This window comes from Agelaius phoeniceus, chromosome 2, assembly GCF_051311805.1.
Source record: "Agelaius phoeniceus isolate bAgePho1 chromosome 2, bAgePho1.hap1, whole genome shotgun sequence".
In the NCBI taxonomy this organism is placed as follows: domain Eukaryota; kingdom Metazoa; phylum Chordata; class Aves; order Passeriformes; family Icteridae; genus Agelaius; species Agelaius phoeniceus.
The window spans coordinates 110,673,615-110,817,793 of NC_135266.1; the positions used below are offsets into that span (position 1 = coordinate 110,673,615).

Genomic DNA, 144,179 nt, shown 5'->3' on the forward strand with positions numbered 1-144,179 from the left:
TACTCATGGTAGCAGGATTCCATTTGATCAATTTACTTAATTATGAGCCAAGCAGTCATGGATATGGGCTTGCCACTGCTTGAACTAAAAGCCACCCAACCCCACACAAAAAAATCCCCTATTTAATTAGGAGAAAAGAAAAAGTTAAGAAATGAAGAGATTTATTCTCAAGCAAGGCTGAATCAGCCAGACCATTTGTCTGCTCTGTCTAGAGGAAGTCTATATTTACCTGAATAGCTAGAACAAGGAGAAGCATAAAAAAAGGGATGTGGGTAGAAAGGGAATATGATGAGGCAACAGTGGGTACAGAAACTGACAATCAGATGCATAATTGTTGCCTGAATGAGGAAAAAAATATTCTCATGTGTTTCTGTCTGTTCATTTCATCTGTATTCATCTGGGAGACAGCAAAGGATAGGCAATAAAAATACCCCAACAAAGTAAATCTATTTCCCATACATCTTGTTAAATGCGTGCCTGTGTCTCCACACTGATAGAAATTCAAAGCTTTCTGAAACTCATTATCTCAATGAGAAATTACAAATTATTCAAGAGCAGCTTCATTTTCATTCATATTTAAATAATTCCCTACTAATTTGAAAATTCAAGTAAACCCATAATATAGGAAAATATAGAAGGTATCCTACTACCAGAGAAAAAGCTTTGTTTCAAAGCCAATACATTTATAGTGTCAAATTATACATGACTTGATAATTTTGAGTTTGAATAACTTAAATTTTCACCTATCATTTTTTCTTTTGAATAGCAGAATTATAATGAATAAATTAACTTAGAAATTATGGAAAATATCCCTGGCAAATATTGCACCTTGCACTTGTTTTTTTATGAATTTTATTGCTCTTATCCGTCCAGGATGTTTAGCTGAATAAGAAGACAAACAAGTTCAATTATCTCATCAAAATATGTTACAGTTTAGACTTTAGGAGAACTATTTAGTAGCAAGAGTATTTAAGCAACCAGGAGATAGATTATTAATTCAGTAGGAGGGTCAATTATCTTAATAAGGACTGGAGGTGACATAGCATTTTGTGATTTTAATCTGCAATAGGTTATTGTGAAATTGCCTGAGGGTGAACATAATCAATTTGGAGCATCTAAGCAACATTTACTTTGTACTAAACCTGACAAACAACCTGAGGAAATTCAGCCATGCAGTCAAACAGAACAGGAACACACAGAAGAATAAAGATATTATTCTTCAGAGGTGGGTGAAAAAATGACACTTGGTGTAAGATATTTACAGAAATTTTTGCATGTGTTATTGTCTGCTATCCTAAAATGCATTTAGTTCTGTAACAGACTTGAATTTACCACCATCTAATCCACAAAGTGTCTAAAGTTTTATGAAAAGAAGGAAAAATAAATCTCACAAAATGTAGAACTCAATATACAATATCACCTTGTGCATTAAGAGCAGATATTACCATGTAGTACGACAGTATTCAGGCATATTATTTATTAAACCTATGTTGAGTGACTACAAGTCCATATTTTTACAGCTAAATTATGTATTACTCAGCACCACTTAAAGAAGCTGCTGAGAAGTCACTTTTTGGAATTTCTTATGTCTGACAGAAAGAAATTCACATCATTAAATTGCAAGAAAGTGTTCACAGTACAAAGCTGCCTCTTTGGTCATTTGGTGTAAATGGATAATTGACAAAAGCATCTGGATTGCATTTGAAAGCTCAAACTTTTCAAGCACAGAGGAAAATTTATTTTAATACATTGGAAATAGCTAGACAGAATTAATATTTTAATTTGACCTTTTATGTCTACATTGTGCAAGTAGATTCTAAGTTGTTCTGAATATTGACTCACAGAAACCAAGATCTCAGATTGTGTAATTAGCTTGGCTTACAGCAGCCAAATCACATTGGAGTTTCTCATCCTTAAAAGTACCAGTGAAGAAAGGGATGTCACAGATCTAGTAAGAAAAGAGAAGTGAGGGGGGTTTTTTTGTGTTGTTCTTTGATTTTCATCATGAAAAGCAGATGGATTGGCCTTTCCCCCCCCCTTCAGCACAGAATCAATAAATTGAGCACAGTTGTGAACATTGGCTGAATGACTAATATCAGTGTATCTCCTGTGGTGACCCAAGCCAGTCTCATTCCCAAAAATGCATCTCTGTGGTTATTTTATAGCTATTAGTGCAGCATGTCTTTAAGAAGAGATATTTCATAAATTCTGCCTGTGTTCCCAGAGAGATGGCACATTGTTTATCCCAATAATGAAACAATTAGAACGCTTAGCAGGTATAAGAAAGATAACACGCTACCTATCTTCCAAATCTATTACCTTCTGTTGGACTCCTGCAGACTTTCCTACCTGCAGAAAAGAATTTTAAAAAAATTCTTTGTTTTATTTCCTCTAGATTCAAAGGCTTATTTACTTAATCACTGAATGACAGAGTGGTTTGAGTTGGAAGAAGCCTTCAAGGTCATCCAATCCCCCTACCATGGGCAAGGTAGATCACCAGACCAGGCAGCTCAGAGCCCCATCCCCAACCTGGCCTTGAACACCTCCAGGGATGAGACAGCCACAGCTTCTCTGGGAAACCTGTGCCAGGGCCTCACCACCTTCATGGTAAAGAATATTTTCCTAATATCTATCTAATATCTACCCTCCGTCAGCCTAAAGTCATCACTCCTAGTTGATGTTGAAGATAATTCCATTATGCAGCACTTTTTGGAGCAGTGAAATGAAATGTCATGCTGTCCATCAGCTAGCAAAAAAAAAAAAAAAGGGTTCTAGGATTTGAAGAAGTCTGCATCTATCATGAATAGAAACAAATTTCAAGAAAAATCTTCTTTCCTCCTGGCCCTTACTCACCTGCGTATTCAACCTTAGGCACTTCAAGTCTTAATGCAAAGATTTGCAAACCTGTACTCACATTAACACAACCTTGCTGTTTGTGAACTGACACCTTTGACTTGGGTGCTTTCTGTGGAAAGTCACTAGAACATAAAAGTACACATAAAGCCTGTACATAAAAGAGGACACATCCACCCTACAGCATTTGTGTGTTTAGAAAAAATTAAGGATTCGGTTGAATACTTGTCTACAAATTTAGTTGCCTCTAAAGAACCCTTTTAAAGTTATTTCATCACTCTTTCCTTCACCATTTGACCAAGCAAATGTTTAGGATCAAAGCACAGGAAAAAAAATCCAAACTGCTGTGTATGCAAAATAAATGGGTGTGTCAAAAATCATATACTGGATTACAGAGCTAGATTACAGTAGACAGTCCTTGAGAAGGTCTGTAAGAAGCAATCATTAGAAAATAAATCAGTACATAAGCACCATAAAGCACTAAGGAGAAAGAGAAATTAAGGGGGGGAAAAATCTAAGAACAAAACTTTTTAGCTAGGACACCAAGCTGTAGAGCAAAAGAGAAACGTCACATGAATGCCCAACACATGGGAACAGTACTTGTGCTCTGAGAATAGGTAAACAAAAAGACTGCACTATGCAGAGCATTCTATAAGGATTTTGAGACAGACAAGTTCACTAAGAATCAAGTTGAACACACTCTTTAAAAATCACCCCAACATCTGTAAAAACAGATGTGAATTTTGGCATGCAGGAAAAACCTGACTTGCTGACACTAAACTGGTCTTGCAGGACTTGTGGAGTTTAAAATCTGATGTCTCAGGTGTACCACAACAGCTAAAGCTGATTAAAAAAATCAATGGGAATGTGTCAAGGTAGTCAAAATTAGCAGTCACAGTCATTAAGCTTCTGACTGAAAGAAGAGAAGGAAATGAAGATCCTGCTCTGAGTAAACAAAGAAAAAGAGAACGATTTCTGTTAAGGAAGAACTAAGAATAAACCTGCAAAGTCAGACTCTATTTATTGTCAAAATACAGTCAGATAAAGGCTTTTCAGATTCCTTTTCTCTGTTTTAAATATTGATAATTTATCTTCCACTTTGTGATCTTTCACTGTCTCCTTCCCCTTTTGTTTCTGAATGGGTTTCCATACAGCCTCCCATCCAAGAAATCTCTTCATTACTCAGAATAGGCAGGGTTCTGCTTTTATCAAAATACAGTGGACTAGATTCTTATTTTTATGCAATAGAAGCAACTAAGCCAAATACCATGCCATAAATATTTAAGCAGTTTATATTCATGTCATCCAATTGTTCTTTAACAACACAATGAAAATATCATAGCAACAAGAACTCAAGTATGAAGAAAGTACCAGGACTGAAAAAAGTTAGTAAATTTAGTCTTTAGTGAATTCACATTGGCAGTTTTAAGCTAAATGTTTAATTTTCATTGGGTTAAAATCTACGAAATATTGAAGAAAATTTGACAATTAAAATAATTTCTGCTTGAAAACAGTTTGCTTGCAACTGCTGCAAGGAATAACTGAAACTATACTAACCACAAGAGATAAAGCAATAATTCTTGACTATTTTTTCCCATTTGCTTGACATTTTTACATTTGGCAGTACACTATGTATTGACAAAGTAACTGTTTCCAATATACACTCAGTTTGTTAGTCAATTCATGTGTTGCTGGCACAGATTTTCCACACAGCAACAGAGGAGCAAAATATGAAAATCCTCAGGAATAAGTAACTAGAAGCCCATAAAAAATTGGCAGAATTATAAAAGCCTAGTATATAAAATAAGTTTGATTTTGTTGGCAAATAGATTTCACTTTTGGTTTGTCATTTGTTGTTTTTTTTTTTTTTTTTTTTTGTTTCAGCTTTGCTTTTCCTTACAAACTTCTTTTAGAAGATTTGCATCCAAAGCTTAAAGCATTAAATACAAACCTGCTTGTGTGTTTTCCAAGTTTAGGCAGATTTTGACTGAAAAATATAAAATTGTGACAATTATGAAAACAGGCTTAACAAACTTGTGGCAAGAGGCAAGCAAGTCATGTTCCAACAGCCCACTCTCATTGCATCAGATCAGTCAAGAAGGTGGCTCAGACAATTCCAAGTTGCAGTTCCAGTTCCAGCTGCAGTGGGGGCTCTCTAGGGGAGTTCAGGTAACAATTTTCAAGCTTCTGCACTTCCTGATGAAGAACTGCCTCCCATGCTTCAGGGATGCTGGATAACTCTTGTGTTTCTCTAAGGTTTTTGTTTTTCTCAGCTCCCTAGTGAGTAGAGAATTAATAGGAAACTGGAACACAGAAAGCCTGAGAAACCTCAAAGGTCTCCAAGTTTCATTTAAAAATTTTCAAGACAGACTATGTAATGGTTGTTAATGTATTTGTCTACACTTGCCTTTTGCTGGATATTCCTCTATGTGAAAGTGCAGCTTTAGAACATAAAAGGAATTTTCCAAGGAATAGATAGTGTGACCTCTTCCCATACCCTGTAAGAAGCATTTATCTCTTCATAGTATAAAATATATGTTGAGCAACTTATGCTAGAGAACAGATGGTAAATAACCCAAAAAAGCAGAAAACAGAATGCTACCAAAATATATGCTTTTTCTTCTTTTTGCTTCTGTCAGACTGTGAATATTGGGACCATGGAGAGTCTTTCACAAGAGGTTAGCATTTCTGAGATGTCCCACTGACAGCTGTGAAACTGCTCATGACACATCCACACCTACAGGACAGAATCATGGAAAAGTGAGTCTGTAAAGCACCTCGAGAAGCTTCCTTTGGCACCTTGCCTCACACAAGGTTAATTTTATCTCTGTCACTCCTGGCTGATGTTTATCGAACCTATTAATAAAGGTGTCCCATGATGGCAGCTACAGTTTTCCCCAGCAATTTATTCTGTTCCTTTCTATATCTTTATCTTCAAAATCTTTATAGTATCTGATCCATGTTCCTTTGTGCTGGAGTTTAATCTAATTACTTTCTTATTTTATTCTTCATGGACTTGATGAGCAAATTTTTTCAAATTTTTTCCCTTCCATTTCCCATACCACAAAAGTCATAAATATGTGTTAATGACTGGAGACAAGTTTTCTTTTTTTTTTTTTATTTTTACTTTAATCAGCCATAATTTATAAAAAATAATAGGTCTGGATATAAAATTTTAAACAGCAAAACAGTAGCTGTAAGAAAACTACAGGGAAAAAAATGTGACATATGCCAAACATTAATCAAGTAAGAGTTTATCATCTCTGCATATAACTAAGTAAAATGGAGGGAGTGAGAGGAGACAAAATTTCTTTTGGAGATTTTGTTCAAGGTTTTTTGGTTTGGATTTCTTTAATGCTAATACTTTGATTGAAAGACAGCAAAACAACAATTTAATAAAAAGTTATTTTCTGTTGGAAATTGCTTTCAACAGAATATTTTTGACCAAACATGTTACAAACATTCAAAAGATAATGTCCTTGTCAATCTTCATCAGCCCCTGAATTTATTTTTTTAATATTTTCCTCCAGCAGCACAACAATAAACTTGAATTTAGGTTCACCATGTATTTTATGTTCCTGCATGAAACACTCACTAAAACTTTAGCAATTAGAACTGTTCTTTGAAAGAGTCTTGGAAGTTTCAGGTTGTGCCACTATTTCTAGCTGTCTGCTTAGCAAGTTTTCCACACAGGGGAAGCAATGGCACATTTGCTGCATGCTCTGCAGTGATTTATATCTCCTTCAGGGACATGGTTAAAGCACTGTGTTAGAACAGGGAAAATTTGAACTTCAGAAATTCCAGCTGGGGCAACCAAGCTGAATACCCAGGAAGAAGACTCTCAGGTACACATTTTGTCCTAACTTCCATATATCCAGCTCCCTTATCGTGGTTTTCTAAATTTGATCACTTTGAAAATGCTGTCATAAGTCTCTTAGAACCCCCAATCTATCGTAAATCTCAACATTTATTACAATTAAAGACATAGTTTTGTTTTGTTCAATTTTACAAATAGCACTTGTTCTATGCATATACTTAAAAATCATAAGTTTCAAAACATCAGTGAAGTTAAAATACTCCATTTATGTGCATTATAAAATAAAATTTATAACACTTAAACAACCATATATATTTTAAGCACTTGTCTTTATATATCTAAACAAAATGTCGGATTGTCCTGACTCTAGTACCAGAATAATTTTTCTCAGAACTCATTCAGAATATCTAAGTTAGCATGGCATGAATTTACTCTTTAGTCATTATTTTTCCTGCTCTGATGAGCTAGTGAATCTTACCTCTTACTGTGCTTGCTGAGCTCTGAAAAGTCTTTGTAACTTCTAAATATATTATCATAACAAACATGGAAAATACGCCCAACATCAGTGTTTAGAAGATCACACCCATATCTTATGCACAACCTTTTTTATAAACATGGTGAATCTCAAACCAGAGAAACTCGAGGACTGGTTAATTGCAAATGAACTTTCATTAGCTTTAAAGGCCTGAAAACACTGACAGAACTCCTACCAGACATTGTCCTTTTTTGGACAGAAAGAAGCAGAGAACTCATCTTGTCTTTACATAACTAAAATACTCAGCAAACCAGAATCCACACAGTTTAGCACTAAAATAATCAAACTAAACATCTTAGAAAAGATGGTTTCTTAGGAAGAGGGGCTATGTCATGAGTGACTTCCCTGGCCAGAGGGATTTGGAGAAAGAAGCCCAGGGGAAACTGAGACAGATATTACCTTTACAGTCAGTGTTTCAACATTTTAAGCCACAAATATTCTCCTAAATCATCCTAGGGAAGATCTGTATTTTTACTGACTTCCATTATTGATAGGTCACTCTTATAAGCACTGAATAAGCCTCTTTTACAAGCCTGTGTTCTTAGCAGTCTTTATAGACATTATAGAAAAGTTTTAAATGTCATATTTGGTTTGTGTTTTATTTGAAATGGAAATAAGCGGCCCACATAGGTTTAATAATTTATCTAGTGTATGGTTTGAAACACCAGGGCACACAGCTAGGATGTCAAAATACACTGTTTGGAACTGAATTGTTTAGTAAGTCTTAAAGGCAGCTATTCCAACAGTCATTCTAAAGCAAATTGTTTTTTTTCTCCTAGCTGTTGCATCTATGGGACAAGTCCAAATTTCATCTTGTGGCTGAACTCTTTTTGACGCAGTCTTTGCACAAATCTAAAATAAAGAATGGGAAGAAATGGTTTTTCCTTTCCAGTCACTGCATGAATTCCTAATGAATGGTTTCAGTGTTGTTTTGATGCTGAGTATTGCTTTAAACAGTTGGACATACACACCAGGCATCCAACTTACCTTCCTGAAGCACACATAGGCTTTGCTAGACAGAAAACCACAGCTGAACTTGATCCCAATCCGATTCCACTGCCGAACCGCAGAATCCGCAGAAAGCAGTAGAATTATTCTAATTGCACCTGGTAATTAGAGGAGAACATGAGTAGCTGGGAGAAAATTGCTAGGGAGGGAAACAATTTAACACAGAATAGGAAGTGTATTAAAAGCAGACTGAGAAAAGCAAAACCAGAGCAGCACAAGGGCGTGCTGCCTTCCCAAGCCCTGGGGTCAGGAGTTTGAGTTGGGACCGTTTCTCCCATGTAGGAGTGGGATGGAAGAGTTGCAGGCAACACAAAAGTGACTTTTTGTCTCTTGTGCAACACTGGCAGTAGAGCTTGTTGGAAGCCTCACCACAGATCAGCATTATGCTTGGTCTGAAGGGGTCTTTGCCCTGCTATCCACCCTGTGAACAAGGGGCTGGTGCTAAACGCTGTAAGCAACAGAAACAGGTCCTGGTGCCAGGGGAATTGGAAAGAATCTGGGTAGAGCTGAAAACAGTGCTCTATAAATCATGGTGTAAAGGTTACAAAAAAATAATTCAGATAATTCTTTCCCCAGTCTCAAACCTAGTCATCAAGTAATGAATACAGCACCTATTTTGTAAAAACAGACTTTGCTATTTGTTTTCCTTTTTTTTTTTTCTTTTTTGACACAATCACCTACTTATATACATGTCTGGAATCTAGTGACGTGCTTGATATGATAACTTGCAGAATTCTACCGAAAATTATTTCCCAATGACTTGCAGAGAGCATTGTCACAAGGGCTGAGAGCTGGCTGTACAAAAAATGGCTTAAAGTATTAGATTTGGAGTGTAGGGGAGAATATTTAATAGCATTCTGTAGAGAGTCATCCAGTTTAACGTCTTTATTAATAATGTGCATGTGGGAGTAAAAATACATTAATGAAATATGCAGGTGAGAATAAATTAGAACTTGAGGTGAACACCAGAGAGCACAAAGGCATAATACAAATGGGACCAAGTGAGATTAAGGAATCAGGCAGAAAATTACAAAATGAGCTTCAGATGGGAAAAATACAAACTAATATGTTTGAGGAAAATAATATAAAATACAGATATTCACAGAGTCTGAAAACTAGGGATGAAGTGTAACATGGAAGGGTCTCAAAGCAGTAGTTTGTTGAAAGCTGAGTAAAAAATTTCAGTGTGTTTTTTCAGCAAGTTATTTTTCAGTTCTTTCAAAGCTTCCCTCTTCAGATAACAAAGACACAGTAGCATTTCTGACTTTAGTACTGCAGCCCTCAGACTCAAGAACACTGGACCTATTAAAAAAAAAAAATATATATATATAAAAAAAAATCTTTTCATGATTTTTCTTTGTATTTCTACAGTGACATAACTATAACAATCACAAAGTACCACACAACAAGATGATCCAAGGACCCTGACCTGAGAAATGGAGGCCACATCCACCACAAGCAAAGCATGGTTTGATTCATTTGTGTAACCAGATTGCTTTTCTTCTCTGGTAATTTGGATGAAGAAGTGATTGATTTTGGGCTGTATTCCTGATTATATCACAGTGACCATGTCTTGTGATTTTAGGTTATACTGAATGCTGAATGTGGAGTGCATTTGATTCAGACATCATCTAGGTCTTTCCCCTGACATTACAGAGATCTGGGACTCTGCATATATGTTTTCCAAGACCAAAAAAAAAAACCCTTTTGGGGAAATTACTGGGATTTGTTGGAATATATCAGTAAATTAACCATGCACAGGACCATAGAAAAGCCAACTTGAAAAATACATAGAAGACAAAGTAAGTAATGTCTTATAGAATTAGTAAATATTTGGGTCTGTAAGTTTTTTTAACATTGTTTTATTCAGTTTGAGCTTTTTAATTTTTTTTAAATTCCCTCCATTAAAATTGTTATGAATTCTTATCCTCCCTCCTAAATTAATAATTCTGAGTCAGAACCAGATATTTTCTCAGGTATAATCATTAGCACTTGTTAAAGGCCTTCAGATGCTCTAGGCTGTGTCTTGTTAAGATTATTAAATGAATCTTTCACTTACCTCCTGGTTATTTTCCAATTTGTTTGAAGATGGCTGCAATTAAATCTCCTTCATACAAGACAAATTCCCCTAACAAGGGGCAGTTTGTAGCTCAGAGCTCTAGGTATGTTCTCCATGATCCCAAAGCAGTCTGTGTCACATAAGCTCAAGCAAGAAAAACTTTATATTCTGCTTTTTTTTCCCCTTCCTTTCTGCAGTGCTCAACAGTTTTCAAGGCTTCTGCTTCCATGAACTCCTCTGTTTCATTTGAAATTCCTACAGATCTTTCTGGTGCTGTCTGACCGTTGTTCACATCTAAACATATTTATTTTGGTTGCTCACTGTAAACAAGGCTCTAAGATAAGGGGGGCAAGAGGCCTTTAGGTAAGGTGTATCAATTCTTTTGTTCTGTGCTCTCAGACAAAGGGCAAAGTGAGAACTGCTTAAAAGCCAACTAGTTCAGATGTAATGGTACACTGTTCAGCAAGCTGACAGGGAGAAAAACAGGGTGGCATGGTGGTTGAGAAAGTATTGAACTGATGGGGATGCAAAAGAGAACAGGGACAAGGAAAAACAGACAAGATAAGAAAATTACAGCATGGGTTAGGGTTTTTTTTGGCAGGGCAAGGTAATGGGGGAGAAGAGGAGGTGTTGGTGCTTTGTGTTTTGCTTATAAGCTTACAAGTGTATTACATTATCTCTGCTAACAGGTTTTCTTCTGTTTGACACACAAAAAAAATTCAATCATAAGATTATATTGTGGTTTTGAGTATTGTAGGAAATGTTGACATCTCCTGAGATAATGGCGTTTTGTGAAGGAAATATCCTTGGGTTTTTTTGACTTTCAGTGCATAACATGAAGGAGTTTAGATGCAGATGATATACTGGGTCTCTTTGGAAGCTTGAAAACAGATTGTTACTTTGCATAATCAACTTACTGATACCCAGTGATGAGTAACTCTCTGTGAACCACAGACAAACATTTCTAAAATAAAACCGCAAACATGCTGACTTGTTTATTGGCACAAACCGCTTTGGGTCCCTCTTAAACACCATTTATTTATCTCTTAAAAATGGCAAGTAAATAATTTCATCAGTAACAGCTGTCTTGATGCCACCACAGAAAGGTAGGCTGGTAGTCAAGGCTGTGAGAACAAACCCACCCTACTCCGGTGCTGTGGCCATCAACAAGTTGGTTTGAAAATGTAAAGCACAATAAAAGTGCTTCAGCTGCTTATGTTGTCTTGAGCTGCCTGAGATATGTGCTGCATTTTCTGAGAACTAGTATTTGTCTTGTTGCTCAGATCTCATCTGTCTTTATTAATAAAATTCTGAGAGAGCACACAAGCTGTAAGTAGTCTTTAAAATTTGCATAGACCCATCCATTCTGGAAATAGCATTGAACTTTGTTCATTAGCTCTGCCAAGATTATCAGCTCTATTACCATAGTGAATATTCTGAGTGTTATGAAGTAATTGTACGCTATCATGCATTTTCTAAAACAGAAAATTGAAAAATCCTCAAGAATGAGATACCAGTATTCACAAAGAACAAAAACATTAAAAAAATCCCTCAAACTGTACATTAAATTGTCAAGTGCAAAAGAAGAACTAGTTTTTCTGTATCATGGAGAGTAGACACAATTGAAGCATGTAGAGGAAAAAAATCTATGATTGTGACAGTTATCCAAATATAAAATATATGCATAGGCCCAGAATTAAGTAATATAATATTAAAAGTTTTGGTCTTAAGTAATATAATATTAAAAGTTTTGGTCATGGGAGAGGGGATTAAAATATTAGGATGATTGACCTAATTTGTATTAGTTTTTATCTTATTTCATCCTTGGCAGTTTAAGTTTTATTTTGTTTTATTTATGTTATACCTTTTTCTGCTACATAGCTTCACTGTTGTAAAGATATTAAAAATATCTCTTCTCCCAGATTCATCTTGAACATTTTCCACAAGCTGGTCTCATAAGCTATTTGGGGAAGATGGTGCTAACTTGTTGTCCTGTTGCTGGATTATCTAAATCTCTCTCAAATAACAGTGACAATATTTTTACTCACAAAACTAAACTTGACTCACAAAATGTTTGCAAACACAAATAACTCTTTCTTCCCCTTTGATGGATGCACCTTTTTGGCACTCCAGTTAAAACTAGCAATTCCTTCTTGATTAGTGTAACATATTTATTTCCATGGAATCAGGATTGTTATTTTCCAATTAGTATTTTAGAAACTGATACTACTTTTCCACTATCATCTCTATGGTAATATATTACAGATTCTTCAACTCACAAATAATAGATGTTGTTTAAAGCAGTCGTTGATTGATCAAAATTGCCCAAATGCTCCTCCAGCTGCTTTCCACTTTTTGTTGAATTTTAAAAATGTATTGGTGTTTTTTTAGATAGGTCTTGCCACAGACATTTTGTATTTTCATAATGTGAAGTGCCACCTAGACGTTTGGAGTTCCTTATGTTGTTCATTTCTTTTGAGAGGGGCACTGCTACCACACAAGAGGATGATGAGACAGTCTAAGGATAAAACATGTTTGGAAGGCACTTGGCATATATTATTAAATGAATGGGAAATGATCATTTAAAGCAGCAGATGATTAGAAAGGAAGGCATATTTTACTTGCAAATAGGGCACAAGTTGGCAAGTAAACTTGAACAGGTTTTAATACTATTGAAATGTCATGTTAGTACTTTGTGAACATTTGCAGGAGGAGCCTTTGCACCAAAACACTCCTGCTAAAAGGAGTCCTGGGAGAATATTTCTGTAAGGAAGAAATGGCTCTAATGAGGGAGATACTGTGAACTTGTCAGAAATATTGTTAAATTACTGGACATATGCTGTCTCATTGCAACATATCTTGTGGTAAATAAATTCAAATTTATTTAAATGTCAGAGCAATTTGTAAGGAAGTCTTGGAGGAAATTCTTGTTAAAATCAAAGTTCAGGATCCTTTGTTAAATATTTGATTATGTATGCCCCCCCTTTTCAGCAATAATGAATCCATTGAAGTATACAGTAATCATCTTTTCCCCCCATTTTATTGTTTCTGACTACTTTTCAGATAATTTGAAAATAAGAATCCCACAGTTTTAAGATCTGAAAATTAGTTAATGGCTTAGTTTTTTTCCCCTGAAGAAAAAGAACTCTGTCTCTGAGGATGGGAAGGCAACTTGGAATCAGGAAAAGCATCTGACAGAGTTAATGCTGTTGCAGTTCTGTCCCTGTAAGACTTGGAAAAATTCTCCTAGTTTTGAAATAAGGAAAAATAGTTCCAAGGTGGAGGTAGAAGCAAAAATCCCACATTGTTACTGATCCTCTTCAGTGTATCCCTTCAGATAAAAAGAAGACTTGAGGAAAAAGGACGATGTAGGCAAAAGATAAAGAATGGTGAGAAAAGATGAAAAGAGGGATCTGAAAAATGCAGTCAAATGGCAAAGGGATCCTTGACATAAGCAAGGAAGTAGATGGAAATCCATGCTACATGTTGCCTGATGACTTAAAATCAATGCAATAAATAGAAGAAAAAGTATAGCAGGAGTAAGCAGAAAAATCAACACATTTCATAGCCCATGGCACATAGATTACAGCATTTTTTTTTAAGTTGGCTGATACATACATTGATTGAGGCTGTACAATACAGTTTGTTACTACTAAAATAAAGTGTTTATATCATTTGGGATTACAATGGAAAAAAAGAAATCTAAAAGACATACCTAAACTGATGTGATACTATGGCTCCAAATTCCTCAGGCAGCACAGAAATGTGGATTAGAAAGCGAATTCCCCCATTATTCCAATGAGATTATGGATTTAGGCTTGAATTTAACAGTAATCTTTCATGATTCTCTCACATCCTCAAAATTATAGGAGGATCTAATAGAAGGACGAGAAAAATCACCGTAAGACTGACATTTCCATATGCATGGGCACAGTACCAAACTATAAGTATTATAATATTATTATTATTATATTATACAATATTATTATACAAATAATATGTAATATTCTAATATAATAGTCAAAGTGCTATTCATTGGCACTAGAGGATTTTCTTTCCCTCAGTCCTGTATTAGCACAGCTAGGACACACCCTGTTAGTGATCAAACAATTTGCCATCTAAAGTTTAGATGACAAATTTAGATACAACTTATTTCAGTTGGGTACAGAGCTTAACAAAACCTGAAATACAACCTGATTTTGACTACACTAGAACTCTGTTAATCACAACACTTTTCATTTTTGCTGTAATATTTTTAATGGTATCTTTTCATCAAATTAGTATGTCATAACATTTACTTTGTGACGAATATCAAGACACATAATGGGTTGTGTAACATGATTTTTACAGGATAAGTCACCCTCTGGAAGCTAACAATGAGAACATTCCAAATGAGAGGGACTGCTAAACCCTTCTGCCTGAACTGTGTTATTCTCCCTATTTATAAAATATATGATACCAGCATCAGGCAAATGGTATTTTATTGTCCCAGCCTAGTTCTCATAAAACCTCTCCTTTTGCAATGCTCCACACACCTTAACTGTCACATAAAAGCATTAATGCTATAGATCCTTTTACTTATGCATTTACCTATGATTGATGCTCTTCATTCAAAGGCAACAGTTTTGTAATATAGAAATTGTATCACTTTTCAATCAGTTGCTCTACTTTTCCATCAGTAATATACCCAAGTTCCTGTGGCATACAAATTTAACAAAGGTAATCATCTGAGATGGAAATGTTACATATGGAAAAAAGGTTGCTTTTTCTTTCAAAGTTGAGGGATGTTTCATTTTTTGTTTTATTTTTTTTTTTGGTTTCTTGGTGGATTTTTTGGGGTTTTTTTGTTTGTTTTGTTATTTTGAGAACACGGAGAGATTCGACCTTTGTTTAGAAGTTTGGTAATAATTAAATTGAAAGAATCTAGTGCCCTCACTATTTTGGCCAGACAAGCATTTCCTTCTTGCAAACATGCTGCAAGCCCTAAATCAGTTGAATATGCTTGTTTCTTATACTTTATGCTCAAAATCAGGAGTACATCTTAGGCTGGTGCAATGTATTGTACACATGATATTCCCAAAGTATTTGTTTCTTCTCCTGCAGTTGTTTTCCATGTACCATGGTGCAAGGCTTTCCTAATGATGAAAAACAATTGTATACAAAATAAATTAATAAGAGGAGAAAATTACAGAACCAAATTTTAATCTTACAATTAAAACAGTGAACCTGGGTGTTATTTACGACATAGATTTTCATCCTAAAGTAACAACATTTTAGTACTACAATTTTTTATTTTTTCACAGAGAGGGTTGAGGAAACACTGCAAATATTACCTGTAGTTCCTAAATTTCAAATAGTGAACCTCAGGTGGCACTGAATTATTGATCAGAGCACATTCTGAACACAAAGGCTGGAGGGAGAATACTCACGCTTTTCAAACAAACCCCATCTTGATATAGAACATTAAGTCTTAGGTAGTCTCATATCTTCAATATTCTCCTAAGAAATCTTTTTGGATGTTTGTGGTTATTTCTTAATCAACATTATTTTATCCGTGGTTTCTAAAAAATTGGCACAGCTTTTCAGAAGGCAGACTGTTCACCTAGTTTCTAAGCTTGGGACCAATGTTTATTTTTGCTATCTCAATTTGATTTGATGGTATGAGGAAGCTGTCACCATCTGCTTCGATCTTAGGAGATTTGCCTAGCCATGTGAAAAATAATGAATGTGACCAGAATGTGCAGGTTGGTGAAAAAAATCACCTGGATATACTACTTTGATTTTAATGAAAAAGGAACAAATAATATAATGAGCATAGTTGAATCCCCACACACATTTTCCCCATCTAAAAATGAAGCTAGTGAAAATAATTTTCAAAGAAGAAAGATATGTGTTAAAAAAATACATTCAGACCTAGAGCAGAAACTTGATATTTCTATAAATGCTTAAGTTTTAAAGTTGCAAATTTTAGTACTGCGTTGTATTTGGATGAAAGGAAAAAAAGACTTAGATATCACCTGTAAAAGCATTAGCAAAAATATTAATTTTTTTAAGTAATGTATCAGTCAGAAATCTAAATTATATGTCTATAAGAAATAAAAAACTCTATATACATATATACACAGGTGTAAAATCTTAAATATCTGTAAATGCAGAAAAAGAAGATTTTCCTGGGAGTAGCTTGTTCCTATCCAGGGTTGTTCAAATGGCTGGAAGCCCTGACTTTTACTATCTCTCTAGTGTGTTCCATTTGCAAATGGAAACTAAAAGCAGAATTGTAATTTTTTTTCTGCTCACACCAGCACCTGAAATATTAGTTAAGACAAGGATGCAGCAGTAGCCTCTATCCTCTTCATATTTCCTCCTGTCAGCTTCCTTTCTGCCCAGTAAATTAGTCACAGAGGAAAGAAGGTAAGAAAAAATGCCTTTTACATTGTGATGAGTCTGTCAAAGTCATTTAAATTGGCTTGGAATAGCACTGCTCCAGGAAATTCGGGAAAGAATCAGTTGTTCACTTACCACCACCTTTTCTTATCTTCCTGCTCAAAGATTTGTTATTTCCTTAGATATAGAAGATAATAGACTAGATAAAATGCTTCTGGTTTAATTTGTCTGAGATTCATTACTTTAGATCCTCTGAGATCTATTCAGGAAAACTTGTGATTTCTTTTGGAATCTTTTTTACCTGTTGGAAGGCAGCTAGCAGTGCCTAGTCCAACTTCTTCCTTAGCTGCTATTCTTTTCCTAGTTAAAAAAAATTAAATAGAGAAAGAAAAATGTCTCTGCCCATTGTACAAACAATCAGAAGCTTAATTCTCATGCCAAACTTTGTAGTGTTTGCTTTTGAGTCCCTTTCAAATTCTGATCTTCAGGCTGAGAGGAGTGTAAATGTACAACATACAGGGTTTGCTAAATCTTTACCGTAGGTAAAAGGAAAGAAAATCTCCTTTACCCTGTTGAGTGTGTGGAGAGGAGGGAAGGGCAAGCCAAAACCTTCATATTTTAGTTCTTTCTTTCAGGTAAATGTTGTTCATGAATACAAAACTCCACATGTAAATCTTCCAATATCCTTTTGTCCAAACTACCCCTTCAAGCTCTACTATCTTCATCTGCATCCACATTCTTGCACTGTCAAAAGCCAATATAAGTTCTGTTTTGGTTTTAAAAATTATAGCTATGTTATTTTAAACAAATAGCCATATAATCACAATGATATTCACAAGTCTAATGTTTTCCCTTATCCTTCATAAATTTTTCTTTCTTGAATGTTTCCCTGGCAGAGTTCTACTTTTAATTTGCTGCCATCTTTTCTTTGCTAACATTAATACTCTGTTTACAACAATTACCATAATTCATTCTGGCTAAAGGTTGAGGCCTGAAAAAAATATTGTCCATCTCCAATTTTTTAAAAGTACAAATCACAGTGAATAATGTAACTTCAATTCCAATGTGGGAGCATTATTTCAAAGCGAATGACAATAATGATCTTTAAATTACATGACCCAATTCTCCTCTGACTTTTATGTTTTCCTGTAAATCAGGGGTACATTTTTGAAGGCTATAAAGCTGCACTGACCTTTAATTATAAAGGTAACTGCAGAATCAGTTTGTGTTTTTAATACCTTCAGGCAGAAATAAGACACAGATCCCCATGCTTAGAGACTCTATTTAGTTTACCTTGATGAAGAGAGGAGGCAAGATCAAGAACTGCAGCTAGGTCTTTTGGAATTTCAGAGGGCTGAAAACAATACCCATCTCCTCAAACCCTTTGCCAGCAAACATCTAGTATCCCCTTACCACATAAAATCAATGTCCCCACACTGTCCCTTACTCTAGGAAAGTGAGAACCACTCGAGAAGGCTGGGACCTTTCAGTCATCACGGGAAACTCCGAAAGTGCCTTCTTCTCTTCTCTGGGGAAGCTTTCAGATTAGAAGGGAGCATGCTGTGTCATAGATTTTGTGTAGAATTGCTGTTGCATACAAATATAATAATAATTGCAATTAAAATCTCCCACAATCCTTTTCCCCAACAAAATAAACAAACACAATGTTTTTAAAGTCAAGTATTGAAGTTGGAAATCTTCCTTGTAGCCTTCAACAAGTTTATGCCTTCAGTTTCTAGTCTCTGCAATTATTTATTTTGTTTTGCCTCTTTGCTGTCTCTCTTCCTGGTTGCCTTTCCTCATGTAAATTTTAATTTCTTAGGTGCTAATCATGTCATACCAGCAGTAACAAGAATTGGTTGTTCAATGTAGGTGGAATCTTCTGGGATTTTAGTAACAAACATCTCCACAGATTAAATGTGAAATGTTTTCTTTTAAAGGCTGTGGCCAGCATTGAAACTTTGGGTATGATTTTGTGCATGGAATGGAAATGAACAAAAGAGTGTACGGAATGTAAGGGCATGGCAACTTCCCATTCCAAAGGGCAAACTTTTGGTAAAACTATGGATGTTCACAAGACTTAATGCACAAACACACTACTATTATGTGATGAAACTGGAATATTGCTGCCTGAAGAGCCAGGTGAAATTGCAGTTTCTAGTTCCAAGAAAATCTCATTCAATTTCTTCCCTCAAAAGAAGGAAGACTGTAATGAGAATGTAGTAACACCAATGCTCCTCTTAAATCCAAACCTTTTTCACACAAATTACCCAAACCAACCAAGGGTATTCGAGCCTTGTATTTCCTCATCAACTGCTTTGGTTTTATTTGGTGTGGATTTTTATCAGTGCTCCAACACCAAAAACTTCCCTTGTCATCAACTTACATTTTACCATGTCTAGACATTGCCCAGATATAAGGAAAGGTGACCAAAATCTCCCAGCTTGATCTTTTCCTCACATCAATATATTGACACCAGTAAAGTCTAAAGGATTATGACAGTTGTGCTCTCTGTGCCTGAGAAACTACAAGGCAGAAGACAAGCTGCAATAAGCATTTGGGTCAGGACTTGTGTCAATGGAAGCAGGGTGAACTTTCAAAAGGAACAGCAGGCAGTCCAGGTTAGCCTCAAAAGAAATAGGGAACAAAAAGAGGGCTAGCTGTCTTGGCCTTTCGGCCCAGGGACAAAAAACCTCCGGTGAAGTGTTAGGAAATTCCTATGGGGATATATCTTAGCTTAAAAGAAGGGCATTTCAAACACAATGGCTTATAAAAGAATTTAAAAGGAATTTATAACTACAAACTCGAAGCCAGACTTCTCTCTGAGATTGCATGTCAACAGATATTTACAGTATATTGTGGTCAAACTCATAGATGGTAGTAAAAATTCAGATTGGTATTATGAAAGTATCACTTTAACTGTAGATAGACTTAGCCTTTTTTATTTTTTTTTCCTAAAGCATTTTGTAATGTTAAAATTATATTTAATCAGAGAGGACATTTTCTGTGAAATTGAAGGCAATGGTAAGTTAAAAGAACCTCAGCTTGAGTTGGCAGAAAGCAATTTAGTTATTTTTGTAATTCTGATGTATTTCCAAGGTCACAAACAAGACTGATTTATACAGGAAATATGAGTTAGAAAGGCTGTTTAAGTGAGCTGTAAATACTTTGCTTAGATGTGCCTAGATGGATTTATTTCTTCCATCAGCTGCACTGAAAAAATTATGATTTACCAGTAATCTTATTTCACAATTCAGTGATAGTGATAACTTTTCTTGAAAAGAAATTATTCCCCTCCCTTATTCCGCAAAATAAACTAATATTCAAAGTAGATCGTTCAGAATTTAAAAGGATTCCCTGGAACTTCACTTAACCAAGGGACACATCTGCTAAGGAGTGCTCTGCATAACAGAAAGATGAACTGAGAGGGCCTAAGAAGATTTTTACACAGGTGGCTTTTAATGAGAATGTTCCCTAAGTATTGGATGCAGGGGGAGACACATAGATTAAATGAAAAATAAATTACCACACCCAATATGCTGCTTTACCAAGGATACTCTTCCGAACATCTTTTCTCATTATTGTCTCTTCACTTTTGAGAAAAATGTCACTACTGAACCCAGCCAAATGCTATCTATAATGTGGACCATCAGTTTTTACTTATTTTCCAGGGATTCAATCAAGATATTCTAAGTGATGTGTCTGGGGCAGAAAATATAAAGCATTTGTCTCAAAAAACTTTGCTATGAAAAGATATCCAGAGTGTAATCACCTATTTCACCTCTTTCAGAATTTCCTAAAGATGGGACTCAGGTCCCACTCTGTGCTGTTAAATTCAGTGGCAGCTGAGTTGCAGAGCTGGTCTTGGCAAGCAAAGGCAACAAGGCACACATTCATAGCACCACACAGCTTAACTTGTTTTCTCCACTTCAAGTACAATATTCTCATTTTTCAAAGCTTCTCCACGTCTGGGGCAGGACATGAGTTGGTGCCAAGGGAAGGAGATTGTCAGGTATCCTGCTAAAAGGAACTCCTTCCAGAAAACAAAAAACAAAAGCATGCTCTGGAAACAGCCACCTCCTCCCCTCTCCAGGCTTTTCAACATGCCCTAAAGGTAGGAAGAAAAACTTTAAGGGAAAATACTGAAAAGGTGACGAGAAAGGTACAACTATTTATTTGTTTAAAAGATGTTCATTCCTATAGACCTCAGAAACAGGGAAAGCAGTGATGAATTAGAGGCACATTCAGGGAGGGAAGGCAAGAAGTCAGACAAATGAACATTGTGGGAACTGTGATCTCTCCATAGCAAGCAACCTTCAAATGAATAATTCAAAAATAAATGTTCTGAGATGGAGTAAGGTTAGTAAAAAACTTCATTTCTATAAGTTTACTGAAAAAGAAACTTATCTCTTATGTCAAACAAAAAGAAGTACTCTAAAGCAGGATAGTTAATCTGCATAGGATTCACAGGTTCATTTTCAGGTTAGCATTTGGACTTGGGCTTTTTTACCCTTAAATCAAAAATCTTGCTTTAGCTTTCTTCTAACAAAATTGCTCCATACTTAACTTTAACCCCAGTAATTCAATACCTGTTTTCCATAACTGCAGCAGTATCTAGAACTTTGCTTAAAATTACTATACAAGAGGAAAAACAGAAGGAAAGAATCTATAGCTGCTCTGAAATGCAAACAAGGCAAATGGTAGAAAGCAAACATAAAAGTCTCCGGGCTGGTAAAGTTTATTGGTTTTTCATTACTTACACTCATTATTGATACAAGAACCTGTCACTGTAAATTTATTCTAAGACACCTATTAACCAGTAGACAAGAAAAAGATTTAAATCCTTATTCCTACTTTGTGGGTATAAAAAAAGCATCATTATAAACAAGCCACTAAAAAGAGCTGATCAGTGACTAATTGCCACTCATAATCACTATTCTGCCCCATTATTTCTTACATCTTGTAACACCTGGATATTTAAAACTCTCCATGAGTGCAAGACCCATTAAAGAAACAAAAAAAAACCAAAAAAAAAAAAAAAAAAAAAAAAAGACCAAACCAAAAATAAAAATCCAAAGGTTTGTATTGGCTTTCAAAGGGCTGAATTTTCCAGAGCTGTTCCTCCTCCTTTGTCTCTTCAGGAGCACAAATCAAGCACAACGAAGCTTGTGAAGTGCAAAGAATTTTAAAGTACTCAGACTAGAATAAAAACTCACTCTTCATGTTGTTTGTATGAGTTTTCCTCTCTAGCTAAGAGCATCACATCCACTGACAAACATGGCTTTCAGCTAAATTCAAGGCACCAGCCACGAGAACACAAAGGACTGAAAAACCTCTGCAAGAAGAACAACAAATCAGTTATTAGTCTTTTGCATCAAATCATGGGTTACTCTAAAAATTTTACTGCAAAAAAATAAGCTTCCTGCCAAAATGCCTGTGACATATTCCTGCATTAGAGAGTATTTTATCTTAGAAGGAAACATATTTTGGGTGAATGGGGAAAAAGACATGAACAATGACAATAAAGAACTAGGATTAATTTTATACTTTTTTGCCTTTCCCATAGCTCCTCTCTAAATGACATTTCTATTTCTTCAGTATCCATGTTTCTGTGCTTATATTTTCTTTTACTGTCACTGTTCTTTTTTTCCTCACATGCCTTACTCTCCAATCAATAGATGCTGTTCTCCTTCCGGAAAACCACTAACACATAACAGAGAAATTCCTGCACTGCATTTGAACTCTTGGGGTGGACAACACTGGGTAGCACTGGTCTCAAAGTTGACCATGCCCCAACAGGAAATGAGAAAAGACATCCAACAATTTCCTACCACAAGAGAAAAAATTGAGGTCGCTACTCTACTGGAGAATTGTGATCTTTTAGCAAAAAAAACTTCACGCAAGATTATAATTCATCTACTATAAATATGAAGGCAATTTCCTCCCTATAAAATTGCTTTCCTGTTTCTTCAGAATTCACAGATTTATTCCAAGGCTGATGTTCTGGGGAGGTTGCAGGTCATAGGTAATTTTAATCCCAATCTAAGTAAATATAAAAAGGGAAAAACAAATAAAGCCTTTGTTTTCTTGAAAGAAAGTGAAATTACTAGGAGACTAGTTGAACTGGAAAATGAAAGCCAGAAGCAGTCATTTGAGAGCCAATAAATAGGTTTAAAATTCAAGAGTCTCATATTGCAGCAGCTGATCCATTACTGATGCTGAGACAATAGGTCCTCTTGCTGTTATTCCTGATTAATGAGAATGTGTTTTCTGTTCTCAGTTACAGCCCTTTCTGGGCCCATCCTCTTTAATTTTAGCCATTATGAATATTTCTCGGGGTTCAGCATGTGCAGTCCTGAAGGAGCATGGTAAAGGACACCAGAGGAAAATTCCTTGCCCAGGACCATTACAAAAACTCCCTCAAGCATATTAAAAATAAAAAAGACAATAAATTTACTGGAACTCCGGGGATCTTGTTTAGTGTCAGAACCAAATCATTGAGAAGCTTTTCTTAGTGTGGACTTGTACAAATTGGAAAGCAAGAAACAGTATGATATACTATATCTGATATAACAAATTGCTCTTTATTTAAAGTTACTTTTAAAATACGAAGAAGATTTTAAAGCCTGTCAAAGATGGCACGCAAAGATAAAAATAAAGAAGTGTCAGAGACAAAAATGTTCTTTTCCTCTTCCTCTGAATTAATTTGCATGTCAGTCAAGAAATCTGTCAATGCATATGCAATATAAGCACCATGACTTACACTACTCAAAGCGTAGGAAAAAAAAGAACAAGAAGAACCGAAGAAGAGGAAAGCGACAGCTGTGATGAGCAAGGATTCTTCCCTTGTATAGCATGTATTCAGCTATAACAATACACCCAAAGATGGTGAAGAAATGATGACAGAACTGTCAATTATAGCTGAGCAGAGTGTAAACAGAGATGCAAAATCTGCTGAGCAGAACCGACACCAGGTGGTGAGGCTCCTCTGCCGACCCACCCCACCAGGCAGAGCACAAACCCTGCTGAGCAGCAGGGATCCCACTGCCTGGTGACAGCCTTCCCAGCCTAAGGACACAGTGGTGGGAGCAGCTTTCCGCAGAGAAAAGGCTAAAATTAAAAAGGTCCTAATGGGAAACAGGCACAAAAGTAGCTGGTTGAGATGTAAATCAGATTATTGATGCAGCATTTCAATTTCATCTGAACTCCAGGAAAGGGACCCTCACCTAAAGTCTTGTTTGCCCAAGTGAAGAAGAAGTAGACACTCAGCTTGTTCAGAGGGTTTTGCAGCTTGCTTACAGATGTATTTCCAGTGATTCTTTAATTTGGATCTTTGCTTCACAAAAAAATGATTCTGTTTTCCAGCATTCAACATGCTGAAGACTTTGAGGTAAATAAATGGTGTTTACTATACCATTAATCAAGCCAAAACCAAATTTAACCAAATTCAACCAAAATCCCAGAAACTCCTTGGTTTGGAGTCTGGAACCAGAATAACTTCAGGCTTTGTGATTATGAAGGACCCAAGGAAACAGTAAGAACTTGTCCTCAGTTCCCACTGGGTTAGTTTTGAACGTGACCAGCAGCTCTGCTCAAGACATAATAATGTGGGACAGAATTCAGTTTCAGCATTGTCCCAGCAGAAAGGTGCAGCAAGGAAGAGTGGGGAAAAAAACCCAACCCACAAACCCCCACAAAAAAAAGCTTAACATCACTTCAGTCTCAAGAACAAGAGGTTGCAACCAATTGCATGAAGAAAGATCTGTTGAATAATGAGTTCCTCTTTTTTACATGTACCCACATAGAAATTGTGCTCCAACTATGGATTTGAGTGCACTAACCCAGGCAGCAGGCACTGTTGGACTGAAATTTTAAGTTATAGGTAGTGTTGTGAAAAGTGTTATGATGTTAAACCTCCTTTTGGCCATTAAGGTTCCTTAATTCTGAGCTTGTTGCTCAGAGTAAGCAGCCAAGCCTTCATTCCACAAATGAACAATAAATCAAATTCTGGCTCAAGAAATAATGTTTCCTGTGATAATGTATTTAATTCACTTTTTGCACAACACTCAGCCTTGATATGGGAGTTATGGCTAAATTCCTTTAAGAGAGCAGTTTCAACTCCCATTTCCAAGCTGAGAATGAAGTGCCTTACTCTGCTATTCCAGACTTCATAGAAAACACTCAGATTCTTTTGATAATGTTTTTTGCAAAATCAATAGACTGTATCTTTGGGGTAGAAAAGGTGTGGGTAAGAATATCAAGGAATTCACCAGGAAATTGAAGGTACCTGATTTTCATTCTCTGCTCCAGTGCCTTTTGAAGATTTTTGTATTAAGTAACCTATGAATAAAATACAAACACTATTATGGGACCCCATGGGAACTAGAGAGCTCCACCATACCATATCAGTTCATACATATTTGCTTTTTAATTCTTTCTCTTGATGTGCTAATTTTGTCAACAACAGCAAAAAAATCAAACTTACAACATGGTTGATAAGGCAGACTAGTGAACAGCAAGACATCAGATTTTGTTCCCTTAATATTAAAGGTACTGCTCTAAAAGCTCAGTTATTATATTTAAAAGGTAAAGGAAATGCAAGGAAAGGAAATTTCAACTCCCAATTCTTTTTTTGCAGTTCTTCTCTATGATCAAAGAGATGCCTAAAGTGCCTCTTTTCATAGGATTTAGGCATTAGGAGCTCAGCATGAAGCTACTCAGCCTCAAGTGGACTCAGACTTCTGTGCCAGGCAGATGGAGACCTTGCAGTCTCTAATACAGACACATCTGGGTATTATTAATTTTCCAGGGTCATAAGGAATGAGTTGCTGAGAACCCTACCTTTGGCCTTCAACACTTTGAAACCAAATAAGATTGTGGGGACTTGTAGCAACAGAACAGCAAAGCACCACATGCATCCCTCTGGCAGCAAGGGTGATTTTATTTTAGGATAAAATTGTTTTCACCCACAGACTTTCACACCAGTGGGCATGTGTTCAAGTGGTCCTGGCTAGCTAGCTTTCCTTGGGATGATGGCTGAGAGGGAAGGTGGTGCCAAGGTTTAATTAGGAAGAAGAGGGATGGTGATTATCAAGATTTTTGTTATGTCTTCTGCAAAGTTTTGAAGTTAGTGATCATGTGCTGATTTTAGATGTGCCTTTTTCACTCTTTCTGAGCAGATGGTGATTAGGAAATTTTGCCTCTCTGGAGTATTTCACCTCCATGAGTCACTATCATCTGTTTACTGTTGCATCTCTCTGATCTGGGGGTGATAAAACTTCAGTCATGTCTCACCTTGTCACTGTTGCTTTCTGATGACTTGTGTTTTGATCAAGCTGCCCTCTTCCTAATCCTGGAGCTGCTGAGAAGCTGCATGGAAATGCACCCACATCTTAAAGTAGATGTTGCCCAATTGTGCCAGTCCTGAGTGGCTTCCTCTGGTCTTTCCACAGTCATTCATAGAGTCCCATTCAAGCCTCTTTCAGTGTTTAAATTACAGAACTCTTCAGTGTACAGTCAGAAAAGATGACTCAGATTATCAGATCCCCTCTGCGAACCTTAATTTTATTGCAAAATGAAGAACAGATACGGTTTTTAGGAAATCAGAAAATATGAGGAATTAGAAAGAGAATTGCATTACTTTCCTATCTTTCTAAGACCATTCTTGATTTTAGAGACTACAGTTTTAGAGGCTGCTTCAGTCATCAGTAATAAATTCAAAAAAGACTGGAGCTAAAAGATGGAAGCAAGGAAGCAAGGGGAGTTTCCTGCAAGTAAGATTTATAAATTAATTCAAATGAATGAGACTTCTGTTATGGTCATATTAATGTTTCATGACATAGGGGAGTCCTAATATCTCCATTTTCCCTATTTCCCCATCAGCTCTGGCAAAGTACAAGTGCATATTAAAATGCTGCTACAATTGACAGTGCAAGCATAGCCTAAGAGACTGGCCCACTGGTCTGGATGTCAAGAGGTACCATAGCACAAACAGAACTGTTGAAAATTTAAAAAAAAAAAAAATTAAAAACAAACTCCCAAAAAACCAACCAAACAATATCAAAACAGACAACAACAACAACCACCAAAAAAGCCCAAACAAAGAAAAAACCCAAACCAAAAACCCCCAAAAACTTTTCCTGTGTTGTGTGAAAATCCAAATAATGTAATGGGATTTATAGCAAAGATAAATACTGTGAATGCACAAACCACTAAAATTACATCTTGAGTATTTCTCTTTCTGACTCTTAATGCTCAGCAGGCTGTTACATCTGTGGTTTTTTCTAAGCTCCCTTGCATCCCACATAAAAATTCACTATAAATTTATTTCCAATCCTGTCAGGTCTCACTTTCATTATTTTCTGGAACATATTTCTCCCCTATGAAGTGTTGTTTAGCTGAATTGAAAAGTTCAGATAAATGCACAGACTTTAAAAATAGAAGCATTTCATCATGTTGAAATCAGGCTGTTGTCATTTTTAGAAATGCTCATTTAGTACTAAAAGCTTTTAAGAATGCATGCAAAAGAAAATCTAAAATGCAAAAAGCTTCAATGTACTTTAAAATAAGATGGATTTGGAATTTTTTTTCCTTGAGTGTTAAGATAGTATCACATTTTTATTTTCAAGAAATTTGCCATAAAAATGGAAAATCTTAAATCCTTGTCAGGGCTACTTATTCTCTAGTTTTTTTTACAAACTTTGATCCAAATTAATAGGTAGCGAGATTGGGATTGACTTTGTGAACTTACATTTGAAGTTAGGGCATCTAATTGGTCTTCTGGGGTCTTGCTAAGGAGCTTGTCTTCAAAATCTGGATTCCTACGAGACCAATAATGCAACAGGCACACAGGTAAGTGTTTTACAATAAATTTTTTTCAAAAAGAATGAGCAGTTACTTATGAGAATAAGTTCAGGCATGTCAATGCCACATGATCAACTTCCCCATGAATTTGAATGCAAATAACTTAAAAGACAATAGTTATCATTACTATTATAAGTGTAAGTCAAATAAATATCATATAAGGTTATATAGTTTAATGTTGTGTGAACTCTGCAAGAAGTTCAAGGCCATAATCTCAACATGAAAAATAGATTCACTAAAGTTACTGTGTTTCTTCCTTGCCTGCTTCATGGGCCAAATCTTGAAAACTATGGAAATTTCAAGCAATTTCAAGCACATCAGATTTCACTCACTGTAAACTCATAAATATGTGATTTTTACCAGCACAGCCTTCAGTGCATGCAAGAGAACCAGAGCATTCCTTATCCCCCCTCAATGTCTTTTGTAAAAGCACCTCCTCTGAACACAGAACCTGATTTCTAGGGATTCATTCCATCCAAAGGCTATTTTATTGAATTATATACAGTAATTTTGGTGAAGTTTGAGCTGCCACAGAAGGACCTCAGCTTTGAGATTCATCATCTCTTCAGGTAGAAACTGCCCACAGAAGTATGCTGAATTTATCAATGTTAATTACATTAATGCTTACCTTGGCAAGGAAACAGAATGTATACATGGATATTGGTGAAAAAATCATAAAGCACACTCTCCTGTAAAGTAGGTCACATGTTAATGAGCTAAACCTAGCCCCAAATACACACAAATATATGTAGCTTTGAGCAAGACTTTGTTGAAGTCAGCAGGACTACCCAGCATGAAGTCAGGTATTTAAGTATGAGGACCTTGCTGTGTTGGGATTAGAGTTGCAACTCTAGGATCAAAAAAAAACCCCAAAAAAAACCCCAAAAACTGCTGCCTCTTTTTGTTTTGTTTTTTTTTTATTCCAAGGATTAAAAAAAAAAAAAAAAAAGTTGAATTTGAAACCCATGATATTTTCATCAGGAATAAACAGGACAAATCAAATATGTTTTATTTACATTCAGGCACTCTGCTGTCTGAAGGTGAACCTGGTTACATCAGTTTACAGTGAACACACCCTGTGACGAGATACTGTGATTTCAGTGCTGATATTAAAAGGAAATATTACTGAGGTTGTGGCAAAAGTTTGCCAGTCAATCCATGTTTCTAGGATTGCACTATTTCTGGAACAGATGTTTGCCACCTACATAGATCACCTTGTAATCTATCATTGTACTTACCCTTTGCAAAATAAATTTCTTAAGAAGACTGTATGAGAACAACTGAGAAGTTACAATAGTACCTCAGTTTACTGGCAGGTGTAAACATCCCTCACAAAGGATAACTCTTTTAAAAAAATAGATATCACTTCTAAAATACTACCAGGTGCTGTAAACAGAGAATTGTGTGAAGTAAACAGAAGTACACACAGATACACTCTCCAGCTCAGAGCATCATGTATCACCACAGATTCTTTTAATCCCACAAAACAGAAGTGCATCCACATTCAGGGAAAAGGGCACAGCCAGCTGGTTCTCTAAACAAACAGGGGCTGAGAGAAAACAAAAGTGAAGGGCAGGATCACGCATACAATATGAAAATAACCTTTAGCATTCATGCAGAAAGAAAAAAAAAAGAATTATCCACATTTATCCATTTTGTCTGCTTAGGGCTACAGAGGTTTCACTCATTGCAGGGAAGCCACCTCCCCTTCCAGAAGAACTGAAGTAACATTCCTAGCCCCTGTTTTAAACTAGAAAAAAAAAAGATTCCTTTTGGAATCAAATGCTAATCCTACCATTGATCAATGGACTTTTTTTCTTACACACAGGCAAATGATACAAATAGGGGAAAAAAATTAAATACAGAGCAATTCTTTGTTTTCCTGCTGCCATTCCAGGAATTCAGCATAAATATTTGGATAAAGAAATTAAGTTGCAAAGCCAAATATGAATCAAAATAAGGACATCAGGAAATATCAATAATCATACTAAGGATACAACACTCTTAATACAACACTCAATAATACAACACTCTTAATCTGGGATACCTCTTTTAACCACAAAATCATTTAAACACCATTTATTTAAGAGGATGGACCTTTTCAGAAGATATTCCATCAAACACAATTTAAAAAAGATTCTGAAGTGTTTGTTTTATGTTTTCCTAGAATTTTCAGAAAATATATCTAACTTGTCTTCACGTAAGATGGAAGTCAAGATATATTTTCCTTCCAGAGTCATAACCAGTATAAGAAAACTGGAATCCTTATTACAATAGGAACATGAAAAATGCCCTGGAGCACAGGGAACACACCCTGTGGAGAAGGTGCCCCCATGCAAGGTCAGGATTGCAGAGAAAGAAGTTTTGGGATTGTGTAAGCGTTTCCTCAGGTTATGTAAAAGAAAAAATAGCAATTCCTGTTGTGTCCTGCATGATGCATTAAATGTGCCTTGAGAATACCTTTGAAAGGAAGGAGATAAGGGAAAATTTTGTTTTGATCATTGGGGAATCTCAACATTAAAAGTGCATCGTGGAGTACACTCAGAAGTGTACTCAGCAGTGTGAAAGCCTCAGCTGCAGCCCAGCTTTAGACACAGGTATGTGAAACCTGAGAACACTGAACTGGGTGAGAAAATCTCTTGCTGGATAAAGCCCAAAAAATATGCATAGTTAGTTAAAGAAGCAAAATCCAGAAAAATGAAAATAAACGGGTTTGGAGAAGAATTTCACCTGAGGGAAACCATGTGACAATATGGCCATAAGGCAGACTGGCAAAGCAGTTCCAACTTCATTTTTTTGTCAAAGCAAGGCATCCCTTTATCCTCTGTGATCCTCTGATTTATGTACTGGGTCTAGCAACATAGAGAAGTGATGAGTTTTACAATAGAATTTGAATCCAAAGAAGCCTGATTTCCACATAAATTGCAAGTATAGCAGTTGATTTGGAAGCTGGAATTTCTACTCTGCAATGATTTTATTGCAGTTTTGTTACAGGCTTTACCGCCACTATACCTATCTTGCTGAATCCTGAGTGTTTTCCTGACCTCCAAATTCACAGACAATGTTTTAAAGCACACAAGGCACTTTTGGAAGGTACATAAGGAGAAATTAATTTCTTTGTACTCCCTGCTGCCATTCTGGATAGAAAGACATCATTATGTGTCAGTTTTATGTGCAGAAAGTTAAAAAAAATAATCATGATGGTATGCAAGAGCAGTCTGGTATGTCTTGAAGGTACTGTTTAAAGCATGCAAGTAGGGGAGGAACCACAAGCAGCTCAAGAGCTTCTTCTGGCACAGACTGAGATGCAACTCATGCAGGATGGAATTCAGCAGATCAAGAGAAACCATTGCAGCATCTAATGTGAACAGGATAAAAAAAAGAAAAGAAAGGGGAAAAAAAGCTAAGAAATAGTTTCAAACTAACCATATTTTCAGATTCTAATATTTGTGTTGCCAAACCTGGCCTTGTTAAAATAGATCAACTGCTATCTGTGACCCTACCCTCTATCCTCACAAAGCCACACATGATGGTGCAAAAAGGAACAAAGGAAACATTACAGGTGTTTAACAGGACATGTGTTACTGTTCTAAATCAAAATCAAGGTTAGAAATCTGAAGAGAAAAGGATCCAGCATCCACTGGTATCATTTTTATCTCCCTCTATGGTATTTCTCTCTCATGTCCCACTCCTTGAATTATTTTCATAGTAGATAATTTCTATGTGGGTCTGTATTGATCCTTTTCCTTTCCTTATCTTTCTTTGGATCCTGAATCTCTTTTGTCTGCCTAATCTACCTCACATTAAGATGAATGAATCTCCTCTGCACTATTTGAAAGTAACTTTACTGCCATATGTTGTGAAGTGTAAAACTTTGCTTTAATGCTGCTCCATTGTGAACAGGTTGTTGATTCTGTTATCTTGAAGAGCAGGAGTTTTATTTTCCAGAACAATCTTAAGAGCAAGGACCCACATGTGTCAAAATTCTGTATTTCTTTCCTTACCTGTTTTGCACCTTTGGTAATCTGCAGGAGCACTGTAGCAGGAATATCACCCACCTCATCTAAGAAATTTTATTTTATGCACTTGAAAGCTAGGATTGCCGGCACAAAATATAGCTTCCAAAATTTAAACCTCTATAACTAAAATTTATATAGCAGGAAAACAGTGGAGGTTATACTATTCCTCATTTTTACAGCTGTACAAAGTTGGTAAGAATTCTTATTAAAGGCATGGCCAGCAAAAGGTGGGGAGCAATCAGCAGGGAGACATGAGGAGAGTTACTTATTGCAAAGAAAACAATATAGAGGAAAATAAAATAAGAAAAAGGAAATTTTCTATAGGCTTCCTTCTGACCATTCAAAAAGACTAAGTATACTCAAAAACTGGAAACTCCTTTCTTCTAAGCACCAAGCATACTGATTAGGATCAAGGAAAATGTTATAGAATTTTGATTTGTGGATTTAAATAAAACCAAACTCAAACCTCCAAATCTTCCAGTTGTTCAAAAAACATATAAGAGTTCCTTCATTCAACTTTTCCCAAAAATACAAGGCATACATTATTGAGAGACAGAGTATGAATTACACAATATTAGACCAAATCAAACTTTTTAAAATAACTTCTCCAAAAAAGTCAGTTAGAAATTATAATTGAAGCTTATAGGCAACCTTTACTACAGCATTCAGAAACAGAAACAAAATTCAATAAACTGTGGCACCTTTAGCTTGGCAATGTTGCAGTAATTCAGAATTACATATTTTGTTTTTCTAGCACAAGCTGTTTCTCTGTAACTAGTCAAAGAGCAAACAAGCGTCTGCACACTGTATGCCACTCATTTAATTTGTTATGATTGTGGATTACCTCATCAGGAAAGTGAATACATAAGTCATGAAAACACTGGCTGTCATTGAGGGATATGAAATGCACACTGTAAAAATGTTCCATCTGAGTGTGTAGAAGCAAATGTGAGCAAGACACTGCAGAGGCCATGAAGAAAGTAAACTACAGAGAGTGGCATAAGCAAAATAGGAAAGTTTTACAAGACGTGCAAATGGATTAAAAAAGGGCAATTATAGTTTCATTTGTATAGGTGTTTTGAGCTATATCAAAGCATTTTTCTATGGCACAATGAAGAATTGAGGTGGGTAAGACCCCTCATGGGCAGTGAACAGCAGTAATAATTCCATGAATAAAGGATATTTGTCATTCTGTAGGCACATTAAATATTACTGTGTGTAGTCTTTTTTACATTGCCTCTAAAAAACAATAAAGGGGGACCTGTGACAGCTGAGAGGCTAAAAAAAAGCAAACCCAAACCAAAATAATCCTCAAACAAACTAAAACAGTTTTTCAGTTGGCGTACTAGACTGTAAATGTTTCAGCTCTTTCATTTAATGCTGTAATCAAAAAAAATCACTTTCCTGCCCAATTAAGGCAGTGTTCATGGTCACTTGACACAACTACCAGCAAGAATTAAAGATAAATAAATTAAGTTTCTGATTAAAAATGGTAATTTGTCCCCAGCTGGGAAAAATTTGGGAAGCAAAACAATAGAGAAGTTGCAGAAAACTTTGTATATCCCAAACATATAGAATGTTCAGAAGACGTTCAGGCTATTACAGCAGAGCATTGTTTCCCCACAGGACAAAAAACATGAACAGCACTTCATGTAACACAAAAGGTGAAGTCCTCACTATAAAGCACTCAAGGTTCAGATTCTGTAGCTCTTATTCATAGGAATAATCCCACTGGATTCAATCATCAAGTGCTCATTGATGGACAACTCCTGGGCTGGTGGTAACCCTTTCACTTGGCTCCAGGTTTCCCCAGAGCCCAGCCTCATAGCTGCACGTAGAATTGAGCATTACTCTATTTGCATGAGGAAAAGTGTGAAGTTCAAGCTCCAAATAATCCTTTAGCAGTTTCCATGGGTCTGAGGAAGAGCACAACACAAGAGAAAGCTACCTGTACCCTTGGAGATACCTCTCACAGGACTAAGTACTTAAATTCGAGGTCGACACATAGTTGACTTGCATAAATACAGCAAAATAACATATCTAAGGGTCATATTCAACAAGAGAAACAAAATCCCATTTCACAGTTAACAACTTCAACCTGCCAATAACTTAGCTTCAGAAAAGTAACCACTTAATTGAAAGGGAAATGTCTTGACTTCTAAATTCACACGTGAAACATATGATAGGATATTTCAGGATCTGGTTCTTCTGTCACATTAAGAAGTGTTATAAATGACAATATAATTATTGACTTTCGCATTTACGTATTGGCTTTTGCAAGGTGTTATTGATCACAGAGATTCTGATATAGTACAATTTGTAATCCCTCTTTAAATGCTTTGGAGATAGTACAATCTGTCAGTTTTTGTATGCACTATATAGCTTATAAATAGTACTGTGATAAATATTATAGCTTAGAACTTCACATAATAATAAAATAGAGACTATGTACTGATAAATACTTTTATGTGCGTAACTAACTCAAATACTGATGTGAAATAGTTGTGTTGATTCAATGTATTTGTGGACTATCTTATCTGAATGATAACAGTGACAAGAACCAGGACACCAAGAGAAATATTTACTACTGACCCTCCAGTTATCAGGAAGTGTCAAAACAACTGAATGGAGAAGAAATAAAATTTATTGATTTAATCTACAGGATGGCATCCAGACAAGTCAAAGGTTAAAACCAAGTAAAAGAATTCCCAGAGTGTTAACTCACAGGAATGTTTGAATATGTACAACCCTTATTAATAGGCATTTAACCACTGTAATGAAAAATATATAAGAAAATTGTTTTAAGGTAACAGGGTGTTTTTGGCAGATTGCCAACCACCCTAGCTCTGGATATTGTCCCTCTTACCCCTTATTAAACTTTTATAAAAAAATTAAATAGTGAGACTCGTTTTTCAAAAGAAACATTTTTGTTTGTTTCTTTTAATCCACAGCTTAAATACCAAAGCAGAATCTACTACTAAGTCAAATAAAACTCCAGTTTGCTCAGATTATGTAATTTATTCAACTGCCTTTCCTACTCTGTCAATTAGGATAAGTCTACCAATCTTTAACTTCTGAGAATTAAGGCAAAGGGCCTTTTCAAAGAAATTAAAACCATGCAATAATTCCTTGTACTAATACCTATTTCTCAAGTAAAGTGCCAGGAACAGGGTAACAGCACTGTCTGTCTCCTAAATCCTTCACCCACTTGAAATCTTGCCCTTTGCAAGTCAAGGGTTCACTGAAAGGTTAAGTGCCCCAGGAAAAGTGAAAGAGCTACAGCAGAAAGAAACAAGAGCATCACTGACCCAGGTCGTTTTAGTCACTTTGGGAGATGCAGATTGGGATCTAGTCAGGAATGAGCCCTGTTTTCCTGGTGTCGTCCCTTTAAAAGCAGAGCTTGGGTAAGCAAGAAACATCCAGCAAGGCCAGAACTTTGGGAAGTGGAAAAGAAGAATGAGAGATGCTTTGTGACCTTTCCAACAGAACCCATCTGTGCAGTATGGCATGATTATTCAACATTTCCTCTTGGATCACAGCTACTGGGACTTTTCTCTATGATCAAAAGACATGACCCCTTGCTTCATTTTTGATTGAGCTGCCTTAGAGACTCTTGTGGTGCAAAGTTTAGGAAGGAGAGTGTTTCCTCTCTCATCACTGCATAAGATGTCTGTAATAACCTTGACAATTTTAAGATGTTTTCTTAAAGAAAGAAAAAAAAGAAAAATTATGTTTTTAGGCAAATTTTTTTGCATTTTAGGGAACTGTTAATCCTGGAGTACATTTGGAGGATAAGAAATGTTTAGGTGGTTGGGTGCCAGGGTTTTTAGATTCCCTTGTGGTCTTGGGCCCAACAGAGAAACTCTCAGTGGATCAGAAAGATAAGTAAATGCTTGGTTGGTGAAAAAAATAATTTATATTTACATGAACCATAGTTAACTATTTCTTCATCATAGAAATTCAGAGGCATCATTTGCACTATTCACTTAATCTGCTGAGTAGTTTGGGCAGAATATCATGGGAAATGATTCTGTATCAACTTTTCCCTCTAGCACCATATTCCAGAAGATAGAGGATACATAAATTCCTAATTGTTTTTCTTTACATTGTTCAAATTTTCTTCCTTGATGATGCAAATTAGACATACAGAGAAAAATCATATAATTTCAAGTAAAAAAAAAGAAGCAGTTGTGAAGAACTCTCTCTTTGGATTAGCATACAGAATTCAATGAGGTATGAATTTGTATTTCACTTTAGGGAATAGCTGTTTGATTATTTAAGGCCTGTGATGGCCCAAAATCTGCTGTGCTGACCCAGGCAGAACTGGTGATCCAGCTTCAGCAGATTACTTAGAAAAATTTGGTTGTAAATCTGATATCAGCATAGAAATCAATTGCCCTATTTAAAAAAGAGCACACAAAAATCTTTAGTATTACATCACAATTATAAAATATTTTTATTTTTCTCCTATTTTCTGTTACTGCCTTCTGAATAATTTCTTTCTTTGGCTCAGTGGGTCTATTCCTTTTGAATTAGTACACTATTTTCTTAAACTATCCCTGAAATTTGACTGGGATTGTAGAATATAACAGTAAGTCCTTTATTATAATTTAAACTCCTACCAGTATTTAGATGGAGTTCTCTTTAATGTTCTACTTGAGCTTTCCATTTAATCTCATTCTACCTCCTATATTTAATTTAAAGCAAAATTATCTTTCATAATGATAAGCTGGGGGAACCCATCCCTCTCTACATGTTGTAGCTTTTATCATCATTTAGAGCTACGCAGTAAAATGTTTTCCTTAGATGAAGCTGAAAACACTTTAGAACATAAAACCAGAACCAAAAATAACAATAAAGGCAATGACTTGAGGATAAAATACAGTCCTAAAAGGCAAAAAAAAAAAAAAAAAGCTAAAACATTTCAACTCACAGAGGAGAGGAGACAGAAAAAGAGTAAATCAACTCCAAGTATAAAACTTTCATTTACTTGGAGAAACTTTTGTTAAACAAAGAATGTATTTGCCTAATTCAAAATATATGCAAATTTAAAGTAATTTGCCAAATGGTAGAATCTTTTCTTTTTAACATGTCTTGTTTATATCATTATATATGAAATAGTTTACAAAACATTTACAAAAAATCGGTCTGGTGGATCATCGCAGCTCTTCAGTTCAAAATAGAAATCTAACACATGTCCACCTAAACCCTCCTCTGCCCAGTCCTTCTCCTGCCATAATTCATAGAATTCAGTTCTTGTATTTAGCAAACATTTAAAAATTACATAGAAAGAATATAAATTATAACTCCCCTTGCAATAGAGCAAACTGAAGATCAATTTCAATGGAACAGATCACAATGAATGTCTGTTTTTTCAATGACTGGAACATTGAAGGACAACAATATTTTACAGTAAACATAAAAAAAAAGTACACTTTTTTTTTGTTTTCCCTCTTTAAAATAATAAAAATATTTTCTAGGTTATTTATTTTCAAGGAAGAGCTTCGATAGAATTTTATTTAGCTGAATGCCAATAAATCAGCAACAAGTTGGAACCAACAAAACACACTAAAGCTGATGCTGCTGCACTAAAGAAATCTCAGGAAAAACATCATCTGATGCTCAAAAAAAATTACCTAATACAGAGGAGATTTCAGAGCCCAACATTAACACCCAGATGGAAGCATCTCTGTGTATGAACCTTATTCTGATGAGTGGGACTCGCTGGGAGTGAGAAATTCACTTGTTTGCAGTATTTGTCGTATCAAGTTGTTTTAGCACGGTGCCTCTTGCAGTCCTACCTCTCAGTCTAGCATCTACCAAAACCTCACCTTGCATTTTCATTCACTGTCCTCAGGCTGATAACACAATGACACTGCTGGGGGGAGTGGCACAGATGCCAGGTGGCAGATGAGGAATTCTAGAGGAGTTTGGATGCAAGAAGGTCACTAGAATTGATATACGAAATAGGAACTGTGCATTTGAGGTTTAACTTTGACATACATGTGTTCCCTGATTAATCATCATCTTGAGTGATTACTACTGAAAGAAAACTGAAAATATTCAAACATTTGATATTTGTTTCATTTGTAAATATTCATTCTGGCAACCCAGTTTGCTGGGATGTTTGGAGGGGAAAATGACATTTGGGGTGCAAAATAATTAAATTGACTTTGGTTAAAACTTCAGTGAGTAATTGTAGAGCACCTCTATTAGCATTTGTTCAACTAGAAAGGGAAACCTAATTTCCATACAAAAGTCTTTCAGATGAAATAAAAAATCATGAAAGTTAATAGTAAAGAGATACTAGTACTAAAAAGATGATGCATACTTTTTTTAATTAAAAGAGCAATGCGTAATCAAAGCTGAATTCCTCCTTTTGATCAAAGGAAAGTTTTGATTGTTTAATGTCAGCATAATTCTACATTTGTGTGATGATTATTTAAAATTACTATCTTCTATGTGAGAAAAATAGCTGGATATTATTAATATTAACAGCTCTGTATATACATATTGCTTTAGAAAAATGAAAAATTAAGATAAAATTTTAAGACTACACATTTTTACTTGGATGTATGTATTAAAAAATAAAATTAAGATTCCCCATTTTAAAGGATTACTGTACTACAAAATACTTTTCAGAAAAGTAGAATATCTACATCAGTTTCCTTGACCATGACAGGACCAGACAATTTTATTAATTCATCACTTCCCAATTTTTTGCAAAAGTTTTGGGGTTTTTTTTCAGACCAACAGGTTGAATTTTACCTTTTATTACCTCCTGTCTGATAGATACTACTTACCCAGCAGTGAATACTCACCACTAAGTGATGAACAATGCGTAGTGCAAAAACCAATGTGAAATGTTGTCAGAGCCATAAATAAAACCAAACTATGTTCAAAATATCAAAGGAAAGTTGAATACAAGATTTATAGAGAAGAATATCACTTAGCCCTTAGAAATCTCTATTTTATTGAAGTAAAGCCCACAATTGTAAACATACTCTGCCTTCTTATGCCTGTGTGTGTATGCAATGTCTGCTTACCTCATTTCCATGACACATCTATAGAAAAGCAAAGTTGAATTTTCTTTATGAGAGTGGAGGGACTGAAAAGAAAAATTGTAAAAAAGCATGTCACAAATGCTTGCCAGCAAGTAGTTCATAAGAAGCAACTAGTAAGCAAATCATAATTGTAGTCACAGGACATGTTTATTTTCTGGTTTTTGCAGGAAAGAGGTTCTCACAAAAAGCTGTTGCAAAAAGCTGAACCAAGAGATGGTCAATGGGACCAGAAATAAAGAACATTGCACAACATTCTAGATGGAAGTGCAGCTGCACAGCTCACATCATAACTGCTCTAGGAACCTGACACATTAACTTTTTGTACTTTAACTCTCTAAGCCAGGTCACAATTTAGAGGCTGTCAATTCACTAAGTTAAACTTTCAGCTGTGGATTTTGACCAAAATATTTCTGTGCCTCTTCAGCCCTTCTTGCAGGATGGTAGGGATTATCTTAAAGGCTTTCAGCACAGAAATCCACTATCTACAATCCCAGGTCACCATGTTTTTATCCAGCCCTTTGGTACCTTTCATTACATCTTGTACTCTTTAAAAATAGAGACAAGACTGAAAAAGTAAAAAATGGTTGTCAAAGGTGCAGTTCTGAGAAGGTCCTGCTTTGCAAACAAGAACCTTCCTCCCTAGTAACATGATTGCCAATGCTTGATGAAGAAGTCCTAAGGTTGTGGCTCATGGTTAAGTAAGGCTAGTCTCAGATTGATCCCAGTAATAGAACAGATATCTTCTTTAAATATGATGTAGGAAAAATAAGGAGAGCAATTGTTCAAGAAATTAGATTTGAATGTCCTGCTTCATCCCTCTCACAAATGCTGACATCAATTTCTTGATCCATAAAAGTATTCAAATTATTTAAACATATACTTCAATAACACAACATTCTATTCTGAATATAACAAAGAAGTTATTTATAAATATTTTTTTTTCCCTGAGCAGTCCTTGACAAGTCACCTTTCTTTCTCACCTGCTAACAAGCTTCTGGCAACTCAGTGTCTTGCAGAGTAGAGGTTTTAGAGTTACTCCTCATGTACTTTTAAAGGTTGTAAGAAGAAGATTTTGACCCTTGCTATCCCATTAAGATAATTAGTCAATTCTGAGCAGCAGCATCTATAGGTTGTCTGTTTTTCAACCCCAAGCATCCCTGGCAATGTATGAGATTCACCCATAACATTCAGACTGTCCTTTTCTATGTCAGTATACCTTACTCACACTAAGAGTCTCTTAGAAATAATACGAAATATATATTAATATTATTAGAAATTAATAGAAATATATAGCAATATTAATAGAAACAATATGAAATATATATATATTATATTTATATAATAAATATAAAATTCTCTGAAAAGGTGATTAAAAGCAATGCTTCTCTGGAAGTTTTGAAGAAAATAAAAACGAAAACAAACCCTAAACCAAAACTCACACCACCCTGAAACACAAAGCTTTCTCTTTCTCCTCAAAGAGTTTGAAGCCTATGCTCGAGTTTGAATTCTGGTAAAACAGACATTTATTTTATCCTATTGCTATTCCTTGTGAAGAGCACAGGCAGAACTAGAACCCTAAGAGCTCCCTCCTATCTCAGCTGATTGTGAAACTGGACTGTTGTCCCCTGTGAACACTTTGTGGGCAAACTGAAGGTGAAGTGATGGTAGGAAGGGTGATGGCACAAGGCCTGGTATTGAAGGACACCTTCCTTCCAGCATGGGCATTAAACTTGATTTGGAAACTCCCTCTACATGAGGGAGATTAAGCTTGAATTCCCTCAAGAAGAGGAAAAGCCTCTTGACATCCAGCTCCAATTTCCAGGCAGGTAAATAAACAGACTAAAGTTAAACAGCAAGCCTGTTAATGCTGACACCATGTTAGCTGCATAAACTGATTTTTCAGAAGCTTCTTGACAGCATCTTTTGAGCTTTAAGCATATTTGCAAAGTCTGAGAAATATGCAGATCTGGCACTGGACTGCTTAAACTCTATCAAGTTCCTTAAAAAAGCAGCTCGAGAACTTGAAAAGTTTTCATGGTATGACACTTAAAAAAACCTTGCAGGTTGCCTATGGATCTACACATTTGTATACAAAATAAAAAGACCACAAGTCCTTTCTTAATACAAGTTTCAGTCCTTCTACAGTCCTCAGTTGCTTTTTATTTTATAATAAACACACATGGCACTGAACAAAAGCTTTTAACTCTAAAGAAAAAAAAATCTTTAACCAGACTCTTTTACTTCATTCCATGGTATTTGTGCTCCCAAATTACTACCACACTGAAAAAACCCAGAAAAATTAGCTGACACAAAGTAAAGTCATTATGATATGGCTCCTGCATTTTGAGGCTGAGAAATTTCTGTAACTATAAACAGAAATGCACCAAAGCAGGATAGAAATATGCAAGCATAAATATTTCAAGATTGCTTGCTGGTCTCCTCTGTCCATCATCCTTTCTTATCCATCAAATATCAGCAGAATTCATCTCCTTTTTAGGGATTCTACCATTCTCTAGGAGATGCTACTTAACTCCAGGATGTCAGTCAGTGGACTTGTATCTGATAAATAAAAACTCCATGGCCTTCAGAGAGCTCTCTGAATAAAAATAGGTCCTTCCCTATGGAAAAAATACAGGATTATTACTCTAAACTATTTTGAAGATTTGGCTAGAAACTGATTAAATCTTCCTGAAACATTTCTTTTATATAGCAGACAAAAACATTTGATCAATTTATAAAGAAATAGAGATTCCAAAGGCAAGATTATATATTTCCCCATCATTCAGTTATTTTTCTGCATTGTACTTCAACAGATAAGTTTTTATGCATTTTTCAGCTTGATCTGAAAAAAATCCAGAATGAGATATTTTCCACAATTGAATAAAAGGCAAATGAGATTTCACATTGAATGTTTTGCCAAAATCAATGAAAACTACACCAACGATTTTGTCTTTCAGGATCACTTAGTTTGTGTCATTAGCAACCCTTAAAAGAATGGATTTTGTGTAGCACATTGGCTGTGATCCATACAGTGGAAGAATAGGAATTGAAAATAGCTCTCTATTTAAGAATGCATTAAATTGATTGCAGTCAAGTTCCTTGATCTTTTAGGCACAGGACTGCAATTATAAAAAATTAAATTAGCTAATTAATACATTGGTAGTTTAAATTATGCCCTTCCATGAAGCAGTTGAGACCTCATGGAAGGCAGACAAGTGCTCTCTGTACTCATGGTTTTGAAGCTAAACATCTCAATTTATGGAACAAAGAAAGAGAGGGAAAGCTTGTATCTAAGCCCTGATATCAACACCCTGAAAAAGACTGAGAAGGAATCTCCTCCATCAATGTACTGAGCTTCTAAAAGCCCCAAATGCCAGTACATTGAGTACCTTAATGTAGAAGGGGGAGCTGGACCTAGAGGAAAGATGTGAATACAAAGAAATTTTCATTAAATAAAATATTCTGGAAGATTTGACATGATATTCAGCCAGGACCCAGTGGGACACTGGAAAGGTGAATATCACACCAAGGAAAAGGGTGACTATTGGTTTTCTTGTATAGCAATTATGAATTATTATTAATATCATCAATGCCTTTCTTTATTAATTTGGCCTATTATATCAAATAATGCATAATTATTATTGGATTAATGGTGTATGCTATTATACTGTTAAAATATTAATTTCCTCATATAATATTTTATTTCTTGGGTGAGGTGTGTTTTGTCATCAAACTCTTTTGTGCTGTGATTCAGCATTCACCAAAAGTCAAGGTAATCAGACTAAATTTGCCCTAATTTCTGCTACTATTACAATTGGATGACAATGGTCAGGATGACAAAGGAAATGGATATATTTCTTCCTGATTCCAAGTCTTTATATGCTAAGTTGTCAAGTTCTGTGTTTTGGAAGGAGGCTTGTTTGATTTCATTCTTAGAAATCTTAAAGAGAGGAACAAAGAGGGGAAAAAGTTACCTGAATTCTACTGAAAGAAACCTGGTTTGCTTCATCTAAGTAGGTCTTTCATTCATCTTCTATCTGAAACAAATGCATCCAATTGGCTTGCTGCTCACCAGTGCTATTTTACAGCATGAACAAGAACTGCAGGATAAGATTTGGTTGTTTTCTTCTGCTTGTGGACTGACAGCAGACCAAAGCTACACATACATAAAATACTTTACAACAGAGTGGCTTTAAAATTTAATAAGACACAGTGAATAGACTGAATACATTATTGAACACAAATAGCCACCCAAGATCCAGTGCACATTGTTAAGAAGGTGACAGAGGGAGGGAGGGAAAAGAGAGATTAAAAAGTAGGGTAGCAATGCCAGTTAGGACAGGCAGAGCTAGGGCCATATCTTCATGTCTGACTTAAGAAATTTAATTTTATAATGAAGACAAAATATTAAGCTCAGTCTGGAAGCTCTTCAGTCAGCAGAAAATACAACTTCCCCAGATAAAAATCTGAAGAAGATATTGACTATATGTTGTCTATACAGACACACACATTTATGTCTCACTGTACAGGAAACTGGTATCATTCTCCAAAGTGCCAAGTTAGACATGATTTCCAGAATTAAAAATGTCTTTCTGCCCATGGAATACAGGGCCAATGATGTGGAGAACACCAGCAAAGAATTAGCCATTGACCTTGTACTGTCTTTATTTGGACAGGCTAGTTAGTGATATTGCTTCTAGCAAATGGGTCATCAAGATTTACTAGCAAATGGAAGAAGGGGTGATGATAAGCTTCTACATAAATTTCTATAAAAAGCACTATTTAAAAGCAGTTTATTTAAATTCCTCACAACAGGGCTGTGGAGCACTACAGGAGGTATTACAGAGAGAGCACCGCATCCGTACTTGGCAATTCCGAGGACTGACAAAGTGGCAACAGCAGGAATACCTCATTTATGTCATTTTCCTTAACCAAATTGTCTCCCTCAACACTAATCTCTGTCAAGTACTTCACATCTTTAAAGAAAGGGCTGATAAAAGAAAAATATTTCAAGTAAATTTCTTCTTTGAGGCCGTGTTCTAAAACAGCATTAAAAAGCCCTGAAAAAACAAGGTCCCTTCAAGATCTGTTTCTTGAATGATCTTTAACTGAAGACCACTGGCAGGTGAGAATATCACATTTCATAAAACAAGGTACTCACCAGTTCAAATATATCCAGGCTGCTACACTTGTATGTAGTGTAACAATGGCACATCAGCCTGGAAGCTGAGAACACCTGGAATACCTGGAATAGTTCCCTAGAAATACTTGAATTCAAGATTTGAATGCTATGAATTTAGGATTTGAATGCTCTAATGCTATAAGAGACCAACAAATGGAACAAATGACTCAATGAAACATTAATTCACTTCCTATAGGTGTCCCTCCCCACCTCCCAAGAAGTTAGCCAGTAAAAATACTTCAAGGCAAGTAAATACTGGAGAATGCATGCTGGAAATTAATTTTGACCTTACAACATGCAAGGGTTTCACTTAAGGCCCAATAATCTGTTTTGAATAGAAAAAAAATGACCAAAAGTAGAAATTTTGTTTGCAATGAAATCTAATATAAAAAAAAAATAGACAAAAATACTCTTAGTAAAGAGCATTAACCTGTGTTCCTAATAAATCAACTGGAAGCTAAGAATTTATCAGCAAAATTCCTTATTAAATGATTTTGCAAAATGTTCAAAATCAAGACAGTTTTCTGCTGTTCACAGATAACGCATTAAGGGTAAAATAAAATAAATTGGTTGCATGAATTATTCATCCCAACTGTTTACACAGTTCTAGTCAAACAGTGATTCTGCTCTAGTATTTTTTTTTTCCATTCACAAGCAGTTCACAGAACAATCTGTCCTCTCATAAACCACTATATTTTAAACTGTGCAATTTCTGATTAACAAAATGTCCATGGCCATTCAAATGCATGCAGAGACACAGCATTTGCAGGACATGCTAATAACAAATCATCATGATTTAAAGCCATTTCCAAATTTAGCTTCCAAACTTATTGTTTCTTTAATTGGACACGTTTGGTTTAGGAGTAAGTCATTTTACTGATCTTCACAGGACTTTCAAAGCTGTGTGGTTATGTGTGCACTACAAATATACATGCTATGAGATGTGCAAAGCCAACAGCTGTGCTAACATCTGAGTCTGCCCCTCATCCTCACTAAAAACCTCTCTCCTAGTAATTGCACTAATCCTTCAACTCTAAAAATGGTTATTTGCTTTCCAATATTTCAGAAATTTCTAAAAAGGCAATATCTCTTATTAGAAAATTAAGTATCTCACTCCATGCTGTGTGAACAAACTTTCTTTTATCTAGCCTTTCAAGGAACAGGAAAATTAATATTAACATTGAAAACTTTGCCACGATGAGAAAAGTTTCAAGTTTAAAATGTAGAACAGATCTTTCCTATCCCACAATTAACCAAATAGCATTCTAAGCTTCCAACAGCTGTTTGTTTAATATTAATATCAGCACAGATTTTTACTTTTTTTTCTTTTTTTTTAATTCTGAACTAAGGTTAAAAAAAAAAGTGTTTGTAACCAAGTATTATACCCTTACAAAGGCAGTTAATAATATCATAGTTTCTTATATTTATTAAAAATACCCACAAACTGTAAAATTTGTTGGAACTATTTTCCACAGACACATTGTTTGGACTAATTGAAGCTGTTACTTTCCTACCATAAATCATCAGCCAATTGATTGGCTTTACACAGTGAGGTCCATTCCAGGCCTGAGGCATTAGTGCTTTATGGAAAAGCAGCTGGGCAGAATTGGACATGATATTTCTTTTTCAGACAGATTTTAGAACATTACCTGCATATAAAATTGTTCAGAGGAGTTTTTTTTCAAAGTCCTAAAGAGTAAGAGTTTCCTACTGGCAGGTAAAAGCAGATGAAAGGCAGAGATTCACAATGAAATTACTCACCAATTATAAAACTACTGATAAAAATAAAACTACTCATACAATTTAGAACTTCTTAAGTACAATATTTTAAATTTTATTTTTTTGGGCCATTGTGTCTGTCTTTTAATATACAGCCCCTCATACACTCCATGACAAACAAGCCTCACGTCCACAGCATTTTAGAGAGGAAGGCAAAGGTCACATATCCATTTTCTCAGGTATTTGCTAGCTAATAGATTGAATGCAAGCAATGAAGGGGCTATTATTGACTTGTTTGTGAGCTGCAGCTAAGGAAATGCAAAATTATGAGTATTTCTCTTGAAGAGAGCCACGGTAAGAAGGGGATTGTGCTACAAACACCTTGTTGAGAGCATCAATAAGTGAAAGCAAATATACCAGAATCCTACTACAAATTCCTTGGCAGCCTGCCATGCAAGCAGCCAGTTCTGATGGCTGCAAGGAATGAAGTTGAGAAGCAAGCAAACTAAAGAGTCTGGACAGGAGCCAGATGAGGAATAAGGGGTACATAAGAGAAAGCCACTTCACAGCTGGAAATTGCAAAGGCAAAGTGCCTGTAGTGGGGGGAAAGGCAGGGTCCAGGCACAGCTTTATCTTCCTTTGGCATTTTACCATGCCCCAGGAAGGCAGCAGATAGGATTGTTAGGTGTGGCCAAGCTGACAGCGCAGCTGTAAGACAAGACCAGCACACACAATCTTATCTTGCAGCAAATAATAGCCTGAGTGATATCTGAGGGCTGCTCTGCCAGCTCAGGGATTGCCAGCCAGGGGCTGGTTCTGCTCTTTGGACACAAAATCACTTCTGAAATTCCCATGTGCCCCTTCCAATTGGTGCACACTGTGCTAGGGCTCTCAAGTAGGGGAATATGATAGTGGATGCTGAAGAGCAAAATCACATCAGCTCAGGACTCCCAGGAAAACCTTCCAGGAGTCACTGTTACCATTTGGAGTGATTTTACTGCCAGGATGGAGTAGAATGCTTAGGCACTACTTCTCTAGGTGAGAATGTCCTTAAGTGGTGAGGAAGTGTTGGAACCCAGGGCATCCCTCTGGCTGTCCTGAGCAGCCAAGACCCCTGCCAGGGGGCTCAGAGACCCTGGCACAGAGCCCAAAATGCCTGTGGGTTTGATTATCACCCATGGAGAAAATTACCAACCTTAGATGAAGATCTGCAAGCCCTGGCAGTTTAAGTGGAATGACAGTGAATTTATCACGGGGTGGAAAAGTAGATTTTGGGGTTTTTAGAATGGGGGTTCAGGGGGCAAGATGGAGGGATCTGGGCATGTCCAGCCTTTCTCCTTCTTCTTCTTGGCCTCCATCTTCTGCTGTGATGTTGGCACTTTTAGATTGGTTTAGAGTAGAAGCTCACTGTCTAACATAGGGGATAGGTATTGGAAAGTAATTGTAAACATTGTACATGTAGTTTTTAGGATAAAGACATAACACCGCCCCGGGGGCAGAGAGAGTGCCTTGGACTGTCTTGCTGAATGGACCTCAGCTGGACAAGAGACAAAATTTTATAGATAAGGAACAATAAACAACCTTGAGACTGAGAAATTAAGAGCCCTGACTCCTTCCTCAAGTGCTGGGCTGGGAAAAGAGACTTTCTAACACACCTTAGGTCACTCTGACCAGTGAGAGATCCCAAGAATGAAGTTGCTCCATCTTCCAAAAATACACTCAGAAACTGTGACTGTGTGGACTTCAAAAGTCACTTAAATATTTAATGCAAAAAAACTTCTTTATGCACAAACAGTATCAGAATGTTTATGTCATAACAAAGGCCAGGAAGTGGGAAAAAAACCCCACAAAAAATCCAAGGGGTCCAGCATCAACCCCAACTTCTCTGCTCATCAGGTTTTTTTCTACTACATGTTCTACAATTCTGAACACACTTTAACATTTAAGCAAGGCAAATGAACTTTGAGGTTTTGCATATAAAAAAGGTGTAATTAGGGCCTTTTCCTCATTCAACAGCTGCTGGTTGGAGACTTATTTTTGAAGCCAGGGTCAGTAGGGTAACAGCACTTCCTGAACAGAAATAGCTGATTCTCCAGAATGGGGCAGGGAGGAGTAATAACTTGATTTCTCAAGTCTTTTCCCTCTAGATAGGATGCATTTGGCTTCAAAGAAGTCACACTGATGTAAAATTAGCACAAGTGAGAGAAAAAAAAAGTGCCACTTCTATCTGGAAGATTGCAAATTATTATATTACTCAAGAAATCCCAGAGACATTATAATAATGGGATCCACCATGAATTACCCAGCAATTCCTTTTATCTTCTATTAAGGCAATTAGGGAGGGAGAGAGAGAGAGAGAGAGAGAGATCTGTTCTTGTTTTAGAACTCAACAGGCTGCAAGTCCCTGCACAGAAGCTGAAGCAGTCCTGGAGGAACAATGATTCCATTCCTCCCATGAACGAGCCAGTGTAAGCAAGCCACATACAGAAATAAATTACTTGGTCTGGAAAAGCATTAATGTGCATTGATTCCTCTTTTCTCATTAAAGGAGAAGGAGGGGGAGGAGAAGGACTGAGGTGTAATTGAAATTGGAGATGAAAAAGTTTGCCTGGATGTTTGCTCAGGAAGACAACCCAGGGTACACCTGACCCCTTCTGAGCTGAGTCACAGCCACAGTACAATGCAAACATTTTCTGACTTAGCTCTTTGAACAGAACAAAGCAGAGACATTAATAACTGAAATGATTATCACATATTCAGAGTAGGATTTACCTGCAGCAGGTATGTCACACCGAGAAGTAGTCACTTTTAGAAAGGTGAATTTCACTCAATACATGCTGATTACCACCAAGAGTAGTCCCATAAATTTTTGGGGTTTATTTCACTACTACTGCCTGGGAATGCCTGGAGTAATTCTGACAAAACCAGGTTCACAATCATTGACCTATGCATGATGTACCATGTACTATGTATGCTGCTATAAATAATTCCATTTTGTGTTTCCTCTTTTGAATTTTGCTATTCTTTACATTTACAAGCAAGTAGGAATTGTGAAACCTTTAATCAAATCTTTAATCTCTAAAAATTTAAAATTGAAAAATCTTTAAAACTAAACCAAAATTAATTTGCCTTTTTTTACTGGTGCTGCCTGTTGCTGCTGTATTCATTGCTATCTGATTCACCTACATACCTGCTCCTAGACTTCATGAACAATAATGCCAGGGATACCAGAAGAGGGTTCAGAGCATGGTTTTGGACTGTTCACATTCCCATTCCTTTAGATTGTGGAAGGAATCATGCTGTACCTCTGGGAAACACGTTTTGCTCCTTTGTGCTGCACAAATGTAACGTGGCTGTAAACTGGAATAGCTTCAGAACACCACACAAAAAATGTCACATGATGAAGAAGGGAACAGAGGGGAAGGGGGAAGAGAAAGAAGGAGGAGAAAGGGGAAAGAAAAGTTGTTATTCATGAGGCAGCTGACCCTGTATGTCAGCTGAAAACTTTTTTTTTCCTTCTATTTGGTTCTTGTTGCTTGGTTGACATCACTGGATGGAACATGCATTTGCTTGGTCCTACCACAGGCACTGTTCTCATCAGCTCTGATAAATGCTAGGGGAACCAAAGAAAGAAATGGTTTCAGCGCTGCAGATTATTGTTTTAGGTTTAAGAGACAAACTGTGTACTTCCCTGTGTGACCTTAAAAAGTCATATTTTTGCCCCTTCCAGGCAAAAAGCTGGGGACGAGAGAATAATGGCTGTAATGAACACAAGGTTTAAGCACTCTCCTCTCAACAGTTTTGGGAATGATTCTCACCTCTGCAGCTCTAGTAAATGGTGCAAAATTTAGGAGGTTAAGAGGCATCCCTTAATACACAACAGGCCCTGTTTTATCCCGCAAAATCTGTCAGAGCTTGAGGCAGAAATCATCTGGTTTGTTTTCTGAAAAGTACCACATGTAACAGGTAGTGAGAAAGGTTCTACAAGCAGTGTTAATTAACTGGAGGCTGAAACAATATAAAATGCATGTCTAAATAGACAAGACAATTTCCCCAGATTGTGAACTCCAGCTCACATTTTGAGACTGAGTGCCTGACACTTTCCCTTCCAAATTGTTAATCGCACCACTGGAATGCAATTAGCCACAATTTTACCCTGCACATGAAGGGGTTTCTGCACAATGGGCTATCATAATTTGATCCTGAGGTTTCTGAGGAAAAGGAAGAATCAAACTCTTCCTTAGAAACTAGGAAATAAAAATAAAAAAGGGAGTATTTCTGAAGTTTTGCAAGGGTCGTAGGTCTTCTACTTAAATATATTGTTTAAAACAGAATTAATGTTCTAAGCAAGGAAATTTACCTTCACCACTGATCTGGCTTCAGCTGGGGGGTTAAACCACGATACCCACATCACAGATCCTGCAAAGTAGAATTCAGAAGGTCAGACTTTCATCCTGCAATAGATCTTTCCTTTCATAAGTTCATCAAAGAATATTTTCTTTTTCTTTTTTTTTCCTCCCTGAAACTAGATTTAAGGCTTCTATACAATGTATTGTAGTGTTCCCATTCTTCAGATATTTTTAAAGAACTCGATAGGTTTTGGCCAAAACTCCATTTGTCAGAGGCAGCAGGCTCTATTACTTACTGGATATAAGACATTTAATTAGTGTCTTAAAAGAATTATGAGCAACTCAACCCAAGCTGAATAGAGCACTTCCATTTCTATATATAATAGGCCCCAAACTGATGTAGAGTATGGATTAATCCCTCTCACCATATAAAGAATTGTATTTTTTCTTTGTGTTTTTATACAGTCTTAATAACTTGGCCATCATGCACATGCACACAAAATACTTAAATAGATGTTTAATGGCTAATTCCTTTCCTAACCAAAGTATTGAAGTCATGATGAATACACTGATTTGAACTTGTTCCATTCTCTAATTTGCTCATCTGAAAGAGCTTGAATCATATTCAAAATCCAGTGCTGAAATCTTTATTATTTATTTCAAATACATCATTTACTTTGGAGTTGGCCACTTCTACAAAGACTGTGTGAGATGAACTTCTCCTGACTCTGTGAAAGTCATGGTTGGAAATTCAGACAAAATTTCTATAACAGTACCAGATTATTTCAGGGACTTGGAAATAAATGAACTAGGAGAGCCTGAGGAGTTTGCTGAAGACTTTAGGAGATATTTTGCAAAATTCATTTGCCCACAGTTACAGAAATTCTCCATTAACCATTTTTAACAAATGCTCCACCTATTCTCCCAATGATCCAGCAGGATCAGACTCCACGACTTGCAGCAAGTCCCTGCTACTTCTGCTCCCAGTCTGCATCCTCAAGCTATGAAAATTAAAATTAAATTTGAGACCTTCAAGTCTGTTTTTTCTTGATCCAGCCTGATTCTTGTTAAATTCTTGGTCTTAGCAGCTCTCTTGATCACGGCTAGTGTTTGCCAGAGCCAAGTCATGCTGGCTTCCATTGTAGTTTTGTGGTATGCCATCACTCTCCCAATCATCTCCTGTATTTTAAAGATCAGTGACATCTTTACTTTCTGGTATCTTCACTTTCTGGTATCTTCTCACAGAAGTCACCTGTGTTTGTTAAAAACACATGCATACCAAAAATCACCTTAGAATAGGCTACCTAAAGTTATTAGACATTATATTAAATATGGTTTAGGCCTATCAAGCTCATGATTTGGAAAAGTCTGCCTCAAAATAGTCAAGGTCCAACAGAAGACTGAGGATTATAGAATGGTGCTATTTAGAGAATAAGAGATTAAACTGCAGGAATGAGAAAAACCCTATCAGATTTTGCATATCTGCAAAAGCTGGATTAATCCTAAAACTGTGTTCTTTGTTTCACTTAAATACTCATCATTATTTCTGTTTTAATCTTCTGGTACTTGGGTACTTGGAAGTTTTATATTTTGCTTCCTGTAAGATAGTTTAGCTACATTTATGTTCCTTCTTCCTTTTTTTTTTTTTTTTGAGAGCTATATAAATTGCAAGACATACATTGTATCATAAAAATAATTTGGAGGAGGGTTTATTTAAATATTTGCTTAGCAGTCTTGATAAACATGTGATAATTAAAGTATTCTGAAGGAGTAAAAGCCAATAGAGGAACACTCACTTAATAAAAATGGAAAATACAATCTGGTAGTTATCAATAACTGAATTACTATAGAGTCACACAGTTTTTCCTCACTATCTTTGAGGACTATAAGAACAGTGACATGCAACTGGTACAAGACATAAATTGAGAAGGCAAGGCAGCAAATGGAGAAGATACTTTACCTATAATTCTTCTGTAAACAGCAGCTCTCCAAAATGCATGGAGTTCATTTTATATGACACTCTCTTTATGTTAAGAGAGCTTGGATGACATGAGGGTCACTTGCATTAATGAGCCAAACATGGAGAAACGTCAATCTCTGTTCCTTCATAAATTGTTCACTGGGAGTCAGCTATACTGATTTAAGAAAATGAGCAAAGAAAAGGTAATAAGGTAACAGATGGAGTGCTTTGTTCTCCCTTTTTTTTTTTTTTATTCTAACACTGCTGTGTGTATTACCTATAGAAATACATCAGGCTCACACTGACTTTTTCAAATGAAAGACAGGTTTGCAGCTAACACAAAAAAAAAAAAAAAGAGCAAAGAAAGCAAGCAGAACTTTCTCTGTGGAGTTTTATTTGATTTGGGATGTAGTTCTTCTCTTTCAACTAATACAATCCAAACATGTTGATCTTTAAAAGTAGACTATAAAAGCCTGTCTTTTATGGTCACAAGGCAAAATCTATGACAGCACTTACAATCTTGCTCACTAAAGAAAAAAGGATCATTTCCCACTGTGCTTATCCTATTTTGTTTCACCAGTATTGGCAATAATTTTATAGTAAGAGATATATCTGAAACATAATTCTGTACAAAATGCAGTATATCCACAGTATCCATATTTGCTTTTCCTACACACCCATATTTTTCTTCTTACATAAAATAACCCCCAGGCCACCACATATTTATTTCCAGCAATGCTCTCTTAAAAGCTGCAGGTTTTTGTGTTTCCCAGAGAAGTCCTAACTATGGATTTGAGCTGGATCTTAGGAAGAGTAATTTGATTATACCTGATTTTCTACAGGTTGTGCAAATTGTTATACAGGTTGTGAAATCTGTATCTTTTCAGTTACTAAACTGAATCCTCTTCTAGTAAGGCACGAGTGGGTGCACTGTAGGTGCAATAGAACATTGATGACACAGATGGATGGTAGCAATAAACTGAATTTTGACTTTGGCATTACAGAATTCTGCAATTCTACAGTATTCCACCTGGGCATCTCAAGGCACATCAGCTTTGCTTCATATGTTTCTGCTTTGAATCAAGGAAGCATCATCATGAATAACATTTTACAGGCAAAGAAACTGACAGATTAAAATAATCCAATCCCTAAAAAATTCAGAGCTTTTGATTTGGTCACTATGGCTTGGACATGACCAGGTAAAGACCAGCACTTCCTTACCTGTGTCACCCTGACTTGGAACCCAAATTTTTACATATCAACATAATGCTCACCATGATACGTTAACCATCAGGAATTCAATGGTGTTTAGCTGCAAGAGAGGACATTTCCCCAAAGATTTAAAGCCACATCGATTTCCATTATTAATATTTCAGAAATAGAAAAGTTTCCCTTGTAAGTCAGGTTAAGAAATTATCAATATTTGACTTGAGTCTTAGTGAATTTTATATATACGCTCAAACTTGCACAAACAGCAAGGGCCTATTAGCTGGAAAACACAATGAACCCAGCGAGTTTGAATTAAAAACCATTTATTGCCATTGTACAGAGGCAAGGTCGAAGACAATTGCTATTTTAGGCAGCCTTCAGGTTTCTTGGAGACAAAGGTGTATATCTGCATAACCTTGTCCTTGTCATCTGTATAACCTTCAGACCTGAGGTGTTTAAGTTTAAATGAATTGGAACAGATAAATGAAACATATGTTCAGCATTCCTTAACCTCCACCATGCCACAGGACCAGCTGCAGTACCATAATGTAGTTGATCAGAAACATTTTTGTCCAATTTATCTTCATATACTTACATTCAGACAAATATAACCAGCACTAAGGGCTTTTAGACAAGCAAGCATACATTCTTTCAGTTGAGGTATCCTGTTCCAACACATTGATATAAAACAATACTATCAGAGCATGGGAAATATGTTGACCAGAAATAAACACTTGTTATTGTGACTTTTTTTTCTTCCCTTAATTTGAAAGGGGAAATGTTAATAACAAATTGTGTTTCTTAGGGATATAAACATGTCTGCAAAGAGACAAAAACTTGGACCTAAACTTCACCACTGCTGCCATAGCTTTGGGACTCCTTTTTAAACCCAGTTTCTCCCTTTCAGAAAATAACTAGGCCTCTTTTCTGAGTATACAAAAATAGATCCATATTGATTTAGCATAATTTTTTCCCCCCCTCTCCACATCCACATTAGGCTGGATAAAAACTGGTTCTGTTTTAATAAGCTGGTAATCTACTAAGAAAATTAATTTTCAAAATAATTTTTACAGTGGCTCAGATATTTTGAGTTGTCTCCAAATTGCAGTTTGGGTAGAAACCAACTCTATGACTCATGACTGCATTGAATGAACTTTACTTTTTTTTTTTCTTTTCTTTCCCTTTTTTCTTCTTGAATGAAGCAATGTCATATTCTGACAAATGCTTATTACTGAGTTTGTCACCTTGTCCTTTTCTAATGCTTTAAAATGAGTTTAATATTTTAGAATTCAGTCACTGAAAAGATTGAATAGGACAGAGGGAAAAGAAGACACAGGACACATCAGTTCAAACAGTGTCATGATGGGTTAATCAATGAATGGACCCAGTCTTCCTCCTCTATGACATAGTAAAAGTTAATATTCCCATGCAGCAGGCTGAGGAATGAATCCTGCCTGCTGCAATCTACTACTGAGTATCATCCAGGTATTTGCTCAACACATCAGACAGACAGCTTCAAAAATAATACACATTCACAATATGTATTACACCAGTGCCTTTGCTGTGATGATATGTGCTGTGCTAAGCCCTTATCTACAGCCCAGGAGATGCCTTCTCCTGCCAAAACCCAGCAACTTTCAAAAAGAGATGAAAGGAAGATATTATTGTGTTTTGTTCCTTAAGCTGCTACAATGCAAAGAAAAATTAGAGTATTTGTTTCCTTCCTGTAAAATTATATATATGTGTGTGTATCTGTCACTGTTACAGAAAGTGATAGATTGTTCCTAAAAATAGGTCATAAATTGAACACTGCGCTTCAGCCTGCAGAGCTTAAATTCAGCTAAGCTCTTCTTTCCTGAAAATCAAGCCCATTGTTTTTCTCCTTCACAAATGCCAATCCACACTCCAACCTTTTTTGTGGAACAACATCTGCTGCACAAAATTGAATATAGATCAGCAGATCCAAATACATACAGCCCAAGTTGCAGGGATATTTTCTCAAACAGCAACTCTAATTTATAAAGTTAAGAAAGCAAACTGCTTTTCCAACTAGAAAAGTCTTATCACTTCCCTTATTGAGTACTTTTTCCTTTTAAAGAACACTATTTTTCTTAAATCCAATACAGTTTCATAGGTAGTATTAGGTATTTTTTTTTAAAGGTTGTTCTCCAATTTGTATTGAATAACTGTATTTTCAAATCATCTAATCTAAATTTTAGGAAACAGGTGATACCTATTATACTAAGAAAAATGGATATTACTATAGTGCAAATATTTTTGGCATTTAATCAAAATCTCAATTTTAAATTTTTCTGAGGTAAAGAAGAAGTTATAGACAATCGATACTTTTGAAGTGTCATTGTATAAAAGTACAGAATACCACTGAGTATTATTCTTTCCTCCTCCTTTCTTATTTTTCATCTTTTACTTTCACTTCTTAGTGTAAAGTTATAAAAGATCTTAAAAAATTTTAATAAATAGAAAATAAAGAAATCACATAAATATTAAAAAATAAATAAGCACAATTTGAAAATTATTCTGTATTCTGTATATTCTGTAACCTGAAATTCACCTATAAACATTAATGGAAGGGATTGGGTATTGCTTGCTTTTCCTTTTGTGATCACAATTGAGGTTATCACACTGTTCTTTTGGAATCTGTATCAATCAAATTACTAAATTAAATAATCACGTTCCTTGTAGAGCTTTTGTTTCTCCAATAGTCCTCCTTAGAGGAAACACCTAACTCAGCAAAAATGAACCTGGTCCTAATTTAAGGAGCAATCTATTTTCAAATTAATTTTTTAACAACCACTTCCTACTCTATATGTATTTATATTCCTGATTGATATAATTCTGAAATCTCTTGTAATAATTTACTGGATCTACCTATGCAGCATCTTTACTAAATAGAAAAACATTATCCCCTTGGCACATTTAAAACAGCATCAGTTATTTTATGCTGCAGATGGAAGTATTATGGATTCAAAATTATCTCCTGTTTTTATATTGAGGAGATGGTGTGAAGGCAGAAGTAAATTAGGCTCCCTACCAACCTAATGCAATGGTGAGCTGCCATGGAGATCATTTCAGCTACCCAAGTAATGTGTTTCCTATTCTGAAGATTGTGAGGGAGAATGAGAGACTTTTGTGTCAGATCTGTTAATGCTCACAGTGCCAGAGAATCCTACTTTCAGTCTCTAGTTGCAGAACCCAAAACAGAGGCTGGCATGAACAAGCTGACCTGCAAGCACTGCTGTTCTCAGGTGTTCCTCACAGCCCTGCCTGCTTTGTTAGGACTGACACCTGCTCATGGACATATCTGACTTTCTAAATGATCACTCTGCACCTTGCATGTCCATAACTGCAGTTGTTATAAGAGCAGAACTGGAAATGGAATGGAGCTTTCCTGCAGTGCTTGCTTAAATCAATTTCTATCTGGGTTTGCAAATGTTTGTTTACTGCCTTCAATTGCTAGTGATTTCATCCATCAGTGGAACTTTGCTGTTTGATCCTATCCTTTCTGACTTTTTCATGGCTCCTCCAGTTTAGGTGCGCTGAAATTTTGATATAGATATGTAAACTATACCATGATATCAAGAGGTTTAACCCCAGATTGTAAACAAGTACCAGGCAGCCACTTGCTCACTCCCCACCAGCAAGACCAGGGAGAGCATCAGAAAGGATGGAAAACTAAAAAAACAAACTGGAAAACCTGAGTGTTGAGATAAAGAGTGTTTAATAGGCAAAGCAAAAGCCATGTACACAAGCAAAGCAAAAAAGGAATTCACTCACCACTTCCCATCGTTAGGCAGGTGTTCAGCCATCTCCAGGAGATGAAGGCCCCATCACACACAGCAATGGCTTGGGAAGACAAATGGCATCACTCCAAATGTCCCCCACTTCCTCCTTCTTCCCCCACTTTAGACAGTGAGCAGGACATCATGTGGTCTGGAATATCCCTTTGGGAAGTTTAGGTCACCTGTGCTGGCTGTGTCTCCTCCCAAAATCCCACACACCCCCAGCCTCCCTGCCAGCATGGCAGTATGAAAAGCAGAAACTTAAAGGCCTTGGCTCTGTGCAAGCTCTGCTCAGCAACAACACAAACATCTCTATGTTATCAACTCTGTGCTCAGCACAAATCCAAAACACAGCCCCACACCAGTTAGTGAAGAAATCTAACTCTACCCCAGCCAAACCCAGCACACACAAAAAGAAGTAACAGAGAGGAAGCATGGACACTGAATGAAAAACTAATCCACCAGCACTGAAATACTTACTGGGCACTAAAAGTATTTTTCTTCTCTGAGCTTACCAGATACGTCTCTACAGACTCTGTGAGTGAACTGGACTGTGTTATAGTCTGGCAGGAAGAACTGCTATCCAAAGATCAGCACATCCTTCATCAGTGATAGAAGCAGCTCACAGACCTCGAAATGCGCTCAGTGAAGCAAAGCTGGAAACAAGTGCCCAAGTGCTCTCTAAAAAAAAAACCAAAAATAAAACCCCAAAGAAAGTAAATAAAAGCTCCACAGCCCTCTTTAAGTGTAGCAGTATAGTTGTAATTTAGTCTTGATGGAAAAGAAGCTTTTCCATGCCCCTATCCTTTGCTTATCCATCACTTCACTGGTCAAACTTAGCAAACACCATACTACATGAAGGGATCTGGCCAAAAGGGCTTTATTTGGCATGCATGGATGTCTCTAATCTCTCTAAGAGTATTTACCAAGATACATACATGGCATCTTGTGTTCTGAAGCATGTTTTGGCTGCCAGTTCTCTTGTTAGCTTTTTGTGTGTTAGGAAATGCCTTTTGAACATGATTATATCCACATTCTCTTCATTAAAGATGTATCTGTATCACATTACCTCCCCCAACTGCAATTATTTAGCCATTTTCTGCCACCTCATTTTTGACATAGGGGGCCCTGCTGTCCAAATGAAATTTTAATGAAGGTTTGAGGATGTGCTCATGCATTGTAGAGTTCCACTGCAGTCCCACAAAGCGCATGAGTTGAATGCTCACAGTTAGTCGGTAAGTGTTGTGTTATCACATTTTAAAGGGAACAAATGTTGGCATACGGTGAATGCTCTGCCAGCTCCACTTTGCCCAGTACTTTTGTACAGCCCCACATCCATTTCTGTGCAATTTCTTCCTGCTGTCTCATTTGCCTAAGATGACCAGAATCCCACATGTCAAGAGAAAATTATACAACTTGAATTTTTAACCCAGCCTGCTTACTCTGCTAACCCTGTCACCACTGCAGTTGGGTTTTTTCGGAAAGACAAAATTTCAGCATACGTTTTACAATTAATGTTGTTATCTTCAATTATGCAAACATTGCTGTTCTTGTTACTCACCCAGTTGTCATTCAAGGCTTTCTTTTGTCATCAGTGCAATCCAAACTTCAACAAATTAAACTGACCTATGATCACTTTGAATTACAACTTACAGAAGGAACAAAATCTTCAATTTTTGCCTATGCTCCCTGTGCATATCCTAATACTGTGTAATAGTAAGCATTGCCTTCATGGACTTCTCTGTTCTTTGGTCTCAACTTTTCAGTCTCTTCTAGCAAGCCCTGTTTTACTCTGTGTGATCCTTCAAATTCATCAAATGAGCCATCATGCACACAGAAAACTGCCACCCTGTCACACTGACCAAATTAATCTCCAGGGCATAAAGTGTAGGAGGGGTTCTCCTTCTGCAAAACCCCATCACTTGTCATCATGTCACTGAAAATTACACCCCAAGTGGTTTGTTCTGGAGTACTCAACTGAAGCCATATGGCAATTTTAATTCTAGCTTTTATGAATTTTTGAGAACTTGAATAATTTTATATCAAAATCTTTCAGCAACATCAAAAAGTTTTACCATGTCAAAAACATTGTATTGGTTTGCTCTCATAGTAAAGTATAGCTGAGATTTTTGTGATTAAAAAAGTTCCTTAAGACTTGGAATAAAGCAGAAATATGACATGCATCAGCCCCAAAGGGTTGAAGATTGGCAAAGATAGTATTTTAAACAGGAAATCCTTGATGGTCTTAGATGTGATGCATCAATATCACTTGTAACTACCTTTGGTTCAGAAATCTGATTTGATGCTGACAATATATAATTTTTGACTTTTTCATTTAATGATACCTTTGCTAAGGAAAATATTTGACAAAACTATGGAAGTTCCAAGAACAAATATAAAAGGCAGCTCTCCTTGCAAAAGAGTCCAGCTAAACACATTCTGGGCAAGGCACAGACTACCAGCAGCAATGAACTGCCTGTAGCTGTTAGGAGGAAAAATACCTCCTTTTGAAGTTATCTTTTCTATCATTACACTATTTCAGCTTGTCAATATTCACTATGACAGCAGTTCCAGCAATTTTATGTGATACCTTCAGTACAGATAAATACAAGAGATTAACCTACATTCAGTCTGAAAAGAGGAGGAAAAAAATATTTGTTAACCAGAACTGACTTGTGACAGACCTTTTATGCTGTTTTCCAAGAGGATAAGGAAACTTATGAATTTCTATTTCTTGTAGATTATGAGTGCATAAGATCTTTTTTTCACTTTTGGAACTAGAAGCATTATGCAATAATCACATACTTGATACCATGCAATGAAATAAGGAAACTGGGTAAAGCTAAGCAAAATTTTCTATGACTTATTTTAAACAGATTAAGCTGAGACAGTCACATGTAGAATTTGCTTCCTCTAATTTTAGTTTCATTACTTTTCAATAAACAGGGAAGAAAGAAACATGAAAGAATAAACAGTTGTTGCCAGTCTGTCTTTAACATTTCATCTCCAGCTTTGCACAGGAAGTGCAATTTTACCTTAGACATAAAGCATCTTTTTTATACTCTGGAGACACTTTGTGATCCTAGAAAAGTATACTTGTGTATTTCCATGTATTTCAAGTTATTAAATGAAATATCTTCTCTAACGCATTCTTTTTTGACAAAGCTTTAAAATGAATAGAATGATCTTATTAAGTTTTCAAGGTCTCTCTTTAGCTGTGTGCAGCCCACTTTGTTCAATTTTGTAATGTAGCAGTGGACAGGTTGTAGCAAGGAAATACTCTTTTACATTCAACATTTATTTATAGACAAATTGGTAGTTTCTGATATAAATATCACCATTTTCTGTCCTACCTGATAATGCATCATCAAAATCCAAGCCTCTATAACAAACAAACAAAAAATTTCCTAAATTTAGAATTCCTCTATAAACATTAACTATATTTGATCTGGGCAAATTCAAAACTTGATGGTACAAGACAAGCTTCAACAAAAATAACTCAGATTCAGTATCTCTTATTTATAGGAATCAGTAACATCAGTTTCTCTCTGCTACATCCAGTTCTTTGCTGTCATTTGACCAAGTTCTTCAGTCTTGGAACCTGAGCATCTTCAGGCATTTTCACTCCAGTTCCTCTCAAAACTTGAATCCTTACCTTATATTAAAGGGAAACAATTTCTTCTGCAGCTTTCATCACACACTGCTATGAATACACATAGTCATTCTTACAGAGAACAACTTCAAGTCTGGAAAACCCTTTTGTAGGGAAATTCCTACCAAAATGAACTGTCCTTGCTTCTCCCTAAATTGTTCTTGAGCACCGTTGCTTTCCTTATAAACAGGTTTCTTCAGGTGGAGTCCTACATTAAAAATAATGCTTAATCTATGGTTATAGACAAAGATTTGCAATGGCTTCACAGAAGGGCTGACACTGGAAGGGGCTTTTGGAGTTCATCTACCAAGTCTGGCACTTCATTTAGAAGTTTCTCAAGGAAGTCAAGTGAGAATTACTGTTGAGAAGGTTTCCTCTCAGGTCCTGGGATTCCCAAAGAGCAGTGTGGCCAGCACTGACTAAGAAAAAGAAGGTGCTCCATATCTTTCTCTGCTTTCTCCATATCCTGTGTAACCAGATCCCTGCTCTTGTTAATGTACCTACATTGTCCCTGCTCTTCTTTTCATCACCTGTGTACTTACAGAAGCCTTTCTTATTATCCTTGATGTCCCCAACTGGATTTATTTATATTTGGGCTTTAGCTTTCCTAACTTCTCCCCTCCATGGATGTCTGGACAAGGTTTCTGTATTTTTTCCCACAGTACCTATCCTTACTTCCACCCTCTCTCTTCTTCCTTTTTCTGTCTTTGAGTTTGGCCAGAAGCAGCTTGTTTATCCACAGAGGCCTTCTGGCATCTTTGCATGGCTTCTCATTCTTTGAAAGGGAAAGCCCTGAGTTGGGAGGGGGTGGTCCCTGAAAACACATGAGATTTCTTGTATCCCTCCTCCCTCCAGGGCCTTATCCCCAGGTGACTCTCCTAAGAAGATCATTTAAGAGGACAAACTCTCCTCTCCTGAAGTGCAAAGCTATAAACTTGCTTTTTTCACCCTCTTCTGTGCCCTTAGGCTTGATCTCTTGGCTCAACCATTTGTCACTTGACACCAGAAGAAAAAGGCATAAAGCAAGAGCTGAGTGCTCTGTGCAAGTCCAGCTTAAAGAGCCATGGTGGTGAGCAACCACTATTAGCAACCTATCACTCAGAAAAAAATAAAACCAAAGTGGATGTGTTATAATGTATCTGGAAGTGTGACTAATTACATGTAGGTGTAATTCAGCTAGATTAAGCTTTAAAGGAGTTTAAAAGATTTTCCAGTAGCCAAGAGCGCTCCAGGCTCTATTTTTCATCTTCTCCTTTTCAAAACTATACTTTAATCCTCCTCTTTGCATTTTTTTTTTTTTGTTGTTTTGTTTTACAGCTCTGAGAAAGTGCCACAGTCAGCCCTGACTGGTGATAGAAGTAAAGATTGTGCTTCTCCCCTCAGCTCTGCACACCAGAGCTGAAAGCACCACTTAGCTTGGAGTGAATATCTCTTAGGCTTCATGAGAAGGGTGCTGCTTGAGCCTTTTCATAGGATAACACATTACACCTTAAATCCTCTCTGGCTCAACTTGAACACCAGAAAGAACAGAAGAGGCAAATTACAGGCCTGCAGTGACACTTTCATTATTTCAGAGGAACAAATCCTGCCTAAGATGCTCAGAGCAGTGTTACCTCAGGTTTGTCTCCACTTGCTGCTATCTCAACTCCGACTGTTTTTTATTCGGTTCAAAGTATATGACTTTGAGATAGAGTAATCATTTAAAGAAAGAGCTAGTAAAATGTCACACAGTAGATAAAAAGTTGAAGAAAATTAAAAAGCCAAGAAGCCACTCACTAAGTATTTATCATCACCACCACTGGTGCATAATCTATCTACACATCAATGTGGACAAACAAACAGTGCAAGGCTTGAATTATTACCCTTAAAGAACCAGAAAGGAAACCTTAACAAAGCACATGGATGCTGACCTGGATAATAGTAAACACAAAAAAAGGAATTAAATAATTAGGTGATGGATCCCAAAGATCCAGTGACCATATCATTTATGCAAAAGATAAAGCTGTAAGCATGAAATAAATTTACAATTTGTGTTAGGTTGAAAGCTGACACAAGCAACACAAAACCATATGTAAATGTCTAGTATTTGTAGGTACTGTGATAGTTGTGATGATATAACATTATAAACTAATTTAAAAGCTTACAGGTAGAAGTCTTGGGGATTTTGAGTATACAAGTGGGATGGAGAGGGGCAAGAGTGCACCATAAGGCATTCTCTTGGAGAAAATCTCAATAAGCTGAAGTTTTAACCACAATAGGAAAATTAACTGAACATAAGTCTTACCTTGCAGGTTTCTTCCTTCTCAGTATGAACTATTCTTTTCCATTTTAGTAGTAATGGTAAAAAACCAAACCAAAAAACAAACAACAAAACAACAAAAACAAACAAACAAAAAAAGCCTGCCTTTTTTGCTAATTAAACTTTTAAGAAAGATTAAAAATGAAAGATTTAAATATTTCTTATCCTCTTCCCCTCTTTTTTTAGAGATTCTAAAATAATATATTTTTTAGGGTTTTTTTATCTTTGGCTTTAGAAATGGGTTTCTAAATGCTATTTCTTACATACAGTTTTTTCTGTGAATTGCACTGAAGACATTGCATCTGATAGAAATCTTAAAATCACTGGAAGATATTGCAGTTAGGACCTGAACTGAAACTCAGGGAAACACAACCTTGCCATATCCAAATTATAGTTCCTTGCACGGTGCTTTGTCTGAGAGTATCACTGAATAGAGAAGACTTGTAAGTAATTAATTTGGAGTTTATAAGAGGTTAAGGAAACGGTAACCCTTTAATAAAAAGGGTGAACTTTAAATCCTAGTTATGCAGTTTAGTAGATCAAACAGCATCTTATTAAAAAAGAGCATAAAGCTCTCCATAAAATAGTTCATTTCCATAACACACTTTAACAACTGTTAGTTCACATTTTTCCTACATTCTTGAGAAAAATTTTAATATCAGCAGTGCCAAAGGCATTGTTTTTGTTAAGTTTTCCTGGTAATGATAGCATATTTAATTGCAAACCAAAAAGATTAATGACATTTTCTGAAATAATAAATTGAATAAATTTTGGCAATACAGAGGTTTCACAGGGAGCACTGGTCATTCAGTTTTAACCTTTGTATTTATGTAAGCTGGCAATGAAGTTAAAAGAATTTCTAAAGACATATTGACTAGGTTATCTTAAATATTTCATTTTACATTTCTAAACAGCTACAAGTTGAAAATACCTTCATTTCAAATTTCATGATTGAAATTACCAAAGCTTGTTCTAATTTAGAAGTGCTTTTTAAAATGAAAACAACTTCACTAATTTATTTATTTTAAAGTACAGCAACACTGTCTGCCACAACTTTAATGATATCATGCTGCTTTTTCACAGTAGAGGTTTTTGTTGTTCAAAGTGTACTTTCTTCTGAAATGCAGCCCAGAGAAATTATTCTCATAGGGGTTTTATTTCTTCATCTTGAGAAATATAAATTTAGATTCTATTACTAATTGCTTCCTTGTAATCAAGAGGTTGGCATCTGGGAGCTTTATAATCCTCAGGCTACATTTAACAGAAGGATAGTTCTAAGGCAGAAGAGTTGTAAGAGTTGTTGCAAGAGTAAGTTAATATAAAGCATTTTAAAACTCCTCCTGGAGAGGAAATTCTGAGCTGTTATTAGGCTTTTCTCAGTTTTCTTAATTTTAAATATTATGTAATTTGGAACCTAATTTTTTTTTTTTTTTAATTTTTACTGAGAGTGTTCCAAATTAACCACAGGAGTGTTGGCAAATTTTACTGAGTTGAATTTGGAATTATACAAAACTTAAGAGTTCCTCCCTTGAGAAAATTATATTGCATTTTAGGAATATACTATGCCTAGACAAAGCTTTTTGTTAGAAAAGTTCAGGTTTTGGAGGCAATAGTGGAATCAGAGTCAAGAGAAATAACAGAGGCAAAATAAAAAATAGCAGTAACTCTTACTCTGGTTAAGATGATCAGTAAAAACAACAAACATGATCAGAATTAGAAAGGACAAAAGAGAGTTCCAAGTTATTTTTAGAACCCAAATCTACCAGGTGTGGATGTAGATGAAATTGAAACCTTCTCTGGAAGGATCTTACATGTTTTATAAGTCTTACAAGCCTTGTCAAGCTTCTGTTGTTGGCTTCTATTAAGTGTACTAAATATTTAAATTAGCTCAAAGCAAAACAGCATCAGAGTCTGAAAGTAAGCTCTGTTAGTTCAAAGGGCCACAGACTGGCATGTTACCCAAATCAGCATGATAATTCAATTTTTTTAATTGCTTAATTAAATTCTTGTCCTCAAATTTCAATGAGGTACTCATACACTGTCTTCAAAATGTGCAAAATGAAAATGACCTACCTGACACAAACTATTTAGCTGAAGAAAGGACAAATCATAAAACCTACTGTTGGCTCCTGCAGTTGCTAAATTAGATTATTTTGATCTCCAGATCCCTTAGAGTGTCTTCTTCTTTTTAATAAAAGCATAACCACTTGGAAAGGAATAAAACCATAACCTCTATGAATTTCTAACATGAATATGAATGAAGCAGTCTCCTGTTCTCTCCTCCATCTCCCAGTGCAGGGTTGCAGTAGCAAGAATACTAGGCAAGAGACAATCACAGTCTCTTGATATAAAATATTAACCATAACCACTGTACTCATTATTCTATGACATGGAACTGCATCCACAAGTATGCTATATATTGGTCTTGACCATGCTTGGATTCTTATCAGATTTGGCATCCAAAACAACTGTGATAACAAATCAAAATAATTTGTGGCCGAGGTGTTCATTTATTTTTCATTCCCATCGTTTTTAAAACACAAAATATAGCAAATTACAGTCAGTTAGCAGCTAGACAAGTCTCATGAGATGGGAGTTACAAGTAATCTCTTTCTACATCTATTACAATGATTAACAGAATAGGTCAAAGAAAATATCTTAAAAAATCCCAAATATTGATAAAAGCTTTTTACAAACAGCACTGTGCAAAAGGCTAACATGTCTATAAGAATTCGATGATTGCATAAATTTCCCCATTAGATATGTAGAATTCTCAAGAAAGTTGCTTTACTTTCTTAACTTTCCTAAAGAAATCTTCTCCAAAGAGCAATAGATATCTTAAAGTCTTTACACCTAGAGAAATAAGGCTAAGAAAATGAAAAATTATTTTATAAAAATTGCAGTCCTGAAAGTGAACTAGCATTTGCCTAGAAGGAACATCCTAACTAATCAGAGCTGTGTCTTTGCATGAGTATGGCCTTCATACATTCATTAGAGCAATAAAATAGAACATAAATTCAGTTAAGATTTCTTACTTGCATATTTTTAAGAGAAATGCTGATGAAGAGGTTAAAAAAAGGTTTAGTGTGTTTAACTCATAAATAAATTTTAAAAAGCTTAAACAAGCAAACCTGCAATTGTTAAGAGCAAAGTAATACTGATTCTCCTTTTCTGTAGATATGTAAAGTCTAAATGATTCAATTTCTGATACACACCATGACAGCTTTCCTTTAAGGATCAATTTAGTCAGGAGTTGACTGACTATATGAGTGTTGAGTAGTTTTAACTCAGAGTATTCTGTCATATTAAAATCACATGGGTAATGAGGAAAGTGCTTGCCATATAACGTGTTCTCTGAAAATAAAATTGTCTTCAGTGAGATGAAATTAAAACTCTGGGACAGAGCATAGCAGTAGTTGAACTCCAGTTTGCTTTATTAGCCAACTGCTCCTGCTATTTTGAGCACTCTAGATGTCTCTGTGGGAAAAATTATTCCAATTTGGTTTATCTTTTTCTTGGAACTGATAAATGGCACAAAGGAGATTCTCATCTAAGAGAAAAATAAATCACATGTTCCTCTTAGTTGGACCAGGTTATGTAGATTTCATACAATAAGGTCTTTCTAAAATTAAGGGTCATTTTACATTTTAAATAAAAGACATGATGTGGATGAGTGGTGAGTGTGTCTATGTAAGTATCTAGCATTAATCAGCAGGCATATGAAATTGACCTGTGGTTAAATGGCAAACATGCATTGTGATCCAAATAATGCTGAGAGCATAATGAGGAAAGAACTTCCAGCTCATTTGCCAGACTATGATTATATTTATTGCTATTTCTTACACTGTGGTTTCTGGCAGGAGATGGAAAAGTAAGTGATATTTAATTACATCAGTAGTTTCAAACCAATAATGGAAAATAATGCCAGTTTGCTGTTCGTGTCATGTCCACTGTTGAACAAATTTATTCCTCTTCATAAATCAATTTGTTTTTCAGTGTAGGTGGAATCATTACAAAAGGGTCATCTCCCTAGCATTTGAATTTGCTGACTGTCTGGTTCACCATGCATTGCTTATTCTCACTGAGAGCCATTAATCTATAAGCAGAAGCTTACATGAGAAGGGTGACTTTTTATTAAAGCTGAGTGAATAATCTGAAATTTATTACTCAATGCACATTTTGGGCTTTTAGTCCTAACTGATTAACCCAGTACTGCTATAATCAGGGAAGAGGATGAAGGAGGACAGGAAATGGACATATTATGGAATGGACAACATCTGGTCAAGGCCTTCAACTAGGACAAGGTCCCAAAATTCTGCTGTCTTCAACATTTGAAAATTTCCTGCAGGTTTCTCCACTGAACAAGGAAAGCCTTTCTCAGGCTGGAAAGTGTTCACACACAAGTTCATAGGAAAAGTTATTGCTTTTGCTATATTAAGAAAAGCTTGACTCTCCATTATGACTACGGGTTTCATTTTCTAGTTGCTTGTATTGCTGGTAACAACTGTAAAAAAAAATCTTTTTTTTTTTTCCTTTAAAACTTGTTCAATTTTTAACATTAACTGAACCACTGCTTTCTCTCCTTCCCACAATGAAGAACTTAGATGAAAATTGGAACTGCTGCATATTGCAGCAGGATTAATAGTTATTCCATGTTTTTCACTGCTCCCCCTCCCTTATTATCCAGAGGCTAATTATGCTGGCTACCATGCTGCTTTGGGACCCATCAGCAACTGGATGCAAAGCAAATACTGAGTTTCTGATCCCAAATCCAATGGAAAATGATCGGTCTTCTCCCTGGTACCCACTGAATGACTACCAGAAGCTGTCCCTTTCTGAACATCTCTGTGATCTTTGTCCCTGAGGTTTTGTCCCTTGACATCCATCTTTTGTGAAAGAAAACCCCTAAATAATAGCAGCTGAATACAGATCAGCAGCACTGCTAACTGTACAGTCCATACTGGTGCAATACCAAGCACAAAATTATTTACAGCACTTCTAGGAAGGACTCCAGTATTTAATTAATTTAAAGCAGTGCTGGATTGCACTGCTTCCTGCAGTGAATACTGCACATGGTACATAAATGTTAATCACTAATATGGGATGTGGGGCTTTTGAACAAACACGGTCTGACTGCCTGGATATCAAGAAAACAGAGGTCATTTCACTCATTAAAAGACAGGACAATAAAATTTCACCTTTGTTCGTTTTCTGGAATTAAACATTTCTTTTTACTGACTGGCCTTACACAGCTCCTCACCAATCACAGTATTCCTTAGCTTATCCCTCAAATTAAAGCCATCTAACTCATCAATGGGTACTTCAGTTAACACCAAATCTAGCAGCTGTTTTACAAGGGCTGCTGGGTTTTTGTCCAGTAGGTACCACATGAATTCCAGCCCAGTCCATTATAGATATTTCAGTTGTGCAGCATCCCTTAGGTAACTGTAAGAATTAAGGAGGCTGTATAAAAATTTATAAAGCCTATGACATAGAATCTCAGCCTAACAACTAAAAAATCTGTCCTCTGATTTGGGCATCTATCAAATAAAACCACACTGCTAGTCCATGTTCCTGTCCTTTGGGACAGAAATTGTATGTTGACTTGCACATGAGCCAGTTCTAGTAAAGTTGTGTGTTTCCCTCAGAGGCTCTTAATCAGCTCAGATGGTTGCTGTAAGCTCAGGGAGTGTCCTCACATGAGGGTGATTTAAGCACTGTGAAACCTATGAAAACATCTACTCATGCTGTTTTGAAACCAGCCATTCTACCTGGTCCAAAATATTCCAGCTTTTGGCATTTACTAAGACCAATGTGCCTTATTACAAGGTCTGAGAATCAGGAGAAAAGACAGACTTGTGAAACCTATGGGTTAAAGGACTGGCTTGGCCTGCAAGAGATTCAGCTCCAGTTTCTATGAATAATTCAGAGGAATCTGTATCCACCCCACTATTTTGGATCAGTTCAGCATGACTCAGATCTTTACTTCCTACATTCCAGACTAGTGTCCCAATTTTCAATGGACACACAGAAACCTAGGTTTTGATTCAAAACATCATACATCAAGTCTATGTCTACCAACTGTTCTTGTTTTTATTCAAAACAAAAATGTTAGCTCAAAATAAGATTGCCATTAAATGGAATTTGCCTCTCTTAAATTCATATTCCAATGGTTATTGATTTCTTTCAAGTGAAAGAGCATCAGAATATCTACAGTAGGAAAGGATTATAACTTCAATATAAGAAATAAAACTCACTTTGTATTCCTCTTGCATCTTGCTCAGGAATGCAGCAAAATTTCACACTAATCAGCCCAAGCAGTTAACATGCTATATGAAAATTTAAAATGTCTGCTGACTGTAGCAAAAAGAGGAGGAAAAAAACCAAACCCAAAAAAACAAAAAAGCAGCTATAGTAATTACTCAAGATACAAACATTGCACTAAAATGTGAAGGTTATACAAGTTTTCACAAGAATGACAAAAGAGATCACTCTAGCACAAAAAAAATATTTCAAATTAAATTTTTTTGTGAAACTCACTAGAGACCCACAGCAGTTTTTTCCTCTTTGACTCCCTAGCTTTAGTCACTAGACATTATAAATGTGATACAAATACACAAAATGCTAAGAAAAAAAATAATTAAAAAGTGTTAAGGTAAACAAACAAAAACATGCAAAGGGCACAAAAAACATACAAAAAGCCCAGGTGCCAACAGAATTAATCAGAGGCTGTCTGAAAAATTCCATATGGAAAATTTGCAAAATCCTTATGCTAGAAACATTTTTTATTTTGTGTTTAGAGAGAACCTTAATCAAATTATTAATATGTATGCAGACAAATCTCTTCCTTAACCTCACTGAAATACATGTGTTTCTTTGTGTATATTTTCCCCGCCCCAATAAAACAGTGTTAAGAAATTAAAACACAATTTCCCTCTATTGTTTTGTAGTTAGCAAAAGAGAGGGCCATGTTTCTCACTTTGCAGCATTTTCCTTTTCAGAATTAGCTATTACAGTCAACTGTGATTAGGGGACTCCTATTATCAAGTTCTGTGAACTTTGAATTAATAGCATCCCTGTCTGCATTGTGGTAAACACTCCTATCCAGGCTAGGATACTGCTGTGATTGGAGCCAGAAGGGGTGAGAATGGAGCCCAACAAAACCTTGCAGCCACTCCCAAATTACAGGTAAAATTGCACAATATTAACTCCATTCCTATAATTCTCCAGTGCCACTTGCTTAGTCCTATCACCTGACGTTTGTGATAAGTCATCCAAATAAGTCACTATCACTCCTCTTCCCTGAGTTAGTGACTCCAAAGTGATGAAGGCTGATTTATTGGTACTATTAAGGCTGTTTTAAAGTTCAAGCAGGAAGGTGAACAGCTGCAGCAGTAGCAAGAATGTTACAGAAAAATAGAGCAATATTTGTACATGGTCTACGCTATAACCTTTCCCTTTATTAGAGAAAACAGCTACTGCAAAAAGAACCCTGGCAACACACGTTTTAGAAGGCACAGATCAGCAAACCAATTATCAATCCATCAATTGATTAGAACTAGTCTTGGGAGCAGTTTGCTCTTGGAAATGAAGGCATATGCAGATGGCAAGCATGTTCATGACTTGCAGAGCATCTGCACAGAATAGATAATTACAAAGTAGAAGACAAGAATGCGAGAACAAAATTAAAGAAAACTAGAATAGGTAACTGCATACAGAAATTAAATTATTTACTGTTTTACTCGTAGATCAACTGAAATATTAGGTGATGTATATGTAGGCTGCATTTGGTTTACATTTACATTGTAAGAATATTGTGAGGGTAGAAACAGTTGCCTGCCTCCATTCACCAGACAGACTCAGCACTGAAAGCAATTTTGAATTAGAACAGTAAATGAAGAGCCTTGTATTGATGATGTTTTAAATAACCATCAGTTGGGTTTGGCTCTGAATAGAAGATATCTCTTAAATTTACTAGAGAAAAATGGTTTGATTGCTCTACCCTTTTTCTTAAGAAATTCAAAACTTGGACAATACTAAGGGAAAATTTAAGGTATAAAAAGAGATAAAAAAACAGGGTTGCCCATCTCAAACACTGCCAAGGCCACAGAAGGAACCTGCCATAAGATAAGCCACCACAGTGGAACTTGAGATAAGTACAAAAGGGAGGCATTTGTGACAGGAAGGCACAATTCCAGGCCTGGCAGAGCAGAAGTTTGGTTAGTGCATCCTGGTTAACACACCTGGACAAACATTCCCACTGTGGCAAGCAACGGGAAAGGAAAAAAACTGCTCATACTCACCCTGTGGATACCTGGGACCTCTCCTTCTCTCTCTCTTCCCCTCTCTGACCCACCTTTTCCCTATAGTTATTGCATGCTAGAGACAAATAAACACAGCCTACTGGTTTGAATGCTTTACAGCCTGTCCTACATGAATTTGTATTTAAAATGCTTTCTCCTTTAATTTATATTGCTATAATATCCTCTCCTACATATAAGAGAAGTTGAATTTTTTCTAAAATTTACTTTATATATCAGATTAGTTCTAATGATTGTCTGTGGCATAGCTGTATCATCGTGGTATTTAAGTGCTAAAAATAATCCAATTTAGGCAGTTTGGGTTTGGCCACTTAATTAGCTGGGTAGAAGTTAAAAAAACATCTATGAGCAGGGCTCTCCCAGAAGGTGACATTTCCAGACAGATGGTTCATTCCTAAGCAGGCTCAGGATGCTGCCCTCACAGACTGCAAAGGAGATAATCCCATCCTTTGGTTTTGTCCCTGCTCAACTGGGACATTGTTCAAATACTCACAGGTACCAACAAGGCAAACCAGGAGCTGCACTATTTACATCTGCCCCTGCATTTGCAACAGGCTCACTGCATACCAAGACATGGTTTGCTGGTTTTGGGTTGTTTTGAGCAGAGAGAGAAATACAAGACGAGAAAACCTTCAGGAAGACCCTTGAAGATCTCGGCCGCTTTGCTTCAGCATTGAGCAGGGCCACAACAGAAAGGGTTTTTCCATCCCTTTTGCCAAGAACATTTGCATCCATACAAACAGGAGGAAAGGGCAGGCTGTGCAGTTTCCTGCCACAGCTCCCAGGCACTCAGTTCCACCCTGGCTGCCCGCTGCCACCACCACAGCTGGGGCACGTAAATTCTGTATATAAACACAAACATGGCAGAGTGAGTCACAAAGGAGCCACTTTAAAAGCAATAAGGGTATTGTTTTCACCCTTTCCATAGCTTATATAAATCTTCCACAATTAAGTACAATTGCAAGCAAATCACCTTGATTAGAAATTTATGCTTTCCACTGTAGTCTATTCACAAGATTTTAACTACATTCACATAGGAAGTGCAAAGAGTCTATTAAATCCATCAGGAAAATCATACAGGACAAAGGATAAACTGATACACATGCTAGAACTTCATAAACATTGTATTTTTAGAATAATTTCTACACAAAATAATGAAGAGATTTAGGTACGAATCACCATAAAATTCATCATGCATCCTGTATAAATTTACCAAGTAGTTTGTGACATTGTTTGTTACACTAGTGTTTGCAGAAATGCCTAAAATTTATAGAATGTGTCCCTCCTTGATTTAATACCCTAAAAAACTCTTTAAAAGAGCGCATTCTCTAGCTAATTTCATCCTACATTCATATTTTCTTTTGTAATATGACATTGATGTTGTTTTCTGATATATATACACTTTAAAAACCAGCTAATTAAGTCTGCAGCCGTTCCCTAATCATGACTGTAATTGTTTTCTGCTAAATTTACCCTTTCTGCTATAGCAATTTGAAAAGATGTTTAACTCTCTTGGACACAACTGCCTTTTTTATGACTTCCTTACGCCCAGTTCCTAACAAAGATTATTACGCATGCCTGCTTATTTTTGAGTCCTTCATTAGGCAACTAAAGGGCCATTGGGACCCTCATGTTGCTAAAATTAAGCAGAGTTATAGGTCTTTTCAGGATCAGAGCCTGACTATTTAGATGACAATGTGATTTTTTTTTTCTTTTTAACATAGCAGTCATAGATCATACGCACAGCTAAGGCAGAGACAAGGTTAGGCAGATTAATTTATTCAGGGCTGCATTTTGCCAATTCAATTTTAACACAAAATCTGCTGGATTTTGGGAGTTTTTATAGGAATCTGGCAGACTTGATGATGTAGTAGGCAATTTGTTTCTAATAAAGGATTGAAATGCTATTTGATTTTGCACTCTAAGTAAGCTATTTGTACTGTGAAACACTGTAGATTATCAGATAAGGATTGCAGACAAACTTGTACATTTCTCAATATTTCAGTGCAAAGGTTTGTTTGCAGTTTTGTGTCTTATGTTTGACAGCTTATTTTGGAAGCATTTTCTCTTACATCCTTTTAAAGGAGTAGTAAATACTTGAAAATTAATCTTCTAAGTGTTAATATTCAGAAATAGGGCAAATCATTGACAGCATTCCTATAACATTCATTATTTACACGTCTTCCACCCCAGATGTAATCATAAATGACATAATTTTTCCCATGCCTTAATTGATTATACAAAACACTCCATGTCTATGTGCAATACATAATTAATGTAATTTCAACGTATACCTTCAACTCACAGCTCTGCAAAGAGAAATAAACACCATTTGCCTTAATTAAAACCATCCAATCATTAATACTTACTTATTAATGGAAGAAAATGTCACTGGTGGATTGGAAGCACTGCAATACACACCAAGCATGACAATGAAAATGTGCTCACATAATAAAAAACCTAATAAATAAAAGCTTTTCTTCCTGGGGGAAGGACTAAATGAGGGTTTGTACCATTCACCAGGCATGCTTAAGGTAAAAAACCCAAGGTCAAGGTGATTAAAAAATGGAACTGAATGTCAGGAGAGAAATCTTCTCATGATAATTCTGGTTGCAGAGTGCTTCAGAGTTCAAGAACACTTTGGGCTTTATCAGTACAACTCACTCATGCACTAGGCTCAGGTCACCGTTTCTGAACTCACATGAACTTCTGGGAAAACAAAACACTTTGTAAACACAAGTACTTATAGATGTAGCACAGAATATTATACTGATTCAGAAGAAGGGAAAAGAGACTGGGTAGTACTGTAATTCTACAGATTATGTTATTCTGTATGCACAGCCATCAGCAGAATGAATCATGCTTGTTCAAGTGATTTCAATGTTTGAGACTTCACAGAAAGTGGGCAGAATAACTTCCACCAGGTTAACTCAGAAAAGACAAAAATATCTGAAAAGTGACTCTGTAATAAATTAATATATATATAATGTTAAAAGCATTGTTTGGCTCTAAATTAGTTTTCTTAGCTTTTTCACATTGCTAAGATTTACCACCCTAAAAGCTGTTTAAAATGTAGCAGATAATGAGTGCTAACAGTAGACAAAACATTTCCAGAAACCCCGTGCTGAAGACAATACCTTTTCTATCCCTTGGTACTTGGTTTTTTTTTTCCTTCCTCCTCCTCTCACACTTTCCCACATTTCAGCCTGGAAGACACATTTTTGTAGGCAAGAGCAACCCATCAATTCCATTTGTGATCCTACTGGAGAAACTGCCATAACTGTGAACATATATTGGCAAAGCATACAACTCTAATTTAGTGAGAGAAAATATGAGTGCACTTAGTGAACATTACTGCCTCAAACACTTTTTAAACTTTGGCCTCTGTATTGGCTCCTACTAATTTTCTAACTGTGCAGAAGATACAATAAATAAAACTATTCTAGCACCTGTCCACCCAAAGCTCTTGTGCTCATCCCTTGCCCTCTAGACTCTTAATTAACACTTTCCCTCAAGCCAGATTTAGACCTTTTTTTCTTTTAAAACAAGACTGGTCCTCCTCTCTGTGTGAAAATTTTCAGCCTTATAACTAATAAATATATTTTCCGTTTAATCCCATTAAGGTGTCTCAAAGATCAATAGTGTGTGTATATCAGATTGTATCAGATCAATGTATAAGCCATTTCCCAGTAAAATTGTCAGATATATTTCTTTTGCAACACTAGCAAAGTAGTCCTGTGGCAACTCAGTGACTTTTCCAGGAAATGGGCAATACTTATTGCTATACATATATTTGTTAACTAAGCATTTAAAAGTGGATTTACAGATTACCAAGGTATTTCTTTGACACCAGAGCTAAATTAGCAGTACCAAAAGGGCAAAAAACCCCTTACTTTTTCCTTCCAAGTGCTTGCTCCACCTGAGCCACATATCGATCATGTTTGGTTTTGCCTGACTGAATTTTACTGGCTTTTCCCTGGGTTTATCAGGATATTTGAACACTGCAGCAGCAGCTCTGGTTTGATCAGGAGATTGCCATCAGTATTGCCTGTATGTTTGTTTAATCTGAGACAGGAAACAGAATGATATATTACAATATATCCAACCCCATTTCGGGTGGATAATTCTGAAACTGTATACCTAGGAACCAAGTACCCATCAATGAGACTTTGTAAATATTATGAAAATCAGAAGAAACACCCTCAATAACTACAAAGATTACAAGGGTCACTGGGAATATACTATACCCAAGGGCAGAAGTCCACCTGGTAAATTTTAGTTCTTGGATTAAAAAAACCAAACTATTTAGACTAAAAATCAGATGGTTTTCAGTCTTCTTCCTCTTCCTGCCACAACCCCGGGACTACCTAGGACTAAAGTGAAACATTTTAGATTAGTGAAGTTTCTTCCTCCACAGCAAGGATATAAGTTCTTGTGCATGAAACTTGCTGCTGGAACCCAGCTATGGCAGTGATTGCAGACAAGAGCAGACAGCCATCCCACAGTATAATAATTTCTCATTACAGTTTTATGCATACAAGCTAACTACTTTAATTAGGTAAGTACATGGAAATAATGGTGTGCAATTAAATACAATGCCTAATTACAGCTATATAACTAATAACTGTGATTCTGGATAAATATGATGTTTGGCGTAAATACTTAGACAACATGAGAGAAACAAAGTTCAGTCATTCATCTTGCATATGGGTTGAGCCCATAGTCCTGGATTTCATTTTCTGAAGATTTGACTATTAATCATAGCTATTTTACATGTTTTTGCATGTATAGAAGTGTATATATATAGAGGTTTTACTGTTGAAATTCATATTTTAAAGGCTCTTGGCTTCATCTGATCAAGAATCTACTGAAACAGTAATATAACCTTTTCTCCCTTTCTCAGAAAACATACAAAGGTGAACTATTTTGTTCCCCTGTGCAACAATTAGCAAAGCACCACTTCATTTAAAAGTAGGGTATAATCATGGTCCTATTATAAATCATGGTCCTGAAAAAATTTTAGCTCAGCCCTTTGTGGCTAACTATTTCCTTGACCATTTTCAGTTTTGGTGTACTGACTATTCAGTCCCAGAAAATAATTCTTAATTATCACCATTATAAAAAACAGATTTAAAAAGGAATGGTGATTGCACACCATCTGGAAATGTACTCAAGCTGTCAAAAGAATCTGTGGATAGCTCCAGTATACAGTATTCAAATTTCAGCAGGAAATCATACTTGGTCAAGCGGGAAGAATTCATTCAGATTCATGCATTTTTTAAAGTGTATTTGGCATATCAAATAAAGTTCAAAGATACAGTTAAAGAATTTCAGTTTAAGGGATTTTAATAGGATGCATGTTAAATTTATACACTGCATACATTAACAGACAAAAGAAATAAATTAATCAGTCCTGAAAGAGCATTCATAAAATGCCAGAACTGTGACAAGTGCAGTATGGATATAAAAGAATCAGAGAGAAAGGAAAGAAAAGGAACTTTAAAAGAAAACAAAGAACAAAAGAAAAAAAATAAAAGAAAAATGAAAAGCTGCCTTTCTCCTTATTTCCTAAGGTACTGATAATAAAGAAAACTCAGAGTATCACCAACTTCTCTGAGCAATTACAGATCATGAGAGCTCCCCTGCAAACATTCAGCCCCTGCTGGTGCCCGCTGAGGTACCCTGGCCTCAGCGTATCCAGGCAACAGGGTCTGCAGAGACCCTTGGTGGGGACAAAGTTGGCTTTAAGCAGTCTTCCATGTCTAACAACCTGGCACAGCTTTATTAGCTCAGATAAAAACACAATTAAGCACATTTACTTGCTCACTAGTGTACAGCGAGGAATGAGAAAATGAGGTTTGTCCTTGCTGCTGGTATTTGGTGCATGCAAGCTGTAAATAACAGGCAATCACACAGCCAACCATCCTGGAGAGGTGGGAAAATGGAAAAGGGAAAAAAATTCTAGTTGAGAGCATCATTAGAAGAGCACACTGTGTACAGAAGCCTTTTAGTAACAAAAGATGCAAATGTACGAGAAGCCATGAAATCAAGCTATAAGGAGGAGGACAATGATTTGTGCAGAAGGTGCTGTGGGCTACAGGGCAGGGAAGCCAAAATGAGGTGACCAAGACCTGTCTGGGCTCCTGAAACTTGAGCATCAGTAGGATTACACCACTGTGAGACAAAGCAACCACCAACAATTATGCTGGTCCATCCTGTTGGATGCAGTAGTGGCTAGAGAAGCAGATTTCTAAGTCATTACCCATTAAGTCTCCTTATTTCAATAAAATTGAGGTTTTAAGGAAAGAAAACAGTGATGAAAGATCATAAAATATCACCAGCTTATTCACAACAGTTATATCTCTATCTCTCTTTATGTTGTGACACCTAAGTGCTCACCTGAGTTTATTCAGCACCCTAAAGAAACCCAGACATGGATTTGTTTGGTTTAGCAGTACTTCATCAAGTTGGATGAAAGTTGAAACCAGTTACAGCAAAATATATATTCTAAATCTTTATTTTTAGGAAACAAGTACCAATCAATGAGATTTTACAAATTTTATGAGAAACAGAAGAAACAACATCAATAACTACAAAGATTACAAGGGTCACTGGAAATATGCTGTACTTTTTATTTTTTTTCCAATAATTTATTGATGTAACTAAAAGAAACATGAAATGCCTGAACAGAACCGTGTCACTTCTCAGAAGTGCGAGATTTACTAGTAATAATTTAAATACTTTGTCATTTACTTATTAAAAAATTTTCCAAAATAACAAGTCTGCCCAGCATGGAAATAATAAAAATGTTGATTCTATATAATGTGTAGCAAACTCAATTTCAGATAAATTCAACAAATAGAAATGTTATAATGGTCTACTCTGAATAAAATACGTGTCATAAAATAATGCAAGCCTATTAGCTTTGTAAACATTGCTTCTCAGGTGAAACAAGCTGGCTTTTTCCATGGCAGTGCTTTCTAAATCAAAGTGTTTGTAACAGAACTTGTAAAACTGAAATTTTAAAACTGAGTGTTTATGTGCTGGTGATAAATATACACTGCTTAAATAAACGCCTGAAAATACTCTGCCAAAAGCTACCATAACCACAACCCTATCTCTAAATTCATGTCAACATCTCTACAGCATTGCTGGAATCAGGGAGAGCATGATGGAAAACTCTCCTTCTCTGCCCTTCTTGTACTTTGCACCAGGCAGCTGCTAAAAAAAGCATCAGGAAAAAGATAAAGCATTGCCAGCAGGTCAAGGGAGCTGATCCTGCCCCTCTGCTCAGCCCCAGTGAGCCTCGAGTGCTGTGTCCAGTTCTGGGCTTCTCAGCACAAGAGAGACAGGGAGCTCCTGAGGCAGATCCAATTTTGGGCTCCAAAGGTGATGAAGGGACCAGGGAATCTCTCTTAGAAGGAAAGGCTGAGGGAGCAGGGGCTGCTCAGCCTCGAGAAGAGATGACTGAGAGGGGATGTCATCAATGTCTGTCTGTGTCTGAAGGGAGATGTCAGGAGGCTGGAACAAGGCTCTGCTCAGTGGCGCCAAGCAATAGGACAAGACTGGAAACAGATGCCCAAGAATTCCACCTGAACATAAGGAAGAACTTTAGCAGTGCACTGGAACAGGTTTCCCAGAGAGGGTGAGGAATCTTCCTTCCTGGAAATGTTCAAGAGCTGTCTGGACACAATGCAGTGCCATGTGGTCTGGGATGGTCCTGCCTGAGGAGGGAGGTGGGACCTGATGACCCATTGTGATCCCTTACAACCTCGCCCTTCCAGTGATTCTGTAACAATATGTGCCTGTGTTGTGCCCATATGGTAAGACAGTCATTATGAATTTAATTTCTCCTTAGATCATTATTATTTCATACGGAGGAAGCAAATTTTTCTCAGGGGCATGTTTTTGTGTAGTAGGTACTTTGAAAACCAGCACAAAGATTTTCCCTGCATCAGTACCACACTCATTGCAGACACTCAGACTCTGTTAAAGGCTTTTCAAATTCACTCTAAGTCACAAAGGCACTACACAACCCTTTACAGCTGGGCAGTGATGTTCTTCCAACAGCCTTTGCCTTTAGAGGTTCCACAAGTAGACATAAGCAAGAATTAGTTTCACAGCCAAATTCAACAGAAGCAAAATTTCTTACAGGGAAAGAGGGAGGAAGTTTTAGTCTCACCAGTTCTCCTTGCTATTGCTGTAAAATGGGAAGCTGTGAGTTTCTAGAACACAGAAGGAAATAACAAGAGAGGCAGAGTCCACAGTGAAAAGAAAGGACTGTAGAGGCTAAAGTGGCCCATGAGAAAAAAAAAAAGAGCTGTAAAATGAGGAGCTAGAAGTCTTTGTAGAGAACCCTCCCCTGATGACCAGCAAACACCTCTGAGGCCACATAGCAAATAAATTCTGACAGCTGATGCCCACAGTCATAAATTCTTGTGTACTATATCAGGCAGCGCGCATTGTGCAGTGCATCTGAAGAAATTCATCTTACTGGTTACCTGAATAGGGAAGTGGTGCAACCACACCTGAAAAGGAAATGTTTGGCACCTCAATCTACAACATAAAAGATGGCTTACTTGAGCCATAGGCTCTCTGTGCTTCAATTCACTTCTGTAAGACAAAAGGCAAAGAAGTCACTTAACCTTGCACGCTACTGTTTAGCTAATTTCATAAACCATTGTGAATCCTTGATCATGATGATAAACACCAAAGAAACCCCATGAGGGAAATTAATAATTCTGTATAAAGTGCAGCAATTCGATGGTGTGTAAAAAAATACAGCACCACTACTTAATGAGGAGCATAATGAAGAATCATTTAGTAGTTCCCCATTTAGTAAATGCTCTCTCCCCTGAGCAGTGGTGAGTGCTAAGGTTTCATAGAGAGGTTTACAGTAAATTATTATGTAATTAATGGTCACAGCAATGAATAACAAAAATGACACCGCAAGAGAAATGAATGGTGACTTTAATTATGGCTTCTATCTAACTTTAATGTTTGACTTCAAAACCTGAAGGTTCTTGTTCTAGGACTTTACATGTAAATACTAAATCAATTATTTGAAATATTTGGCCTAGCACTAAGAACAAGACCAAAGAGCATACACATATTTTGGATTAATGTACATATTTGTAGCACACTTGTACCGTATTCAGGTTTACACAGCAGAGAGAGAAAATTACCAAGAACTTGGTTGAGCTTAGGAAGAAAAATTATGCTTTAAGAATTGTACTTACCATCATACACTTTTCAGTCAGTAAGTGACTTTTAAGTGGTTTTGTTCTTTTTTTCTTTAGAGAAAAGTTTAAGATGGCATAACCATGTATTGAATAAAAATATTTAATAGCTGTATTTTTTTCCTTAGATATCCCCACTGAGCACAGAAATCAAGTTTGTGTAAAGAGCATACACCAGCCCTTCTTCTGTAATTTATGGACTCTCAATATGTTTCAGTTGGATAGGAAAGCCCAGTGGTGAAAACAGACCAGGGGCATGGGTTAATACCACATAAGAGTGCAGGCAGACTGTGAGAAAAATATTACCTTTGAGGTATGTGAAAGCAGAGACTTGGGTGAGTACCTACTGCTTTTGTGTGCCATAAAATACACAATATTTGGGGTTTTTTAAGAATCAAAATATTTTTGTTTGATTTGGTTTAGTTGTTTTTTTCCCCTCTGCAATAAAACTCCCTGTGCATGTGTTGATCAGAAAAGTAGATGGCCCATCAATTGTGCTGACAGGGTTACTACTTTTTACACTTCTTCCCATTAGCTTTTTTCAGAGTCCTGTGGGAACACACATATAAAACGTGGTGTTACCAAATGTTTTCAGTGAAAAACTTCAGAATAGTCTACTTTAGAATATCTTATATACAGAAATTATTTATCAAGATCACAGCACTTTATGACTGAAATCTCTTTGATAATGAGTTATGTACATTAATATAAAATTCACTCTTTTACATTAATTCCCACTTTTCTTATTGTCCTTTGGTTTGGAAAAAAAAGGACAAAGAACATAACTTAAAAACTAAATTGCATTTCATTATTTTTCTTACTTAAATTGAATATTGCCAATTTTCTTCTCATTGTTGTATTTGATAGTCCAATATATAGAACATTTTCATACAATTTAGGGGGGTTGGGTTTTTTTTGGGGGTGGGGATATTTTTGATTGGTGCAATTCCTCTCTAAATCCAAATTTTTGAGCTCACTACACAAATTATAATGAATATCCCTGAAGAACATCTGAAGAAGCAATAAGCAGTCTTACCTCTATCCAACTATTTTTTTTAATAAAAAAACTGCCTCCATGTGCACACAACCAAAACGTGTCTTGTTTGGGAATCAGCTTTCTTAACTCCTCTTTTCTTTCTCTTATATAACATACAACAGTCTAGGTTGACCGTGACCTCAAAAAGTCATCTGGTCCAACTTCATGGGAAAAAGAATGTAAATGGTATCATCTGCTCATCTGCAGCTTGGAAACCTCCAGCCATGAGGACTCACCCATGTCCCTGAAGTGGTTGTTCCAGGGGATGAGTTCTTACTGCACAAATTTTGTTTCTTGCGTTGAGAAAAAAAAACCTCTACTTGGTGAAACTTGTACACATCGCTCCTTGTTTTCTCCATGAAGACTCCATCAGCTTTGTATCTGCCTTTTAAGTACCATGAAGAGGTACTCCCAAGTCTCCTCTCCAGGAGCAGCAAACCTAACACCTTCCTCATTGTGCAGGTTACCTCATTTCTTTGTTCATGCATTTTAAAATTTAAATAGCTGTTTTGTTTCAAGTCATTTGATTTTAGACATTCATCTGCAAACTTGCACACTATATATATCCCTGCTACCTGAGCTGCTGTTAGACAGATCTATAACTACACTCAGGATTTATGGAGGGAATAAGACAATGAAATACCAGTAAATTACCAAATGCAAGTGTCCATTGAAATGAAACCGAATAACCTGACAAAATGTAGAATATTTCCTTGTTGAAAAAGACTTTTTCATCAAGCAACAGTCTCAAATGCAAACTCTTCAGATGACAGTTGTCACTCCAGAATCATCTATCAAAAACATCCATCTTTGACCCAAGAGAAGACTGTCTTCATCAAGCAGATAAATCCATCCTATTTCACTTGCTTTGTTTTTGGGTTTTTTTGCCCATTAAATAATACATTTGGTCTAAAATGGATCATTTTCCCCTAAAGATATGAGGATTATTAATCAGATGGTAGTAGATCATGAGAATTTTTTTTTTTGAGCAATTTTACATTTTATAGATCTAGAACTATATGAAGAGGAAATACATCAACGTGGTGAACTAGAATCAGATATATGTATTGAATCATAACACATTCACACCCAAATTTGTATGCTTATTCAGTGACAGTTACAGACATTGGCACAAACTGACCTGATGTTAGCAACAGAAAGCTTTGGAAAAATGAAGTCCAAGACCACTACGAAGTGTAGAGAGAAAGCAAGGTCTTCCTTCTCCAGACATCTGCTGGTAGAGGAACCGTGAAGAAGACAACTAACGGAGATGGCGGATCATCAACTCTGCAGGAAAAAGCAACTTGTTATGGCATGTCCACCAACCTTAATGCCACACATAAATGGTAGCTTTTCGACACAACAGACTGATTTTATTTCTAGATATTCATGTGGTGTTCTAGGTTATTATTTTTGAGACTATCCAAAGGTTTGGAGAAATGAACATTACTTTCAGACAGCCAAGGGTATGATCATTCAAGGACTTTGCAGTCTGTGAAGTGGGTGTTATGGCCAGCCCTCATTTGTTCTTCTGAGCCCTCCAAGGGCAGCAAAATTGCCAGGACTGTTTCTTGTAATTACTGATTAACTTATGAAGTTCTTCCATTATAGTTACCAGCCTAACACATAAATACTATAAATCACCTTCATGATCCAATGTTCCTCAGTTCTTCTATTTTCCTCTCCCCAAGGAAAAGGTCTCTGATGCAAAGGAGTTTCGTCTACCTTGCCTCCACCATGTCCTTTTACTCCCATGAAACAAGAGCTAATTTTCCTCCATGAATTATTACCTTCAGTACATACCTGTCACTATGGAGGCACTTGATTAATGCTTAACAACTTAAGCTGCTCCAGTTTGGATGAATTTTCCAGGTCCAAATTTGGCATAGAAATCCCCTGCCAATTTCCAATGTGCTAAATATTGCATGTTGTTACACACCTGTACTGAATATCAGGTGCATTGGCCTGTTTGCTGTGAAAATAAATGCCACTCTCATAAAAACCTTTTAAATTTACTAAAACTCCCCAATAATTTGAAGGCTATTAAGAGTTTTATTTTGTATTTTCACTAAGAATTTCTTTCTGAACACTGGAATAGTAAATTTACATGTGGACACAGAACTGGAAAACTTAAAATAAAACATACGTAAAAGAAAAGTCCTAAAATAGTGTTTCTTTTGGAATAAAGACTTTAATGTGAAATAATATTCTAATCTCATCTACTCCATTGCTTGTATTTGGGAAAATGTGACATTTTAACATTATGGTAGTGGAGCTCTTAGAAATACCTGAAATAAATATATTTAATGTGGTAGATGTGGAGGAGTAGGAAATACTGCATGTAGCACAGCCACTCTTCCATTAACAGCAGTGAATTTTCTCTGTTTTAATTTTTCATTTTGTGATGCACAACCCCTTTAGAATTTGTTCCTAATAAGATTTCACATCTCTGCAACCTGCAAAAATAATTTGTTTGTTTACATATGTACTCAAAATCCATTAAAACATTTAATTTCTGACAAAGGATCCAACATTAAGGAGTCACTCAGGCTTAGAAACTTCTTAAACCAGGAAAGATTTATTTTCAGGATTTATTGAGAGATTTACTGTCCTTTGCAAGTAGGACTGTGATATGTTTTCAGGATGAAAATATGAACCAAAAGTACCTCAGAGCAGAAGAATGCAAAATTGTGCCGCTAGCTGTATAAGTACCTAAGAATTACCCAAATTTGGCCATTACCAAAAAAAAAAAAAAAACCACCAACCAAAAAAACAACCAAAAATCCAACAAAAACAAAAAAACCCCACACAACCACCACCACCACTGAAAACCACAGAAACAACAAAAAACCCCAAAAAACCAAAACAAACCAACCAACCAAAAAAAAAAAAAACCAACAAAAACAGAAAAAGCCCCCAAAACTAAAGTAAAACAAAGCAAAACACACACACACACTCCCACCCACCAATAAAATCCTCTCAGATTAATCTTTTTTAAGAAACCTTCTTACTAAGGTCCCTTTTTTCAAAATATTCTTCCTGATTTGTGTAATATTAGTTTCTAGGTTTACTCCAAAGTTCATATCTGGAGTCAACATCTGGAATGAACTCAGCCAGTGTCTCACCCACCTATTTAAAATTTCATTGTTCATTAAAACTACTGTGAAAAATCTGAAGAAGCAATTTTTGAGCACAGAGAATAGACATTGCAAGGTGAGGGAAGAAAAACTGATGAGTTTAGACAAAGTAGGTGTTTTTTTACATGTAGACATTATGCACTGCCAAAATTTGAAACTTCCCAGTAGAGGAGAGAACGACTGAGAAATAAAACAATTGCCTTCTTTCCAAACATATCCACTCCTAAAGGAGCCCTGCCTGGAGCCCTACACAGCTGAGCTTGTTTATTAATGCAATCTTTGTATGACAAATTAGGTCAGCTGCATAAATTATTGAACAGCCTCACATTAGCTGAAGTGATAAGAGTTTGCAATAAGCAGATGAAAATTGTTGCGTTTTTTTCCCCGAGGTATTTAAGATTTTTGCACCTTTCCTGGTAAGTGGCTAACATTTGTATTCACCTCACAGAACTTGTATGATGACATGTATAAAATATCCTGAATTTCCATCTGAAACCTACTAAACTGTCCAACAGTTTATCAGCATTATAGCTGAAATAATTCTTGTAGATATCTGCCTTGCCTCTTCTATGGTTGCTGTATAGAAAGAAAAACTGTAGTGCCCCTATTATCAAATTGCTATCACTATTCTTTTTCACTTAAAAAACCCCAAACATCATTTCAGTGATCTGCAGCAAAGACCTATGTACATCTTATGACATTTATACTGCAAATAAGACCATAAGTGAGTGGGTAAATGCTTGGGACTTCCAACAGGGGTTTGCTTTTAGTGCCTCGAATATCAATAGTGACAGTCATAATTTTAAATTGCAACTTTCTCTCTCAATCCCCCTCTTAGAGAAAGGGCATACAGACATCAAGATCTTAAAACTGGTTGAATAGATAACTGACCTGTAAGTAACTCTAAAGCAGCTCCTCTTCTCTTCTTTAGAAGAGAAAATAATGGCAGCAAAACTGGAATGGCATGCTGACATCATGATAAAGGTGTTTTGTGACACCTGTATTGCAAGATCTAATAGATCATGTACAAGTATTTGATTGGTAGCACCTTGCAAAATAGGCAAAAGTAATTTAAGAGTTTTGTAACTCACCTGCAACTGAGACTAGTGGCAGATTATTAGAGAGCTTATAAAAACAAAACTGGAAATATCCTCCCACCAGTACAAGATCAAATTCACTGCAGGTGCCAGAGAACAATTAAAATAATAATTAAAAAAAAGCAAAAATTAAGCTCAACACAAGCACACAGGCAGGGAAGAGCATCAAGTGTCTCTGCTTACTTGACTGGGCTGACCCATTTTTGACCAGTGCTCTTCACGTCACCAGCACAACAAGATTCACAATCATTTTTGGCAAAGAGCAAGACCACAAAGAACTCCAAATCCCAAACCTAAACCGAAGAAAAAGTCAGTAAAGAGATATTTGTATGCAGGGATTTTGAGAGCAGGCTCTCATCAGTAACAAATAGTGGATTCAGTGCTCTGAGGAGTCCTCTTAGAACTGATCTCACTGGGTAGGGGTACACTCAAAGCTGAGGGCAAGCACTGCAGATATGCATGAAAAGGAGGCATAGAAAAAGCCTCAAAGCAAAACAAAGAAGTGATCTTTTCATGTTTACATCTAGTCTCTGCAAAAAACAATTCCCTCCTTCCCCAGGAATGAACACTCAAAACCAACTTAAACATTTGTGTGATGAATAATGAGTATAGTTTGCTTTGTACCTATTTCAAGCAGACTGTGAGAACTGTTCAAACTGCTACCCACTGGACCTCTGTTGGGAAGCTGTTCTCAACAACTGGTAAGGTTCCATAGTTCCACAGCTGATTTCTCAATGTATTCCACTGTGTGAACCAAGAGAACATTCAGAATACCAAATACAGGGTGAAAATTTTATTTCCAGTGTTTCTTGATCTCCAACTCCCCTGTAATTGTACATGTGGAACTGTGATCACAGAACAACAAAGTAGAAATATGATGTTCTCTGGCATTTCAAGGCTGACATTTCAGTGACATTGGGCCAAGTTTGACCAGATTCTCTTTGTACATTGGGAAATCTACGTAAAACAATGTTTTCCCATGTTGCTGTTTCTCACTGATGAGCTTGGAGCTCATGAAAAATCACCTCATGAAAAATTCACTAATGAAAACTGCAGTTTCCAAGAGGCATTTAGGAAAAATAACCCAGGCAAGTCTGTATCGTGTTTCTATGCAAGAACAAATACTTTGAACAAGGCAGTTAAAGTAAAACAAGCTCTTCCACTTTTTAAAAAGCTAAGTAACAGATCCACTACTTAGAATAAACTCAAGAGAATGAGATCAGCAGAAATAGGTTCTCCTAGAGGTAAAACCTCTCTCGATCATTTTTAACTACCATTCCTATCAGGAATATTCTCTCACGTACACATACATTGCATACAGCAACTTTAAAAGAAAATACCATGCTTGAATTTGTGTGACCACAGAACAAAAAATTTGAATCCCTAAAAAATGTTACTGCTTCACTGTTTCCATCCTATTCATTCTATTTTTCAGAAACCTCTCATCCCTGAGCCGTGTGTTGCAATGTCCATCTACCCAAAAACTCAGAGAAAGAAGTTTTGCTCTATTCTGAGCTAATAGCTGACTACACTCATTTCAATTGTTAAATCAATGCTCCTACTGCACAAAAAAAAATGTATTAAAATTTGTCTGAAATTACAAATCACAACTTCATTTTGTGAGGTAAACTTGTAATTGTCTTCCCCTTCTTTTGAGGTGCTTTGAATGCAAAGGCATTAATATCTTTCATTTTTGTTTCTATTATAGAATAGCTTTTTACAGATGTTTTTATCTGATCATCCATTTTTATCTGATATGCCAATCTATCTTTCAAATTAATATGGAAAAAAACAGAAAAAAATGCCCTAAACTGTACAGGGCATTTTTAAGGGTGGTTGTATGTTTTTTAACTTTGCTTTGTTTCTTTTCTTTTAGCTTTAACAGGTTTTTAGTGTTTAGTATTAAGAGTGTTAATAGGAAAATAAATTATTTTCATTCAGAACTAACTCATTTCTTCAAATTGATTAATAATTTAATGCTGATTATTGTGTGTATCTTATTATGTTTTGGGCTTGTTCTCTACACATTCTCCCATCACCTTTAAAACAAACAAATGAACAAATAAAACAGCAAACATTAAACCAGGGTTTACCACAGATATACAAGATATAGTCCCCTTCCTCTCTCCCCTACATATAAAATTCAGAAAATATGCTCTTTCAGTTCAGGGCTCAAAGTAGATTTCTCCACAATTGCCATTCCCTTCAAAGTCCAAACATTTTATTCTTCCTTTGGTCACCTCAGTAAATCCCAAATATCATCAGTCCTTCATATGACCAAGACGGCAAGAAGAGATAAAAAATGGAAGACTACACTGAGGTTTTAAATTTATATCAGAATGAAGCATTGACCAAAAGACCTCCCATTCTGGTGCTTTGGGTTGGTTTTTTTTTGTAATGTCATTCAATTCTCTGGTTTTGAAATAAAACAAAAGCCCCCCCTGTTTGATATCAGTTAATCCAATTTGTCATTCATTCAAGTCAACAAACAGAATTATATTAACTTCTTCACCAATTTAAAACACAATTTTTTAAAATATAACCAGACTTACATAGATATATCACCGTTTGGGAGTCTTGGAGGATTTTTTGTTTCATACAATAGGAATCTGATGCCATCCTCAAAGTGAAGCTGGCTTTTCCTTACCAAAAAGGTTGTACTTGATGATCTTAAAGGTCTTTTTCAACATTAACAATTCTGTGATTCTATGATTAACATAAGCCAGTGCTATTTATATGAGCTAATTATAAAGTCTGACCTTCAGACTTCTACTTGGCTGTAGTATTCACTATACAACACTGTCTGTACATAGGAGAGAAGCAGAAGATACATGCAACTTTCTTGTCAATGTGTAATTAGCCAGGAACACCAGGAGAGGCTGGAAATTTCACTGGAGCTAAACAGAGCTGCAGGAAAGGGCCTGATGCTTTTAGACAATCTCACTGGGCTTGGAAAACACTGCTGTACATTTATTGCAAAACCAAGAATAAAACCTCCAGTAGTTCTGCTACAACAAACTGATCAACATGGACATCAATAATGCACAACCCTCCCAGGGTCCGTGGGGCTTTGGGTGAGCAGAAGATTTGGGAAGGAAGACTCTGTCTGTACAACATGCACCCATAATTATGGTCTGAGGTTAAGGATGACTTTCCTTCTAACATTCCTCTCCCAGCAAATCTGAAATGTATACAATAGCTGACATGCCCTGTAGCAAAGTGAAACAAAATCAGTGGCTAAAGCAGAGCAAAACATTACAATATTGTTTAGTGCATTTCAGTACAAGCTGCTTTGGGTTTTTTTGTGACATAATATAAAATATGAAATAGTTCAGCTCAATACTAAAGAACCACAGAGGAGAGAAAAAAGAAAACCATAAACACACTCCAAAACCAAAAATCTCCATCAGTAAACCTTTCACTAAGAAGAACTTGATCAAAACCTGAAAGCTCACACTATCCTTACAGCTCCTGTACCTGCCCATCCTGCTGGCTGCTAGTGCTTCCAGCAGTTCATTAGCATAACATGGAGTTAATCAACGCTGCTTCAGAAGGAAAATGCCACCTAATGAATCCCCAGTGCCCCTTTTCTGTGCACCAGGTGCTTTTGCTGCAGGTGTACCAGCCTGGAACAGATCAAGACTACCTGTTTAATTTGTGGAGTCCGACATGCCCCAAGCTGTGCGGCGCTAGGAATGATGAATTCAGGTGCAGTAATGAACCACGTACTCTCCTTCTTTGAAGACATTCTGATGCCAGGTTAGGCTCCAGGACTGGTGATATGTGAATGGCACTCCAAGTAGTTCTACTTTCAAATTTGTTACTACAGAAAATGAATGAACTTGAAAATCTACTTCTGGATGAGCTCAGCCGATTATCCTTGTGTCTCCTTGTTTGTGGTTATGGTATGGACATTCCCATTACTGGCAGATTTATTTCTGAACCAGTATTGCAGCCTGACACTTTATGGAGCAAGGCTTACAAGTCTATCTCAGTTAAAGCACAGCAGATTTGCAGAAAAAATCAGTTTAAATTAAAGCAGGGGAAAAAAAAGAGAAATAGAAAATCACCTTGTAAAATTCCTCAAGAACTTCATATATTTTTCTGCATTTTTGCTGATTTTAATGTCAAGATTTCTCTAAACTTATCAGCCTTCCTCAAATCCAGGGACTTATCCCCTGCTGGAACAATAGTCACAAGGAGCATATGGTTTGTTATGTGTAATGCTGGGCACACCTGGAGGCTGGTGAAGGCTGACTACACACCAACAAAGGCACATGCCTTGCATCCTCAGAGGACCTGACCAAATTTTTCACTGAAGCAAAGCAAATGAGCTGTAGGGAAGTCTGCAGCAAATTTATGTCACTCATTAGGGTGTTCTTAAAAAAAAAAAAAAATTTAAAGTCAGAGTAGCAAGACCTTGTTCTAGCTTGCTACTTCCAAATGATGTCTATATTTAAAAGGCTTAGTTTATGGCTTTGAAAGCTTAAAACATAAGCTCTTAAAATAAAAGTGTTAAGGTCAGAAACAGCTGTTTTTCACAAAAGCAGCACTGCTTCACTTAAACTTTGGAGGAACAGAGTGAGAAGCCATATTTTAGCATTCTTCTAAACAGCAATTCTTGTCTATTTTTACTGTCACTCAAACATAGCACCTCTAGTAAATTGGGAGGAAGAACAACATCTCTATAACAGTATGGTTACAACTAGTACACAGCAGCATTATAGCATTGTGTTGTTGCTTATCTCAAGCAGTTTAAGGAACAAATCCATTATTAAACTTGTTTTATTGTGATCATTGTTTCCTCAACATAAATATGCACTGCTTAAAATTCAAGGTAACATTTCAATTCCCTGTTTGGGAGGCTTTAGAAATCTATTTTAAATGTCATTGAGACAGTCACACTGTTTTGTAGGTTCTCAGTATTTTGCTCCTTTTAGACTTTCTCATTTTCTATTCCTTCTGTAGAAGGCTACATACTGATTTGTTTCTTTCACCTTATTGTGGAGCCTTCTCGCTTCCCTTCTGGGATCCCCCTCAATAGAGAAACCAGCATGATTTAGGAACTTCTGCTGAATTTTCTTCCACTCTCATTTTCTATTTAACATAACAAGGCATAACTTTGGAAGAAAACAAGTAACTGAGCCCCAGATGAAGAGTTAGTACTGCAATAGTTCATGAAACAATTACATCTATTGCTATAAATGCAATATATTTTCATGCTTGAGAGAGGAATTTTTCTCTGAAGTAAATGTTATTATGATTTAAATTAAATTAAAAAAAACAATAAAACCAAATCTGTATAACAGTTAGCAAATGTGTAATAAAACCTCATCATGGAGTTCTAGATAACTCACATTCTTATGAATGACAGAGAGTTACACGAGGTTTAAAAAAAAAAAAAGTAGATAAAAGCTTTCCACAAAGATAGATGACATCAGTAAAAAGCTGATATTAGGTATATCCTAGAGAAATTTTACTTAAACAAGGAGAGCTTAATGATATCCCCCCACCCCCAAAAAGCCACAGTACATCATGAGAAGGAACTAGTAGAACAATTTGAAGAAAATAAAGACGTCTGTCTCATATGAGTAAAAAAACTTGTTTAGAAAACAGCTACATGTCTTACTAGGGAAAAGTTAAGGTCAAAAAATTTCAAATCCCTGGACCTGAATCTCCTGGCACCCAGCCAGTGTTTCAGACAACAAAAAAGGAAGCTCCTGTTCTAACTTTTGTGGTAAACAAAATATCCCAGATCACTAGAAAACTTGGCAGCCTGACATAAACCACAGATAAATCCAACACAGGAGGAATAAAGATTTAAAAAACTGACACACTTTTAAGGAGTGATATTATAATTAATGCCAATCAACATGAATAAGTGGAATGTAGGTCTTAGGAAAGGAAAATGGGGTAATTTTTGGTGAATTTACAAGATTTGTTGGTTGGGGGTTTTTTTAATTTATGGAATATTGATGCAATGCTGTCAGATTCCGAGACATTTAACTTGTCACTTCATATCTTCAGTAGTACAACAGAATATTGGAATTCTATTTCACAAGTTAGGTAGATTAAAAACAGGTAAACACTGAGGTTTCCTACTTAACCAACAGAGAATGGATAATCCAAAGATTTGTACAGCCCTTCTCTAACTATTGTTTGCAAATAACTTGGAGCTGGGGGATGTCTAAACCAAAACATTTCTCAAATGATATAAAGGCCGAGAGGAATCTGGAAAGTTATATTGTAATTACTGAAAAATTTTAACATTTATACCCTAATTAATCTCCTTAAAAAAGCCCAATTGTAGTCCTCCTGTTATCTTTGTATCAGTTACAAGTGAAAAAAAAAACCCAAACCCAATATTACTGATTTTACTTTCAACTCCCCAAGCTTAAGAGTTTTTGTGGATTTGATCATATCTCATGCGAGCCTTCTCTTCAACTTTAATGTTTTTTTAATTTTACCAAGTTTTTACACAAAAACAGAAGTTAGAGATGCCTGAAAAGTTTGCATAAACAATTTTCTTGAAATCAAAACAAAAAAACCCAAAAAAACAAAACACCACAAAAAAAAAGAAAAAAACAAACAGAAAACCAAAAAACCCCTCAAAAACATAATGGTGGTTTTAATGAAGATTTTAAGAAGTGAAATTAAAGAGGTTTTTCTAAATGTGTGAGTCTATTAATGCGCGAGTTCTTGGAAGATGTCAAGTAGGCATACACACAACACCTCTGGTCTTTCTTCCATAGGTGGCCACATGAAAACCTCAAAGATTAAGTTCTTAGAAAGTGATTAAGAGGAGAAAAAGCCCCAAACTTATGCTGAAGGAAGAAGAAAGAGAAAAGAAGAGGACTTTTCAAGATTCAGACCTCACGTCAGCCTCCTCATGCTCATGAGGTGGTTCCTGGGGAGACTGAGCTGTGCAAGGTGAGAGTAGGAGACAAAAGGGGCAGATATTGAAAAAAGAGAATTCAAACAAGAGGAGGAGAAGCTTTTCCTCCAAGCAGGATGGGTGGGCAATGGCCCAGGCTGCCCAGAGAGGCTGTGTAGTCTCAGTACTCAGAGGTTTAAAACTCAGCCAGAAAAGGTCCTGAACAACCTTGCCTGACTCTGTACCCCTCCTTGCTTTGAGCAAGGATTTGCTCTCAAGGTCTCAAACCTCAAGATCTCTCAGGTTCAAACCTGCATTCTTCTCTGATGCAACAAATATATGACAAGACACTTACAAATAAACAAAACTTAGATGCTCTATTTATGAGTATTCAGTGAAAAGCAGGAGCACGATCAGAAAGAACGTGCACTTACATTTGGACAATGGTGAAAATCACCAAGTCAGCAAACAGAATATTTTGCATGCATAACCTAGCAGCCTTAAAATTGCCATAGTTCAGTGATAATCAAGACATTGATTTTTAGTTCTGTGGGAACAGACGAATACTGAGAACAGTCTGTTTCAAAAGCAGAACACCAAAAGAGCCCTTCCCCTGACACTCCCTGTGAAGTGAATTTTAAGGAAGAGGGAGAAGAGCAGACGATCAAAAAACGTTTTTTTTTTTTACATAAACTTTTCATTTTGACATACATGCATATTTAATATAATACAGAAATCTGCCTGTGATGCTTATTTTTAAAATGTCATTGAAGCTGACATGAGGCTTATTTTGTCCTCTTTTCCACAGAGAAATTCTCGCTACGATGAAAAGATTCTCACTGAACAAATGTGGACCGTGCCTCAGAGAGCTGTGCAAGCTCTGCAGCAGCTGCAGTGGGAGGCAGGCACTCAAAGGTGAGTGCCCCATGCAAGCAAGTGGAGCAGAAAACAGCAAACATCCAGTGAGCCACAGCAGAAATACCACAACTGTAAGTAAAACACACAATTCCCTCACGTTGCAGCGGAGATGGCGAGGCAAACACGAGTGTGAACAGTGGACTGGCAGACTGTGTTGTGATCCCAGCCCCCCTGGTGTTACAGATACAGCCTATAACACTCACCACACTGGTGCTGCTCTGCTCCTGGAGTGTGACAACAGGCATGAGCCAAGGGGCTACACAGCCAGCGGGGCATCAGGGACGTGTCACTGCTCTTTACACAGGCATCTCTGAGTACAACCCGCATGCTTCACCAGGAGGACAAAAGTGTAATGTATTGATCTAACACGGGCTCTTCTGGAACTCAGAAGGTTAGACACTGCTGTTTTCCTAGAATTTTTAGCAGCATTTAATTTCTCACGTTTTCTAAGGCCCACCTGTGTTCTGAGAATTTTGAAATTTTATCCCTAACCCTATTTACATTCAAATTAAATTTAGTGCCGATGAATTCCCAAAGTGTTCTGGTAATCCATTTATAAAAGACAATTTCTATAGAATTTTTCTCTACCTTCACCTTCTATTATCATCTTTCCTTCCCACCTTACCTACATATATGTCAAAACAGATTCTCCTAAGGAAAATAAAATCAGGATGAAGACAGATTACTTGTTATCAAAGTTATGTAGAGGAAAACAAGTTACTTAGCATTTATCACCAAGAAAAAGAACCTGTTTATCACCAGTCCAAGTTACCTGTGCCCTGAGAATCTAACAGTAGAACAAATGGAGCAACTGGATAAGAAACCCTGGAATCCTAGTGCTTGAAGATTGAAGGAAGGAAAATTAAAGGATTGAAGGAGGATTGAAGGAATTAAAATAAAACTAATAAATAAATAATGAGCATCTGATGTAGAGAGCAATAAATGAGAGCAAAAGAGCTGCAGAATTATGTCCCAAGTGACTCCAAGACCCAAAAAGAGACTCAGTTATCAATGTCACTATTACACAGCTCCAATCAGCTGTCTTTTAGCTTTTGTATACATAAATAATACCAAATAGAAGAAATAACTCTTTAGAAGAGCGACCAGTTTTCAAATCAGTGGCAGATGTTTCTGAATTGGTATTCTTCTCCAATTCCTTGTTCTCAACCAAAGAAAGTTCTCATTTAAATCAAAATAAAAGGAATATATATCACACCCCCCCAAAAAAACCACAATCCAAAATGGTTGGGAGACATGACACACACACAAGAGTTTGATAAAGGTTAAAGCTTCTTTAAACACAGGTTTGAGTTGTCCTAGATATAAATTTTGTCTTATAATCATCTAATCCTGGAATAAAATACTTGTGAAATACTTTTGTTAACATTTTTGACACTTGCAATAAGAAAATAGAAAGCAGATGACCCAGAAGTCAGCAGTGGTGTGCTTCCTCCTTTAAACTCATCATTACTTTATCACTTAAGATCACATTGGGTTTAGCTCCTTAATTTTTATCACTAACCTTAAAAGAAGTAGAAGTTCAAATATCAACTTTGAAAGTTTCATTCTTAGTTGGAGGAAACTTGGGATCTGAAGTTTAAAGCCAAAATTTCAACTGTAAGGAGATGTCAACAATAAGAATAACATTTCATTGCTAATGGACAGAAACTCTGTAAGATGGTTGGACACCTAATAGATAGCTTCTTTGGGTTTTGGGCTTTATTGAGGGGGAGGATATGTTTAGGGTTTTTTTTGGTTTGTTTTTTCATTGTTGCTCAGCCTAAAAGTAGAAGTTACTCATCAAGAAGCCTTATCAAGGAGAACATTTCAGCCACAAGTGAAATCAATCATGCAGCAGTGCTGGTAGAGCATGGCTCCATTTAAAGTAATTATAACTCCAATTAGAAATCAAAGAGAATTAACGTCAGGATTTGTATCAGGTAACTTTTGTAAAGGTCTTTAGATCCCATTTTAAGTCTTAATTTGTAGGGCAGAATTTCAGCCCATTTGTACAATATTTATATGTTAAAAACCCCATAAACAACAAACAAAATCCCTACACCTATGCAAATGAAACATAAAGGGAAACCTGTTCCTATTTTTGTTCTCAACCTTTTTGATTACTCCCCACCTCCTGCAGTACTCAGGATAAAATGCTTAGAGAGAAGACCTGTGAGACTCTTAAATCACTCCATCCTCTGGAAGATTCACCAAATCTATTTAGTCAGTCAAGGTGATTATTACAATCCTTCCGTGCCCTCCTGGTGCACCTACTGCAACAAAAGGGGTTTTGCAGCCCTGCAGATACAGAAGTCTTAAATAGGATTACTTATTTCTGCCAAGCTAACCCTTATTCCAATTAATCTTCTCCCATTTTTTTCTCACGCTGACATTTTTCTACCTGTAACCACCTGTTTCATCACTTTAGTAGCCAGCAGTTTTTAATATCTTGAAAATAATATTACTTTCACGTACAGATCCAAAGTCAAATTCAACCAGCACACTTATTTACCTTGGAGAACTGCCAGATACTGCTTAAGCTCACCTTATAACCTGAATTTTCTTGCCAGAGAGCAAGCAGGGAACACAGGTAATGGATGTGCCTTTAGTTGGTATGATCAGTTGTTTATAAAACCACATGATGTGCTTGCAATTATCTCCTTTTTGTACCTAGAATAGAAAGAATAGCGAGGTAAAAGATAATTCCTCTGTCATGGTGTTAATAGAGATAATTGTTAACTGATTTTTGGTTGTGTGCCTGAATTTCTTCAGTTCTGCTCAAAGGTATCAAGGGATATTTGCTGCTGCACATTGGATAAAGTTGATTACTTAGTAATGTTTTTCTAATTATGCTTTGTTCTTTCCTTATGTTATTTTTCCATAAATAAGTATTAGATATTCTGTCTCTGAAGTTCTGTTTTAATCTAGATTAGTCAGTCCAATCAAAATGTGTTTGTTGCACTACAGCCAGAACAAGCAATTCTGGTTTAATATTGTCCATCCCCATATATCTAACAGCATGGTAATGTAAATGTAAAAGCTTATTAAGTATGGCTACAATTAAATAAAACCTTTCCTACCCTATTTTTAGGCAGTTTTTAATTCTACCAAACAAGCTATTTAATCTGTCTGCTGGGATTAAATATGTGGTTGATGTGTTAGAATTTTCTTTACTGAAGAAGTTCAACTAAAGTAAGCTCTTCTATCCAAGAGTAAGTGACAATATCAAACCAATATTTTATGTATTTTGAAGGTAAATATGTAAGTCTATTGCCTCCTGTATCCTTCAGCATTTTCAGCTAGGTACAGTAACTGATTTCAAATTGGGAACTAATTTTTGCTAGGGTTGGAAAAGAAGTTGGCATTGTTGTTACTGAATAGATGTGCATTTACAATTATTTTTATTATTCACATACCTTTTATTGAATTTTAACCTGTGATTAATTTATATTGGGTGGCCTGTTTATTCTGACAGGAATTTCACTTTAGCATCTTCAAATGAAGCAGCTCCACTGACAAGATCCAGTCCAGGTAAAAGAAATCTAATAGATGATACAAAATTGCAAGTGGAGCTACAGGCACCACAAAGGTCTGAAAAGTGAAAGGAAAAAAGCAACTATAATCTGCTGTAGAGATGAAGTATGTTAGAACCTCAGTATTTCAGCACATACTTCAAAGGCTACTGTCTCAGAGTAATACAGAGCTGTTTTCCTCATACTGTAAAGGTACAGAATTAATTTATTTTGAAACTTTGATGTCTTGTTTTAAGCTGAGAAACCAGACATTTCTATTTTATTATTTTTTAAAAATCTCTCCTCCATACTTAAAACTATACTCACCAATTGATGCAATAATTCAGCATTGTTTTAAGTAACATGCCATCTTCCTTTTCTTTAATCTGCTGCCTGTATCCTTCACTGACTCTTCTTTCTCTAATACAATATGTTTATTTCCTCCTCAGGAACAAATGTATTGGAGTGTAGCAGCAGGCTGTGGAAACATTCAACTTCCACTACCACATAAATCTCTTTTAAAATAGAGATGCATTTGGTTTTGTTTATTTTTTTAAGAAACAGATCTACTTGCATTTATTGTGAGACTACTTGTATTTATTGTGAGAATGATTCTTATATTGACAGAGAAAAGAAAAGCTATAATGTCACATGGACAACATAACTTCAATATTGTGTTCAATGATTCTTTTCACATTATTAAAAAAAATATATTACCTATTCCCCACATATTTTCTGTATTTAGTAAGCAACAAACCAACTGAAACATTTACTGCTCTATGTGATACCAAAATAGTGATAGAAAAATACCTTAAAATTTTGGGTATGTTTTTTTGGTTTTTTTTTTTTTTTCAGATTTTATAACATAGAATTGGACAGGTAGCTTTCATTTCTGTCAATATGGCCCCAGGAAGGGGAAGCCAAGGAACACAGTGACAGACAAAGACTGCCCCATGCTGAGAAAGGAAACAAGTGACAATCTGCTGGAAAAAAAAATCAAAACACAAACTCCCCAAGAGCCTGTGCTATTCCAAGGTACACCAGGGCTCCAAGTGACTCGACATTGGGAATACGTGCTCTGCTCAGCCTTAAATACTGCATTTACTTTTTTTCCTCTCTTTGAACTTCATTGAGATTCCCCATGTATTATTTCCCACTCTTTTGACATCAGGTTTATCAATTGCTCCAGAACCCTACATATTCTGCTAGAAAGCTACAAGGTCAATGTAAGCCTAACTTCCTTCCACACATTTTTTTTTGGCAAGATTCAGAAAAAAACCACTTTCACTACCTCTTCTAAGGAATATCAGAAAAGAGTGTGGGTATGTGCCATGGCTCTCATGCTTTAAACTGGTTTAATACAGCTGCTCTTAAACTGCATGGTTTTGAAGCTTCAACTTGTTCAGTCTGCTTTTTGAGCAGTCTAGCACCTTCCAGACAAGATACAAGATATATTCTTGGTCAAACAGGTATTTAAATAGTCTGCAAAATAAATCCATTCTTGTCTAAAGCAGAATAGTTGGCAGTCCTGACAGAAGAAATAGACATTAAAAAGAAGACAGGAGTGAATTGGGTCTCTCAGCTTCTCAGACAGAGTAGTTATATGTTGAATTGTTATTCACAAGAATTGCCCTTTTCTATCAGATGTGCTAGGAAACAAAATTTTTGTAAGGCAGGAGGGGTCAAATTAAATATATATTTTCTTTTCTATCCTTGCAAAATATTCTGGATCTGTTTGAGGAATGGCTTGATTGTTTTTGTTGTTGTTTTTTGTTGATTTGTGTCCAGGATTTTTTTCTGTTCATCAACTCAATCAAGACAACAAGTTATTTTCAAAGCCCTATAAAAGTATCCCAAATCAATTGAATAAAAAAAAACAAACCAAGGTTAGAAGTTTTAAATTAAAATAAGCCCTTAAATCAAGATTTCAAGAAAAAAAGATATTCTTTTTTTTCAGGAATAGGTGACATCACTTTGGTTCTACAACTTCTCAACTGCATCAGGTTATTCTGAAGTATTTACAAATATTGGAAAACAGGACACTGCTCTTAAGATTATAATATTTAACATGGAAATATTTACTACAAACTGATTAGAAATTAGAAATAGGTCTCAGATACTCCTGGTTATGTCACTTGACTATTTAGATAATGAAAAGTCCAACAAGGTGGATTTGGTATTTCTGGGAGAACCACATCCAGCCATTTCAGATAAGAAAATAAAAGCATGGAAAGCACACAACAATTTAATTCAGTTTGAAGCTAAATCGCCCTTGCAGAGATCACCTATTTTATAGATACATAGAAAGATGCCAAAACGTTGTGGAAAAGATACTATGCTTTTAAGCCCTGGGTTTTCTATATATTTTTGTCACCTAATCTGAGATAAGTGATGTTTGCCAACAGTCACTAGGAATCAGCAAGATGCTGCTTTTACTGACTTATTTCAGGCTTTCAAGGATGCAGCGGCACATACGGAGAGCTGAGAAATTTTCTTGATCCAGAGGAATGGAAGTGTAGATGCACTGATAGACAGATGTGGTTTGTTTTCCTTTTTCACTAGCAGGTTTGTGGAGGGAAACAGCTGGTGCTTGCACTCTCAGGGAAGAGGCTTCAAGGGAGGTTTATTTCCAAGTGCCTTTTGCCAGGTGTTATTGCCAGGACACCCATCAGCAGCTGGAGCTGCTCTCTGTGCACGCCTGGAGCTCATCTCCTGCTGCACTGAAATGGGAAAGGAGCCACAGGACAGCACAGGACAGCAAGGGGGGATTTTCTTTAAAAAGTTCATGGCTGACCTGTGCAAGCAGGCACGTGAGAGACAGAGGTGGGAAAGGTTTGGCTGAGTTAAAATACTAACTCTTTAGGCCTGGGAGGGCTCTGCTGAAATGAGCTAGTTGCACATGCAAGGAAAATGTAAACAGAGAAGGTACTTGATATCAAAGTCACTCAGACTCCAGAATTCCTTCCTGCAGATGCCATGAGTCCTACAGATTTATATGCTTTCAAGAAGACACTGAGCATCTTAATGAGAAATCCAATGTATTTCTAAATACAGAGAAATGAAGGTCAAAAAGTACTCTGTGAACTAGAAACTGCGACGGTGTTCACAGGGGTCTGAGGATGAGGGAAGAAACGAGGATCTGACTCCATGTTTCAGAAGCCTTGATTTATTATTTTATGACATATACTAAATTAAAACTATACTAAAAGAAGAGAAGAAAGGATTTCATCAGAAGGCTAGCTAAGAATAGAAAAAGAAGGAATGATAAAAAAAGCTTCTGTTTCAGACAGAGAGTCCAAGCCAGCTGGGCTGTGATTGGCCATTAATTAGAAACAACCACATGAGACCAATCAAAGTTCCACCTGTTGCATTCCACAGCAGCAGATAATCAATGTTCACATTTTGTTCCTGAGGCCTCTCAGCTTCTCAGGAGGAAAAATCCCAAGGAAAGGATTTTTCATAAAAGATGTCTATGAACTGGAAACAGCAGGGCTGGAGAGACAGAACAGATCAGTCCTTGGCTAGACCTGGAAGGGCCATTCCTTTTCTGCGTTGTCATTTTCATCATAGATTCTTTTCAGTGAAAAAGGAAATATCAGGTTAAAAATATAGAAACTACAGAAAAAAAAAAAAAAAACCTAAAAACCTCTTGCTGCAACTATACCAAAAGTCTACTGTGCAGCCAGAGTGAACTAATACTTTCAGACATGAACAAGCTTAAAAAGTACTTCTGAAAAAAAAATGTGTGAAGACTACAACAGAAAATACCAGAAGTGAATGAGCCTGCTGCTTTTCCCAAAGCAAACAGGACACTTCCTTTAATTTGGATGAAAAGAAGCAGATATCAATGTTTGCTTCAATAAGAACAAACACTAAGTCTAATTCATTTCTTGCTCTGGCAAACCTGTTTGACTTTCTTTTCTTTAGGGTGACTGCCCAGAAGAGCTGGGAAGAGATAACTCATCTCAATTTACTCTGGCAGCCAGCAAGAAAGCAGTTCAGAAGTTAAGCATTTATAGCTGTGAAGGCTTACACATATTAAAGACAAGATTTTTAATAAGGCAAATGGATAGATATGAGAAAAAGAAAAGGTGAGCTTTCAAATGTGGACGCTTTTGGGCAGTTTGAAAGAAATCTCTTTACATGAAAAAAAGTTCAGTGCTGAGAAATACACTGATTTGCATAAGTCAGGCATGTTAGTCTAGTAAATAGTACAGAAGTTTGGCTTTTTTCCCTCAAGATATTTATGTTGGTCTAACAGTGGCACTTAGAACAAACTCTCTTCCTCTAGAGTTTTAATTGGATGAAAGTAAGTAGTTTTAAATTAAGCTTGTCAAGTTATCTTGTCTTACTTGCCATAGTGGATAAGTAAGAAAATCAGTTATGCTAGTTATGGTTAGATGTGGGGAGGTAGCAGTTTTATGTTAGATATGAAAGGCTAGATTGAGAATTCTGCAGATATTTAATAACTAAATAGCACCCCCTGAGCACTACATAATAAAAATAAAATTAAAAGGGACGCTAAGTTCAGACAGACTCACTGCAAACATCAGACTTCACTCAGACATACCAAATTCAGTACAGCAAGTTATTAGTGCTGCAAGTCACTGCAAGTGATTGTCAAGTTTTAAAATAGCACTAGCTATTAAAAATTTCCCTTGGCCTACAAGTTATTCTTCCATATTGCAGTTAGCATTTTTTTCTTGTTACTTTCTGGTTTAAGATGCTGAGAAAGGTAACTTGCAATAACTAGAAAAGTAATTTTCTCTGTGATAATGTTAAAAAAAAGAACATGGTAAAACAGTTACCTAGAAGCTGCTCAAAGTGATCTATAATAGGAAAGACTTGACTTGTTTACAACAGAGAGAAAAAAATAGCAAGCTTTAAGAAGGAAGGAGCAAGGTTCTGTCACAGAAGACACTGAGAAGGATGTATGGAGAATGTGACAGCTAAATCCTTTCTTTACAATATAGTGTTACTCACTTTTGCTACAACAAGCTTAAAAGAAGGGATTCATGTAAAAGAAATACACACATGGCTACTCTTGACTTGTGTATCCATAAAAACAATACAAGAAATATAATTAAACTGCTTTTCTCAAACATGATTACAGTGATAATTTCACCCACACATGAAGCTCATTCTCTGTAATCCACTAGAATTCCTTAGTAACACCTTTTCATGAACATCCTATCTATTTCTTCCAGGAGTTTGTTTAATTTCATTCATTCCATATGGACCAACATACAGCTGTCATGTTAATTACAATGTCACTTGGAAGCATTTTTTTCTAGATTTTTTCAGCATATAACTTGGAGTACAAAATAATGGCAGAAATTGTCTTTTACCTCATGTTGTTTGACTAACTCTTCATTGGCCCTATTTTTTATTGGAAAAAAGGATGTTGCCCTGAATTTTAATACATGAATATACATTCAGTTTAGGTGTTTACACAGACTCCTGACATTAATGTTCCTACAACTAACTGAAGGTGAAAAACAGCTGCATAAATCATTGCAGGTGCAAAAAGAAGTCATGTTTAAGCACAGGTGTTAAAAAGAACTGTAAAACACTGACAATAAAGAGCCAAGAAAGATTAAACATGTGTTTAGAAGCACCATCAAAATTCAAATCAAATCTTTTCTTTGAAGTCTTGATTTTACTTTAAGGTAATTGCAGCAAGGTTAAATCAGACTAATTCAAGCTTATCTTACTTTATATAGAAAAGTCGATGCATTGTCTCTGTTCCTTGATAAACACTTAACAAGAAGCACTTATTTATTCCTTATTCATAAAGGTTAAATATACTTGTAAATGTTCAGAGAAACACAAAACATTAAAGGTGGAATTTTCAAAGCATGTGAAATATATAGCTGTAGAAACCTGCTAATTTTTTTTTTGTTTGTTTTTTTAATTTTTGTTTGGAATGAATACTCCCCCAAAACTTCAAAGGTCTCAGACAAGGTCTAATCAGGCAGTAATGAACACAAGATCTTGCAACCAAAGCTAAAAATACAGAAAATTCAGCCTTTGAACTTACATTCCCAATCACTTTTAAAAATGGTATCTTCGGTGTGTACTGAAAAATAAAATATTAAATTTTAAAATAAATTTAAATATAAAATTTATAATTATCTATAATTATAATTATAAATAATATTAAAAATTATACTTGTACTATTTAATTACAAATTAAATATTTAAATTTTTATTCCATGCACTAACCACACACAGGTGTTTGCACAACCCTCCCCTTTCTGTATCTTTCTAGATCTTCAGTGACAAATATAGCAGGATTTCTGGTCACTGTCAAAAAGCTGTCATTTAGGCTACACTCTATTCCAGATATTACGTACATGCCTGTAAACCACAGGAAATAATGCTAATAACACCGTGAGAGAAATGCATGCAGGACTCGAGCATCTGTGCCTTCCACAGCACTGAGAGCCTTGCTGTGGAATTGTTTAAAATGCATCCTGACAGAGAGAAAAAAGGCATATAGGATTTTGTTGGGGCACAGCATTGATCTGTGCACATGTTTGCACATCCATATGTTGCCTTTTGGGAAGGGCAAGAGAACTGTTCTTGCATTTGTTAAACTCTTCCCAAGCAGGAAAAGCCTTACCCAAGCACCAGACACACCCCCAAACTCAAACCTCAATGGAAAAACAGCTGTGACTAAACTCCTCACAAAGGAAACTGGGATGCACCCACAGCTCATGGGACAGAGGGAACTGTGGGGAGGGAGTTTTAATGACTGGAGCCACGGAGACTGAATCCAGGGATTGTGAGCAGGCACAATTATGCACCTGAGATTTCCTCCAGCTCCTCTCAGAATAAAAAGTAAAAAGGGAACCAAAGTGTTGTTCTTAGGGCAGCGAGGTGCTTATTAAGATTGCAAGATGACCACATCCAATACAGCTCTCATGGCTGATTCCATCAGGGGAGCACAGTCCTCTGCAGCATTTCCATCTCCTGAAATCCCTGCATCCAGCTCTTCTCCCCTACCTCCACCCCACAGGATACCCCCATCAAATCTACATCAAAGCCTCCTGTTCCTATGGTTTTGTAGTCCAGTTCAGCATGGTGGCTCACTTCCATTTCTTTTCACAGAATTTATAGCCTCCCTCTTGCCAGCATATTAAACTAATTCTTTCCATCCGTTACCTGCTGACTGCTTGACTTCTGCTTCTATTGTTCAAATCTGGAATCTTTGGTCTTTTTATTGCCATTCATCCCATGCTTTATTACCTTATTTTACCTTCCCTACACATGGCTTTATTTCAACTGCTTCGCTCTTAACGTCTCCCTCCTGCCAATAAATCTCATTTTTCTCAATATCAGACTGACTTTTAACTATTTTTGTAAGCTCTATTTTCCCTCTTCACAGCAGACATGCAAAAATATAAAGACACAAGAATGAACAGGCCAATTCGGATGGATAAAAGCCAAACAGCATTTAAAATAGTTTCCCATTTTCTTCAGTAAGCCCAAACAAAATTCTTGTTAAGACAGTTTTTTTAACTTCATCTTCCCCTTCAAATATGACTTGACCCAAAACCCCTGACAAATGTTTCTTTTTTATTTTACTTGAGGGCACAGATTTAGGTGACAAAGAGCATGTACCATACCACTATAAATCACATACTGTTAAATACCATTTCATCCAGGTGAGTGCATGGATCTGTGCATACTCCCACCTGCTCATGTTTTCTATGTCTGTGAGTAAAAGTATTCCCACATTCAGTTTATCCCAGATATTAAAGTTATTCTATAATTTTTCCAGGCCCAGGTCAGCTGATCCCATCAAAACCCCAGTACCATCACTGAAATCTAGTTAGAGACTATGATTTTGCTCTCATCATTCTTCACAAATTTGTCAAATAATGAAAGCCACTGTAGTCATTTAATAGATAGTTCAGAAACCCAATTATGTAATTCAGTAATATAATTTCATTAATTCCAAACTATTTCTTTAATTTTAATAACTGCATCATAAAACAAAAATAGAAATGCTAATTTTGAATGCTTTAGAGTTTGATTAATTAGGATACTGTTTTAAATGAAAGCATTAGACAAAAATACAGGGGAAAAATTATTTGTGTTAACAGCTCCCCATGAATTACTTATAGCATAATTCAACTGCCTTGCCACAGAAAAAGTTAGAAAATAGATTTATAATTATTTCCCTAGCCATTTCATGAAGGATCACACAAAAGAGAGGAAAATAAATATCAAATTAATGCATAGAATAGTGAATGAGACTTCTGTCATTAGCTAGTTATAGTCATCTTTCAGAATCCTTACACAGTTCTCATTCCCAAACTCATTTGGAAGAACACATGAGAAAAGCTTTGTAACTTGAATTAAAGTAACTCTTTCAAGTTCTTCAGTTGGCTTAATCTACTTTCTTTACTCACCCTGCTTTCAACTACCCCTTGAGTGGGGAGAGATGAATTTGGGGGGGGATGAAGGTTTTTTTTATTTGTGGGGTTTTGAAGAAAAGGGGTGTGTATTGAGGGTGAAGGACATGAGGAAGAATATGGGATGCTTGTTAGGGCATATCTCAGAGCAGAATTGGGCCCACTCCATGTGACAGCTCTGGAGATTTCAATGGAAAGCTATTTGTACAGCATGGTCCATCAAAGATTTGATCTGAGAAAAACTGCAAGCTCAACATGATTTTCTGACTACTGAGATAGTTGATTATGGTTTGTAAGCAATGAGTAAAAACATAAAATCTATGAATCCTTGCCGTCCAGTTTGCAAAGAGGTTGTTTGCAGCCTTCTGCATTTTTTTGTTTAAAGATGGAAGAATGTTTCAGATCCAAAACCTACACAGAAAAGAAAGTGCTCAAGACCACTTTTTCCTTTCAGACCTTCTTCAGTTGTATTTTGTTATAACTAGTTAAACATGTAAGCGAAATAATGGCTGATCTTCAGGTCTGTGCTTTGAAAGAAATGCTAACCCAGAGTTTGTTCTGTGAATCTACTCAGCAGCCATTTATTAAACAAAGTAACTGCAGTCTTTCCAGCTCACTTACCTTTGTATGACTCACTTGCAACATAGAAAACACACAGAAAAACATAGACAACACACAGGAAAAAAATACAGGAAAATAAGTTACTCTCAGCAGTCTGTAAACGTAATTTACCTGCTAGAAGAAGGACCAGGCAATGCCAGGCAACTCAGTGTAACACACCAATAGTTTCCAGAGGAACAGAATCAGCCACACACGTCAATTTTTCAGAAATATTATATCAGATTTGGAGCACTGATGGAAGTGGTGTTATGGGTCAGTTTATACCTATTTGTCCACCAAAACTGCTAAAGTCCTGAAATATCTCTAAATCACTGCAAACAAATAACCCAGAACAAGGAGGAGTTGCCTGTTTTGCTTGTGATATTTGTTTATTATTATCTAGACAATTGTTTTAAACAAAAAAGAAAAAATTGGACAATAGCAAAAATAATTAGCAGCATTAGTGGTGATATACTAAATATAATTTTATAAAATTCCCTCATAAATGTACTTGACACTATGAAAACAAACTTTTAATTGGTAAAGGCTATTCTGAATGGAGAAAAAATAAAAAAACAAATTTTTTACTTCGAGAAGGAAAATGCAAGTGTATCACTCAGCTTTATCAATAATTTCATTCACTCTGTTTCAAAAGTGAGTGGAGTTTTATACGAGTTTTCTCTGCACCTGTTAAAAAAAGAGTTGGCTAATTTTTTTTCAGGTTTCAGCCCTGGTGTTCAAGCTATGCTTTGTCTGAACTAAAAGTCATCCTTACTTTGCACTATCTTTGTTTTACATCTTGAGTATAATTATAGAACTTGGGAGTGCCTTAAAATACACCAGTCATAAACCATCCCTCAACTTACAGTTGTTATTGAGATGGTATTGTAATGTTTGCACTTTCAGAATTCAAGTATGATAATTAATATTTTCATTTACATAAAAGCAGAGCAAAGCTTTTAATAGCATCTTAAGTGTGACTTGAATGGCTCACTTAGGTTCACCAGAAGGTAAAATGTAAAGCAGAGCTTTATTTTCATTCCTCTCTTACTAAGTAAACCTGTCAAAACACAATTGTTTCTTAAAAAAAAAAAGAGAAAAAAAAAGAGAAATAAAAAACCTAAATTCATTCTCTCTCCCTCCCTCCTTCCTATTTTGCATTTCATGTACTTCCACTTTTCTTTAAAGTATTGAAATCTTGCAGGAGACATGCCTCCCCCTTCCCATTCACCAGGAATGCTGACACAGGAGCATGATCAGATGTATTAGTGAGGCTGCTCCTGTTCCAGCGTGCACAAACAATTTGTTCTAAATCAGCTTTGCAGACATCGCCCATCAAAATTCCTCTCCCCGAGAAAACCTTTTAGTTTGAGGCATATCCAAACAGTTGTAATATGATTATTCCACTCTGTGTTTATCTCTGGGTCTCCAGCTGGAGGACCAGGCTCACAGTGGTCACAGCCAACATTAGGCTGCAGACAGCTGATCCAGCATCCTCTGTGCCCGCTGCCTTTCCCCCCCCTTTTTCAAGGAAAAGCCAAGTCTGCTAAAAATATTTGGGTGCTTTAGACAAGACCTCTTATGCTGATATCAATATTCACAGACCAGAACTGCCTAGAGATTACATGTAAAGGTAAAGTAAGTTTAATTTAAAATTAAACTTTGATCTTATCCATCTCAAGAGGGATAATCAGTTCATTATATTTGCTAACCCATACAACTGCACAAAAAATTTTTCTATTAGTTTCTCAGGGAACAGGTTGTCCTTATCCAAGAGATCATCTTTGTGACAGCTTAGCAGAGACAGGATTAATAGATTAGATAAACATCTTTGAGTTTTATGAAAGCTGTCAATAACTTGTCTTCCAACCACTATTTAATAAAGCTAAATAAAAATATAGCAGCTATTATGAGAAGTGAGTTAATTCGAAGGTGTTTTCATTTCTTGTTAAAGCCAAGAAGCTGCGTTGTCTTGAATGCTATAAAGAGAATTTTGAAAGGCAGGAGAGGAGAAGGCTCAGCCTCCACAAGGCAGTGTGTCAGACAAATACAGTGGTTTGGTATGAAACCATCTCTAGAATAACATTTCCTGTGCACTTCCTCAGATCTAAAGCTTAACTGGCAAGCAAATTAAGAGAACTCGTCTCTTGTAGGCTACTTGAGCAGAAACACCATTATTCCATTGATAATGACAACAATATCCACATTCAGACAATATGACAAAGACCAAAATAAATGGCTGCTAATTTATGTCATCTCACCTTTTATATGCTGAAATAATTAATTGTTCTAAAACTATTTGTTGGTCTTCATAATTTGCACTCATGAAGAAGTTTTAGAAGCCACACAAATAATTCAAAGTACACAGCATACTTTTTTTTTTTTTTTAAATCTTAACTGGAATCAGAAAAATGCTACACCCCTGAGTTCCACTGCAGTTCACAACCACATCACTTGTGTACTAACAGAGACCCCAAATCTCCCAGGTTTGTTCTGGGCTTTTTTTTCCCTTTTTTGTTTAGGGTTGGGCTTTTTTGGTCCATGTACACCACTGGCAGTAAATCCCCTTATTTTATTACACAAGTCTAGTCTGTGGCAAAACTCCACAGAAAAAAAAACTTTTCAAAACAGATTGCGATCATCAGAAATAAAGAGATGCACACAGTAATCTATATTAGAGGCCAAAAAAAGTGGAAACTGTTGGACCAAATTCTAGCATTGTCTTTTTTACTGTGTAGCTCATTTTCCTTTAATTTGCTGATTTGATTAAAATTGCTAGGCAATATATTTTACTGTAGAACATTCCCTCATGCAGACAGCCTGAAAGCAATGTGGTGCCAGATACATGCATTGACCTCCTTCCCACAAACTTCTCCCCCAGAAAATTCAGCTCTTTGCAAAAGCCAATGCAATCAAAAATTGACATCTGTGCTTTTCACCTCTAGTCCTAGCACAATTAGAAATGAAATTAATTGAAAACTGTTTCCTATAGATGAGCAATGAATAGCAAAAGCTATTCTCCATCTAGCTCATTTCACATTGAAGATGGACACAGAAGAAATGAGACAAGTCATGCAACTTATTTAGAGTACATTACAAAAACACACAGTGGAACTATTTTCCCCTGCCTACGATTGGAAGGAATGATGAAAGATGAGAGGAGTATCCTGTAAAGCTCCTAAGCAATCAATTTCAACTCCTTGCAGAATAAGTATCAGTGTTCTTGTGTATGTTCTAGAAGTATGTATGGAAAGTATTGCAAGCCATCTATACTCTTGTTTTTATTTGTTTCCAACTTCAGAGCTTTATTTGTGCTTCACTTCTGGAATTTAACCTCAGAGCTCCTTAGAAGAAAGAATTTGCATTTTGCTTTTAGGTCTCATGTTTTTGTCCCAACTGGGAGACCCAACAGATGTAGAATTTTTCTTTTTAATGCATTCTCTAATGACTCATTTTTAAAGTGACTGAAACACTATCTCTAATTATAGCCGCAATATGTTCCTCAGCAAATTTCACATCCTGTCTAAGCATCACATTATGTTCTTCCAATAATTATAGCCTTTCTTCCATCCTTTTTTTGCTTTTATTTCAAGCCAGTCAAAACTTAAATTCAGTCTTTGTTACCTAAAGCTTCTCCCCCATACTAGATGCTCTTTGGATGTTCAGGACTACTTGCTGCTTAAGACCACCTTATAAAAATTTCAGCATGTTGATTCCTTCCCTGGTGGATACATGTTGTATTTCAGTTTGAACTTTCAAACACAAAGTTTAAACTTGATGCTGAAGGCTGTCCTTGCCAGTTAATTAAATCTAGTTTACATACATCTCCATGAAAGGATGTATTTCAAAAATAAATATGCATGAACAAACTAATTTAATTCCTTTGTCATAAATATCCTTTTCTCTCAGCAAGAGAAAAGAAAGATGACTGGGCCAAGACAGATCACTGTCAATAATTTAAGCTGTTATAATAAATAAGTTGGTTTTAACAGCAGATAACTTCACAGAGTACATTTCTTTGCTTGGTCCCTTACACATGAATATACAAACCCTTCTCAGTGTTGGAGAGACAGCTGGGAGGCCAACCCCAGCTATTTATTCAGAAGTAGAACCAGTCAGGGATGCACCACTGACTTTTAAGACAGAAAGTCCTTCAAGGAATTTTTTTTTTTTTTTTTTTTTTTTTTTTTTTTGCTTCAAGGCCTCCAAAACAAATCCTGTTGACTTTGTCTGCATATAGCAGGCACTGTACTCCTGGCTGTGGTCTGAATAATACCTGCCTTTGATACCAATAAATGCCAATGGTCTTGCACATTTGCAGCTGATTTTTGTCTTAAATGTAACAATTCTTGTGGATCCAATAAGGCCACAATTCTCCAGAGCTGGTGGATTCCTGGGAGTCTCTCACATGTCCTCTCTCAGCACATAACTCACTTCTCTTGGCTTCTTTTTTCAGATATGTAGGTATCAATAAAAGATATTAACATGAACAGGCACAGAGAGCACTTTCACATTTTCTCCTTACAAGGATCTCAAAACTCTGAGCCTACTACATCTTGTTTTGATCTATTTCTTCAGTGTGATGCCAGTGCATCTAAACACTAACTTAAAATGAAAAAGCACTGAAATATTGCAAATATTGAAGTGGACATATTTAGTTTGCAAACAACGTATTGATTCTCTCTGAAGCATTATTTTCTTTCCAGTACACTTCAAAGAACAAGAATTTTATCTTTAATTTTTCTCCAATTTCTCATTTCCTATTTTTCCCCTTTAAGTAATGCAGAAAGCCCCAATTATTATCTTAACAATATGTCTCACTTCCTAACTGTTTTCATATAATGCAAAGGTTTCATATTGTTGTCTCCTTAGTGCAAGAGTTTTGTACCTCCTTGATGTTTCTCATAGGCAGCTCCTCTAGGCACTGACTCTTCCTTCTTCTCACAGCAGCCAACTGACTCCAGTTCCCTCAACCAACCAATGCACTCTTTTATAACACTCCTCTTATTGCCTACAGCTGTGGCCTGTTAAAGTCAGGCCTGCTCCCAATCTTTAATAATGAACCCAGCTGCAACTCTTTAGGGGGTAAGATTACTTTCTATACTACCTTTATTTACTTATATTCTATCCCCCTACACCTAACTGCAAGGAAAACAGGCAAGAGAAGCATCTTCTCTTGAGAGAAGTATCTTGGGCATTGGACAAGGTAATATGTAAAGATCTCTTTCAAACCAAACACAGATCTATGATTCTATGACCTTCATTGACTGCACACTCAGGTGTCCATACTGTGCATAAGATTACTAATTACTGTTGGAATTCAGCTCTCTGTACCTCAAAACACCACTATCAATCTCAGATAGCCTAAAACTTCTACAATAATAAATTTATTTTTTTTCTTTAGTTCAGATGCTTTCAGGGAATATAAATATATTCCCTCACTCTTGAAGTAAGTTATACACATTTTTATGCTACTTCTCCAGGGCCAGAACAATAGAGTTGTGACTAGATTTCAACCTGGACTCAACTAATTCAGACAGAAAATAAATACATTTTTCTTGTAAGTATTAAAAAACCCCCAGCTAGTCTCAGACATATGAACCTGCTCCTGCATTAGGTGATTGAGCTGCTGATCTTTAGGTTCCTTGCTCTCTATTTATCCAGGATGTTATTTGTCTGTCTTTGCTTGTCCTTATGATAGCATGTCAGATGCAAGGTTTTTGAAGGATGTCATGCTGATTTAGTGCAATCAGAATGCATCCTCTTGCTGGACATCCTCTAATGAGAGCTAATTATAAGCTGTCCAATAAATGCGAAAATTTTTTCTTGATCTGTAAAGTCACAAATTAAAAATAAGAGTGTAGTCAGTTAAGAGAGATGCAGCCATCCAGTCCATCAGAGGAAACTTCATAAGGATGGCATGAAAATATTTCTGTCTGTCAATGCCACCAGGAAAACACTTTCATTGACAAGAGAAGCATGGAGCACAGAGGTCTCGAGACAGCTGCCATCCACCATTAGCAGCAGAAAGGGAGGTAAAAGGGAAAAAGTTTTTGAAAAGACAAGTTAGAATGGAAAAATAAAACTTCAGTTGCAGAAATTATGGCATGTTGAACATACATCACAGATCTTCAGATTTCAGCCACAAAACAGGCCCCATGGAGAACCTGTCTGGGCACATCCATGCTTATTAAAAGTTGTCATCCCAAATCTGTGGCATCCTGTAAGGGATGTACTTAGAATTAGCCCAGGAGTCTCTTCCCACAAATCTGATTTTTTATTTGACTCAAATTCAGGATAAAGTCTGTTTGTCTGAATAACAGGGATCCAGGACTCAGAATTCACTCCTACACTAACAGTGCATTCCACCCCACAGTTTGTACCAGGAAAACACTAATGAAGAAAACACTCATTTTCAGTATTAATTTCCAAAGACAAATTTCAGAAAAGGCCAGAAGCATTCTGTGGGTTTTATTACATGAAGAATTTAAAGATAATTGTTGGCACTTACAGATGGGATTTAAATGTTAACAGCTGTGCATAGCCAGTTCAGATTGTGTGCATTTTCTCTAAGAACCTATATAATTGTTCACACTTTTTTTTTTTTAGTGTTATTAAAGAAGACTGGATGGCTTGGGTAATGACAATAAATACAAACTGCAGGTCACAAAATCAGATGGTAGTAAAAATGATACATAAATGGGAATTGAGACACACGAGCATCTGTGAGAAATTATTCCGACCCAAATATGCACAATAAAACTGTGTCTGGTTAAGTTCCAGGCTGGCAGGATGAAAAAGATATTAACAGCCAGGAGACTTGCCACACTTTCAAACCTTTGCAGTCCCTAATGCTGGAAGGGCAAATGGAAACTTTGCAGCAGATACAGGACTAGAATTTTTCAGTGGGTCTTTTTCACTCTCCAGAGTAGCTGAACGTGTTTTTACTGCAGAGCCTATAACTAGCACAATGTGCAGGGTTAAAGCATCTGTGCATTTATGTATATACATACACACACACACAGAGAATATATTTAAAATAAAATCTACAGTTCTTTACAGTCATCCCTAGTATGTACATAATGAGAGATACAGTGCTGACAACTTTAAAAGTGCTTTTAAAATCCTTTTTGCCATTCATGCAAATAATTAGGTTTTCTCTTTGATCTATTTTTGAGGCTTTTCCCTCTTCTTTACAAAATGGATGATTCAGATTCAAAATAGGGCACAAAAATTATGTGTTTTTCACTAAAATAGAGATTTATGCTACATACATACCTTGAGTAAGCTTGAAAACAGATATTGAAGTCAAATAGAAATGATCTTGGACTGGCTCTAAGTTGTTATTTATCTCCATGAGAGAAGTGTGACTCAGAGGAAATAAATTCTCAAATAAGCAAACCAGGAGGGGAAGAAGTGGCATCATAGAAATGAAGAGATGTGACTGCAATTTCTTACAGCTGCTATGAAGGAGCAATGGACATGAGTTTTAAACCATATAAAAACACCTTCTTACTACAGTAATAAAAACATTGGAATTAAAGTAATAATCCTGTTTAATTAATTACATCAGGATCAAACATTCTTAAATCAGCCACTCAATGCTTTCACTTCAATTTACCATTTCTTGAAGAACTAGAGGTAGGAGAAGCAAAGCAGCTAGGCAGAATCACCTGGAAAAAGAAACTTTAGAGCAAGCTATACTACATGAAAAGAAATACTACTGTCTAGTCATATGTATAATTCTTAACCATTCTGAGTCATTGAATAATGGCTTGTTGAGAGAGGCAATCTCTTTTATATTTCATTTTGATTTTTTTAAAACTCATAATCCCCAAATTCTTACCAAAACTCATAATCCCCAAATTCAGCAGTCTGGTGCCTTCTCTCTTGAGTTTCCATCCTGTTGTGGGTTGATCCTGTCTGGAGGCCAGGGGTCTCCCAAAGCCCCTCTGTCACTCCCCTCAGCTGGCCAGGGGAGAAAAAATGTGACAAAAGCGGGTCGAGCAAGGCAGGGCGCGATCCTTCACCAGTTCCTGTCACGGGCAAAGCAGATTTGAATTGGGGAAATTGGTTGAATTTATTACACACCAAAATCAGAGTAGGGTAATGAGAAACAAACCCAAATCTTAAAATACCTTCCCCTGCCTTCTTTCCAGGCTCAGCTTCACTCCTGATTTTTGCACCCCCACGGTGGCACAGCGGGATGAGGAGTGAGAACCAAATCTGTTCATCACACCTTGTCTGTGATGCTCCTTTCTCATCGGCGGCAGGACTCCTCACACCGTCCCCTGCTCCAGTTTGGGCTCCCTTCCCATGGAGCCATTTTCCTACAGCTCCACAGTCCCCCATGGAGTCACAAGTCCTGCCAGAAACCTGCTCCAGCACGGGCTCCTCTCTCCACAAGTCTGTAGGATCCCTGCCAGGAGTCAAGACAAGTCAAGCAAAGCACTTTTATTGTACACAGATTTTCAGTGGAGTTAAAGTATCCATTAAATGCCCAGCAACCTTTAACAAATCATGGCCATTAAAATATCCATCAGGAAAGAAAAAGTCCTTGGATGTTGTTACTTGGCACTTCAAAAATATCAGTAATTAAAGCTATGAAATAAATAGAGCCTGAGGTCAGTAACACTAATATGAAATACTGGGAAGGAGAAGAAGTAAGAAGCTTTAAATAAGGCAAATAAGTTTTTATTACTATTCATCTTTAGCATTCTCTCCATTGTATCATCTTCCTTGCAGGGATCTTGTTATCATTATGAGTAGGGGTTTTTTGCACCAATGTGCACACAGCAGAGGATGCATAAAAGGGCACCAAAGATACTGTAGTGATAAAAATGGTCTATCTTTTGAAATAAAAATCAGATTATTTTGGAGGTCCTAGGTTATATTCATTTTCTTTCATAAATGTCTCTGAAAAAAACGAAATGTGATATTCATAATAACAGTGCAGAAGCACTTTCAAGCTGATTATGATAGAAAAAATAACAAGTATAAAAGAATGGCTTTGCCTGCTAACTACTACTATGGACCATGATTGCAAGTTAGACAATTCCTTATTTCATGTACACACCCTAGAAGAAATTGGAGGTACTCTGTACATAGAAGATTTTTTCAGAAAGCTATCTTTATCAATGGCTAATTGATTTAAACATTACAAAAATCTTTTTGTATAGGAACAAACTGAAAAAAAAAAGAGTGAAATACAAAAAATCCCATATGTCAAAATGGTGCAACAGCAGGAGCTCAGAATGGAAATTGCAGTACTCAAGTCTCTTCATACCAGCCAATGAGACAGAATTGCAGAAGACATAGAGATGCTATCCAGCACTGATTGTGCCATTAAAAAAAAGCTAGAAAATATTGAGAATTAGTCAGAAGGAGCTCAGATTGAGATGGTAATGTTGAAAGAGGAAAGCGAGACACTTAAGAACAGAAGATAAACAGGGCAGAAAATGGAATAACCTATCAAAATGATTACTCAATAATGGCAATTAAACTTTCAATGAGATGAGACTGTGCCACTAAATTAGGAGCAGAGCAGCAGCTAATAAATTCTAAGCTGTGTGCTGTCCAAGCAGCTGAGCCATTTGATACATTTCTTCACAATGACAATTAGAGTTATTGGAGCTTGCAGCATAACTGAAAAAAAGCCCAAGATCCCAAACTTAAACGTGGTCAAGTCACAAACCTTAAATTTCAATACCTAGAACCTGAACATCCTGGATGCCCCAAGAGCTGGCCTTGTGTCCCAGGTCTGAGGGATACAGTGCAAGTTACTGCAACAGAAGATGTTGATTGTAGGAGAGAGGTGATCCAGAAAAGATCTATTGCTCCAGAGGGGAATTTTCACAGAAACCTCAGTGCTTATCAGAAGCAAACAGTCTAATAGCTTTCATAACTGCTTTCATAACTGTGAATACCACCCACTAGAAATCACACTCCACAAGCTTTCCAAGAACCCAGGGAAAATTCTCAGAATACTTTTTAGTAGTTCTCTCACTGTTGTGCAGCAGATTTAGTCAAGCATAGCCTTGTTCCCCGTTTCTGCCCCACCACACTTCTTAAAGTCAAAAATCTCTGCATTATGATCTGGGAAAATTAGGAATTAGAAAAAGTCTACATTTTAGTCATATCTCCTATAATTTCCTGACTCATTTGAAGATATTTATAATCTTCTGAGAGGATTTTTGGTAAGAAATGAATCAGAGAAGTTAAAAGCAGAATTACACATAGTTGCATCAGAATTACAAAGGTTATCCACATATTTATTTTTGATTGCAAGTACAATTGCAGTTCAGTTTCTCCTCTGCTCAATGACCAAGTTACATGAATGGACCAATACTATTTTTAGGTATTTATATTGTTAGATGACTCAAGGAAAGAGGACAGTTGATTATGTTGCAGCTAATGATTGAAAATAACAAAAAAGTGTTATTATAAATAATATTAATGCTACTTTGAATGTATTGTCTTTGCATCTGCATATAAAACAAATTTAGTGCAAGTAAAGGCAAACCCATTTGCTTTAATGTGCTTTTTTTAGAAACACCATGCAGCACTATCCAGCAATGATTAGAATCTGCCATTGAAAAGTTCTTGGTAAAAATGTAAAACTACAAGTTCAGTAAAGACCATGCTGATGTCCTATTTATACTTGGTTCCCTTATGTCTCTACTTTTGGACATGAAACATCAAAAATCTGTCCACCTAATGTGATGTTTAAAAATACTCACTTATATGAGATCAACTTTCTTTTTTTTTCCTCTTAAGTCAAATGGTATGGAAAACAAAAAAAGAAATCCTTTAGTTAACACCAGGCTGTGAAAAGTCAAAGAGCAATGCTTTAGCAATACTGTGAAGAAACGAGTTTGAATATTTAATGCATTTTGAAGTCTTCTAACCTGGCTTTATAAACCCAAGACTAACAATACTATAATGCACATAAACTGTGATCTTGGGATATATCCTTTATTTTTCCCCTAAGTTTGTCTAAACACTGTCTAAAAACTTGGTAAAAGTGACTATCTTATACTAGTCACTTTCAACCAGAATAAGACATTGGGTCTTTATTCTCCTCTCAGATTTCTCCTTTGATTATTTGTACCAAAAGCAAGAAATGACACTTGCAATCATTGGCAATGTCCTTTCTTTCACCGAAAACAACAATAAAAAGAACAACCCTTCAAAATCAACCAACCAAATATGAGTCCTCATACCATTCTGTAGTCAAATTTCCTATCTAGACACATATATCTTAGAATCTGGGAGGGGTTAGACTGTTGATTCATGACAAATCCCACAGAACTAACTCACTAAATAGTTATTTTGAGTAGATGTAACTTATGTCATAGGGTCATATCATTTGAGCTTGTTATACCACTGTCTGGCCCAGAAAGGAGAGAATAATTTAATCTCCAATTAATATTGTGTAAAGTAGTTTTCTGAATGTGTTTGCTATTTATTAAACTCTGCAAATGAACCCTGGGAAATACAAGCAATTTTCCCATTTAAGAAATTAAGGATGTAGCGTGTAATCTTTTTCCCTTTACTGAACACACAAACCTGCACTGGTCTGATGGAAATCAGAAACTGTTCTTCATGAGTGGGAGTTAACCCAGCTGACAAAGGTTCAGCTGTATTTTAATATCTTGATATCTGGGAACAGTAGCCATGCTAGTGAAAATGACAGATTTTTGTTTTTTTAAGCAGTCCATTTATACCATTCCATTTAAAATAGTTTTTCCTCTTGTTGAGCTAAACAGGGATTGTCAGTGAAGCTCATCTTCCCTACAGATGGTCCAACTTTTATTCCAGCAGAACTTTTTTCTCTCTGAGTGCACTCGAATAGACTGAAGTAGGGAAGATTTAATACTTTGCCACATCAAACTCAAAAAGAACCCCCAAAACCCAGAACAAGATGCCCAGACATCCACCCACAGCAACTACATTCCCAAATTGCTTTATATCTCTTCTGTGGAATGTGTATTGCAAGATGGAATTTCACTAAAGACCTGTAGTTTCTCTCTAGCACTATCACATTTGTGATCTGCAACTGCAAGAAATAATCATCCTGGACTTCTATTTTTAGTGGAAATACCTAGAGTGCTTTGCAGCTTTCAGTCAGAGCTGTGGAGTAGCAGCCATGATCTTCCCCTTCCTCCTTGTCCCATGATATTTGCTGTGCTTGCTGTGATAACCCTGCTAGACAATTTGTTATTTTTCTCACAGAAAATCCCCAGGGCAATGCCAGATTACACTGCCATTACCCTGATACCAGATTATCAGCTTCCAACCACTTTCCAATTCCTTGTCCTTAACAGACCATTTCTTTCCTGCTCCTATCATGTGGCACAAGTAACTTCTGCTTTTCCTTAGGAAAGGTGAGACTGATGAAGCTGGCAGACTGAAAAAAGAAAAAAAAGAAAAGAAGCAAGGTAGACTCCAGATACTGCTGACCCCTTGACCTCTCTCTGAAAACTGAAAAAATGATGAGTATTACAGTAAGTACACTATTCTGTCTTGGAACAGAGATATTAAGTACTTATTTTACAGTAAATACACTATTCTGTCTTGGAACAGAGATATTAAGTACTTATTTTATAGTTCTATTCTCATTTAATTTTAATTTCAATCTAGAAATCACACATCCATTTGACCAAAACTTGAACAAGATGAAAACACTACAGCTATGTTAGTAACTATGTCCTGCATTGGAAAAAATTCTTTAGCTACCATGTTGTTTAAATGGATGAAAGAGTAAGCACAATGATATTTCCTCTAGTTCTAGTTGCTTGACCTGCTTTAATAGATGCTGCTTAATAGGAGACTGTGTATATGAGAGAGATCTTTAACAAAAACCTATAAAAAAATAGAATTAAATTTTGCTAATAAGGAAAAATATTAAAGCTGCAGTTAAACATAAACCTGAAGTTAGGCAGTCACAAACTTTTGCACCTTAAAACTCCTTCAAGCAATCAAATATGCAGAGAAGTTTTCAGAATTAGACAGCTAAAAGATGGGTAAAGAAGATGCACTTCATCAGATTAAGGTCATTGCAGTGCTGCATAGCTCATCCACTAAAACAAGCAAGCTCATCAGGACTTTTTGTGAGCAAATAAAACTTCTGATTTTGCAGGTGAAGTGCTTCACACACACTGAGACCAGGCTCCCAAGCTGCAGAACCAACATACTGAAACAATGAAACATATTCCAGGCTCACCCCGTGGGAAGGAACATGCATAGATCTCCATCTACCTCAGTGCTTACTAAATGGGAAAGAACAAAAATCAATAGCAAGAGAAATTGCATTTTCAGCTTTCAAAGTGCTGCAAGTAATGCAGAAGAGAAAACTGTTGAAAGTAAAGCAACTAGCAGTGTCCTTCCCACAGAGAAGTTACTTTTGTTTAGCATTGCATTGGTGATTTATGTTGATGTGGCTATGGCTCAGAGTAGTGGACTAATCTGGAATACTGATGAAAACTACCCACTAACAACAAGAGCTAGATGTATGATCATCATCTCCCTGTCTGCAAGAGACCTAATAGATAATTATGAATATCTGAGTGGGATAAGGATTTTAACAAGTAGTAATGACCTCATGATTCAGTGCTGGAGAAAAGCCATTGATTCCTTCAATTAGTGTTTTTCTCACAACCTGCCTATTAAATTCAGGGAACAATGGGGAAACTCTTATGAAGCTTCTAAGTTCTGGAATATAGAATTTTCAACCATGACTTTGTCACTTTTGATGAATGGAAACATTATTGACAGCTGTTATTGCAGGTTTCTGTTTTTCTCTTACAACTTGCTCAGTACTTTTACTTTCAGTATCACTTGAATAGTTACAGTTTGATGAAAGACTGTTTAAAAAGTATTTAATAGAAGTAGGTAAATGCAACACACAAATTTCACAAAGAAATGAAGCAATTCATCACTCTAAGACAGATGTACCCTTCATTTTATGTGGACCTAGAAGATGTGCTTTGTTTTTACTACAGGTTATTTGATTTTCCATTAGCTTTATATGCTGCAACATGTAACTCTCTGATAGAAAAAAAAAACCAAAAAAACCACAAAAACAACAACCAAAAAAACCCTAAAAACCCCACAAAAAAACAACAACAAAAAATCCAGACACTAAAGTGTTGGTTTTTTTTCTATTATGATGGTTTAAACACTAGTGAATGCTGTTGACAGGTGCTGGGAAAAAAAAATATCCATCAAATGACCAAAACACATTTGGATCCATATTCAATGCCAAGACATTGAAGAGCTTTGTACAGAGAGGGAAATGATTTTAAACAGTGCAAACAATTTTTGGATTATTTCTCACAATGTTGGCCTTCAACATGTTTCCTTTTTTTTTTTTGTTTGCCACTTAAGTGTAGAACATTTCTGAGCAAAGGAGTAGTTATTTTCTTTGTCTCTGGCCAGAGACATTAATGGCATTAATGCTTGGGTTCTAAGCCCAAAATGAGCAGTGCTAGTGGTTAAGCTACAGATGAACTTCAGGCAATAACTATCCATCTCTGTTCAAATTGATATAAAAAAAGAAAACCTGAGATTAAGTGATCAATTCCTTTTTCTTATAATGTGCATTTATAGCCTAATGGTATCTTCATACTGTTCCAGTATTTCTTACATTGGTTCAAACTCCCAGCTCCAAACATGCTTTCAAGTATTTCATCTTTCTCATAATTATTATGTTATTTTGATTCTCTAAATATCAAGGGGAAAAAAATATTCTCGAAACAATGAGCAATATATTGCCATAACATAAAGATTAGTCCTTTACTAGAGATCATATGCCATCCTCAGATTTTCTGTGGAACCCTTGCTCAGTCCCATCTCCTTTTGAATAAGTGAAACCATTATGGGCCTCAGCACTGGCTCCCCACAGCTCTGATTCCACTATTGCTGTAATAATCAAGGCTCAGCTTTCTTCTTATTTTCCCCTTACCTGTGACTTCCAAAAGCTGTGAGGCCCAGGCTGCAAGGAGTGTGGAATGCCAAAAGCAGATAAGTGCTCCTACACAGCATGTGTTCACAGAAAGGTACCCTGTCATACAAACACTCTATTTTTAGCCAGGAGTTAGTTCCCTCAGTGTGGTGTAAGTAAATTTGGAATACATTTCAAGTTAGCAAAATAAGACTCTCTCTACTTGTACTGATGTGCATTCTGAAAAAGAATAATTGTATTTAACACCATTAATAATGGCATTTAAAATCGTAAACACCAAGAGTAATGAAATCCCTGAGTGGAAATTCTATTTTATTCAATTCTATTTACATATACACTGTTGTACTGGAATGGGAAAAACATTATATCATCCTTAGGTGGCATTTTAACACATTCCAGGGAAAAAAAGATGAAAGGAGAGTATATCAGTTTGATTGTGCTAGTAGAATTACTGTGAATGTAGTTCAGGATCAAATGAATTAAGATTGTACAAGCAAATAAAACAAGCCCTCCACTAAATATGAGACTTGAAGATGTATTATTAGCCAAGATAAAAGTTCCTGTCTGCAGAAATGCAGTTTTGTTTTCTTTCTAATTTTAGCCCAGGCAAGGAGATCATCCCTTCCAAGAATCATGGAAAAAACACACAAAAATCTCAAAGGAAAGACTGAGTTTTGAAAAGAGTATAACAGCACTTCAGTAGAAACCTGGTTCTTTGACCTAACTAAGAATTTACCTAAATGCTTACATTTGCAACAATAACTCTGCTTTAGATAGGAAGGATAAAGGTAAAATGATGGTCTTGTAGCAACACCAATTAACTGATATTATCCTCATAAAGTTGATCATATGTTTTACAAAGAGATCATCCCTGTTATTTGAGCTGAAGAACTTGAACTTCAGAACGATATTAATCAGGAGAGAAATATTTGTCAAGCTTGCAGGAAAGCTGCTTAAGTATTCTTTCCTCATTTTCCCCATGGTAATATTACTACCATGCAGCACTTGCAAGCTGAATTTTTGCATCTAAACCAATATATATATATTTATGTCCAGGTTATAATTTATGAGTGGAAGGTGTTTAAGGCCAATAAGACAACATAGAATTAAAACGATATGGCAGACAATGTTTAAGCATGAATGTTCAAGCAACTCTATCAGGACAAGATCATTGGTAGTTAATGTAGTGAGAGTATCATAATATCACTAAACTACACTGTGCAAGAGTGTCATGTATTCAAGATGTATTAAAAAGAAGGTACTAAAGGATAGCAACTCTTCAGATTCATTTCAGGCTTGGCTTTATACATAGAAATATTTCATATATATATATAAAATGCATCACATGAACAAAGTGCATTCAAAGCTAAACTCAGTGCCATGGCACTAAAGGGCTTTGTGCAGATGGTGAGATGATTAAAAAAAAAAAAATAAACCACCAATGTCTCTGATTTGTGGCAGTGCCTCAAACTTCACAAAACAGCCAAATTAGTTGTGTGATATAATCAAAACAGTCCTCACTGCTTTAAGGCTAATGTTGGCCCTATCATAAGCTTTCTTTTTTTCAAGTATTTTTATACTATGCATACTGTAATATTAATTCCCAGGGTCAGATTTCTCATGTCAATAAGTAACAGGAGCAACCTTCTGTGAATTTCATGCCACTGGCTGCAAAATAAACCTTTTTATCTTATGATGTCTTAATTCAGAGTGAGAAACCTCAAGCCTACATTTTCCTCAAAAAGTTTATGAGCATAGTTCACAAACTCTGAGGAAAAATAAATGTCAGAAACCTTTTTTCTTTGCAATTATTCTTACATATTATACAGAATTAGCATACTACAGCATACAAATAAAATGTGCAGCAAGTCCCTCATTCACTCTTTGTGGGGGATTTCAAATACGCCTTATTGCATTTGTGATTTACAAATGAAATCCTGCCAAGAAGTCCCTTGTGGTGCACATTATTTGTCACTCACAGTGACAAATAGGTTTGGTCTGTCATCACCCAGTGTAGTGACAAATGGGTTCCTGAAAATCTTTGAGACAACTGAAGTGCCGGGGAGCAGTGCTGAAATTTTTGCAGTCAAGAGAAATCCATATGCTTGCCCCTGTTGAAGGTAGCTCATATTTGCAATTAAGAAAAGAAAAAAAACTAAAAAAGAAAGCCTACGGATTGATCATTCCATTAAAATTGTCAAAATGTAATTCCAAGATACTCCAAACTTTGCCTCCATTTCTTTTTACCCCAGAACATGTATCTGACATGTTGTTTTGTTTTAAGCATATACCAAATACACTCATCTTCCAAAACCTTTTTAGGGAAGTTCTATCCCTGTGGGAGAGTTACAGAATGAAAACTTATAAACTTACAGAATAAAAACAAAAGCAAACTCAAATTTCCAATAAAACAATGAAATGTCTAAAGAGCCTCATGATGAGGCAAATATTTTTTCCTCATAAGGAAAATATTTTTTAAAAAATGGAGATGTGGATTTTCTTGGAAAACAAAAGACACGTTAATTTGTGAAACCTAGTTGGGAAAATTTTTCTGCAATATTATCCACTAGTAGCAGCTTTCCAGCAAACTTCCTGAAACATCACTGCTTCAGAAAAATATTTCAGAGACAAGATCTGATTACTTCTACTGCAAAGACAAACTGAGCTTCTTGTGCTTCCTGAATAAAATAACAGTTCAAGAAAAACTACTGGGTTCTAATTGCTTCACATCCAACTACAATGCTGTGTTGAATATTCTGTAAATATTTTTATTCTGTCTGTAAACAGTTAAAAGAGACACTCACTTATCTGCTACTTTCCAGTATGATTTTCTGGTAGATGAAAAACACTCAGTTATTAAAAAATGTAAGACTGATTAGTTATTCATAAAATAATTGAACTAATGAATAATTGTTTTCTTTAAAGAGAAATTTTAGAATTATGTGGTTTGCTTTGAAGAGTCTCCACGGGTCATCCTCATCCTCAAAGAGCACAGAAACAGCTAAAAATACACAAAATTTTGCCTCTGCTTAGAAGCTGCACCAGCTAATCTACCTTTCTTTGTTGTACTATTTTTTTTTTCATTTTTATTTTGCATTAGTTTTATTCCAAACTGTAACAAGGTACCAGCACTTTGGTTTTAGCCAGGTTTCTGGACCTTTTCAAAAATCCTACTCTATTCTGCAATAAAATTGCAGGGTCCTACTGCACAGTGAAATAGATGGATTCAACAAGAAGGGAATTACCTAAACAAGACTATCCTGGAGATCCTAACATGAAAGTGTGATGGCGTTCTGATTTTTTTTAAATTTATTCCGTTTTTTTAAAAGAGGTTTGTTCTCAGTGAGTTTTTTGTTTAATTGTAATTCCCATTCAATTTTTTGGTCGTTTATCCCAATTTAGAAATCGATTATCTCTAGGGCATCCTTTTGCCTTTGCCTGGAGAACTGAAGCACACTCATAGCAGCCAGGACATGGAACTGAGAATAAGCTCTGCCACAGAGACATCTTGAAATAATCAGAGAAAACTCCTCCATCACCTCCCCAACACCAAGGGCAGTATCTCAATTCCCAGCTTTACAGTCACAGCAGACTCTATAAAAAAATAAAAAGCTCACAGTGTCCCAGGCAGGTAACACTGAAACAAGAGAAGCTGGTTTACTTCCCAGCATCCCCTAATGAAATTCTCATGACTTTCACTCATTTGTGTTAATCTATTCATCAACATTCATCAAGAATTTGTGTTTTCTGCCAACATAATGGATTCCTCCCCCAGTTTTTTTTCCCTTCTAATGTTCAACAGTAGCACTGGGAAACACATCTACTCACTTTTAACCCCCAGTTTGAGGCTTGGAACACACACATTTAAGCAAGTGGGAAGTCTCGTGCATTTTTAATGCATTTTACAGTTTGTTTAGTTTAAACACTTGGACTTGAAAAATATAAATTATTAGAATAATATATAGATTGCTTCAAGAGTTTTGTGGTCTGCTTAGTTTTATTTAAATTTTTAGATTGCACTAGAGAGATGTTTCTATTTTGTTTTGTCCGCTATCCCTGATTAGTCCCTCAGCAAAGTACTACAACATTGTATTCATTAAAAGTTTACTGAAACACAGAACCTTGACTCATTTTTAAATTAGCTTAGAGAAAACATAGCAGAAGAGTGATTACCAAAATGCAAATCAGGTTCCATCCAAAAAATGCAGGGATTTTGTCACAATACAACATCTAAACTAAACACTGTCTCAGAGAAAAGCTGATACTTCTACCTGCACAGGTTTGGGCAAATTTTTTATGTGACAGAATTCACCTGATAAGAAGAAAAGTCTTGCTATGATCACAATAACAGAAGTAGTGAATATATTTCAAAGATTACTTTAAAGCCAAGGACATCACATTTATCAGATTTACCAAGTTTTGAATTCTTCCCAGCATTGATTTTTTTTTTGCCTTACTTGTATATTTCTGACCTGATTAGGATGGTCCCACCCCCCTCACAGACACCTTTTTTCCTGCATTGCTGATGACTCTGACAAGTAATCCCTTCTGTATTATTTTTATTCTTGGTTATTAAGAAAGCAAATATAAATAAGCTCAATGATCCATTTAAATTTTTGACATGATCCCAGATATGCTTCTACTGGAAGAGTTGTTAACTTTATCCTTTAAAACCTCCATGGAACAATAACATCAGGATATTTTTTTTCCAAAAACACTGTAAAACAGAGAATCACTAAACAAACTCTAACAGTTCCTCCTGGCATGATGTTTAGTGGGATTTCTTTTTCTAAGCCACTTAGAGGGCCTTGAGGAACCCTTGCAAAGCTCTTTTCACCTGATTCACCCTTTAACCTCTGTCTAGTATGCTCACAGCATTCCAAAATAATTCAGAACCCTCAAACAGTACACAGAGCATGAAAAAGGATAGCAATTTTGGTCATGATCACAAGCTTATTAGCCTGTCCCCTTCTTCCCTCTGTCAGCAGGAGCCCAGAGCAGTCTCCATTCCTCTGTGAGCACCCAGAATATCTATTGGAAAAGGCAAGTCAGGGACTACAAATGAAGAGAGACACATGGCAGAGAGGGTTAGCCACAGGAAGGATATGAATGCTGGATGTGGGACACAAAGAGCCCATCTCTGAACACATACCTACATCTGGCAGGCAATTTCAAGCCACAGTTTTGACCCAAAAAGACCCCTACAAAACACAATTCTTATTTTGAAACTAAGTGACACATCTCTGATTTTTACCTCATAGCATATTTAGAGATAAAACTCTGGACTAATATCCTCTATCCCTTCCTTGAAAAATAGACTCTATTTTTACCAGAAGAAAAAAGAAACTCTCTAATATAAAGATGCACGAAAGACAGAGAATTTTTCTTAGTGCACTAATATTCTTGTAAGATATGTTACAGCAAAAGGAATTCAGCAATTGTATAATATTTTTACTTTTCTTAACACAAAGAGACACAGGAGTCCAGACAATGAATTATCGTTTCAAATGTATAAATAAATGACTGTTTTAGATGCTTTTAATATATCTTTTTAAAAATTAATACTAGAAGTGGAAAATCCTTAAGACATCATAATTATGTAAAAGTTAAATAACTTTTGTTTTTTGAAGATATGCCTTGGAAGTTCCTTTGTCATTGTTGTTGCTGCTATTTGCTTGTGGGATTTTTTTGTTGTTTGATTTTTTTTTTGGTTTGGTTTGGCTTTTTTGAAGTTCCATTAAGCTTCTTTTTGTTGTTGTCTGTTTGCTTGTGGGGTTTTTTTTTGTTTTTAGTGAAACATACAGTTTGATAACATACATTCAGGAAGATATCCATTTATTAAAGCTGTGTCCTTTCTTTTTGAACACTTTATACCAGCATAATTTTTTTGAAAGATCAGTACAATTTTTTAATAACTCTCATTCCTAGACTGACTGTTCAGCCCCATAAATTCATTCTCTTTCTATGCACCTTTTTATATAGTTCAGTAGAATTAGAATGATAGAGAAAATAAAGTTTAGGCTTATTCAGACCTTTTGCTCTCATGGAAAAAGGAACTTAAGATAGAGTCATACTTCAATGTCACAGACTTGTTGATATAGAAATCTTTGTGATTATAGAACAACACCATGTGGTTACAGTGGTCTTAGATTCATGCAGTCCAAGTTTACATCACTGCAACAATGCTGTTTTCATGGAGGGAGATAGATAGATAGAGAAAGATATGAGAGAGAGAGAGAGATCTCCACTGCAGATAACCAGATTCCACATAAATTGTTGAGAATTTGGTACTTTTGCAACCACATACTTTGATGGAACATACAAATGATGGCACATTATTTACATGCATACAATTAAAACCATACCTTACAACACTTAAACTCTCTACCTAATCCCCATTCAACTTTTTAAAAATTTTCCCAAGCAGACAGAAATAAATTATGGAATTTCTGTCTGATAATGGACACTTTCTGTTGATATGAAAAAAGGCTAAGTATTAAATCTCATACAGTCCAAATGAAATCCACTCCTTTTCTGCAGCATGAGAACACACCATTCCTGCAAGAACAGTCTTCCACTCCCCTGTGATTTTTCATTCAACTAAAAGAAATAAATGAAGATCAAAAAAAGGCCAATATTTTCATAGTTCCGTTCCATTTTACCCCTCTCAGGACTAGACTCAGGGCTCCCTGATACAATTCTGATTAAATAAGATTGTTTAACTTAATTTTGCTTTAATTTGCCCTCATTTGTAAAACTCCTTGAGGTCTCACATAAATACCACTGACTGCCTGAGAAGATGCCACAGTTATGAGCAAAGCCTGCAGTCAGGCTGGAGATGCACATGTGCAGTTCTAATTTTACACACAGTGCAGGTCCATATCTAACAGAAACAATCATGGTTCTGCTAATTCAGAGGGAGTCCTGAAAGCTGTCAGCAGTTATAGATCCATTCCAAACCACTAAAAAAGGCTTAAAAGGGATCAGGCAACAGGGACTTAAAAATCTCTTATGGCGGTAATAAGTGCAAATTAGCTGCTTGCCTGCTTTATTGGAAAAGCAGGCAACTTTGTATACCAGCAGACATAAATTTAACACAGCCAACTTACCTCCATCCCTCAAAGAATATTCATTCAGCCAAAGAGACACCATCACTGAAATGTGAATTTTGCCTCTTCTGAAAACAAAAGACTTTTTTATTTCATAAAAAAAATGCAAAATAATAGAAATGTTGGAGTGCCTAGAAACTTAAATCACAAAGATTATTATTATTATCACAAACTATGCACAAATCTCTTAAAGCCAGATCACTGGTAAAATATTTTATGTACTACAGGAGAGACATTCTGGGTAAAGGTACTGTAGGCCTACAAAGACCAAGGTGGCTCTTAAACTTCATTGAACAGAAACTTCAGGAATATTTTTCCCCTAAAGAAAAGTCAGAGAAACTAAGCTGAGACACCCACAATAACAGTTGGGGTTATTGTGAGCCTTCAGTAACATTTAAAAATATTAACAAGAACAAAACTCCTAAAATTTCTAATTGGACAAGGCTGAATTACAGGTAAGTGAGCTACATTTAGGTTATCTGAGTTGTCTTTAAGATGATTAGCCTTCAGAGACACAACACATGGAACTCATGTTTATTTTTCTTTGACTTTAACACACTGAAATTAAGAATTTCATAAAACCAATCCTATGGGGATGGGAAAGTCGAAGACTGCATACAAGGATTTGTTAGTATACCATCTAATATCCTTTTTTCTATAATTTTTGTATCAGAATTCCTAGCTGAACTCAGGCACAGCACCCTTTTAGCCCTCACCATACAAGGATATAATTTTTAAGCAAATGATAAGTGTTTATAGACTGAAAATGGCTACAACAGACAAGAAAACTGGAAAGCTGAAATTCCTTAATGGCTTGGTGATGACTACAGTTAAGCATTGCCTTTTCTTAACTACATTTTTTTACCATTATCAATACTGTATTAAATCTAACCCATCGGGAATTTACATGGCTTTGATAAAATTGATTCAACCCTCCATCTGGTATTAAACACTGTACTAGAGAAAGAAAAATCCCATTTTTCTTTTGCTACAACAGCAAAAGCCATGCAGTTTGGACAAGCTCTGGGCAAGGAAAGGGAAGCCCACACCAAAATAAAGACGCATATTCCCTATTTTATTAGTCAGTGTTTCATAAGGCCACATACATTTAAAGGTTTCCTTGCTCAGGAATGACAAAATTTCTCTCTTTCTAATTTTATTCAAATGTGAACTCCATTTTAACATGAAAGTAAAGAGGAAAAAAAAAAAAGACAAATCAACCAACCAACCAAAAAAAAACCAAACAAAAAACCCAAACAAACAAACAAAAACCTAACCAACATATTTTTAAGTGACAGTCCTGTCTCAGAACAGAAAATTCATTGTTTTCTGTGATTCACATAACACTGTGTTCTGACCAACATAATTGCCTGATACTCCAGTAAATGAAGTAGATAGGCCTTTAGTTGTTTTTACACGTGAGTCCTTTTTAATAATTTTCTTTTACATACTTCATGGGAAAAAGTCATATCACTGACTTAAACATTGTAATTTTTGTAGAGTAGTTTCATTTAGTAATAGAACTCTTTGAAAAAATAGCAATGACTCAAGTAGCTCTTTCTTATAATTTATGTAGGTTTGCACTAATTGATGGAATGAGGAATTGGTAATTAATTTTTTAAAGATTGAACAGAGACTGAAGAAAACTTAATGAAATAATTTAGGACTCATCATGGTAACACTGTACCTCTCAACTAGGAAGCAGAAATAATGATCGTGTGATTCCAGGCAGTTGCCCAAGGGAATGAGCTTTATTAGCCATTGTTTGCTTCACTACCAGGTGGCCCCATCCCTGGTTTTGTTTAGAGCTCTTTAAGTTCCTGCTGTTTTAAAAGGCAGGGAATAAAATTTAGGCTAGGTCAAGGAGCATGGAGGAATGGAGAATGGTGTAGTCAGTGAAACACAAGGCAAATTCGATGGAATCCAAGGATGTCAGGAGTGGACATGTGTAACACAAATGGTCCCACCATAGGAGCATGAAGACAGCAGCTGTCTGCTGTAGAGACAAATTATTTTCACTGAATAGATTTGGCTGGGTTGCAACTACTCAGTTACTCTGAGCTGAGGAGGAAAAAAAAAAAATTCCAACTCACATTTCATCTTCGCCACTCGCTTTTCATCTTTCAAGCTTCACAACTTTTAAGTTTTGTCCTCACTTCCAAGCTGTCAGTGATATATTATAAAATGAATAGCTTGAAGTGTTTGGCTACCTGGGGCCATAAACCCAGCAGGTCAGCAACAGAAACTGTTGGGGGACTTTCTATGGCTTTTGCTGGAATTAAAACAAAACAATCAGGAGGAAAGCGTCATGGGTACAGCAATAACTTATTAGTTCTAACACACATATCCCTGCAGATCACAGCGACCTCAATCTGCTTAAAAAATGGCTTCCTTGGGTTAGCCAATCTTTCTATTAAATAGCTTGGTCTTCCCTGGAGCCAAGATCTGCCTCCTTCTGCATGGCTTATTATAACAGCACAGGCAATATTTTTTGCTCTGACAATTTTCAAATAAAAATCAGTCCTATAAAGGCTGTGATTGTTTATTTTTCCTTAGGGCATTCAGTTGTTCTGATTAGGGACAGAGCAGAAGAAAAGTTGGATATTAAAACAGCAAAGATGTTGTGAACCTGAGGTGTTAGTTTTAGTTTAATTAACGATAGAGGAAGGCACATAAAAGAAATTAAATCATACAGTGCTTAAGATATGCAGACAAGGATACACTATGTGACCTGCCAGTAAAGATCAGTGTGATAAAGACAAAGGTAGTAGGAAAAACATCCCACACAACTCCAGAGCAGCAAAATGGGGGGGGAGAAATATAGCCCATTATAAATTTTTGCCAGTAATATCCAACATGCTCTCTGTGTAGCTTTTGAATAAAGACACATTTTTAGGATACGTGAAGTTTATAAGTTACTAACAAAACCAAAAGTACTCTGTAAACATCCCATAAAACTCATCATCTTCCATAATCACAGAAACGCCAAAATGAGTGAATTCATCAAACAAAAGACAATTCATATGTACCTTTTTTTGGAGCTTCCAGACTGTAGAGGAAAAAAGATCTCAAATTACTCACATATTGCAAATTGTGGGGACATTTCTCCCCAGACCATCATGGGTACAAGCTCTCGCATTTATATGACATCACCTGAAGGGCATGATTAGAATTTTAAGCCTTTGAGGCCATTAATGGAAACTCTGAGCATCTTTCCCAGACTTGGATCACCTCATAGCTGTGCTTACACAATCTTGACTTCAAAGACCTCCTTTCAGTCACAGGCGTTTCCAGTTCCTTTGTATAACCTCCATGGGTGAACATCAGCACCTTGCTCTATGCCCCAGTGATAATTACCTCTCATCTGCATGCAGAGTTCAAGCACCTGAGAGCAGAATGTCTGGAGAGGAGCCCTGTGTCCCTGGGAAGGGTCTGCAAGCCTGTCCTGTTACTAACACAGTAGTATGTTATGCATATTATCAGGCTTCCTGTTGGATCCTAATATTTTAGGCTAGATTACATAAATGTCAGAATGTCATTCTCCTGCTTATGAATAATTCAGAATAATTTACAGTAAAGCTATTATTAGCACCACTGTGACCTGAAAGTATTTTAGTTTTTGAAAGACTCTAAGTGAACTTACCTCTCTTTGGATGAATGTTTCTGTGATTTTCATAAACATCACCATTCACATTTAATGAAAATGTTAAATAGCAGAGACAGCAAACAAGCCTGTTCTGTACTGGTGGTGTACATAAAACTGCACATGAATTACTAAACTGTCTGATTTTCAGAACTGGATAACCACAAGCTTGTTTCGGTTTTGCATTGGTCCACGATCTTTTTGTTGCTTTCTGGGAAAAAAAGATATGTTTGTCTTTAAAAATAATGTTATGCAAGGCATCAATATATATCCAGGAGCTAATTGAATGCTTTAAAATGCTTCACCTTTGCTAATCCCCAGCACTGTTTGTAATTGCCGTGACTAATCCCAGCCTGTCACTTGGGATTATTTCTGCTTCCTAACAGAGTGAATCCTGAGCATTCAAAGAATATTCTCAACTCATTGGATACTTATATTAACAAAATTATTTAGCTCTATAATTGACCCAGGCTCACAAACTCAGAGAAGCTTTTTTTGACTTCAGAGACCAAGCTTTGGATCATTTTAACAGCTGGGTTTCAAAGCATTATTGGGGTGGGGGAAGGAAAGGGACAGAGGGGAAAACAGCACAGAAAGAGCAGTGGATGCATCTTTTATGAACCTGCTCCACAGGAACCCAAGACAATCAAAAGCAGGAGAAGCTAAACACTTCTTCCATACTATTACTGAAAAAGGTACAGGAGGAGGAGTGGTGGAGAAGTTTGCTAAGTGTGCTAAAAGATACCTTCAGCACACAGTTAAAGAAGATTCGTTTCCTAGCAGAAAACTCCACAAACCAATTGAGGCCTACTTCAAATTATATATGAGCAAAGGAAAAGCACCTAGAACATTTTCAACCAACTGTAGGAAATGTTAATGCAAAGAGCTATAAAATGAAGTGGCAGCTGTCACCTTAGCTGTTTTCAAGTACAAGTCAATAGCCCATCACAAAGCAAAGCACTTTAGATTTTTTTGCCTTTTTAATAGACTTTCTCTTCCATGATTAGTTGCAATTAACAGACTGAAACACAGAAACAATCTATCAGGCTAAGTAACAAAATAAAGATTAATAGACCAGCTTGTCCCTCCTCTTTTTTGCCTTAACCTTTTCTCCTAACATTTTAAAAATAAAATATGTGTTTCTGGAATATTAAATGAATTCTATTTATTCATAGAAACAAAGACATTCTCATCCATGTTATAGAACTTCTCATATTGCCTTTACATTCCTTAAGAAAAAAAAATCAACCAAATAAATAGCACATGAAACCCCTGGAAACCACCACCAACTCTACAAAAATAGCTTGAAGCCTTAGCTATACCAGCAAGAAACACCACAGATGCTGCATATTCATATCCAGTTTACATTTGCAATTCCAGGCACACTGGTACTGCTGCTGGAGCTCATTCTGGATCAAGAAAACAGTTTTATGTCAAACCCTGCTATTTCAAGCACAGGTATGATTAAGAACCTCTATATTTTTAATTAAGGACTCTTCTGAAAAGCTGGTTCCAGTAATAAGTCTTTTTATGCATGTATATAAATTTCTTCAGATTCAATGAAGTTGAGAAAAATAGTTTTACACTTTAAATAAGCCCCAAACCATAAATGAAGGAGCTTCCCTAATAATAAATAAAGAACAATAGCTTGAAAAATTTGAAGAGAAAACCTGAGAAACTCAATTTGATCTAAAGGGCTTCCTGTTATTTGGGCAGGAAACAAGAGGAGAGAGAAATGCAGAGTGACTCCTATGAGTCATCTTTACTGTGGTTTAGAGACTGAGCCATGCATCTGGCAAGCAAGGAAGAAAGGAATTTTATGAGGGTGGCAGAGAAAAAACACAAGGCAATACGAAAACAATAGACAAACATAATTTAATAAACTTGTATTATTAAATAATTGAATAGCTCTGTAGCTAGGAGTCTCCTTCAGTTTACTGCAAATGTGCCACAGTTTCAGGTCAGATGAGGATCTGAGGGACAGCTGCAAATACTACAGGTTATGATGTCTGTAATTTTTCCTATGTACAGTCATGAATCTGAAAGAGGATAGGATTGACCTACCAGACTTTTTTTGTATAAGAAATGAAACAGGAAGATTTTGCTACATTTCTGCAAGGAAGCTGATTGAGTTTAGACCTGTTACATCCCAAATTTAACATTGGCAGGCTTAGTTATTGCAGTGACAATGAATAGAACTTGCTCAGAGCACTCTTAATATGTGGCAAGAAATGTGTACAGTAAATCAAGCACCCCAGCTTGACAAAAGAACAGTTGTGAACCTACAGTCCTCATACAAATGAACAAGAAAAAGGAATTTATGAACAGAAGAGAAATATTCATCTTTGGAGGAGGGCAAATAAAACAGCCCACACAGTATGAACTTGATGAAAATTCTGTATTTAGGGTCAGCCTAAACACAGAATAATTTAGATGTGTTTTGGTAAGTGAAGATTATGCTCCTGAAACTTAGTCGTAGGTGTCTGCCTGAGTCATGCTAAACCCTATCTCTCCTAGGACACATCATATGGTAAAATCTATTTCACTAAAAGAAAAAACAATCTCTGTCTCTCTCGCTCTGGGGATCTTTTAAATGTTACAAGCTTTAGAAGGCACCTACATTTGCCTCAGGGTTTCGCAGTATTCAGTTTTGCCTGGGCCTGGAAAAATACTCCTGTGAACTGTTCCACCAAAATATCTCAGCTTTGAGTGCTGAAAATTAATCACCTGGCTAAGTAGTTGACTAGGTTCAAGTTTTGTGTTTACTCTAAGTATTTGAAGTCATTAAAAACACAGCATGAATGAAAAACAAATATATATGATGTTCTGTAGAGAGTTCAGTTCCATGAAAATGTAAATGCTCAGTGCATAGATAAGATGATTAAAAATGGAAAAGACAGCTTGAGCCTAAATACATATGGTAACTACACAGCAGTCACTGACAATGCTGCATCTATTTTACAGAACATTTAAATCAGCAAAAAGCCAAGACACATTATTTAAATTTGTCTTTATCAAAAAACGTATCTTGAAATTTCTATAGAAAACTAATATCAGCTGGGGTATACTTTAAAGATTGTAATTGGACTTTATCCAGAAAAGGCTAAATAAATTGAAACATGTTTTATATCATTATGCATATTCTTTTGTGATAAAAATAGTTTTATATTTTGTAGCAGTTCAAAAAACTGTGCAACAAGGGAATAATAATAAAGGAAAAGAAGCAATCAAAATGAGAAAGGGGGAGATTTCTTGTATCCCTCTGCAAAAGAAGTAACAAATTACTTCTGTGAATAATTTCAAAGACGTGAATAAGCTGCATGCATCTCCCAGATGTCTCTCAGAAAGAAGTATTAAAGAATTGTCTGAAACACTTGCAGAAAACATATAAGACTTCACTTTTTTTAATCTCAAACATAAAAATGTGCGAACTACAATATTTACTGACACAGTTTTATCAGATAACCCTGTTAGAGAATCCTACACTAGCATATCAAGAGTCTATAGTCCATGAAATTTCCTCAGTAAACTGAAGATCCTTCCCAACATGGATATCCTTTCATACACTGTTCAGCAAGAACAGTTTCTTAACAAGTTTTTAAGGATTTTGAGCAGGGCAAGATTTAGTACCAGTAAACCAGATGTGATCTACCTTCATCCATTTCAAAATCACTTACAAAAAGGGCAAATTTCACTGCTGTATGACAGTGGTACTCTGTCTTGCAAGAGAGCAAATACCTTTTTTTCATATGTTGAACATACACAAGCAAATGAAGAACTTAATCTCAGAAGTGCTTAAAATCATGTTAGCCATGAGTTTTTTTAACTTCAGCATTAATGACCCAAAAGAAAGATAAATATATATGATACTTTACAGACATATATGTAAATTATTTATAAACATTTATAAATGTTTCATAATGCACGTGGAAGTACGTTTTATATGCAGACACAAACACCTTGCACCTCCACATATTCTTTGTCTTCAGTTGAGAGAGGCAAAAGATTTTTAATTTTGCTGTTTTGTTATTTTGCATTAAAAAGTTATTTCAGTGCAGAAAATAGTCTTCCCAAAGGCCACTAGATCAGGACTTGTGTCTTCAGTCTGGACTGAAAGTCATTTCTAAAATTGTTTCAGAGCAGATGATCAGTTCAAGCAGAAGGCAGGCTGCTATAGATTGCACTAGGATGAGACCAAAGTTGACATTTAATGACTTGAAACATTTATTAGGAATGGAAGTAGATTTGATTTTTACTTTTCAAGTGATTTCTTTTTAAAGTATCTGCGTCACCTGGAGGCAGGAGAGGGCAGGAAGGCACCTGAGCACCATTCATGGGGAAAGACACAGATAGAGGTGCCAAGGAGGGCGACAGAAAAACCAGTTGTTGAGTTGGGAGAGATTCTGGTCCTATCATTTTTTGTCTTCTGATTCTGCCAGCAGTCAACAAAAGAGGCTTTTTTCTTTGCTTGTATATGGTCTTAACAAAGTAAAATCAGGTATCTGCATGAAAAACATTTCTAAAACTACAGCTATAACAGCATAACTTTACATTTCCTTGTGCCTTTCCTTGTTTTCTCTCCTTTCTTTCTTTTCCTCTAAACATAAACACAAAAACCCCAAAGCATCCATATAAATAGCACACACAAATGCACTTGGGTGCTCATTCATTACTCACCCTGTGTCTCATTTTCTCACCTCAATAGGAGATATGATAGTCTCTTAGATAGCAGCCTGTGTTGTCTTCTCTTTTTGGATCCCTCTGCTTTGTGTGCACCCATACACAAAGGAATGGCAGAGCTGCTAAAGATTTGTTTTCCACTATTTTTAAATCTGAATTAAAAGCTGTGTTAAATGAATTGCTGAGTGCTATCCACATGAGGATGCCTTTTTTACAGTTATCCTGGTCTTGAACTTTTTCATGCCAGCATGGTAGTGAAGCAGTGCTTCTTGAGGGGAAACCAACACTTTTACAAAATGTCCATTTTTACAGGACATGGAATATGCCATTAGGTTACTCGAGGGATTAATAAACTTCAGAATCACCTGCCTTGTCTACAGTGAAGTGGCATAATGACTTCACTGCTGCATTTTTTTCTTCCTGTAAAGAGGGACATTAGAAAACACACTGGAGAGAAATGAATACATGCCCTAAGCCCCTAACCAGCACTTACAGTGTACCTGAGAGCATATTAGGAAAATAAAGAAGAATCTTCAATTTACTGACTGAAAATGATTTTTTCCCCCTTGTCTCTGTGGACTTCAAAACTGAGTCTTGAGGAGCTTAAATTACATTTTACATGCAAAGCTTAAAACCCTAATTTACCATATTCCTATCAGCCAGCAGATAAAGTCTATAGCACAGTGGTAGATAGCAGTTTCCAAGGGCAATACCTATGCCCAAAGCTTTCAAAAGCTATAACATGGAGGATACAATAGAGAAGGTGATACACATCAGACTACTTGTCCCTGGACCCTTTCCTTTCAGCTTCAGGCTAGCAATGTATCTGACTAATCTGAAATCCTCTCATCCCCACGAGAGTGTCACAGGCACTAACATATATGGATTGCTGCAACCTCCTTCCTCTGCCAGTGCCACAGTTATCTCAGTTCAGGGACTCTGAAAGAATCACAGAGGGGACAGATAACTATATTTAAGCCTTAAGAATTGCCATCTTTGTGAGGGCTAGCCTCACTTTCCCATCACAGATAAAGGGGACACGGCAGCTTCTTCTGAGACAAACAAAATTGCAAGGACCATTTTCTGCTATTCCAAAAAGCTGGAATAGCAGAAAAAAAAAAAAAAGTACTTATAAAAGATGTCTTATAAAAGCACAAAAGTATTGAAAGCATAGATAACTTCCTGAAGCTGGCAGCTGTAGTTCAGTGGAGCCGCGCCAGCCTACTCCAACTGAGCATCAGGCCTGCACTCTTCACAAACAGAAATAAACATTTTATTAAATCAAACCTCCTCCTTGCTGTGCTTTTACATCTAAGAACTTTTCCCAGCAGGCAACACCCTGATAATGCTGCATAAAGTATTTTAGAGACACATTTCCTGGGTGGTTTTTGCCTGAGAGGAAAATCTTCTCTCCCTGGTCTCTCATCACTCTAAGCACCTGATGCCACTGCAACAAGCACCTCATGCTTTATATTTCCCTGCTTCCTGGTGTATTATTTGTGTTACCTTCATCACTGGTGTAGGCCTTAACTTTCTTTCTAACAGTAAACAATCAAAGGGCATGGACCTTTTTAATAGCATTAAAATTAATGCTGTGAAAATTAAATTCATTCCTATTTCCACCTTTTGAGTAGCAGCCTGCCAAGAAATCACCGAGCTGATGTGTTTCAGCTTTCAGGGTGGCCAACCTCCTTCTGAAGTTTAGTTTCCAGCCCATATACAATCTGTCATACTTTGATCCATCACAAAAAGCATGACAGCACAACGAGGCGTCCCTCTGCATCTCAGCTGTAATTGCTGAGAATTTTGCTTAATCAGGAGATGCTCAGTACCTGTCAGGCCAAAGTCAGGGCAGGATGCTGTGACAAGGGTCATCTGTTTCTCTCTGCCTGCTTGGTATTAGCACAGGAGCCAGGCTCACATTACTAGAAGTGCTGCATTGGCAGAGAGATAATAAAGCTTGCTATAGATTCTGGAATTCCCCTTTGGGTTTCAAGTAACAGGCTTGCCAAAAGTGGTTCACCTTATTTTTTAAATATTTTATGGCTGCATAAAAAGTGCCAGATGCTGCTCAGAAACTGGTCTTAAAGCTAGCCACTCAATCAGCAGAAAAAAGGAAATTGAAACAACTTTTATTTAGCAGCTGCCAATATAAAGGGAAAAGTCTAAACAAAACAGCTATGCTCATGATACAATTTGAGTTTAGAGCCACAGCTAAAGTGACACAGAACATTTTCCATTCAATTTGAGGTGGCAGGTACTGTATTTTACATACCACAGACTTATTTTCTAGTCAAGACAGCTTTTTCCTTGTGTCAGTGGAAGAGATGCTTGACCACCTGTTCTCAAAATTGATGTGTCCCACTAAAGAAACAGGCTCATTATCTATCATGCAGAAGATATGCCATATTAGAGGTAAACATGGAAGAGAAAGATAATATGAAGAGAGACAGTAAAATAATGAGCGGCAAAGTGAAGACGGTAAATTTAATTTTTCTGGATTTTGCTAAACGCTTGATATGGTGCCCCAAAAAAATTTATTTGCAAGAAATTAATTCAATATTCACTCAGGAAAAAAAAAAAAAAAGTGTTGCCACATAAATGAAAATCTGTCTAAATTGTTCTAAGATGTGCAATGATAAATGAGAACCTCTTGAGGATTGAGGTGGAGGACAGAGTTATTTGGGGGTACTACAGGCTTTGGTGTTTGCTTTCACACATTGACTGATATAGGAAAAAGTAAAGAATTTGGTCTTTAGTTCTCAAAGGTATTGCATTGCAACAATATTATTGGGAAGCATGACAAGAGGGTGACTCTAAACATATGGTTGAAAGCAAGTTAAAATTTCTTTTCAAAAACATGCATGAGATGGTTATGTGAACAATAACATTAAATGCAGTTTTTTAGGTGATAGCATGGATAGAATTTCACCTAAACTAGGGCTAGAAGAATAGGTATGGTATAGAATTGGAATACTGACAGCTAGATATGGGGAAAAAAAATTCTTTAATTTCTGAAGAAAGTTTAGGTTACCAAAGCCCAACAGGGAGAGGAGGGGGAGGATGAGGACTGAGTACCCATTTGAGGGACCTTAGACATTATAAAGCTCATTGAAAAGAATTATGGGACTGGATAAAACTATTGAAAAAATTATAGTCAGAAAGATATATAATGAAAAGCAGAAATTACATCATTTGCGATGAGACATAGTCCCTTGTCAAAAAAAACCAAAAAAGGCATTAAAAGCTTTTCTCTAAGAAATTCCTCCTCTGAACAGATCTGTACAGAGAAAGCACAAAAGCCAGTGTGGTTATTATAGTTATGCTGGGACTCAATCCAACAGGTAAGGAATTTTGCAATATTGGTTGCTACAGTTCAACTAGGGAGAAGCAGGAAGAAACTCAGAGCATTTAAGAATCCACAGGAAATATAGAGAACAAACTGCAATAACTTCTGTAGTTTATTTCAAACTCCCAAAGAGCACGTAACGCTGAATAACAATCTAAAGGACTTTTACAGTACCAGCTAACTGAAATGAAGAAGTCTCATCCAAAATATCAGACTTTCTTAGATGAAAAAGAAATTTGCTTTGACTGAGTGATAAAGCCTGAACCAAACACTGATCTATTTCCCCATAGTTTGAAGACAAGTTCTGGATATAGTGTCACTTTCACTGACTGTCTTTCAATGAGACAAACCTGAAATATACATAAAAAAATACAGTCATGACCTTAACTATACTTAGTTAAAGATCTAGCAATCACCTACTCTAGTGATGTCAAAACTGATAAAATATCAGCTTATATATGTCACATACACTATAATATATTCCACTGCAAGGCTGAGATAGAAATACTGAACCTGCTTTCATTAAACTCACAAGAACTTAATGGCTTCTTTTACCTTGTAGGTTTATTAGCATGCCTAAAATTCAACACAACTAAAGAATATACATATTGCTTAATTAGGCAGCCATACAGCTGTTTGCCAATTCATTACTATTGAAAATAAAAAGGCTGGAAATCTATCTGCAGTTCTATATAATATAAGGAATATATATGCAGCTACAGACCAGACTCCTAGGCATAGTATCCCTAAGGTATCACCTAGTGTAACATCCTACAAAGTTCATAGATCCTACAAGTTCAAAAAGATAGCTGGAGACTCTGTGGTAGCCCCCAGAAACTCTACATTCAGAGTAAGCACAAGTGAGACATAAAACCACTCAGAAAATGTTGTATTTAAAAACAAATAATGAAATTCCCATCTTCTATCCTTGTTTAACTGGCAGCCTGGGGATATCAGGAGCCTAAACCTGAGCTAAATCACTCCATTGTTTTTGAGCATCTCATTATGGCACTGTTAGAAATGCCATTCCCTACACAAGCGCAAAGATAAAATGCAAGTCTCAAAAGAATTTTAAAAATTACTGATGAAGACAAATTATGTTTGCTTTTTTTGCGTTTTCTGTTTGCTTTTTTGCCTTTTTTTTTGTTTGTTTTCCCTTAATATTCCTTCCTTTCCTGTTCACTCCCACTTGGCAGCTGGACCCATTTGATCCTTCACATGTACACTCCCACCTGTAGTATCTGGAGTGGGAGGTTCATGTGAATATCTGAAGCCTTAGTTTTGAAGAATTTTTATTTTGGTAAGTGAAAAAAGGAGCTTTCTGTAGTTTTCCCTCTCAGGAAGAAAACCCAGTAGAGATCTAATGCCAATGCACTTGGGCAACTTTACAGTGATATTATTTAAGAAGAGAGATCAAAAGCTAATAACCTCTCTAGCTTGGCAAGAGCTTCCAAATGATTGCCTTCTGGACAATTTATCCAGAGAACTGCTGGTACATTGTCCTGGTGGAGAAGAAACCAGCAGTTGGTCTTTGCAGCAAAGAAAGCCTTTTAAGCTCCTACTAGCAATTTTGTGCAGAAGAAATGATTAAGGAAAAGTCACCTCCAGGCACAAAAAAAAAATCCTCACAATAAACCAGATGGGATAAAATTAGAATCTGTTATCAAGTCTGAAAAGCTCAATGTTAATGCTGTAATTGCAGAGCTGAGAACTGCAGTGGAAGGAATTAATACAGCTGCTTTGAATTAAAAATGGTCAAGGAGTATACCATGTGGAAATGCAAAGGTTTAAAAAAATGAGGCCCTGCATAAGAGGAAACAAAATGCAGCATTTCACCTGATGTAATGAGCAACTCATTTGATATATGACAATATTAAACTAGTAAAATGGAATGAGTCCAGAGAAGATTGAAGCAGTGGCTTCCATCACCTCTTTACCTTCTACCTTGCACCAGTTCCAGGACTAGATCCTGCATTTCAAGCTACACCTCTCAAAAGCAAATCCAATACAATGGGCACAGCCATTGCCAGGGTTTAGAGTGTTAAATGATTGATTACACACACATTACACACACAGAGTGGGATGCAGCAGTCAGGTTTGCACGGACACTTGCAAGGAGGATTGTGGATGTGACTGATGGTGCCTCCTGCCTGTGCCTGGGCAGGTGCTGCCCTTCAGACTCTCCTGACACAGTGCTGACTTTGGGGTTTGCCAAGCCCAGTGGTTTTGCCCTCCAGGGCTAAGTGCAACCATTCCCAGGACCCAGGATTTCAGTCTGCACCAAGTGAATGTACTCTGCTTGCAAAGCAACTTGGCTGAAAAGAGAGATCTCCTCTGGATTTCTCACTAAAGACAGACATTTAGAAATATTGTATATTAGATGTATTCAATGAGAAAAATATCTCAAAATGGCCTAAAAGTGTTCTAAAGTCTCCTGAGCTTAGGTACCTTTCTATGAATCTGTATCCACATGCAAATTATAATGCAATCTGCAACTACAATTTCTAGATAACCATACTGCATATAAGATTTTCTATTCCTTTTTTTTTTTTTCCTTTGGTTGGTCGGGGTTTTTTTGTTTGTTTATTTGGGTTTTTTGAGGGTTTTTTTTGGGGGGTGGGCTTTTTTGGGGTTTTTTTGGGTTGTTTTTGTTGCTGCTGTTGATTTTTATTTTTTTTCCCCAGGATGCCTTGTAGGATTTGGTGGGGTTTTTTACTGCAGAGTTTATTCATACTTGGAAATGGTAATTTGACAGCAAGATATTTCGGCTGACATTATTTCAAGTTCTGTTCTGCTGCCATTGAAGGCATTTAACAGAGCATGACCTGGCCCTATGGTTCTAGTCCATCAAAACACAAACTATATATGTTATTTGAAACAAAAAGGTCGGTTGTTTGGCAGTAGGTTTTGAGGCAGAGAAAAAAAATAATCTCACAAAGATCAATATACTATGAAACATCTCTATAGAGAAAGGTATTTTTCTCTTCCACTTGATGCAAGTGTAGTCATTATCCATCTGAGACTATTCCACTGAGTCATATTCTACTGAGACTATTTATTTTTTCAAGTATCTATCTACTTGACGAGTTACATTTTTGTTTTAAAACCTCTCTGAGTAGAAGAGGTAAAATCCTGTCATCTCAAAGACACTGTTCTTGGCTGAAGTTGGAGACCTAAAAAAAAAACCCAAAAACCAACCCAAAAATAAAACTATACATGCTACTTACAGGATGGAGGTGACCTGGGTCTCATGCCTAAAGATACCTGCTTAATCTTTTGGAACATCCTGTGGAAAAGATCAATTTTCAATTGACAGGAACATTCAGTGTTGCAAACCTCCTGCTGGCATACAAAACTGAGGTCATTTATTAAAAGGAATATAATGAATGGCAGGGAAGATCCTTGTAGTTTCATGGATACATACCAAAAAAATCTAGCTAATCAAAGGCTGCAAATTAACAGCATGTTAAAGCAGGCTGGTTTAGTGTCTGTGGTTACTGATGAGTCACCAGATGCTCAAGATCAATAGATGTTTTACATATTTTAATTATTCTTCTGGGTTTATAACTTAATTACTCTTATGAACTTCAGGTAGCTTTGGCAGACTTAGTTTACCTTGAGTTTTACTGTTGCTTCATTAGGTAAAACAAGGTGCCAGCATGCTGATGTAGAGCCATGCTTTTATTTCCAGTTGCTTATCTGAGGGCTGGAAAATGATACACAGAGATTCCAGTGTGTCTCCCACAACACAAAGTTAGGCTTGATTTTCTGGAAAATGTAGGAAATCTGTTAAACAAAGAAAATTATTTTAAAACTTTACATTAATTTTCAGGAACAATGTTTTTAGTTTTTTGGACACTAGCAGAGCCTGTAAAGAAAAGCTGGTGAAAACATTAAATGTGATTCAACAAGAGGGGGGAAAAAAGAACTAGTTGTGACAATTGTACTTGAATTTAGGGAAGGATTAAATTGTTTGGATGGCAATAGAAACAGAGGAATCTGCTTTCCATTTAAAGAAAGTGTTTAATTAAGGGGTGTCAAATCTATCTGTCAAATTACAGGCCTCTCCTTGTAACCCACTCTCTGGAAGTGAATCATTCCTTAGGCTGCTGTTGGAGATGTTCCTGGTCATGCTTAAGAAACCCTGGTTCTGCCACCTTCTGCTGTTGCTCTGGTATCACAACCTTTAGTTTCACCCTATTCCAGCTCTGCCTCCTCCAAATATTTTGTTGTCAAAGGAGTGGAACATGATTTATCTCAGTAATGAGGTAACAAAAAACTTGCTTTGTACTTTTTAAAGTCTGGAGTAAGTCATATGGGAGCATATATGAAATACAGGTTATGAGCAGCTAACATGATGGAGGAAATTTACTCCTCACAAAACTGTGTACACAACAATAAATTGAAATAGAACAGGCTGATTTGTTAAACAGCCACAACCAATAATACATAACATCAATCTTAAAAATTCTTTTCATAATTATATTGCACTATAAATTACTGG

The 144,179-nt window shown here is 36.3% G+C and overlaps 3 long non-coding RNA genes across 3 annotated transcripts; all 3 read right to left on the reverse strand.

Moving 5' to 3' along the window:
- Nucleotides 1-8,190: 8,190 nt before the first annotated feature.
- Nucleotides 8,191-21,994, reverse strand: LOC143693490 (uncharacterized). Its single transcript, XR_013181194.1, has 3 exons — nucleotides 21,873-21,994; nucleotides 13,988-14,147; nucleotides 8,191-8,311 (listed from the first exon to the last, which is right to left on the reverse strand). It is a non-coding gene; the product is annotated as an uncharacterized LOC143693490 (long non-coding RNA).
- Nucleotides 21,995-25,961: 3,967 nt separating this feature from the next.
- LOC143693491 (uncharacterized) lies at nucleotides 25,962-52,044 on the reverse strand. The gene is made up of 6 exons (XR_013181195.1): nucleotides 51,813-52,044; nucleotides 50,882-51,104; nucleotides 49,864-49,922; nucleotides 48,694-48,872; nucleotides 27,407-27,476; nucleotides 25,962-26,213 (listed from the first exon to the last, which is right to left on the reverse strand). It is a non-coding gene; the product is annotated as an uncharacterized LOC143693491 (long non-coding RNA).
- Nucleotides 52,045-56,816: 4,772 nt separating this feature from the next.
- On the reverse strand, nucleotides 56,817-82,644 carry LOC143693492 (uncharacterized). The gene is made up of 3 exons (XR_013181196.1): nucleotides 82,510-82,644; nucleotides 57,337-57,502; nucleotides 56,817-56,885 (listed from the first exon to the last, which is right to left on the reverse strand). It is a non-coding gene; the product is annotated as an uncharacterized LOC143693492 (long non-coding RNA).
- Nucleotides 82,645-144,179: the final 61,535 nt, after the last annotated feature.